The sequence below is a fragment of the Emydura macquarii genome, unplaced genomic scaffold (genome assembly GCF_026122565.2).
Source record: "Emydura macquarii macquarii isolate MOO-44397 ecotype Brisbane River unplaced genomic scaffold, CSIRO-AGI_Emac_v2 contig_450, whole genome shotgun sequence".
Taxonomy (NCBI): Eukaryota; Metazoa; Chordata; order Testudines; family Chelidae; genus Emydura; species Emydura macquarii.
In genome coordinates this window covers 727238-835873 of record NW_027130587.1, presented here as the reverse complement: position 1 = coordinate 835873, position 108636 = coordinate 727238, and the positions used below count along the sequence as shown (strand labels likewise).

At 48.1% G+C, this 108636-nt stretch overlaps 1 protein-coding gene and 1 non-coding gene across 2 annotated transcripts; both read left to right on the top strand.

Moving 5' to 3' along the window:
* The first annotated feature begins 11480 nt into the window (after nucleotides 1-11480).
* MTMR4 (myotubularin related protein 4) lies at nucleotides 11481-108378 on the top strand. The gene is made up of 19 exons (XM_067537723.1): nucleotides 11481-11522; nucleotides 46942-47023; nucleotides 71540-71629; nucleotides 74994-75110; nucleotides 75924-76006; nucleotides 76285-76451; nucleotides 81593-81689; nucleotides 88521-88634; nucleotides 94511-94707; nucleotides 94989-95117; nucleotides 95851-95962; nucleotides 96427-96622; nucleotides 98047-98232; nucleotides 101143-101313; nucleotides 101468-101622; nucleotides 102556-103813; nucleotides 104259-104366; nucleotides 104781-104869; nucleotides 105304-108378. Exons 2-19 carry the CDS (start codon nucleotides 47018-47020, stop codon nucleotides 105479-105481), a joined length of 3453 nt encoding a protein of 1150 aa, XP_067393824.1. The 5' UTR covers nucleotides 11481-11522; nucleotides 46942-47017; the 3' UTR covers nucleotides 105482-108378.
* On the top strand, nucleotides 27746-27908 carry LOC137146671 (U1 spliceosomal RNA). Its single transcript, XR_010918006.1, has one exon. It is a non-coding gene; the product is annotated as a U1 spliceosomal RNA (small nuclear RNA).
* Nucleotides 108379-108636: the final 258 nt, after the last annotated feature.

The following is a 108636-nucleotide window of genomic DNA, read 5'->3' as shown; positions in this document are numbered from 1 at the left end:
TGATTTGTGTGTTTGAATGGCAGGCAGTTCTGCAGAATGGGAATGCTTCCGAGCCTGCTTTAAAGTCACCAAGCAGAGTGGTTGCACCCCACGGCTGGGTGCTAGTCATCTTAGCTCTATTTGCATCTTCTTGCCACATGTCTCAAAGGGAAAGGAACGCACTTTCTTTAATCAGGCTGCGGTTCGTGTTTTTCCAGACATTCCAAAAGCCGCACAGACAGGAAGAAAAGCTATTATTGCTTGGCTCTGATTTTATTCATGAGGTTTCTCTGCCTTTGTTTGCTCCTCCTCCCTGAGCAGAAGTTGCTGACAGTCGAATCCACTAAATATTCTGCTATTAAACACTGGGAAAGAATTTTCATCTTCTCTGGCTAGAGAAAAGGAGGCGGTTCTGAAATAGGGATCTGTTTTCCAAATACCAATTTTTTAAACTGAGCTCACAGCTAGCAATTCTCTGATTATCATGGTTTCTAAAGCTATTAAATCAATGCTTTTATGCTATGCCTGCATTTACTTAAGGTGACCAACCGTTTCTTTATTTTCCATCTTTCTTTCTTCCCAAAGATGGTTCCCCATTCTGGCAAGAACTTGGACAGCAGTATGATAAATTATTTCCACAACAACTTGATTTGTTTCTTATTATGATACTTTTAATTTCAAATTACAAAAATTAAATAGGAGTTGATTGATATTGAACATGAGGAAGGAAGTCGCTCCTCCCCGTGAGCGGGATTAGCTGTGGAATGTGGAACGTAAAGTGGTACACTACACAAGCGCTTATGCCAGCAAAACTTACGTCGTGAAAAAACTACATCCCTGAGCAACAAAAATGTTGCCCGCATAAGTGCTAATGTAGACAAGGCCTGAGTGATTTAAGGCACTGGGAAATGAACTGCAGGGAGTAACTCCACCTTGGCCTGGAGCTGAGACACATCATGACCAACAGGCTTTGTCCATCCCTAACCTACATGATCTTCAGAAATGCTACAGAGTTCCAGAGGGATAGCTGTGTTAATCTGTATACAGCAAAAACAATGAGAGTTCTGTAGCACTTTAAAGACTTCATGGTCTCCATGAAGCTTATGCCTGCAGAAATTAAATTTGTTAGTCTTTAAAGTGCTACAGAACTCTCATTGTTTTTGCAGAAATGCTACAGTTCTCTAGAGTGTCTATGCCGAAGTGCTGTGCATCTGTATACAGGCACCGTAGCAGGGCAGCCACCATCGGGCAACGCGGCAGAAGGGAAAATGTTGGCTCAGCTCACTCGACAAATCCTTATGGAAAGGGCTCTAGGATCTAAGGTGTAGGGACTTTGGGGCTTAAAGGCATCAGCTGACTAACTAATACATGGTAAACTGCTCAGACTGAATCTCTACTGCAGAAGGATGAAGAACTGAGGTGACCCTGCCTAGATTTAACCTGCAGAGCCAGGGAGCCTGGGGATTTCCAGATTCATGATCAGGCTAAGCCAAGCCAATGCTGACTGGTGTCAAAGGAGTGACAACATACAGACATTTGGCCCATTGCATCTCTCTGCCGTCATCTCTACTGTCGGCCAGGAACATCCAACCTGTGGCCCTTGAGGATGATTGTGCTAAGTAGATATGTATTTAATTACAAACTGAAAATGTGTCCCTGAGCCACCCTTCCATTTTTAAACAGAAGCGTCTGAGTCAGCTGCATTGCTACATGCTCCCAGAGGCATAGCCAGAACTGATTATTCGGCAGGGCCTGTGGGTGACAGGAGTGGGCACAAGCCGTGTGTCACAAGCGAAACAGAGGCTGATAAAAAGGCAGGATGAATTGCTTACAGATCTGATTGGGTGGGCCTGCTTTCAGAGTGAATGGGCCATGGCCCACACATAGCTACACCATTGCAGCCTCCCCAAGGGCAGCTCTGGCGTGAGCAGGCACAGCTGTGAGAAACGCTGTCTCTTGTCTGATGCAACTGCTCAACCGCTCCCCTGCTGCATTACAAGGGCAGGGGAGAAAGGAGTGCTGGGGGCTTCATTACCAACTGCCCTGCTGGGCTGTAACAGACTCAAATAACTACAACCCATACTCCATGGGGACCCCATCCTGAAAGAAATCTTTCCTGAACCCCCTCTTCAGGCCTTCAAATAATCCCCCAACCTCATTATCAGGAGCAAGTCCCCAGGACCAGGACACACCAACTCAAAGCCACTCCAGACCCCGTCAGAAGAACAGATGCAAAACCTGCAGACATCTCCATTTCCACAATGATCAACACCCCACACACCTTTCAAGATCCAGGGGTCCTACATTTGCCTATCACAACATGTGATTGTGACGGAGTCCCACGGGAACGGGGCTCTGGAACCACTCGGGGTGCAACCAGTCAGGACTCTAGTGCTCGGGGTCTATCCTCAGGTCTCGTTCAAACCTGTACAGCCGCCTTCTGAATCTGGTCTCAGAGCGTTCAGCACCCCTGCTCCGCCTGAGCTCCCCGCAGTGAGTCCCCCTGGATGGGACGTCTGGGGAGCACATACACGTCCCCCAAGTGGCCGTGCACCCGTCTTGCAGTCAGAAGCCATTCACAGCCAGGGTGGAAGTCAGAAGGGTTTATTAGCTCTCAGGATCACAGTGTGGAAAGACTTTGTTAGCAGATGAATCCGAAGTTACAGCAGTGACCAACTGGAGAGCTCCAGAGCCCACATTTGTGGGCTCTGCTCTGCTGCGTCCGTTCCCCCACAGGGGACTTGCCCTTCCAGCCAGCCACCTGCAGACCCACCCCCTTGCCCCTCCCCAGTCCTGGTCTCTTTCCCAGGCAAGGTATCCACCCCTCCTTGTTTCCATCTGCCCCAACCTGTTACAACCTGTTGCAACTGGTTGACCCAGGGCAGAGAAGTCCTGGCTGTCGTCTGTGTACATGTGGCTGGGGAAAGGCCCATCCGCCCTCTAGTGGTCTCTGCAATGATCTCACACCCTGGTCCCATCACCGAAATACATGAGTAACATATAGGGGAAACTGAGGCCCCCACACAGCACTCAGAGAAAACCCCCAGAATATCTCCACTTCGTCACAGTGGTGTACCTCATCCAGTACACTAAATGCCCCAAGAACAACTATGTGGGTGAAACCAGGCAATCACTACACCCTCGAACGGACTCATGCAGGAAAATGATAAAAGACAAAAACACCCTATCACCTGTGAGAGCACTTGTCACACGGCGATCACTTGATATCTGAGCTATCAGTTCTCATCCTCAAAGGAACGCTCCACAACACTTTCAGAAGATGAGCCTGGGCGCTTACATTCATTATATTGCTAGACACTAAAAATCACGGAAACACTGGATTTATGGTTTATTACAACAATCTGTAACCTATTAATCCCTTCTTTTTTTCCTGTGACTGCAGAGGTGTTAACTCTCCCTTGCATGGTCCCTTACAATGTGTGCTAACGATTTATACAGAACTGTGTTCCACCTTGTGATGCTGGGAGTACCTTTCCCAGACCTGAAGAAGAGCTCTGTGTGGCTCTAAGGTTTGTGTCTGTCACTGAGGCCTTGTGTACACTACAAAGAGAAGTCGATCTACGTTAGCTTGACTTACAGCCACCACATTAATTACAGCACTGGCTGCTGTCCACTCTCCCCTCCTTGGGTCGGGGGTGCGCATCCTCACCAGGAGCTCTTCCACTCACCGAAGAGGGGCCCTGTGAAAGCCCAGTCTCTCTGCTCCACTGGCAGCTCCCTGCTAGGAGCCCGGCTGCCCTACAGGCACTGCATCACCCTAACTACACCGACAGAAGCCCTACACCTCTTGTTGAGGTGTTTTGTGATGTCAGCATAGCAGGGAGGTACAGCAGTGGGAGAAGCATTTCAGTGTGCACACCTCCACTGTTTTGTTGACAAAAGCTGACCAGGTCTAAGAGAAGTAGGTCCAATAAAAGATATTACCTCCCCCACCTTGTTCCTCTGAATTTACATACAGGGGTGCACTGCTAGCTAAATTAGAAGCTTGGTGTGGCCGCATCTCTATGGATCACAGCTCATTTGGGAAGCTGTTGTGCCTATTCATTCTGGGAACCTGTCACTCAAGCTTTTTTCTCAGCCTATCTACTAAAATGGAGGCATGGACTACTCTACCGTTGGAAAGAGCTGTTCTTCCAACAACCTCTCTTCTATACAAATGCTAGGGCAGAACGCTGCTTTCTGCAGGCTACAGCTCAGCTTGCTGAATTCTGCTTGGCTTTTTTCAGGCAAGTCATTTTGCCCTGAGCTTGCCCAAATGCCAACAAATGGTGCAGCACCAGGGAACCTGTATGCTTCCCCCTCCATGTCCTCTGGGACCCATTCCTGGGCTACAGTCAGTCACACAGCCCGCGTTCCTGGGCCCCGCTCCTGAACTACAGGTGGCCGCATGGCCAAGTCCCCCAAGGCCTGCTCCTGAACTACAGCCAGCCGTGCAGCCCATGTCCTCCAAGCCCCGCTCCTGAACTACAGCTAGCTGCAAGGCCTGCGTTCTCTGGGCCTGTTAGCCACACGGCCCGGTTCTCCGGGCCCAGCTCTTGAATTATAGCCAGTCGTGCGGCCCGAATCCTCCGGGCCCGCTAGCTGCACGGCCCACATCCCCTGGGCCTTGCTCCCAGGTGACAGCTAGTCGCACAGCCCCTGACCCCAGGCACGCTCATGGTCTGCTTGCAACAGCGATGACAAGGGCATGGCTTTCTGTGCTCCACCCTCCACCCCCTAAAACTGGAGCACCCTGGAACAAAGCGTTCTTCTTCGAGTGGAGAATTTTACCAGCAGTACCTGGGTGGGCTGCCCGTGCACTCTCCCCATCTCACGCCTCCAGCGGCAGTTAATTAGCGCTGTGCGGCTTCCACCCCAGTTTTTCTTTCCTGCCCTTGGTCTGAGTCAGAGCTCTGGCAGTGCCTTCACTTGATTTACCTCAGACGTGATTGTTACCACTTTGTGCCATTTGTGTATAACAGTTAGATTCGTGTTATTACCATAGCTAGATTAGTTGACTTTCTCCCGTTTAAAAAAAAAAAATCTTTCTTCATAACTTCATCCCATCCGGGATATTCCCTTTGAAATGCCAGGCTCTCCTGGATTTAAACGCTGCCTCTCCAGCCGTGAGGTTCTCTCTGCCTTCTTTTTTGTAGCCTGCCTGCTTAGGGTCTACGGCTTTAAGGATGCCAATGGTGCAGAAGTCCCTCAAAGCCAACTCAAAGGTGCTTGGCCATGGCGTGGTCAGTACGGATGCAGTAGATCAAGACAGGGAACACTTCTTTTTAGCTTTGGTAGGAATGGAAGGAAGCTCTCCTCTTTGCTGGTCTTTTAGGAAACAGGTCCCTTCCATGTGCAGCTGAGGAGGGGGCTCTGTCAGAAGCAGTCTTCATTGATCAATCACCAAGAGAGGTTTGCAGTCCTGGGTCTGAGGCAGGACGGAGGGACTTCTCCATGAGAATAAGTTTAAGTTTGAAGTCCCTTGCTGTACGGGACTTCAGGATAAGCCCAGGCACCTGATACACTGTGAACGTCCAGACAGACAGACTGCCCATCCCACGAGGGCACTGGCAGCAGCTAAAAATCCTCCGCACCCACTGCCTCTGCAATTTCTAAGGCACTGGCGCCACCTACTGGCTCTCTGCCAAACATCTCTGATGCAGCCGCATCGAAGCCTCCTAAGTCCTCAGCAGTCGGCACAGTCACTGTCCGTCAGCACCTATCGCCATGGCGCCGCACTACCTACCAGTACCGCAACAATTCTCGGTATCACAACAGAGACAAACGTCTCCTCTGGTACTGAAAACACATCAGTTCCTTGCACTTAAGGACCTGACAGTGACCCTGGAACCTGAGTCTCCTCTCTGGTACCAACATTGTGTCTGTGTTTTCAGTTCCATGCACTCCACCAGTTGCACCTGCCCTCTCCTCCCTTCTTCAGCGAGGAGGACGAGGCCGGGGAACTTTTTCATCTCAGCATTCCTCACCCCTGCAGGCCAGTATTAGAGCTGAGCCACAAGAGCCTCCTAGACAACAGCCCAGACCAGATGTGTAGGGGTGGAATGGATACCTGTGCCTTTCCCACCACAATGGCCATTCTGGGCCCTGAGAGCAGCAGACAGGCAATATTATCCCAAGCCACCAAGAGGCAGGGAAATGCACACACACTCCTCTGCAAGGTCAGTAGCGCTGCCCGATGTCTCCCAAGAACAGACTTTTGAGGAAAGAGCAGGACTCAGACCAGGAGGTTCTTCCTGCCACTAACTCATCTTTCTCAGCTGACAAGCCCGTCATGCCTCCTCCCCCTACTACTGGAGACAATTTCAAACTGTTTCAGGAGCTGTTTAAAAGGATAGCTGACATAGTACAAATCTCTCTCAAAGGTTACCGAATCTCAGCACAAGCTGTTGGATATATTCCACACATCAACATCCTCCAAGATTGCCTTGCCCATAAATGATGCCTTTATGGAGCCTGCCACAGACGTCTGGCAAAACCCCACCACAATCCCACTCACGTGTAAGAGGTCGGACAAAAAATATTACGACCCTTCAAAGCGGCTAGAATTTTTATTTTCCCACGCCCAGCCAAACTCTCTTGTGGTGGACATGGTTAATAAAAGAGGCAGACAACATTATTCCAGGACCACACTTTATGATAAGCAGTGGAAAAACGCTGGACCCTAATCAGCCACGAGGCCTACTCATCAGCAACATTACAGTTTAGAATCACCAGTTATGAAGTTCTCTTGGCAAAATATGACTTGACATATTTGAAGTTAGCAAACGTTACTGACATTATACTAGAGGAAAAGAGAGAGCATTTCCAAAGGCCACCTTATAGCCCAAACAGCCCTTCAGGCATCACTGGATTCTGCAGACATAGCAGCGAGGACCATCGCAACCAGCATAGTAATGTGCTGGGACTCCTGGCCGTCCATGTCCGGGTTTCCAAGGGATCTGCAATCTACAACAGAGGACCTTCCTTTCGGTAGTCCGAAGCTGTTCTCTGGCAAGACTGATGTGTCACTTCACTCCTTAAAGGACTCAAGAACCATCTTAGATCTCTAGGCAGCTATACACTTACAACAAAACGCAAACAAGGCAAGTTTTACACGTCAATGTCCTAGACAAGCGCCGTACACACAGAACCAGAGACATAGGCAAAGACCACCCTAGTGAAGGTCAAACTCTTCGCAGTCCTCCACATTGCAGCAACCAATCTCTAAACACCAGATTTGAAGGCTTGGTTGAAGGCTTGACAGACCTTCCTTAACCATTGTTGCTAACACCACACTTCACCAACCATCCATTTACAGATCGCCTAGTACATTCTACCCAGTCTAGCATATCATCACTTCAGACAAATGGGTACTAGAGATCATCAGGAACAGCTTCTCCATCCAGTTCCTCTCCAGTCCCGTTATCCACCCTCCCTCTCTATCCCTCTTCAGGGACGCCTCCCATGAATCACTCCGGAGACAGGTAATGGAACACTCCTGCAACTAGGCGCAGTGGAATCAGTGCCAGTACAACACAGAGGGAAGGGCTTCTATTCCCCTTCTTAACACAGAAGAGGTCTGGGGGATGGAGACCCATTCTCGATCTCAGGAAACTAAACAAATTTGTCAAAACACAAAGTTTCAGGATGGTTTCTTTAGCAACTATAATTTTTGCACTGGATTGGTTTGCAGCCCTCGACCTGCAAGATGCATATTTTCACATCGCCATACACCCAGCACACACGTGATTCCTTTGATTTGTACTGGGACAGGACCACTTCCAATACACAGTATTACATTTTGGCCTCTCCACGGCCCCCCAAGTGTTTTCCAAAGTCCTAGCAGTGGCAGTAGCGCATCTACACAAGCAAGGGGTCATGATATATCCATATTTAGATGATTTTCTCCTCAAGGCTCACAATCTAGGAGAAGCAATTGAAGCTGTAGAAAAGACAAGGTCACTTTTCACAGCTCCCAGTCTACAAATAAACCTTCAAAAATCAACGCTAACACCAGTTCAACAACTGGACTTTACTGGGACCCACCTAAACTCGACAGAGGCGAAAGCATCACTACCGCCTCAGAGATTCGTTGCCCTGACACACCTGATTGATACCACAATACACAGTCCACAAGTACCTGCCAGGACCTGTCTTCGTCTACTAGGTCACATGGCAGCAACCACATACGTGGTAAAACATGCTAGACAACGCATGCGCTGCCTGCACGCTTGGCTCAGGACAGTGTATATCCCACACAAACAGAGATTGAAGAAACTTCTAAGCATGCCAACAAAGGTCAAGGACTTGCTACGACAGTGGATCCACCCGCACGTGTGCTGATGTCCCCTACGCACCTGCAAAATGATAATTACAACAGATGCCTCCCTTTTGGGATGGGGTGCCCACTTAGATAACCTCATAGTACCGGGCAGATGGCCTTCTTTGGAATCAACACGCCACATCAACATTCTGGAACTGCAAGCAGTTCGCAACGCCTGTGCGCACTTCATGCCTCTAATTGAAAACAAAACCATACAGATCATGACGAACAATGTGGCCTGCATGTTCCACATAAACAAACAGGGAGGAGCAAGATCACATTCCCTAGGCATAGAGGTCATAAAGTTGAGGACATACTGCATCCAACACAACATCAATATATCAGCCGCCTACCTACCAGAATCTCAGAACATCAGGGTGGACACGTTAAACTGAAAGCTCTTGCACAACCACGAGTGGGAAATAAACACCTCCATGATTAATATATTCCAACGATGGGGGTTCCCCTCATTAGACTTATTTGCCATGAGCCAGAACAGCAAATGTCCAACGTTTTGCTCCAGAGTGGGCCTGGGAGCAAGATCCAGAGGAAATGCATTTCTTATCCAATGGGACACGCCTCTCCTGTACGCCTTCCCTCCCATTCCACTACTGCCGAGAGTCATACACAAGATCAGGATCGATCAACCAAAGTCATCCTGATAGACCCAGCATGGCCCAGGCAAACATGGTACAATAGCTGTCAGCATGCCTGCCACAAGTCCTTCTGTTTTTTTAAAATCTCTTCTTTCAGGATGCAGGTCAAACTGTGCACCCAAATTTGCAGACACTCCATTTGAGAGTCTGACTCCTCAATGGTTCCAGGGTGAAGAGATGATCTACTCCGTAGAACGGGTGGGGAACCTTTTTGCTGTCAAGGGCCTGATGGTGGCCCTGGCGATGGGGGAGAATTCGGCGGCGGCGCGGTTTCACGGCGGCGGCGCAGTTCCGTGGGGGGCGGGGGGCAGTGCCCGCCGCCAAAATCCCCCCGCCGCCGAAAAGGGGCAAATGGCAGCAGGGTTTCAGCGGCGGGCACCCCCCCCCCCCCGGAACCCCGCCGCCGCCGAATTCCCCTCCGCCGCCAGGGCCAGACAAAATGATTTCGCGGGCTGGACCAAATGATTTCACGGGCCGTATATGGCCCGCAGGCCGGATGTTCCCCACCCCTGTCGTAGAAGTTAAGAACATCTTGCTAAACAGCAGACGGCCAACTACATGCTTGACATGCCTCCACAAATGGAGATTCTACACGTGGTATCTAAACAAACAAATTGACGCCACCAATTCTACCCTGCCCGTAACACTGGACTATATACTTTACCTGAAGAAATTGGTTCTCTCAATGAGTTCATTGAGTCAACCTGGCAGCAATTACACCTTCCACCACAAGGTGGATGGAGTTTCCATCTTCTCTCATCCAACTACTAAAAGATTCCAACAGACAGTTTATAACCTCTACCCAGAGCCCACTCCTCCATGGGATCTCACACTAGTGCTTCAATCTCAGATGACTGCTCTGTTTGAACCTCTGGCTATGAGCTCACTACTACACCTTTCCCTGAAAGTAGCCTTTCTAGTAGTCATGAAGTCCACAAGGTGCATAAGAGAAAAAAGGGCCTTTATGGCAGATCCATCATATAGGATTTTTTTAAGAACAAGGTCACTCTGAGACCCCACCCTAAATTCTTGCCTAAATTCCATCTTCATTCCACCTTAACCAACCCATCCATCTTCCCCCATTCTTCCCTAAACCTCATAAGAATAGGCAAGAGACGCATTCCACACCCAGGACGTCAGAAGGGCACTAGCTTTTTATCTAGAACAGACCAAGCCACTCAGAAAACCCACTAAGCTGTTCCTCTCCACCATCGACCGCTCCAAGGACAAGCCCATCTCCCAGCAGAGACTTTCCAAATGGATGTCAGGCTGCGTTCAGCTCTGCTCCCGTCAATGGGGCTACAACCCCCACGGCTCAGAACGCTTCTACGTGAGCGGGAGCCACCGTGATGGCTGTGAACGACGTGGCTTTTATGGACACATGCAAACCACCACTGGGACATCACACAACACCACGCCACTGACCAGGACTTGGCCTCTGGCACTCCCGCAGCCTGTGATTCCCCTGAAGGGGGCCCTGCCCTAGTCACCTGAGCGGAGCGGAGCGGAGCACCACAGCACCGCCCTCGAGGAGGAGGAAGACGAGGCGAGGGTTACTCACTTAGTGCAGTACGGGAGGTGCTTGGAGTGGGAGTCCCTGGGGATGGGAGGGGGGGGGGGGCTCTACAACCCCCCCTGCTTGGCAGCTCTCATTAGTCCTCTGGGGAGAGGAGGAACTGGGGGAGGGGTGCACAGAGCTCGTTAACTGCCGCCACCGGCACGAGACGGGGACAGGGCAGGTGCGGCCCACCCAGGTACCGGCCACGCCCGGACTGGAGGTGCAGGGCAGCGCCGCCTACGGGGCACGGCCACGGGACTGGCTGAAGGACCCGCAGCCACTGCACCAGGTGAGCAGCCCTCTGCCTGCCCCAGCCCCTAACCCTGCCCCAGCTCCCCCGCCAAGGGCCGCTGCCTCCCCCGCCAGCACCCCACAGCCAACGCTCCCCCGCCCTACAGCGCCCCCACAGCCAACCCGCCCTACAGCGCCCCGCCCACAGCGCCTCAGTCCGCCGGGAGAGGGAGAGGCCGAGGCTGCCCCGAGGCTCCCCTGCTCGGCTCGGCGGCTGCCATCTGACAAGCCCTTTGCCCCGCCCCCAGCCCCGCCCGGGCTCTGCCCACGGGGGTGGGACCAGAGTTTTGAGTGACAAGGCCTCGGCCGCTAATCTCAACTCGGGAGCGCCCCGGAAGCGCCCCGCTGCCGTCCTGTCACGGAGGAACCCCGCCTTTCTGAGCCGCCAATGACCGCCGCCTGTCCCCCTTCGGGGTCGGAGGAGGAGGTGTTGTTCCCGCCCCCGCTGCCCATTGGCTCGCTGGGGACGCGCTGTGATTTGTCACTGGTCGTTTTGCTGTGTGGTCCCGCCCTCCTCACGTCGAGGCTCCCGATAGGTTGGCGGTCCGGGGGTGTGTCCGATCTCCTCGGCCCCAAGCTGAGCGGTGCAGCTGGGCGGGGGGGCGGATTCCGTTCGCTGATTGGCCTGCGGCGGGGGCGGGCGCTGATTGGTTGCACCAGCAGGGGCTGTGCGGAGAGGTACGAGGCAGGGCGGGAGTGGCGGAGACGGACCGAGGTGAGACCCCCGTGGTGGGTACAGCGGCCCCCGAGCCCACTACCCGGGCCTGGCGCCGCCCTTCGCGCACGGGGCCTCCCGCCCAGAGCCCCGCGGCTCCTCTCGGCCGGGGCGAGCCTGGGCACGTGACCCGGGACGGGCGCTCCGCGTGCAGCCAGGCCCGCGGGCTCGCTGACGGAGCCGTGCGCGTGCACCTGTGCGCGTCCTCCGAAACGCCCCCTCCCCCCGACTGTTGGGGCCCAACGGCCGCCCCGGGCCCGGCCCCGCCTCACCCTGCGGCCCCGGGCCCAGCCTGGCGCGCTGCCCTGCGCCACGCCCTCCCCAGCCTGCAGCCAGCCCGCGCCCCCCGCGCGCCGAGCTGCCCTGCGCCGCTTCCGTCTGCACCGCCCGGGCCGCTCCCTTTTCTGCCCCCCGCCCCGGGTGATCCCTGCCTCTCCCCACCCCCACCCCGCGCCGGGCCTGCCCCCCTTCAACCTCCCCCCCTCATGGCCGCCTACCCCGGGGGATCCCCCCCCATGGCCGCCTACCCCCGTTTTATCTTCCCCATCCCTGAAATGTGCCTGCCCCCGGCAAGCCTGGTTTCCCCTCCCTTCCCCAAGACGTTTCCTCTTGCCCCGGGCAGCCCCTTTTTGCCCCTGTGGGACTTGCTGCTCGCCCCTGATTGCCAGGCTTTAGATGAGGGTTGGACCGATTCAGGGGTGGCTCAGGTCTCCGGGTGTGTTGGAGAGCAGGTCAGAGTGCAGGGCGGGAGTCCCTTCTGGCTCTGGGAAGGTTGAATCTATTGCTGATGGTGCAGTGCTTTCCCTGTGTTTTTCCAAGGCTCAGTGGCAGGTGGTGTTTGAATTCACTTGAAAAGTCAAGTCTCCTATCCTTTCTGATAGATCGCTTCTGCTTTTTCTCATGTTTAGACACTGAAGTGAAAAGTGCTCCCCCCCATTTCAGTCTCTTCTCTGTCATGTTGGAGTCTTCTCGCTCTTTCTGGGATTGCACTGTGTAGTTTATCTCCCAGTTTCCGTTTCCAGTTTAACATGCTTCCTATGTCTGTGTTTGCAAAGAGTCTGTCCTGATGTTCCACATATCACTCTGCGATAAACTATCTGCCACTCTGTGAAGATTTTGCAAAGGGATCTTTACAAATCTAGCTTGCTTTGGATCTCTTCTTCCGGGTGACTTGGTTTTCTATACTTCTGTCTAGTGCCTTGAATATTGTTTGATTTTTTAGGTGCGGTGCTCTGTTGGATAGGAGGAGGTTCATGTTTTTGAGACTTGGAACTATATCACAGAGCAGTGAATGATGGTTTTATTTGGATTTAGTTTCTGTTCCTCTCGGACTTCCTGCAAAAGAGAGAGTTTCCTGCTTTGGATGAAGTGTCATCAAAAGCCGAGTACTCATTTCTGCATGTTGACAGCTGTGCAACCACCATTGCTGGAGTTCCTCTGATCATGTAGCACTTACTTGCAGAACTGCAGGTGTAAAATGTGTTGGGTTATGTTGTATTAAGTTAGATGGAACATGTGCATGAGCAGCAAGGGTAATTTTCAGTTCATTGACACTTGCAATGGGTGGAAAAAGTCAAGTAGAGGCACAGGAGTTAAAACAGCCTGCTTTTTATATATCGCTTGAGCAGACAGGCCATAAACCTACAACTCTTTCAAGTGGGTGAACAACAAGGTTGGAGATGAATTTAGTATGATAGATGGGTTAATAACTAGGAGTAACAGGACAAAACTAAGCCAGGGAAAATCTGCCATTGCGTGGTATTAATCTCCCTCAGAAAATGGTGGTGGCTCCATCATTTGGGCCATTTGAAACAAGAGTGCATTAAAACTTGAAACAACAATGCATTAAAAAATGGTAGGAAACGGCCTCGGCCAGCAGGTGACAAAGAATGTCTTTCCAGCTCTAGCTTCCATAAAGAGATGTCAGCTTAGCCCTGGTCTTCACTAGACAGTTAGGTCAACATAAGGCAGCTTATGTCGTCCTAGCTACGTCAGCGTACGTGTTATAACCTTGCCTCTGCAGATGTCTGAGTAGCAGGGCACTCGCATCATAACGCCACTTCTGTGAGAGGTGTAGGACTTATGTTGGTATAGTTAGGGTGAGGCAGTGTTTGTCTAGATGCTGTGTTCCTTAGATCAGCTGTTGGCTGTCTTAGCCCTGAAATTGACAAGAAAGCTGGCTCCTGGACTCCAGCTGGGCTGCCTCTGGTCTCTGCTCCAAGCTGGGCTGCCACCCAGGCTCCCCAGGCCCCACAAGGAGCCCTGCTGCCCCCTGGGGTTCTGGCTCCCCACTCGCAGAAGGGAGCCCAGCTGCACTGAGGCTCCAGGCTTTGAGCCTGGTTACATCCCAGGCTCTGGGTTCCTTGGGAGCATGGCAGCTGACTGGACTTCGTGTGAATCTCCCCGTGGGAGCTGTAGGGGTGGGTGCAGCTGGACTCCCAGCAGGCTGTGTGGAGCTGAGAGCTCTGGCTTGCAGCACCCCACACTACCCCTCTAAAGTTGGTGAAAGCTCCTGGTGAGGACATGCACCATTGACAGAAGGGGGTAGTGTGGACATCAGCCACCACAGGTGGCTGGAAGTCGACCTAACCTAGCTTGATTTAAGATTGTAGTGTAGACACACCCTTAGGCAGGACTTGGGCCCCAGAGGGTGGATGACTATCTGTCCCCAGGCTCAGCCAGCAGGGAGTGGAGGGTCGTCCTCTACACTGTGACTCAGGTCCCTCAGTTTTGGGACCTAGCTCTTTTAGTCACCGAGGGGATTTCTGTACCGCACTGTAAGTGAGAAGCCTAGCCCCCCCTTGCATCCACACACCAATTGTGTTAACTTAGGGCTGGAACCTAGGGTCCGAGGACCCTGCGTGGTTGGAGGGGCTGAGCACATGTGAAGCTGGGACCTAGGTGCCCTGTTGCTTTTCTGTGTGCAGTTGTGCATGTGTGGGGGGGGCCCCCGGTTGTCCTCCAGATGTATCCCAGTGTTCCTTGGGGCAGCTTCCTTAGTCCTCTCTATGCCGAAAATCTGCACTCTATTGAAGCGGAAGCCACACCTCCTTTTGCAAAGGGCAGCAGCTCGGATCAGCGTTAACCCATTGTCTGCTGAACCATCAGGGAGCCTGCAGGGTTTTCAATGGAGACGGATCAGAAGAAGCTTTTTGCAAAGGGAGCTGCTTCCTGGTCACACGAGCACAGCCAGATTTTCCTGCACCGGCCCGGATGTGCCTGCACATGCAGCTCCAGGATTGGGCAGGGCGGGGCCAGAGAGTGGAGCAGAGTCTAAGTGGCTGCCCTCCAGGGAGGGAGAGTGGCAGAGCTCCTGTCTCTGCACAGCTGGGGGAAGGGATGACCCCAACATCCTGGCCATGCCCCCTTCCTGCAGGGCAGCTGCTTGATCCTTGCTCCTCTCTCTGTCTGTCTGTCCATCCGTCCCTGGGACTGCGTGTGTAGGGGTGCGGAGGCGGCGTGCATTGTCAGGGTGGCGAGTGGGAGCCAGCCCTAGAACTTCCCCACAGCCTCCTGCGGCAACAGCGTGGGATCCTCCTCGCTACTGCACTGAACTCACCCAGAGCAGGCAGCAAAGCTGACAGGTGGGAGCCGGCTCCCAGCTGCCAGAATATTGGGGGCCATCCTTCCCCCAGCCATGCCCCCCCTCTCTGCAGGGCAGCTGCTTACTCCCGCTCCACTTTTTGTCCCTTGCTCCTGGTCCCTCTGCCCTCCCTGGGACTGCGTGTGCAGAGGTGCCCAGGCAGCATGCACTGTTGGGGAGTGTGTGGGAGCCAGCCCCCAAACCTCCCCATAGCCTCCTGGGATCCCTTATCCCTGCCTCCTGGGGTGCAGCGAGGCAGGGATAAGGGATCCCTTGGTGGTGCTGGAGCACCCCAAACTCTGCAGATACACCTCACTGCTCCACAGCTGGCAGCAGCCAGGCTGGGGTGTGTGTTTCTCTGAAACCTATAGTTTATGACAAACTCAGGACAGACAAAAATAAATAAAAAGCCAACCAAATGAAACGCCTCCCTTGAACATCCCATTTTAAAACTGAAGAATGGCAAACTTTCATTGGAATAGTCTAACAGCCCTGCAGGCTGATGCCCTAACTATTCTCAGAACAGGTGCACGTGAGCTTTTCTCTGCCAGTGGGACTCAGCCTAGAGATGGAGAGCCCGTTTCTCGGTAGATGGTAGATCAGTAGGAAGCCGTCTCACTCTGCCGTCAGTCTGCTGAGACAGCCACCGAAGGAGCTAATTATGCAGTGGATGCACGCGTGCTCCTTATGGGCAGCTGAGTCCCATCAATAGCACCGTCACAGTTAGGAAGGAGGGTGGGCAGTAGTGTTTTCCCACAGTGTGAACACGTTCGTAGGGCTACGGTGCCAACAGAGGGCCAGGTATGTGCACGCTCTAGGCGCTCTGGGATAGGGTTATTTGGACCCAGATCCTTGCACTGCAGTGTGGATGGCAGAGCCTGGGTTTGAGCCCAGGTCAAACTGGGATTAAAATGCAATGTAGACACTCAAGCCCAGGGTTCCCTGACGTGAGCAGCTGACTCAAGTCCCACTAACTTAAATTGCTGTGTAGACGTACCCTTAGATGGATTCAAAGATGGCTGGAGCTATCCTCATTGCTGTTGTTGAAGTTTGATCCCATTTCCTAAGAAGACAGAACAAGACAAAGACGCAAGATAAGGAGAGAAAAGAACTGCAGATAGAAAATGCAGCTTCTGTCTCTGACTTTCACTTGCATCCTCTCTGCTGGAAAAACCGAGGCACAGTGCATGGTCTTATCAGCCACCTCAGGACCTGACAGACTCATGCCGCTATCAGGTTTTTTGGGGCATTGCTTTTCGCTGCTTCTTTCTGGACGCAGGTTTACAGCAGTGTTGCACAGTATAATGTCTTGGCTGGCTAAGACAGACTCTTATTTGATGGAAAGAAAAAAGGAAAGAGAAGAAATTAGCTGGGGAAGTAAAGAAGGCACAAGGGCAAAGGGGGTTTTGTGACACACACCCCAGGTGGTGGTTGGGATTCAGCTGGAGTTGGCGGAGGTGATTGTATCATCCAGATCCCTCTCTGACCCGCTGTGGTCAGGACATCTATCAGGATGACAAAGGCCTGGGTCCCAGGAGATGGTGGGGGTGGCAGCCATGACAGTGAAGCTTGCTCCAGTACCCAGTTTTTCCTCCCAAAGTCCCTTTCTTTAAGGACACCAAAAGGGAGCAATGGGTTGAAAAGCTTCTCTTGTTTACAGAGCATGATCTGCTGGTTTTCTTTGGACCGGTTCACTCTGTCTGTCTTCCTTTTGCAACTTTTCCCATCGCCATTTGTTATTGTAGGTTACTGTGACACTCTGTGACTTTCACTCCTTTCCACAGGTGAGCTCACAATTAGGGTTAATTTGTAGGCCCCATTATCACAACAGTTAACAGATAAAGTCAGTGCTTGCGCTTCCAACCCGCACAATGTCATGGTTTGAATCAGTGGTTTCTCAACCTTTTATGTAGCAAGTACCACCTAACTGCTGAAAATTTGAATAAGTATCCAACACTCAATGTTCCACTCTGGGAGCTGGGACCGGCGGGAAGCAGGCGGCTGCCGCCTGCCTCCGTTCACTGGGGTTTTCTCCGCTTGCCCCTTGCCTGTGTCTCACGTACCCCCAGGGGTGCGCGTACCACAGGTTAAGAAACTATGGTTTGAATAATGCTATCAAATAATTTCAGTTGTGACAGATACTGCACTCACAGGCAGCATCTTTGGGGACCATGTTACATGAAGTGTGTGACTGGGTTGTGTAGCACTGTGGGCCAGGGCTTGTATGGAACTGTGGGGGAGCAGTGCCACTACTCTGCCAGGAGCTGAGAACAGTGGGGGCGGTTTAAGAAGAATTACTTAGGTTGTTACCTCCCTACCCTCATGCAGTACCACCCTGGGGAGGCTTGCATATACTGGCTCAAACAGGGTTTTCCAAAGATGAACAGACAAGGAAAGGGCATTTGATCTAAAAAGGCTCCTTTTAAACTGACTCAGGGCTCCTTTCTGATCCAGCAAATGGACAGGACCCTCTGTCTAAGAGAAGCCCCAACACTTGTGGAAGGGTGAGAAAGACTTTGGCTTACTCTGACCCAATAAGACTGATAGTTTACCAGAGGTCACCCGCTACCATGTATATAGGAACTTTTATTGTGTTTTAGGTTTTTGTATTCTCTGTAATGCTTTTGCCTTAAGAATAAATGCATTTCGCCTTGTGAAGGCTGGTTGGTAACTAGTGTACACTGCTTAGCCCCTGGAGAAAGAGTTAACCACAGGTGCTTTACCCAAGTCAGACCTTCTGGAAAATCGCAGTGAGTTGTGCAGGGATTGCAATCCTAAACCCCTGATTTGAAGGGAGAGAGATGCAGGTCATCCCAAGAGAGGTGATGGCTGGAATCCTAAATTCTTAAGGAACACCAGGGGAAGGCAGGTTCAGAGGTGCAGTTGCCCCTGAAACTGACAGTCTGTGGACTGTTGGATTGTAACTATTCAGTGGTCTTCTTTGGTGGAGTAGGTCTCCAGGACTTCGAGTGCTTTTCCTGCCAGTCTGGAAGTCCCTGACACATTTTTCAGGAGGCCCAGGTACGTCTAGTTTAGTGCATGTCTAATTTTTGGTGTCCTAATGCCTACTCACAATCCCTGCTCTGCCCTGATATTTTTGTGCCATTAGCTCAGAATGCATGTCCTGTTGAAAGCTAGGAGCTTGTTTTGTGATGGTCATAGCCTGCATTCACTGAGTTGAGTAGCAAAGCTTCCATTGATTGCAGTAGTCCAGGTCCAAAGAGTGATCGACTGGAAGGTGCACTGAAGGGCTGTATTCTTTCCTTACACTCTCCTAGATGTGTAGTATCTGGGCACCATCAACATCTGTAGAGCTTGTCATGCTAATAAAGTGACTTCTCTTCAATTTCAGTTGGGTAGGATTTCAAAATTTAGATGAAGTCCTGGACTGGTGCAGGTGACTGTCGTTTATATTGATTGTCAGCCTTTCAGACCCCTTGGGAAGCTGTCCTTTGACCCTGACAGGTTTGGGTCAATGTAATGTAGTCAGCGAATTTAAGGGAAGCCACGTCTTGGTCACTGCACAGTTGCTGTAAAGGCCTGGTGGACCTTTGCACGGTTGCTCTCTCTTTACATACTCCTATGGTGTTTGAAGAATCTCAGTAGGGACACGTCTCAGCCCTTACCTCCCCCCACCACCCCAAAGTAATACAATGGGTAAAACATCCCTCCTCTTTCTACCTTTATTGGGAAGTTGCTTTAAGTGTACTGGCTGGTTACTGTCTTTCGTAATGTCTAATGGCATATTGGGCTGCATTAGTAGGAGCATTGCCAGCAGATTGAGGGAAGTGATTATTCCCCTCTATTTGGCACTGATGAGGCCGCATTTGGAGTATTGTGTCCAGTTTTGGGCCCCCAACTGCAGAAAGGATGTGGAGAAGATGGAGAGAGTCCAGAGGAGGGCAGCAAAAATGATTAGGGGGCTGGAGCACAAGACTTATGAGGAGAGGCTGAGGGAATTGGGCTTGTTTAGCCTGCAGAAGAGAAGAATGAGGGGGGATTTGATAGCAGCCTTTAACTATCTGAAAGGGGGTTCCAGGGAGGATGGCGCTAGGCTGTTCTCAGTGGTGGCAGATGACAGAACAAGGAGCAACGGTCTCAAGTTGCAGGGGGGAGGTCTAGGTTGGATATTAGGAAAAAGCTTTTCACTAGGAGGGTGGTGAAGCACTGGAATGGGTTACCTAGGGAGGTGGTGGAATCTCCATCCTTAGAGGTTTTTAAGGTGCAACTTGACATAGCCCTGGCTGGGATGATTTAGTTGGGGTTGGTCTTGCTTTAAACAGGGGGTTGGACTGGATACCTCCTGAGATCCCTTCCATTCCTAATCTTCTATGATTCTTGAGTGCAAGCCCCTCTGGGAAGTCACTTGGGAAGTCCCTGATATGCATGTGCCATACCACTCTGCTGCAGTAAATGATTCTGGCAGTGACATCTGTTGACCTCATGGGTTTGTCAAGGTGTTAGTGGATTCCCTGTGCAGTCATTGGCCTGGGTCCATCTGTTTAATTGACAAAGTATCTGAGGCAACAGGTCAGTCTCTCTCTTGATTAGAAGTATGCGGCTGCTGGCGAAGCCTGGCCACAAACTACCCAATGTGGGGGAAAGGTTTGGAGTAGCTTGTGGCTAACGTCTGAGGCAGGGGATTTGGTTTGGAGACAACTTTTTTGCTGGCTTATCTGATACTCCAGGTGTTTGTGAACGGTTTTTGGGTGCTTTGAGTTGGTGTGGCTTCCTGGTTTACTGCCTTATGGTATATTTGCTTGGTTTATATTGAGCCATGCGAAGTCTTAGGTGTAAGGGTGCTGTGTGGTAATTCTGATTTGAATGGAACGTCTGCTTAATTACTGGTCTTCTCATTGTCCAGATAGCTTTCAGGGTATTCATGGGAGATCCTGTCTCTGGAGTAAGGAGCTTTGCATACAGATAGGGAACTATCGGAAAATCAACTTGTTCAGGCATTAGTCCAATAAGTCGAATTAAAGAGTTTTGTAAATCCGTGTTAGTCTGCAGCAATGGGCGCTGTAACTTTCTCTGATAAATGACATTTTATTTAATTTTCTGAGATGGGCAATAAGTTTCCAGAACTGTGTCACCCACTGCTGGTGTTATTTGGCTACATCTTCCAAATCTCATATTTTGCTGCGGCTTTGTGCCCTAGCTGGGAAGTCGTCTGTTTGTCAACATCTGTGGTGAAACTCTCCAGCAAGCTGAAGCCTCTGGCCCTCCTTTGAGGAGGAATTTAAGCAATACGTTAGGAGCAGCAACTCCAGATGGTGCCTTCAGGAGTCTGTCTGGATGGTGTTCAGGCCTCAGAATGTTGCTACTGAGGCCAGAGGGACCTCTGTCCCCAAAACACTCCCTGTTTTGTTTCCCCCAGGTGCATTTTGTAGAACTGATCAGTGTGTGTGGTGACCCCACTAGGTAAGGCTGTGCTAACGGTGGAGGCAGAGGCAAACCAAGACAAAAGGGATAATTTGAAATTTTTAGGACTTTCTAAGGGAAAACCCCAGTTGTACCAAGGGCATAGGTAATATGGAAGCTTACCAAAGACGTGCTGCTTATGACACTAAACTATAGATCACTAGCTCGTTAACCTTCGTGAGCGTAGACACGCCATGCGGTTAGGTTCAAATGCACTGCTGTTTGCAAGAACAAAAGTGATTATAATCGAGTGTCATTTCAGAGAAGAATCAAGCCTTCCTCTCCTTGGCTCTAAATCCAGCTCCGCTCTCCTCGTCCTGTTCTTTGCTTCTCTTCAGCTTGACGTGCTCCTTGGATTCGCTGTTCCTGTGGCTGTAACTCTTCTCCGACTGTATCCACAAGCGGGGTTTCTTCGCCTTGTGGGCCCTCACTTGTCCATTAGACACCTTTTGAACTGTTCCTTCGACAGATGTTCAACCAGGTGTTCTCTCTCTGGTCACTCAGTTTAAGTCCTTTGTGGGTGGGCTTCTTAGACTGTTTTCAGGATCTGTTTTTATCTAACTCCGCTTTTGATCAATTCCCTTTTTCGTCATCCTGTCTCCTTTCAGTTTTTCCCCCCGGATGCTCTGTCTCTGGTAAGTCTGTAGATTTTATTTCCCTCTACTTCCCTTCTCTAATACAGCGTGCTCACGTGCCCAGCTCTCTCTTTTCTGCTTCTCCTGACCTGAAACTTTTCCTATTTTCCTTTTTTCCTCCTTCTCACTTCCCAGTCCCCTACTTTTATTCTCCTGTTCTTCTTTTATCACCTCACCTCCCATGCAGGCTCCAGTTCTTCCACTAGCTCAGCACTGAGATTCTTCTTCTCTAACAGCTTTTTTCCCCCATCTGCCCCTTTGGGTGGATCCCACACCAGCTCAAACAGCTCTCTCTGGCTCTGCCCCCCCATTCCCTCCCCCAGGACAGCATTCTGTGATGCTGTCTCCAGCTGCAGCAGGTGCTAGTGCCAGGGTGAGGGTTACTGCCTGGGGGGCTCTTTGGAGAATGGCCTCTGATCCCCGGCTCTTGTGGTGGCTGGATTGGTATGGCTGTGTTCAGGGACTCCCAACAGAGTGGTTTGTGATTCATCCAGAGCCATTACGTGTGTGTCCCATGCACTGTGTGATCTAGTAGGTTATAACTTTAGCTGCATTATTAGGAGGACGGTAAGTCTTCCCTTGGGACAGTTCCTTCCTCACAGATGGTGACTCTGGTCTCTCCTCCGTAAGGCAAGACCATCCTGATTTCAACTGCATATTCCATTACCCTATCGGTGAGTGAGCTGGTGTGAGTACTGGGGTGTAGATACAGAAAAAGATGATAGAGTCAAGGCTCCATTTCTTGGGGATGTGTGCAGTTTCCATCTCCATTTGGAAATTCGCAGATGCTCCATTGCAAGAAAAGAAAGTTAACACACAATTACTTTTAATTAGAAAAATCTACAGTACCAAGTGAAATTGAAATCTTTGCTCTGTCTAATCATAGGTGATGCTCACCTGGGTAGTATCTAAGTACCTCCAAGTAATTAAAAAGTAACAAATAATTACAAAAAACACCATCTCTCTCCCTTCCATGCTTGTAATTATTGAAGCTAAGTCAAAGGGATGGGTATTGCATTTGTTGAAAATAATTCCCCTCTGGATTTCAATGCATAGTTTTTCACTATGAGATTTTTACTTCTGTTTGCAGGGAATTGTCAGTCTCCATAGAATAAGCTTAGGGACATCTACAGCCTCAGAAGAATTGAAGCCTGAAAAGGTAGTGTTTAATAAGTTTGTTTAATGTATTACTTTTCCACTAAATGAACATAATAAATAAATATGTCCATAACCCCGACACTTGCTTCCAAAAGAAGCCCACCCTGTTACCAAACAAGAAAGAACAGTTTTTCATTTGTGTTCCTCTGGTAACACCTATTCCCCTACAGTTCTTTCTCGGGGCTCCTCCTGGGACAGCACTGCTGTGCACTTCTTCATATTTGGGGCTAGGAGCAAATGCACATTCTAGCCTTCAGCATGTTGACAGACTTCCCAATTTCATAAGTTTTCCAACTTAACGTCCCCAGCAGCTAAACTAATAATCATTGCCCCCCCAATATGTGGGAGAGCTGTCCTCGCTGTCCATTTATGGCTCAGGTACGGTATCTTTGCAAGATTGGGTTTGGCTTCCACTGAGTTAGTAAAGATCATGAACCTAGAGAAACATTTCCCCTCTGATCCTCTGCAGTAGAATCCAAAGGGATAGGGTTTCTCTTAGGAGAATCAGATGATTGGCTTATAAATAGTAATGCATTTTGATGCCTGTCTGGATCTACTTAGATTGCTTGTTACTTGTTTGAGCGTTTTTTGTACTATTACTTTGCCCCAGCTGGGCGGTATAATACTAATGTTGGATACCGGAACCAAGGAATGAAATGTGTACTTTCTCAGAAACTGAACAATTCAGATGGAGCTTAAATTTCCTATGTGGAAGGTCACTGTCCTGATGCCATGATTTTTACCTCACAGCATGAGCTTCAGGCCCTAGACACAGACCTACCTTGTACCAGGTTTTCCAAGGGTATGGCAGGAGTGTGGATTCATGGCAGGTTACTTGCCAAGGCAGTGTTGGTGCCCATTGTCCTGCCTACGTTCTTCCCATAGCTGCATGCCTGTTCCAGGGAGGCCTTCTCTGTACGCCCAGTGTCCAAAGGGCCTTAGAGTCCTGTTTGGAGAGGAATAGGCCCCTGGGAAAGTCCACGACGCTTTTTCATCGGACCCTAGTTTGCTGGGACATGCTGTACTGAGGGGACCATGTTGTGACATACTGTGATCTGGCAAGGTTGCCTTGACTGGAGGCAAGACTGCAGCACGGCCTGCCTTAGGGCTGTTTCCTTCCTAGACATGTGCAGAGCAGATGAACGATCCTCTGCCCATATCTTTACAAGAACTAGTCTTTGAATTCAGTCTCCAGGAAGGAATCCTGCTTTGCGCTCTGCCCCTGAGCTTGTTCCCAAGGTCGGGTTAGAAAATCGCTCCCATTTCCCCCCAAAAGCTATGCTTTATTTTGGGATGTCAGTGACTTCAGGGGACTGTGTTTTGCATGCGATTTTCTTGCTGTTCATTATGTCTTTCTACAGACTGGAATGTTCTGCCTGATGTTGGATTTGAAAGTGGTACCTTGCTCCTCTTACGGGAGATAATGCTGTTAATGTGACATAGCAAACGCAGAACCAAACAAATTCCCCCCTGCTCACATCACCGGCATTGGCCTTGTTACTTTGCTTTCATTTTTCTTTGGAGATATTCCTCAAGTTTCTTGCTCTGCAGGAGTGAGAATCCTGCATAGGTCATATCTTTAGAGGCGAGAGAGTTATTTGCCTCTATATTCATTTTTTTTGAAGGTGTCAATTTACTGGCTTCTCCCTTAGAGATGTGTCTTTTTTCTAAGGGGACCAGGAACAAGCACCTTATTGTTGAGTTTTCTTCCGAAGCACATTTCTGATTCTCTAGAATTAACTCTTCTGGCTGGGAACTTCTCCCATGTGATTGAGGAACTGATTGGGATGTTTGGAGGGCAGTGTTTGTTTTCATCAGGTGTAGCATGGATCACTGCTGCGGGCCTGGCTTACGTTGTTCTCTGCTAGTGCTGCCCTCTGTGTTCAAACAAAACAAACAGCCAAGGTAGGGGAGTTCTGCCAGTCTTATGCAATGGTGTGAGAATCTTACCAGATGACATGAGAGAAGCAGAGTTACGAGGCAAGAAATGATCTCTTACTATAATCTATACAACCTTAAGTAATTTCCAGACTTCTGATTTTTTTAAACTCTGTATTTTCCTTGTGTGTTTTCTTTCTTCAACCATAACTAAATCTTAATGATTTTTTTGGATGTGAAGAAGGGTTTGGGAAGTCCTCTAAGCATTTTTACCCTAAAAAGGATCCAACCTGTGAGTGGAGCAATTGATGAGAAGCTCCAAATCAGACGGTTCTCTGGTGTTAACTGAGTTGAGAGATAGTAGAGAGTAATTGGGTCAGTTGGAAGTAGAACCATTATTCCCTTTGGAGCACATACATTTTTGCATTCCAAGATGAAATTGTTGTCTTGTTCAATCTAGCAAACTAGATATACATATACTAGACATATTACTCACTTCTTGTCGTTGGAGTGCTTAGCGACAGTTCAACTAAGGTTAAAAGTTGCCTAAGCATTTTCATTTTAAAGCTTGCTTAGAATTTCTCAATCTTTTATCCTTTGAGCTGAACATCAGATCTGTTCTCTGACCAAGCATGTGGGACTTGGGGTTGTACTTTTTTTGTTTTGTTTTGTTTTGTGTTTGGAAAGGTTTTTAAGCAAAAATGATTCACCGACTTTAAGAGGGTGGCAGTGGAAAAATACTTTTGCTATAATGTTTTTAAAGTACTTGACTTTGTTTAGCACCACTCTGCTCTCTACCGGGGATTGATGGAAAGGTTGGCAGAGGTTTCCTAAAAATGCCTTTAAAAGCCTATTGTTATTAAAATAACTTTCTCCGTGTGTGTGTATGTGTGTGTGTGTGTGTGAGAGAGAGAGAGAGAGAGATGCATGTGCACACACACTAAGAACTCTCCTAGTGATCTGACTGTGTGTGAGAGAAAGCTGGGTAGAATTTTATATAACTTTTTTAAAAAAAAGAAGCTACTGTCTCGTTCAGAGCACAGGTACCTGGTGGACGAGGCACGGCTCTGTGGGTATCTCACTATGTGGGAATTTTCCATCTGCTAGGTGATGCCAGGCCCCCGGGGGCACGGTGACTGGGCTGGGCTCAGTGTTCATTTGGTACTAGAGCAGGGCGTAGTTGGCCAAGTGTTGCTTCCCCTCCACACACAATTTTACTTCAGTGCCATCTGGACGCTTAAGTGTTTTAGTGTAAACTTCTTGCTCTGAAATATTGCAAGTTTTTTTTAAAAGGCAGGAAGCTGAATCTGGCATTTCAGACCCTTCTGGGGGAGCTCTTCCAGCCGTCCCACCACGAAACAGAGCCTGGCCCTTGGGCGCGGTGGCTATAGGCCTGGGAAGCTGTATGTGCACCCATGTGATGCGGTTGGAGTCACGAATCTGCCCCTGTGGTGGTGTGTGGGGTGCATTAGCGCACTCTACCCTGGGGAGGGGTCAGTGTGAATGCCCGGAGGCATGGGAGAGCTGTGTGCATTGAGCGGTGGGGCTCAGGGCCCTCTCTTACAGGTGTTGGAGGTCTGTAAGATGTTTTAGTGCTGCTCCCTTTCCACGCAATCCCTTGCCTTGCTGTGGCAGGACACCGGCTTGCTCAGCCAGCGATTTCCAGTGCTCCAGTCTTCCTTCCACTCTACAAGAGCCCAGGCTTGGTTTCTTGCTGGAGCTTTGCTTTTGGCTCTGCTCCTGTCTGTTGCTTTATATAGGGCTGTAACCTTGACGGGACTTGCTGCCAGATTCTTTGCTGCCTTGCTGCTTGCTCCTGCACTGAGAAAGGGAGTGTGAACCCAGTGACAGTGCTATCAGCCCCTGGCTCTGAGTCCCAGCCAGCTGGCTGTGTCCCCGGTCCATGCAGGAATCCCTCCACTCTGCAGTACAGCACAGTGCTGCATTTTTCATACCGAGGCCCTTACATGACCTGGAGAATCTCTGCTGAGTTCTGGCCTGATTGGCATCTGGCTAGAAGTGCATCCCATAGTTCGGTGCCTGGGCTTGCCTTTGAGCCCTAGTGAGAATGCTTCTGCCTTCTGCCTTGTCTGGGATCTCTGAGGTGTATTAACCCTTCCTTAACTCTTTCTGCATTCCTGCTGCGTCCAGGTTCTGTTACGCTCCTACACGAGAGGCAGGTGTCTGATGTTCACACCATCCTGTCTCCAGGTGCTTAGTGACCGAGCCTGTTGGGGGCACCTGCCTGGCACACAGGAGCAGGTAATGTTGGGTAATGGAATTTACAAGCCCCTAATGCTCCTTCTCTTCCTCATAAGACGGCACGAGTACTAGCTTGTGTTTTTATAGCAGTCTTCTTCCTCAAAAGGGCCTCAAATGCAGTGCAAACACTAGACAAAGACAGCCACTTGTGGCGTGGAGAGTAGCAGCCAGTGCGTGGCATCTCTGCACACCCAATGCCAAGGAAGGGACGATTTGACCAAGGACGCATGAGCAAACCCTACACTTGCACCAAGGGGCCTGAGGTTTATGTTCATGCAGAGCGGGTGGGACTGTGGTTTTTAAAGTCTCATCTCAGCGGTACTAAGGAAACTGCATGGGACTCGGGGTCCGTACCAGAGAAGGAGTCTGCCCTGCTGATGCTGTCAAATCGCATGCTTATACCAGCAGGTCCTCCCCGCCAAATCTAGGTTTCTCTTAGGGTATGTCTACATTGCAAAAAACCCCACCCCATCAGCAACACTTCTCAGAGCCTGGGTTAACTGATGGGCTCGTGGGGCTTGCTGTATGGGGCTACAAATGGCAGTGTAGACGTTCCGACTTGGGCCAGCGAGGAGGCAGGGTCTCTGGGCCTGAGGAAGCAGAGGTGCACTGCTCACCAGCGTCTCAGTGCTGGGCTGTAAAGATGTGTCTCTCTGTCTTGTTCCCCGCTCGCTTGTGAGAAAAAAATGAAGTGGAAGCCCCGTGTGCTTCCTGTGTGCAACCCAGGGGAGGGTTGCGTACAGAAGGTATTTTCTATCTCGAGCTCTTAAATACCTGGGATACGGTTGGGTTTGAAAAGGTCATTATTCAAACTAGGGTGTCAAAGACTTCTTTGCTTTGGCAGGCCAAACTCCTTGCATGCACCACAGGCTGCTTGCATCTCTCCATTCTCCCCCACAAGCACTCTCCCATACCTTTATATTTCAGGGGTTCCCTGCACACGCCTCCCCCCATGCCAGAATCTCTGTGCTGCCTGTTTCCCTATCTCCTCTACTAGGGGTTCTGTGCCCGCCACTTTGCTACATGCAGAGGGTTCTGTGTCTCCCATGTCGTCCTCCCTCCATACCCTTGCCCCGTTCTCCCCTCCCCTGTGCTCCTTCATTGCCCCCCCTTTTCTTCTCACTTTCCTCACTTTCAGGCTCTGTAGGTTCCCCCCTCCCCTTCATTCTCCTTTGTCTTCTTTCTGTCTTGGAGGTAAGCCATTCAAGGTGTCAGCATTTTAAACTGTATTGGGACTATGGGCAGAGCTGAGCTGGGCGGGTTGTTATGCTGGGAAGTGTAAGTGGCTGCTGTCTGGCAGGGGAGACACCATGATCACGAAGAGGGTTTTCCCAGGGCGAGGCTCATCCATTGCACTGCGGGTGTGCTGACCCCTGCGATTTCCCCAAATGCGGGAAACTCGGCTGCATCATTTGTGGCAGTGGGGGACGGCGTTCGCGCTCTCCCCTGGGGGGGGATCAACCAGGTCTTTGATCTGTAGACAGTTACAGATGTGGCTGAAGCTGTTGGCTCTGCTGATGAGATGCTAGAGGCACCATGGGTCTCCCATGGTTTGATTTTCACCAAGATCCCTAGCATTCTGCGCATTGGTGTCTGGAATGTTCCCTGAAACTTTGGAAGTGATCCGATGTGGTGTTTAAAAGTTACTGCATTGCTGACAGACAGAATTGACGGCAGATTGAGTGTTAGGGTTTGTCTACACCAGGGATTCTCAAAACTTTTTTTGCTGGGACACCCTTTGAAAATATTTCCGGCTGTGATGCGCCAGCCCCCCGTCCCATGTCACCCTTACTTCTGCGCTGCTGCTGTTCGCAGAGTTGCCTTTAGAACTGGGCAGCAGGCTCTCGCGAGCCCCCGACAATAGTCTGGTGACCCCTTTTGGGTCAGAACTCCCAATTTGGGAAACACTGATCTAGACCGTACATTCGTGTGTACCAGTGACTGTCACGCACTGAGTGGCCAGTGTGGGCCCTGCTGGCAAGCACTAAAAGTTCCTTGGTGAGCTTTAAATGTGGTACTGGGATTATGTTAATGTGCACTAGGGAACTTCTTGTGTGCACCAGCAGGGTCCACACGGGCCAATTAGTGCGTGAGACTTGCTAGTGTGGACTAGAAGTCACAGCCCCCAGCTGCAGACTAATGTAGATGAGCACTCTCCAGCTGGCCAGGTAGCTGCCAAGGTGGCCGAGAGCAGTTTCTTAGCTGCAGGGGAAGGCCGCTGAGTTGTCGAACCTTACTGAGGTGCTCTGGGCCTTTTTATCTGCAGGGATTAGCTCTATAGGATAAGGGCATGTCTATTCTGGAAACTTGCTGTGGGTTTGTGTATCCACATGACGTGAACTGCAACAAGTGTTGTGAGAGCAGTGCGCCACATTTCATTGGTATCCCACAACTGAGATACTTGTGTCATTGCCAAGCCAGACAGCACTGTGATCTTTCAAAGAATCACAGCAGATTAGGGTTGGAAGGCACCTCAGGAGGTGTCTAGTCCAACCACCTGTTCAAAGCAGGACCAACCCCAACTAAACCATCCCAGCCAGGGCTTTGTCAAGCCGACCTCTAAGGATGGAGATTCCACCACCTCCCTAGGTAACTCATTCCAGGGCCTCACCACCCTCCTAGTGAAAAAGTGTTTTCCTAATATCCAACCTAGACCTCCCCCACTGCAACTTGAGACCATTGCTCCTTGTTCTGTCATCTGCCACCACTGAGAACAGCCTAGTGCCATCCTCCCAGAAGCCCGCCTGCAGGTAGTTGAAGGTATCAAATCCTTCCTCACTCTTCTCTTTGCAGACTAAACAAGCCTCGTTCCCTCAGCCTCTCCTCATAAGTCATGTGCTCCAGCCCCTTAATAATTTTCATTGCCCTCCGCTGGACTCTCTCCAATTGGTCCACATCCTTCCGGTAGTGGGGGCCCCAAAACTGGACACAGTACTCCAGTTGTGGCCTCACCAGTGCAGAAGAGAGGAGAATAATCACTTCCCTTGATCAGCTGGCGATGCTCCTCCTAATGCAGCCCAATATGCCGTTAGCCTTCTTGGCAACCAGGGCACACTGTTGACTCGTATCCAGCTTCTTGTCCTCTGTAACCCTCAGGTCCTTTTCTGCCGAACTGCTGCCTAGCCAGTCAGTCCCCAGTCTGTAGTAGTTCATGGGATTCTTCCGTCCTAAGTGCAGGATTCTGCACTTGTCCTTGTTGAACCTTATCAGATTTCTTTTGGCCCAATCCTCCAGTTTGTCTAGGTCACTCTGTATCCTATCCCTGCCCTCCAGCATATCTGCCACTCCCCCCAGATTAGTGTCATGCATGAACTTGCTGAGGGTGCAATCTACCCCATCCTCCAGATCATTAATGAAGATGTTGAACAAAACCAGCCACAGCACCAACCCCTGGGGCACTCTGCTTGTTACCGGCTGCCAACTAGACATTAAGCCTTTAATCACTACCTGTTGAGCCTGATGATCTAGCCAACTTTCTATCCACCTTATATTCCATTCTTCTTTAACTAGCTGACAAGAATGTTTGGGAGAAAGAAGTGCTCAGCGTTCTGGTCAGAGATCCCATGGTGCATTGCTTGGCTGTTGTGCTGTGTGTGTTCTGCTATATGCATTTTTGTAGGACGTGTACCAGAAGACAATGGAATTCTGAGACTTGAGGTTAAATAATTTCCATGATTCTTCTTCTTCCATTCCATCATCCATCTGGGTTTGCAAGTCAGTGCAATTTCCAAAGCACTGTCAGGCAGCATGGAGGAAATATTTGCAATCTCTGCAGTCCTCATGGTGATGAATATAAACAGCCTGCTGCAAGCATATCTGAAGCCATTGCATGAATTTAGGACCAGAGTGATAAGGGCACTGAGAAGCTGGATGATGAAATCAAGTAGAACTGCCTCTGTCTTTTCTTGGAGCAGCTTGAATCCATGGAGCGCCATTTTGGGGCTTGGTCTACTAGAACTGACTGGGGAGAAAGGCTTGTGCTGCGGATCGGGGATGACCAGTGGTGGTAGAACGTAAGGATGTCAAAAGCCACTTTCCTAGAGATCTGTGCAGAGCTCTTCCTGGAACGGCAGCCGCAGACCATCTCCATGAGAACTGCCTGCCCACAGTGTGGAAAAGCATGTGGCTGTGGCCATTTGGAAGCTTGTCACCCATGATTGCTACTAGTCAGTAGCTAACCAGTTTGGTGTTGGTGTATCAGCCGGTCGGGATTTGGTCATGGGAGTGTGCGCTACTATCCAGAATTTTTGGTTTTGTTTAAATTTGTTTTTCTTTTTAATACATTTTTCTTTCTAAAGAAAAATGTATTCTAACTTCAAGAACAAAATAAATAAAAACATCCAATTTAAATTAAAAAAAAAAAAAATCTCTTTCCACATGTCTCTTTCCCTTCCCCCCCAGTTGATTTTTATCCACTCTGGGCTGTGCTTTGCACAAGCTATTTGAGAGCAAGGGATATAGGGCCTTACAAATGGATGGAATCAGGAGGTGAGCAGATTGGGTGAACAGCCAAATTGGAGGCCACTACAAAATGATGCAACTGGTGATGGGTGCAGAATTAGGGGATGTGCTGTGCTCAGACCTCATACCTAGGTGTCACTTGTAAAGAGTGTGTGTGGTTTTGCATAAGGTGTTTGTCAGTATCACTGGCGGTACCTGAAGAGGGTGCAGCAGACGCAGGCTGTAACTGCATGTGTACCTCTGCATGCTGTCTTAACTTTGGAGGTTATAACCCTGAGATGTGTCCCCAAAAGGATTCTGTTCTCAAAAAGGCATTGGGTAAAAGGGGAAGATGTGCCCTGCTGCTCTTTGGCAGGATGGTTCCCCCAGCTCTGTGCTGAATTACTGCACATGCAGTGCTCTAAGTTCTCCTTTTTAACACTTAAAGATCAGCTTAAAGTGTGCTGCAGAATTAACAGAATTCTGCAGCAACTCAGAGGGATGAATTCCTTTAAATGCTTTAGAATAGCTTTAAAATGGACAGTGGATCACAAGCTAAATATGAGTCAACAATGTAATACTTGCAAAAAAATTTTAAAAAAGCAAACATATTAGGAGTGTTGTAAATGGGATGTAGTTCTTCTGCTCTACTCCGCGCTGATTAGGCCTCAACTGGAACGTTGTGTCCAGTTCTAGGCGCCACATTTCAGGAAGGATATGGACAAATTGGAGAAAGTGCAGAGAAGAGCAATAAAAATGATTAAAGGTCTAGAAAACGTGACCTATGAGAGAAGATTGGGGGAAAAAAAAAAGTGGGTTTGTTTAGCCTGAAGAAGACTGAGGGGGAACATGACAATTTTGATGTACAGAAAAGGGGGTTACAAGGAGGAGGGAGAAAAATTGTTCTCTTTAACCTCTGAGGATAGGACAAGAAGCAATGGGCTTAAATTGCAGCAAGGGCAGTTTAGATTTGGATATTAGGGAAAACTTCCGAACTGTCAGGACATTTAAGCACTGGAACAAATTGCCAAGGGAGGTTGTGGAATCTCCATTATTGGAGATTTTAAAGAGCAGGTTAGACAAACAGGGATGGTCTAGGTGACACTTAGTCCTGCCTTCAGTGGAGGGGACTGGAGTAGACAACCTCTTGAGGTCCCTTCCAGTCCTTCACTTCTCTGATTCTTTTATAGCATGATTTGAGCAATTGAACTCCTAAAATCTCATGTTTCCTCCAAGCTCGGCATTAATGAAACCATGAGCCAGAAACATGATTTTTATACTCTTCTGTATTTTCTGCTAGGCACTTCTATTGTATCTTCAAATCGTTTCCTGATTAGTGCAGTGTGTCAGTTGGGTGGGTGAAAAACTAGTGAGTGCCTTGCTAGGGGCGGTGTTGGGCAGTACACAGCAAGCTTAAGTGGTGTTTTTATGTTTGCATATTTATAGCAATAAAGGACCAACATTTGTACAGGGCTGGTGTATCCATCAGTTTGGGTAGCGGGAGTACGTGGCAGTGTTAAAAACCCAGGAGGCAGAGAGAAGGTAGACCAATATGGTAGTGCCAGCATGGTACCTGGAACTAAGTTGCTCGCCCCTTGTCCCATACGGTTCTTATGTAACACACCAGTTCATATTTACTGGAATTGGTCCCCTCCACAGTTGAGGTCTCTGCACATGGTTCGGGTTGATTCTCTGGTTATGACTGGAGGGTTCTGAATCTGTGTGACTGTCTCTGCATCTGGGATCACAAAGTTGACAAGACCCTGGTTTGAAGGATCAATCAGAGAGTCCATAAAATGCTGTGGCAACATATAGTCCAGCTCCTCATAGTATGAGCAGGATGTTCTAGCTCTCCCAGTCTCCCTATATTTACCAGCACCTTTGCCTTACCGTGGTACCACAAGTGCCACTTAACCTGCATTTGTCATGATAGCTGCTTGTACCTCTGAACTAAATGACTGCCTTTCAGATGTGCCTGATCATGCTCCTCTCCCCAGAGGGAAGGCAGTCCTGGATCTCAGTGTGGTACCACGGTGAAGAACGAGGCAGGACTGCTCAATTGTCAGGAGTATGACAGAGGCGTGTGAAGTCCACAAAAGCTGGAATCACAAAAGACAGAACCTGTCTGCATGCCAGCATTTAAATGGGATGGTGGGGGGTGGCATTTGGTCAGGATAACTCCAGAGCAGTGGAGGGCAGACAGATACAGACAGGATCACTCGGGTAGCCAGTTAAGCTGCCAGGGATAGCAGTAAGAGGACTTGGCAAATGTGCGTCAATGGATTCAGATCTTGGATGCATCCACATCTCCTCTGCTGTGGATAAACTCATCCCACAGCTCAGTGAACCCATCTCCAAAGTGGGGTTAAAACACCAGATGATTCCCAGCAAAACATTGTTTGTGGACGCCAGGCACTCTAATGCAAAATAACTCAAGTCGACCTGCAACAAATGTCAAGGGTAGACAAGCCCTAAAACAGCTCATAGCCACCCATAGAAAGAGAAAGTCCCTGGGCCCTGAAAGCAGAAGTGTCTGTTAGGCTGTGAAATCCCTGCTCTCTGGGGGTTTTGCACCTTTTGTTGTGCATCATTGCTGTGATGAGTGTCGTGTGAGCTAGACTGAGAGAAACTTTCCATCAGGCGGGAGGACGTGCTTTTATTCTGGCAATTTGATGCCTCTGATAAGTGAAGTGGTTGTGAAGCAGTTCTGACCCCTTGGCTCTGATAGGAGAATCATACGAGTTGGAGGCTGACATTCGGGATTGGATCTGGTGGAAAGTCCCGTGGTTTCCCAGTGTCCTGGCCATGCCCAAACTGCACGTTCCAACAAAGCTTCTCCAGAGTGTTAGGCCGGAGGTTCCTTAGGGCCAGGTGGAAGCAGAGTTCCTGAAGCAGCACTTTGTCATTGTGACACCTTCACTTCAGCAGTCTCCAGTCCTACAGGTGAAGTCAGCCCAGCCATCGGTGGCACCTTCGTTCTTGTTCAGCACCTGGGCATTAATGACGAATTGAAACCGATTGCAGTGTCCGCTGTGGGGTGAGAATGCAAGGAGGCAGATGATGTGCACTGGGTCTGCTGGGGGGACACTGGTGGAAATTCAAACTGGATTGGTTGCTATATTCCATACATCTCAATGGATGGTGCCATCTGTGTATCAGTGGGTAACCTTCTGACCTGCTGGCTGTCGGGGTGTGAGCCTAGAGAACGCGTGGTGTCGCTGTGTGCTTGATCTGACTCTGCTGTAAGACAGAGAGGAAGATTGGGCAGCAAGCTGTAGGGTGGTGTGTTGGTTTTCCGGCTGAGGGGGGAGAAGTGGGGGGTGTTGGTTGACCTACAACACTGGGTGCGTTTGTGAGAGCAGGGATCTGGTGTTTGGAAGGGGAGCAGCACTTGAGATTTCCTGCAGTCATTTGGGATGAAGGAATAAATGCAGAGGGGTTGTGCGCCGAGTTGAATTTGCAGCTGCTCCTTTGTCTGAAGAGTTGGAACGTGTCTCAGTCTTCTCTTGGGAGAATAATAGTTGTCCCATTGACAAGAGAGGACATCTCAGGGCCCAGAGAGACAGAGGCTCCCAATTTACAGGGGACCGTGTGTATTACAAAGGTGACTTGAGGCATGTGAAGGGAAATTGGCAGGGAGCAGCACCACAGGAATGTGCAGCCAGCACAAGCCAAGCACAGGGACCCAGAGGCGCTAGCTTCGAAAGAGATGTGCCAGCATGCAAATGACCTCTGCTCCCTCCCTTTGCTATTGGGGTCCCCTTGCCTTGCTCCTGTCCTTAGGTGGTGCTTCCATCACTCTTTCCCTCTCCTCTAGGCTGAGGGGAAACTAGTAATTGCTCACCCTCTCAGTTCCGGTTCTTTCCCCTTCTTCCTCTCTTTCTCCAGTTCCTCATCTTCCTTTAGAAATAAAAGGTGTAAGTTATAGAGCTTCCAGCTTCGCTCCCTGCTTTTCCCTGCACAAGGGATGGGATGCCTCCTGCCCCCTGGAATGCTACCCAGCACGACCCTCTTCTTGCTCTGACCCAGTGGTTTTCAAACTTTTTTGGCTGCGTACGCCTTTCCAAATAACGTGGTCTCCCATGTACCCCCCTCTGAGAGAGGATCATAATATACCTGCGATTAGATGGCCAAGTCTTTCTAAGTAAAATGCGGGTCTACCATTACAGGATGAGAACTTGTGTACCCCAGTGTGAAAACCACTGCTGTAGCCTGTACTGTCAGGGGCCCCTGAGACGGAAGGTGCAAAGCACTGGAGCGTGATACTGGGCATAACTGGTTTCCCTGGGCGAGGAGGGTGAATGGTAGGAGCTGGCTGGAGGGTAGTTAATTTTTTTTAATACATTTTTAATGCTGTGAAATGGCCCAATGTACTGATCCCAAAGTCAGCCCCATTGCAAAATAGGCTGCCCAGGGTTCTGACTTCATTGCTAAGTGAGACAGGAAATACAGCAGAAGGTTTTTGTCTGTGTTTAATTAGATCAGTACTTTATATTTGTTAAATCGAACACAGAATTTAGAGAAGAGGAAGAGACCCGATGAGAGAGACAGGCAGGAGGAAGTGGAGAAAAATGGAAATAAAACAAGCAGCAGGGAGAGTACAGGGTTTACTTTTCACCATCTTCACCTTTATCCGCCATTCCAGTTTGTGGCTTTTTGCTAAATGAATCTGCAGAAGCCCAGTGTGTGCTATGAGTTTGTGTCCCGTATCCGAGTGTAGCTGCCTAGTCTCATGTAGAGATGTATGGTTCCTGGCCTGTTAAACCCATTTTGACAACAAGAAAGAGGGGAGGTTTTTACCTTCGCCCACAAATAACTGATTGAGCAGCTGGCCCAAAAGTTGAATTAGCATCTGATTATCTGCTACGTTCCTCAGAGTTCAAATACCCCAAGACAGGAGATTCCAATCCAGAGTAGTCCCCCCCCAGCGTAACGCAGAACAAGTGATCAGTGCTGAGGTACAGAGGTTGTGAAGCAGGCTGCCCTATTGAATGGAGTGACTCTAATATCTGTCACAGACATAGCTTGCCATTTTACTTATTTTGACTAGTATCCGTGTCATTGTGTAGCAGTCCTGTGCTACGGCCTTAATGCGTGTGTTCAAATGGAACAAACCGCATAACAGACATAAAGAGAGAGCCTTGCCCTGTTGAAGTTGATAAACTTCCCATTGACTTTCAGGAGTGCTGGGGTTTCAGCCATGGAGATCAATGCCTCTGACTGGAAAAGGTGTGACAGTTCCTTTTCCCATTTAATCGTAGATTTTTCTTTATCAGACCAAGATGATGGAGAAATTACACAGTTCTGGGGTTCGGCCCTTAAAGTTGGTTTGCTCAGAAAGAAAGAAAACTCTTTCAAACTTGTAACTTTTGACTTCAGGCGGAGTAATGAAGCGCCTCATCTGAAAATAAAGGAAAGTCTGGCATGTTCTGTTTGTGTTAGCTCTTGGAGAGACATACATTTTATTTTTATTACAAAAAAGCCACATATATTTAAAAAAAAAAAATTAAACTCCATCCTCTGTTCCCATCCCCCAAGTTAAAAAGGACATCTTGTGAATTAGACCAGATGAGTATGAAGAGAATGGATTATGTACAGCATTTACTTTGGCACACATCCTTCCCCGTGAAACCCATGTCCCACCACTAGTTTGGGTAGGGAGTGGGCACTTGATACAAATTTATGCTTGCTGGTCTGCACCTACCAAACTCATTCTGTTTCCACTCCACAACAGACTGATTTCCAATGTGCTGTAAAAACACAGAACAAAAAGATGCTCCCTGCAGTTTTTAGCTTTTACAGTCTGTTCCCTTCTAAGGTTAGTCAAATCTAGTAATGTTTAGTGTACATGATCCAATTGTAGAGATCTTATTCTTTTTACTTTTTCTGTCTGTGTGTTCTTTCAGAAACAATTTGTATTGACTTTCGATGTGAGATTGACTTAGGAGGGTCCTGCTTTTTAAGGGGCAGCCTGATGGTACACTTTCAGATCTGGCAAAGAAAGTCTGCAATGTTCAAAAGATTCAGGCACCAAATTTGAAGCTCATCTGAATCCTTATTCTTGCCCAGATAAAATTAGTAGTGAGTTTATTAATGAAATCAAGCTAGTGTGCAGAGACAGCAATAGAAATCATTCTAAACAGATGCTAGTCAAAAATGGCTTGTTGGGTTCAGATACAGAAATGGTGAACCTGTATCCCTAGAGTTTTCTTCCAAGCATTGGTTAGGGTTAGACAAGAACACTACAATAAATTCTCAGGACTCTAATGTCTCTTTTGTCCATTACAGTCTGGATCAGTGGCTAGCACAGACAGCAATATGTGACTCCATGAAAAGTGTGTCTTTTTGTGAAGTCACAGAGCAAAAGAGAAGTATCAAGGCTTGTGGTTTATCATATCGTGCCTGTTCCTATCCAGAGAGGTTGACTCCAAAACCAAAATTTGCATATGCCTGCCAGATGAAACCATCGGAACTGTCAGATATATCAGCTTGACAAATGCTGGTGTGACTATATTGCTGTAGTGTCCAGGAGCAATAGAGTCTCCTATTTAGAGCCTCTATAATAGTAGGAGAAGCCAGGGTACAAAGATTGTATAAAAAGTTGTGACTTACTCACTGCATTCAGCGTGCTTGTTTGATTTCAGTGTCAGCATTTCAGATAATGGAGGGGGTGACTCAAGAACCTACCTTTCCCCATCAGCACAGTTGGATATGTTAACTTTAGACATGGAAGCCATTATGTTTTTCAGGACTTGGCATGTCAGATGAACACAAGATGAAGAAGTTTAAACCTCCTTTTGAAAAACTATATGTATATATAATATATATATAAATGTAATATATGTGTGTATATAAATACATGCGCACACATACACACACACACACACACCCATATGTAAAAACTCTTCTGGGGTGTCTTCTTGTACTTTCTGCCCTGTTTTAACTGTAGTAATAACTTTTCTGTGCATGTTTACGTAGTTAACTAACAATGTGTTCTCTTAATTGCTGCAAAAGAAAAATTGTTCTTAGAAATTTTTGAGCAATTTTGTTTGTTCACTCAAGATTCCTTTAATATTGTGGTAGCGTCAGGGCTCCAGTCATCAACTTGGGCCCTCTCGTGCTAGGCACTCTCCAAACACAACAGGAAGATCGGTCCCTGCCCCAAACAGCTTTCCATCTGTGCGCCTCTGAGATTAGCCAAACCTAGTAATGTTTTAGGAACACTATAGTCCATAACCAATTGTAGAAACCTTATTTTTCTTTCCAGTTTTTGTGTTTGAGTGTGTTTTCTTTCAGAAACAAGTTGTGTTAACTTTCCATGCAGTGTTGCCTTATCAGAATCCCATACAATCTGGTCTGATACCGCACTGCTGCATCTGAGGAAGTACCAACTGCATCTGAGGAAGTGGGCTGAAGCTCACGAAAGCTTATGCCTGCTGAAATTAAATGTGTTAGTCTTTAAAGTGCTACAGGACTCTCGTTGTTTTTGCTGTATACAGACTAACATGGCTCCCCCTCTGGAACTGCACCACTGTTGTTATTTTACAGGCATTCTTTCCGAGAATCCACCATGGCTGCTTTACACAGTATTGCCAACCAAAATTCATGAGTCGGGCCCTAAAAAACATGAAATTAAAATTTATTTTTTTTTAGTTTTTCTTGTCTTCAGGTTTCTGAGCCTTTAGGGTGCACTCAGGTCACATTTTCAGACTTTCCCTGCAACCACAAGGACTAATACTTCTTAATGAAAGCTGAGATTCTCGCATAATCACAGGAAGTCAAGAGCCAGGGTTTGTATTAAGATACCAAATAGTGCAGGACTCTCAATAAATCATGAGTGTTGACACCCAGACTATTGTGTAAGCAAATCATTACAGTGCCAAGATCCGCCTCTTCGTTTCTGTAAGTCTGAAACCTGGATATTGGTGCCTGTCAATGCAGGGTCAGAAATGTTTCATGGGTAGAGCTCTCTGAGACCTGGGATTGTCCAGACCTCAAGTATCAGGACTGCCTGGCTTTCCCAGGGATATTGTCCTCCTCCGGAAACCAAGTTAGACCTAAATCCATGATCTCTCTGTGTTGTCCTGGGCATTTCATGTTTTCCTGTTGAAGTGCAGTTGATGATGGGCTTAGTGCTTTCTTAGATCCATGCCATTCCTCCCTCTAGGAGTGGGCAGTCTGAAATGCTAGGCCTCTCTTCACCAGAGGATGGATGCTTTGGCTGTTGGGTTAGCCTGATGGGAGAGCCCTTTCCCTGCTTCTCAAACATCCAGCCTCTGTCCTGGCTTTCTGTGGGGAAGCGCCGGACTGTTCCAGCTCAGTTCAAACCTCAACCAGACGGGCTTGAATGCTGCAAAGCTGCTAGCGGTAGGCTGCTCTCTGTTTTGAACTCCTGTGATCCACTGGCGTCTCCATGGCTGCTGGTCTGAGGGTGAGTTAAATGGGGTACTTCCCTAGCTGAGGGATGCTGGTGGTGGGAGAGCAGAGTGCTTTGGCACGAAGGGGCTGTATTGCATATTCAGAATCTATAGTGGCATGTGGCAGCGTGTACCATGTCGGACTATCGGAGCAGCCTGCGGCTGGAGTGTCCTTTTTGCTCCGTAGAAGTGAGCAGGCCTCCCCTTGGAGTCTGGGAGGGAATTTTAGCTCTGTGACTTGCTTGTCGGGCTGTGATGGAGAGGACATGGCCACTGCTAAGCCATGACTATGCTGTAATTTGTCAGTGTACGCTGCACTGCCAGCGAGTTTGGCATGGTTACGGAACATGCAATAAGCCACGGAGGCTATTCCCAAGCCAGTGTGTGATGACTAGAACAGTAGGTGTTGGTCAAAAAGCAAAGCTGAGCAGGGAGGTCATCCTCGGTGTCTTACTGCCACATGGCGTGCAACAACCAAGGGTCTGATTTGCCCCGGAAGTTAGATTAATAGATTCATAAATTCCTAAGCCAGAAAGAACTATTGTGGTCATTTGGTCTGACCCCCTGTTTAACACAGACCAGAGAACACCCCCAAACAAATTCTTTTGGGTTAGAACATTTCTTTAAAAAAAAACAAACAAAAAAAAAACCATATCCAATCTTGATTTTAAGAGGACCAGTGATGGAGAATCCTCCATCACCCTGGGTATGTCGTTCCAAGGCTTAATTCCTCTGTGTTACAAATAAAATAATTTTAAAAAAAAATTGCACCTTATTTTCAGTCTGAATTTGTCTACTCCATCTTCCAGCATTGGCTCGTGTTAAACCTTTCTTGGCTATGCCGACGAGCCCAGTATCAAATATTTGTTCCTTATGTAGGTATTTATAGATTGTGATCAAGTCATCCCTTAACCTTTCTCTTTCTTAAGCTAAATAGACTGAGCTCCTTGAGTCCATCACTGTAACGGTATGTTTTCCAATCTTTTAATCGTTCTTGTGGCTGTTCTCTGAACTCTCTCCAATTTATCGATATCCTTGAATTGTGGGCCCCAGAATTGGACACAGGATTCCAGCAGCGGTTGCACCAGTGCCAAATACAAACGGAAAATAACCTCTCTACTCCTACTTGAGATTCCCCTATTTATTCATCCAAGGGTCGTATTAGTCTTTTTTTGGCCACAGCGTCCCACTGGGAGCTGGTGTTCAGCTTATTATTCACCCTAAATCTGTTTGAGTCCCTGCTTCCCAGGATAGAGTCCCCTATCCTGTAAGTATGGCCGATGTTCTTTGTCCCTAGCTATGTACATTTACATTTAGCCATATTAAAATGCCTATTGTTTGCGTGCACCCACTTTACCAAGCCATCCAGATGACTCTGTGTCCGTGACCTGCCCTGTTCATTATTTAGAACTCCCCCAATCTTTGTGTCATCTGCCAACTTTATCAGTGATGACGGTGATAATCCTTGATAAAAAGCTTAAATAGCGTGGGGCCAAGACCTGATCCCTGGGAGACTTTGCTAGGGACACCCCCAGTCAATGATTCCTTGACAATTACATTGGGAGACCTAGGAGTTAGCCATGCTCCGTTGCAGGCAATACAGTCCTTGTAATGTAACACAGGTTGGCAGAATTTGATTTCTATTTTTCATAATTTTGATGGATACTATCTATGTTTATTGATTTTAAATTGTCACAATTGCACTGAATTATAGTTTTTAAGCATTTTTTTTAATTTTTATTTTTATCCATGTACGTTTTCACAGTTGTGGGAAATGACGGCAGTGTCAGACAGTAATTATTCACAATGGGGAGGCGGGGTCCGACAATAATTATTTCATGGCAGATTTTGAGATTGAAATGACTAACACACAAATTGTCAACATCACATGTCAAAACATGCAAAGAAAATAGCCTTAAATCAGTCTAATAATTTCTCAAGCAGCATTTTTTTTTCTTTGCCTGTCTGTAAATTTCTGTTATCAATGGAAATATTTTTTTTGTTTGGGGGGTGTGTGTGTACGGTGAAATTGATATTTATCGACATTAACTGATAAAAATCTAATCCTTCCAAGTCTATGTAGGACAGCGTGTCTACCCTTACCTGGTACATATCATCTGACCTTCCTGTGTGGAATTTCTGGCTTCCTTTGGAGATATTCTAAGCTCCAATTGAATCTCCTCTTTATAATCACAATAGGATTTCTGATTTGGTTACCACTGATGCAGACTGCATAGCGGTGGTTTGCTTTCAGGCAGGCAGGAAACTGCAAAGTAGTTCTAAATTACTTGGGATCATTGCAGCAGTAGGAAGAAATGCCACCTTTGTTGTCTGGCTAAGCATGAAGGAAATTATACCCATTCCTCTTGGATAGTCACATGTGCCTTTGTAACCGCTAGGCAGGACTGCCGCACCCTGGTCGACTGGCCGCCTGGAGGACCCAATTCTCCATTTAAACCCCTTTATGCTGCTCTGGCTGTGCAAAGTGGTCTTGGCCTGAGTAAAAGGTCCCTTTGTACAGCTAGAGCAGTGTAATGGGCCTCAGTGTAACTGAGAATTGAGTCTGGAAGCCAATTCAGAATGCAACAGCCCATGTCAGAAGGACAGGCTGATGAGCACATGACCATATCTACTTCAGGACTCGAACCCAGTCCAGGTGCTTGTCTTTGTGGCCTTTAATGGGCTAGCGCTGAACAGACTTTCTCTGTGTGCTGCAGCAGCTGTAGTAGAGGGCTGGTGATTTGGAGGTCTCCCAGGTGAAACCTGTGGGGCGCTGCAGCAAGTGCTGTGTGGAGGGCCCTAGCCATAACATTTCCAATCACTGAAACTCAAGATGCACCAGAAACTAGCCTCCTTCATAGAACCATACAAGGCCCCAGGCCTGCTCCCTTTCACAAAGGTGAATAGCTCCCAGCAAGCCCCTAGAATGATGACCCTTGTGGTTGGTGCTGTTGAATAGCCACTTAAAATGGGGAAGCTTTTGGACCCTTTTGTGACAGAATCAGTCGGACTATTGAATATGGCCATAGCACGGTAAGAGCCTGATACCCAGAGGTGCTGCGCACCCGCAAATCCCAGTGAAGTGAGGAAGCAGGAATTACCAGACTGGATCAGACCCGAGGTTCATCTAGTGCAGTGTCCTGTCTCTGACAGTGGCTAGCACCAGGTGCTTCGGACGAGGGTGCAAGAACCTGCAATAGGCAATTACGGGATGAGCTTCCCCCTAACCCTAATAGTTAGAAGTTGGTTCATGGCCTCAAGCAGGAGGGTTTAGATCCCTTCCAAACTCTTTTTTATCTTTCAATGCTTGCTATTATAATTCTGGATAGTCTTGTAGCCTCCTGGTATGGAGGAGGCAGAGGGCTGGAATAATGCAGAAACTGGTTCTCTGTGTACGCCTTCAGATTTGTTTGCTTAGCTAAGGTAAAAGCAATTGTGTGGGAGAAATCCCAACTTCTTTTGAAGAGTTGGCTGAGGCTGTTGACTCCTGCTTACTAGGAAGACCCGTCATAGAGCGCAGGACCCCAAGGGAAGGGCAAAAGACAGGTGTAGAAGGAGGGTCCCTGGTTTGCTTCTGGGGGGGAACAAAAAGGAAGGAGTAGAGGACTAAGCACACAGCACCGTAGTGTTGTTCCCCTGGTTGTAACCCTAATGATTGGACCCCAGCCCAAGAGAGAGAGCCAAGAAAGTGTTTCTTACGTGGGTTCCTCGAACACATGGAAGAGCAATGCCCTAAGTATGGGGAAACTCTGTAGTCTCTGGTCTATGAGCTACCCTCCAGTCAGAAACTTCAGCAGTGGCAGAGGGAATATTAGTTAATTTTGTCGGGTCTGATCTCCTGGAGGGAACCAAAGGGTTTATTAAAGAGGCCAAGATAAATGGTAAAGTGTGCCAGGGTGGAGAGAGGCTAGAGCATAGGTTTCTCTAGTCAGGAGAGAGGTGATTAAGGAGGCTGCTATGATCTCGGGGGAGGTGGTAAAACTCTTTGCCTTGGTAGAGTTAAGAACCATGGTGCCTTTAGCCTGCATTGCATTAGAGTGGGAAGGTTTAAGGGGTGCTTTGAACGTAGGAGTTTTTAAGAATTTACCAACTGATGTATTGGTGGGAAATGATATAATATCACAACCCTGGGTATGCCCAGGAAGCACTTTGGGCTGTGAGCACATGCAGCATTTCTGTCTGCTTAGCTAATGAGGTCAGAACAGTAGTGTCCATAATGAGCTGGTGTTCTCTGTGGTAACTTGCCTTCAGGAATAGCTATGGGGATTTGGGGAGGGAGAAAGAACACCATGAAATATGATGCAGGCAAAGAGAGTGATAATTATAGCAATTATTAACCTTGTTCATAAAGCAGAGGGAATAAGAAAGTCAAGTGAAATACGACAAACTTCTCTAATTCACACTAGTTAATCTGCATATGAAGCAGCCATTAGCAGTGGTTTAATGAACTAGTATAAAATACACTGCAGAAAATTCTCTAGTGTGCTCTTCAGTATTGTCATAAATAATGGAAAATATTTTCAAATGCGTGAATAACGTACACTTTGCTAGTTTTGCTTATCCACTAATTTACAAAAGTCTAATCTGCAATGGATCTTCTGGGGTGGTGTGAGCAACCAGACTCCACTCGTAAAAAAAAAAAAAAAAAAAAGTTTAAGTCCCCCCCCGGCCACCAGGTCACTGGTTTACTGTGTCCACTCATTCTGTGGGGGAGAGAGACGAAAAATGTGCTTGTAGCAAAAGCGGAGGCTGGGCATCGGCAGATTCCGTTTCTACTCAGAAGCTGGAAAAGGCTGTATATTTTTGTTCCTTGGGAAGGGGGGCAAAAAAATCAGCCCAATTTTTTTTATCGTGGTTTGTCCTGTTTTCTTTATGCTTTTGCATTTCTGCTGTTGAATTTAAATTAACAGAAAATGTGTTTGTATCCTTAAGGTCCAGTTTCACAGTGGAATGAAAGCTTTATTTGGGGGTGTTAGGACTAGTTAGATCATTTTTGGTGAAATATGCAGTTCCATCAGAACCGTATTGGTTTTCTTCAAAATTTCAGAGCGCGAATGAAGAATTGGTTGCACAGAGGCACTCGAAGGTTTCAGGTACAGTGAACTTTACTCCTGAATGAACCAGTTCACTCCTGAATGAAAGCATCCACGCAGGGTTTAGTGCACTTTAAGTTAGGCACATTAACTTTGCACCTTTAGACGACATCTACACTCCAGCTATGCCACTGTAGCGCTGCTAGTGCAGAGGCTGTAAGTCGAAGGGAGAGAGTTCTCTCGTCGACTTAATTACTGTAGCCCCAACGAGTGGCAGTAGCTATGTCAGCTGGAGAAGCTCCCGCCAACAGAGTTCTGTCTACACCAGCGCTTAGATCGGTGTAACTTACGTGGCTTATTCACATGTCTGAGCAATATAAGTTATACCAGTGAGGTCCTAGTTGATTCCCCTTAACTTTCTTGCATGTCCTTTGCAAGCATGGCCTGGAGCTGGCTGACTCTCTCTAGCTGTGTGTTGTATCGAAGTAGGTAGGTGGGTGGGTGTTGGTCAAGGGCACCAGCTATGGCACCCTTTCCCACTCAGTGTGACTATGTGGAGCATGTGGGGCAGTGTATGTCTCTTTGTCTTGCACATGCTGGGTGATCAGTGCGCTCACTGGGGAGGTGGGAGACCCAGGTTCAAGTTTCCACTCTGCCTGATTCAGAGCAGAGCTTTTCATCCCAGATCAGTCCAAGTCAGACGATGCAGGAACTTGAACCTGGCTCTCCGAGATCTCAGGTGAGTGCCTAATGACAGAGCGTTTGAGAGACACGCCTCCTCTCCCATTCCCCAAACAGTTTGGATGTGGGGGAGGGGAGACCATCTGGCACCCCTGACTGAGCAAATTTTGAAACCTCGAAAATTGCCCCGTTTCAGAATTGTCATCCTCTGGTCACTCCAGCGCTCAGACTCATTCAGAGGGCACTGCTGGATTACGTGTTTAGTTATGGTTAAGGATGTGATTTGGTCACGGAGGTCACAGATTCCGGGCCTTTCTGGGACTTCCAGGACTTCTGGGGCAGGGCTGGAGCAGCTGATCCAAGAGGGGCGCAGAGCAGCAGCCGTGGAACAGCTGATCAGCCAGCCAGCTCCCTGGAGCCTCCACCGAACAGCTGATCGGCCAGCCAGCTCCCTGGAGCCTCCACCGAACAGCTGATCGGCCAGCCAGCTCCCTGGGGCCTCCACCGAACAGCTGATCGGCCACTGGAGCAGGGGGATAGAGCAGCGGCAACCCCTGCAGCTCAGTTTACTTCCTCTCTCTCCCCCCCCCCCCCCCGGTATTTTTAGTAAAAGTCAGGGACAGGTTGCAGCTTCTGTGAATTTTTGTTTATTGCCCGTCACCTGTCCCGAACTTGCACTAAAAATACCCGTGACAGAATCTTAGCATTAGTTATGGTCCCTGGGCCAGGATGTAATTTCAGGGCCTTATACTTCCCTCAGTCCAATGAGAGGCTTGCACAGACATGAAGGGGAGAATGTGGCCTGTGTGTTACAGCCATGCTTTGTTGTTGTTCAGTCCCTTATTGTCACCCTTGAGTATCTCTCACTGGAAGAATCTGCTCCCCTTTAGGCCATCACAACTTGTGCCCTTTGTTTCTCTTCTTTCCCAAATCTCCTTCCTCTTTCTCTTCCTTTTCTGCGTCTGTTAGTCTCTGGCATTTCCTTCCCTGAAGCAACTTTTGGGTTGAACCTCCTGAGGGCTTCACTCCCACTCCATTCTCATTCCGTCCTCCAAACCGTTCAGCAATGGAATGGTTATTGACACTGAAGCAGCGTTGACACTCCAGTGAGACTAGAAGGGAACAGGAGAGTTCGCCCCTCTGAGATGTTGTTTCATGCTGTCTGCAGACTCAGGCAGACCTCATGACATTGGCTGCACTCAGTTCATGTTTAGATGGTTATCTCTGCAGGCCGGAAATGCGCACACAGTAACCCATGCATTCTGCATACAACACCCCTGCTTTAGCTGTTCTAAACCATTAAAAAGGAAGAGGTGTTCTTGTTATGCCAGTTAAGCTACAATTAAAAGTTACAGACCTGTCTAGAACCATAGAGGGGAAGGGCTATGGGTGACTGTCACTCATCGCTCTTGAATATTATAGCCTGTGTGTTTAAGATGTTCATGCAGGGAGATTTCAGTGTTCTTTAGATTATATTCTGCTCATAAACCTGTCTAACCCCAGCTGCTCCTCCTGCTGGCTGCCCAGAAGCTGGAGCAGCCCTCAGTGAAAAGGAAGGGAGTAGGTAGGGACCTGCCCAGCCCATCTCTCCATTTGGGAATGGACAGAGTTCTTCTGCCTAGTGTGTCAGGGGAGAGAACATTAATTTCCAGTGTTCTCAGGGGAAGCAGTTGAAATGGGCACTACAACGAGAGGCTGTTTGCCCTGACAGAGGGCACTTCTGGTAGTGGTGGTCCTGCAGAGATGAAGGTGAAGCTGCATAAAGAGGGTAACGGTCACGTGTGTAGGTTGCTGTGCTCTTGTTAACCGTACCTATGCTAATCCTTTTCTGGTCACGCATCATGCTCACTCTGTAGTACCATGACCATCTGCCTCCAGCTTCTATACCAGTTTCTTTTCTCTTTGCTATAGGTGCGTCTGGATGAGGATAGAGAGAGAGAGAAAACAATCTGGATTTGAATAGAGAGATCTCGACTCAAGCCGTGTGATGATGGTGAGTACTTTCTCTACTCTCTTCAGAGCGTTAGCTTCTCTCCCTGCAGTAGCTGGAAACTCTAGATTCCACACACCTCCCGTCTGAGTGTTTGGATATGCTCTAACTGGTGTGGTTGCATTTGAGATGTTTCAAGCTGTGGCAAAAGCATCTGAAGTATGGAACCAAATTGCTGGGGAATGGAGAATGAATGAAGTGGAAGAAAGGGATCAGAAAACAAGTGTGTGCCCCTGCTTGACGGCATCTAAGAAGATAACTGCTGCCGCCAGTGCCACATCATTATGTGCTAGCCTAGGCCTCTTGCCACTAGACTTTTCCCACCTTCACACTGGAGGGGCCCAGGGGTCCAAGAATTATGCAAGAGGCCTCGTGGTTTTTATTACAGACCTGGGAGTGGGTGCTTAGGTTGCTCTGTTGCTTTGACAAGTAATGTTGTAACTCTAGTTAAGGTAAGAGTTGGTTTCCTCATCATCTGAGATTACGTCATGGTGGGAAGGTTCCCTGGCTATAGGGTTCCAGACAGCAGAAGGATGTCAGCACTGAAAAATAATAGAGAAGTCGAATGGATTTTTCAGTTCAAAGAGGAAAAAATTAAGAATCCGCATCCAAATGCTAACCCCAGCTGATATGCAAAAAGGGGTGTGTGTGGGTGTGTGCGCACCCTCATATACGAGAGAGGCTGGGCATGTGTCAAAAGCAGGAGTGTGTAGGGAGTCCATGGCTTGGCTGAAACTTGGGCTTCATAGCTTAGAGAGGGGGGTGGGATTCACAGCCCGAGCTGCAGCGCAAAACACTGTCTCTAAAGCTACTTTTCGAGCACCAGCATGAGCCCCACGTCTGTTGCCCGGCGCTGGGAGGTCTGCTGTCAAGGGCTGAGTAGACATACTCCGTGTGAGAGAGAAAGCATATTGATTTTAAAGGAAAAAGATCATTCCAGATGAACTAGATCAAATGACAGAAATAAGTAGTTAGGGGCAGGTGGTAAGATTGATTAAAGGAGAGTACGTGGAAACCTCACTGATTAGTTTGCTTGGAAATTTGCAGTCACATGTATTGAAAACGGAATCATGGAATGAAACAATGAGTAACAGTTGCAATGTATCGAGTTGGGGGCAGTGCCCTGTGGGTACCACAGCGATTGGTGTTCAGTCTAGTCCTGTTAAAATCTTCCTGAAAAGAAATAGTTTAGTTTAGTTTAGGGCCTGGTTGTGAATCCCTTGCGCAAGCTGATGTGAGTTACTCACCTGAGTGCCCCTCTGAAGTCAGTAGGATTGCTTGTCTGAGTAACTGCTCAAAAATGGGAATTAGGCCTTTCAGTGTGGCCCTGACTTCGATAAGTAACTATTTACTAGTAACGTTTTCTAGTGACTTTGGCCCTAGGGGAGCCTACATCCCATGGATACTTTCAGTGATACTCCTGTTGATTCTGGACACCTTGTGATCAGTGTGGATACCAGTGAGACACAGGACGCCTGATTTGCAGATCAATAAGGTTTAATGTGCAAGGTTTTCTATAAATATACTACTTAGATACAAAGCCTAAAATTAACTACAATATCTCATACTCACTAAGCCTGGAGAGCGCAGCAGTTACTCAGAAGGCTGTATACAGGAACGGCTTTCTTCAGGGGCCCCGCCAGGGAGTCTGTGGATCCTCTGGTCCAACCGGCAGCACCTCCCGCAGAGTCAGGTGTTGATGGAGCACCCCCCTTTGTCTAAGTGGTGACTACTTATACCTTCCATAAGCAACCTTCACCTAATTATCTCTCTCATCATATATGCTAATTACCAACATTGGGTTTCCACCATTAACTACATTCCATTCTCACCATGATAATTGGGGTCATCAAAACAACATCTGGTGATAGGAGGGGTGGAGTAAAAGTATGCCCCTTGACAATAAAACAGTGTACCCCAGATGTTCCAGGATAACTTGTTCCCATCACCGTTATCTGTGTGCAGCTGCAAGCATACAGTATCTGTATTTTGTCTTATGTGCCGTGCTATGCAGAAACTGAGACATCTATGAGGTTATTCGGTCTCTGCCAACTGGAAGATGTCGTGCTACAGGGGTCAGAATAGCCAAGCAAGCAACTGAAGCTGTGCTAGGCCTGTAGGACAGTGGTCAAGCAACTCACATTGTCCTGGGCCTCCAACATTCCCCTCCTTGGTGGCTGTCATAACTTAATAGGCCAGCACGACGACTCCTTGACATACACCTCCGACTATGGCTCAAGGCACCCCAGCCGGGGTCTGAACGATTAGTGTCTTCTCGTCGGGAGGGTATATCGCAGAGCGCCGCCTCACTCGTATGCGGGGGTCTTTTAGGCCATTCAGTCGCTTTAGGGGTCTTCTAGCCCACCAAGAGAGTCCCACTGCAGCCAGCAGAGAAACTATCTGCAATACACACTAGCACAATGGGATGCAGGGCTAGATTTAAAATCCCAGTGGCAGTGGGGGACCATCCCAATAGGGTTTCCCACCAACTGTGCTTTGTGGCAACTTTTGCAGCATCTAGGACTTGGATTACTTTAGTCCCATCATGTTTAACTATCAAATTTACAGTCTTCAGTTGTTCCTGAATGTGTGTAAGCAGGGTTATCATGTCGGAATGTGTTAGCATGCGTTGTACCACATCAGTATTGACTCCCAGTATCACAGGTTGAACATATTCTGCAACATTAATAGCTACTATTAATAACTGAAATAGATTCTTCATAAACTACATCACATAATTCCAATACAGCAACATTACAATAACATTTGTTTTGGGCAGGATTAACATCTTTTTTTATCAATTCCATTAATCACAACTTGGGTACATTGTGTGCGTACACAAACACAACTTTGTCCAATGTACACAATGGTAGAATTAATGCTATTATTCGGTAACAAAGCATATTGACAATTCCATACATCCAATTCATCTTTCTTACAAGGATATGTAAATTGTCAGTGGTTCTTCACAAATATATCCCAATTCTGATCCCAATATGGCTTCACATGTGCAGCCTTGTAAACTAACCAATCGAGTTTCATTTCCTTCTTTCAATCCCCATGTCAGGTGTTAGGCCATAATTCTCCAGTTTTTACATTGAGGCCTAGGGAGACTACTCTGTGTATGTCTATGATGCGAGCAGCAGGTATTGTCATTACATACGCTGTAATCACTTGAGCCTGGGCATCTACTGTGAAATTTAACATTTTCCACAAACAACTTAAGGCCCTTCCTTGGGTGGTGACATCATCCCAAATCAATTCCTTTATTTCATCAGGCACGACTCCACTAAGTCCTTGTTGGATGAGACCTTCGTCTATTCCTTGAGCCCAGAGTTGTGCTTGTATGCAACCTAAAGCCTTGGAGGTAGCATTTATCATAATTTTGTGAGGTTTAATACGCTCAGGTATGCTTTTTCATTGTTCATTTCCCAGGGTACTAATATATCTCCAAGTAACTTTTCACCATATCCCAAGGCTGAATGTGTGTGTACTATGGGCTCTGATAGGGCTCCAAGGCTTCTACCTAGGATGCTCAACTTGTTTGTCAAAACTTCTTCATTAATTGCATTCAGCACTCCTGCTGATGCTTCTATACCTCCCAAAATATCTCCTCCAATGTCTCGCTTGGAACATGCATGTGTGTTACCCAGGTGTCCATCCAGTGCAGCCATTCTTGTTACAAACGGTGCGCAATGAGGATGTAGGCGGGATATGTTAATATTTTGTATGCCTACATGTACTTTCGCCAGGTATACCTTTGGAGTCTCCAGTACTTGACTCTTATAATTTTCTTTTAACACCAAGTCCCATCATTGTATTCTCTGGGCTTGGCAGCACAATGTACAACTACACTCAGACAGGTGTTTATGTACATCACTACACTTGCAGAGGGATTCACTAAAATCCATTGTGGATAGTATACCTTCAGTTCAGTAACAGGTGTCTTTCCCTTTATTAGGTGGAATATCCCCATGTAGTAATAGCTAAAATCGGCTTTGTTATAAATTACTTCAGACCGATTTTGACACCATAACAGTGTGTTGCTCTGTTCCTTTCTGGTGCAATTCACTCTGTGTAAATAAACCAAATCATCTGGGCCAGCTTCTTCTCAGGGAGTACTCATTTTGGTGACATTAATTGTGAGTTGCCCTTCAAAATTACAAAAAGTCATTATCTTAAGCTCCAAAGTTTCGTCCCCCAGCCACACAGTAGTGGGCAGGGGTACCATCCCACAAAATCTGTGTGAGATTGCACCGTCTTTCCCGTTCACACCAACATAGCACAGCAAAACAATAGCAAGAACGCCATACACCTCTCCTTCATATTGCATATCTTGATCTTGTGCTTCTGTGTGCTGTCATGAATCTGTGAGATATCTATCTACAAACAAAACAAAAACGGGATCTATAGACCCCATTTAGTATCAATTATTTACAACATATATTTAATTTCCATATCTGAGGTTACACAGTGGCCTGCAAAATCATATGGCATAATAGAGGAATTGTACTGTGATATTCTATAATTGCCTTTGCCTGTAAACTCTGTTGGTCTTGCATTCGGAAGGGCCGGCTCTATCAAAGAGACAGGGAAATTACTCTCAGAACCCTCAATTATCAGGGCATATGGGGCCTGGTTGGAAGGTGTAAGTGGTTGGACTTCCACATTTCTATTCATTAAAGCTGTGGTCCATTTAGCCAATCTAGGGCTGGATACATGCCCTTCTTTGATTTTCCCGGACACTATATAATTACGAGGGGTGTGGGCCATTTGCAAAATAATTGGGGCAGAACCAGTAAGGTATTGCCAGTGCCACAAGGCCCATACCAAAGCCAACATTTCTTTTTCACAAGGGTAAAGGTGATCTCTGGCCCTTCCAGTACTCAAGAGGCAAATGCCACCGGCTTTTGACCAGAAGTCTCCTCCTGGCTTAAAATAGCTCCTATTCCCTTTGGGAAATGAGCTAACTGCAACACAAATGGTTTAGTGTTATCCGGGTATGCTAGTGCAGGGGCGGAGATTACTGCTTGCTTCAGTTCTAATCGGGCCTGATCCTGTTCTGGGCCCCACTTCCAGGGTACTCTCTTTTTCAGTAGTTGATACAGTGGCTGTGCCTTTAAGGCAAAATTCTCCACCTGGTTGCGGAGTCATCCTGTAAGACCTATGCAGAGACATCAGTGGGTGCTGGCAGTTTACAAATTAATTCCACTCTCTGCTGAGCAGGAGTAATTCCTTCTTGTCCCAACACTGAACCCAGGTATCGGACCTCTTGCTGACACAATTGGGCCTTTTCCAAATTAATTCGGAAGCCTGCTTGCTCATTTAGGAAGAATACTTCATCGAGCAAAAGCAGCTGAGTTTCTCGGGTTACAGCCCAAATGAGAATGTCATCCACATAAGAGAGAACATTCATTGGTGCTGTGCACCTATCCCATAATTTAATAACATGGGCATGGCAAATCATGGGGGAGCAGTGTAGCCCTTGTGGAACACACGTGAAAGTGAGTTGATGGTCCCTGTAGGTAAAAGCAAATTTATACCAGCAGTCAGGATGCAGAGGAATAGCAAAGAATGCATTTGATAAATCCAATACTGAAAACCATTTAACTCCCATACCTATTGCAGCCATCACTTCTGGTAACTTCACCACCACAGGGGCTGTCTTGGGTGTACATGTATTCAAAGCCCTGTGATCTACTGTAAGTCGCCAGGTTTTCCTGTCCGCTTTACGGACTGGCCATATGGGGGAGTTGTTTATGCCATTAGTTTCCACTAGCACTCCTTGCTGCAAGAAAGCAGTAATTGTGGGTAACAATCCTTCCTCAGCCTCCTTTGGGTATTTGTACTGCTTCTGGGGTGGTGGATCAGGTCCTATAATAAGAAGATGGGCATCCACCCAGCCACAATCCAGTTTATTCTTGCCCCATGTGTGTCGGTGCACTTGTACTATGTTAGCAACATCCAGGGAATACAGCTCTACTGTAACTGAGAGTGGCTCTGGTGCTTTAAGGGCTGCCACCCTGTGCGCAGCTGCAACAACTCTAGGAATTCCCAATCCAATTCACAACACCCAATTAGCTAAATCAACAACAGCCTGCATCTTAAGCATACAATTCATAGAATCATACATGATTAGGTTAGAAGGGACCTTAGGAGGTCATCTAGTCCAACCCCCTGCTCAAAGCAGGACCAACCCCAACTAAATCATCCCAGCCAGGGCTTTGTCAAGCTGGGCCTTAAAAATCTCTAAGGATGGGGATTCCACCACCTCCCTAGGTAACCCATTCCAGTGCTTCACCACCTCATAGGGAAAAAGCTTTTCCTCATATCCAAGCTAGACCTCCTCCATTGCAACTTGAGACCATTGCTCCTTGTTCTGTCATCTGCTACCACTGAAAACAGCCTAGCTCCATCCTCCCCCGAACCCTCTTTCAGGTAGTTAAAGGCTGCTATCAAATCCCTCCTCATTCTTCTTTTCTGAAGACTAAACAAGCCTAATTCCCTCAGCCTCTCCTCATAAGTCTTGTGCTCCAGCCCCCTAATCATTTTTGTTGCCCTCCGCTGGACTCTCTCCAATTTATCCACATCCTTTCTGTAGTGGGGGGCCCAAAACTGGACACAGTACTCCAGATGTGGCCTCCCCAGTGCTGAATAGAGGGGAATAATCACTTCCCTCCATCTGCTGGCAATGCTTTTACTAATGCAGCCCAATATGTCGTTAGCCTTCTTGGCAAGAAGGGCACACTGCTGACTCATGTCAGCTTCTTGTCCACTGTAACCCCCAGGTCCTTTCCTGCAGAACTGCTGCCTAGCCAGTCGGTCCCCAGTCTGTAGCTGTGCGTGTAATTCTTCCGTCCTAAGTTCAGGACTCTGCACTTGTCCTTGTTGAACCTCATCAGATTTCTTTTGGCCCAATGCTCTAATTTGTCTAGGTCACTCTGTATCCTATCCCTGCCCTCCAGGGTATCTACCACCCCCCCAATTTAGTATCGTCTGCAAACTTGCTGAGGGTGCAATCCCCGTCCTCCAGATCATTAATGAAGATGTTGAACAAAACCAGCCCCAGCATGGACCCGTGGGGCACTGCGCTTGTGACCGGTTGCCAACTCTACTTCGAGCCATTGATCACTACCTCTTGAGCCTGATCTAGCCAGCTTTCCATCCATCTTATCCATACATCCAACCCATACTTCTTTAACTTGCTGATAAGAATACTGCCCAAAATAGCTGCTTCTCCAGCATGTGCCAAACCAAAAATCCCTGTCCATGTTTTCCTTACAATGGTGTAAGTAAGGGGACAAGAGAGGGGCATATCTATGCTGGAACCTTCAAATCCCTCTAACCTCTGCCGGTGATTTCCCTTTAATTTGACCGTTGCAGGAACTAATCGGTCATCAATCAATGAAATAGTGGCACCAGTATCTACAAGCATATGCTGTCTGAACGCCCCCTGTTCAAAATCCACCCAGATAGTGGGTCGTCCCCATTTATCAGATGTTAATAGTGCTGCATGTATCAGGGGATTCGGGGATGCCCGGCCCCACCCCTATGCCTCTGAGGGCTTCCCCTCAGGTGGTGGGGTCAGCCATTGACCCTCATCAACACATTTCTCTGGAGTGTGAGACTCCCTTTCCTTCTGACAAATCAGCTCAGCCAGCTGATGATTTGATTTGCCATCAATTAGAGCTTTAGGGGCATATTGGAGAGCTCGATTCCACAGTACCCAGTGCAGGGGATCGATTCTCCCACGGCCTCGCCCTCAGCCGTACCTTCTGTTAACTCCCTCAGGACTAAATCACCTTCCTTGCTCCTTTGATTCTGAAAGGTGATCTGAGCAGTCACTTTTCTTCCCATCTGTGCAGCAGCTTTTCCTTTGTGCTTATCAGGAAAGGCTTGGCTCACTAGTAAATGAGCTTGCCGAACTCTCTGTAACAGTGCCTCCCACGTCATAGCTATTAAATTCAGAGTACCCAAGGCAACTTTTACTTGTGGACGTAGCCCTTCTATGAAAAGAGTTGGAAAGTCTGTGTTCATAAGGTCTTGACCTTCCTCCTCATGCCCCAGAGCTTGCCATAGGATCTTTTTATGTTGTAAGTAAGCATCAGGGCGTTCCACTAGGGCTTGCCGCTCCAAATGAAAATGTACCTCAGTGTGCTTGCCCCAGGATTTACTACCTCAAAAACATCCCTCATAAGGGTACCCCTCTGTGCTCTTTCTCCTCTCTGTATATCCACGGGAAGTCCCAAGAAGGTGTCTAACGGGAGACATTCCCTTAAGAACAAAGCATAATCACTATAATTTAGCTGAGGCACTGTGGTAAGCTGTGCAAACCAGGCAACTACATTCTCAGGGGTGATGTTTCCTAAAGTTTTTTTCAATGCCTGGGCTTGCTCAGGTCTCAGTATCTTATTCACTTGGGTGGTGGTGTAGTGGTGGTTTCCTCCTCCCCCTCTCCAGTACTCTCTTCCTTGGTCTCTACAATCACAGGAGCCATGGGCGCAGTAGCCTGCGGCATATCTCCCATAGCCAGCTGTTTTACTATCTGCCCGAGAGGAGCATAGGCAGAAGGACATTCTATGCTCTGATCTGACTTGTTCTTATCCCACGTAGCCTCTGCATAACAGAGGGCTGACAGATCAAAGTCCTGCATACTATCACTCTCTGCACCGTCACAGCCTCCATCTGCCTGCATGGCAGCAATAATTCCCTGAGCAACAGCCAGTTGATTTGTACACTGAGACAACTGCCGCCGACAAATTGCATGGGACTGGCCCTCAGTTTCCCTCTTTTTCTCCTTTAGGACAACGCGTACCACAGCTTGCACATCCTTATATTTCACTTCCCAGATATGAGCTGTTTCCTCCCACTGTCTAGCTTCCTCTTTGTAACCCTCTGCATCGCGCTGAGAGTTAGAGAGCAAATGAGTTGAGTAAGACAGTGGGACACTGAAGATTCATCCTCTATTGTCAGTTTCTGTACTTGACCTTGGCATGCTATCAATTGTTCATGCAGCTTCTTGTTTTCTTTGGCTAACTTCCCTAACTCTTCAGTAAGGGTTTTAGACACTAAAACAAGCCCCTATAAAGCAGCCAAATGTTTTTTCTTACAATCGGGCTTTGTCTCTATGAATTGTTCCCACTGGAGCATCAAGTCTTCATATGCTGTTTTAACCTTAAATGCTCCTCCAGACCATGGGTTTTTACCCAGGTTATCCACAAAAGCTTCCATATCCGTGACTGGTTCTAGCGAAAGGAGAACAGAAGTGGCAACCCCTCGACCGCCTGACTCACAACACATTCCTGTAGAGGACATCATGCCCTCCTCCTGAAGCCAAACACAAATACAGCTTCGTGGAGAACCATGCCAGACAGGTTGCTACCCTGCTGACAAGCAGTGAGAGAAACCCTTGCACCATAGGCCTCAAAAATCGTCTCACTCACAGCTGATCGAGCCCACCCAGGGATGCCGATTGTTGATTCTGGACACTTTGTGATCAGTGTGGATACCAGTGAGACACGGTACGCCCGATTTGCAGATCAATAAGGTTTAATGTGCAAGGTTTTCTATAATTATACTAGTTAGATACAAAGCCTAAAATTAACTACAATAGGGTGGTAGTTAACTACTAGAAGGGTGGAGTTATCTATGTGCCGCTGCAAGCAGACAGTATCTGTATTTTGTCTTATGTGCCGTGCTGTGCAGAAACTGAGACATCTATAAGGTTATTCAGTCTCTGCCAAATGGAAGATGTCATGAATGGTCAGAATAGCCAAGCAAGCAACTGAAGCTATGCTAGGCCTGTAGGACAGTGGTCAAGCAACTCAAATTGTACTGGGCCTCCAACAACTCCAAAGTCGCTTTTGAAAATGTTACTCTAGCTAGGAATTCTAACAGTGGAACTGGAATTTTCTGCTGTAGTTAAAATAGAAAAATGGTTTCTTTTGTAGCTCCCAGTTTTCACATGAGCATAGCTAAGTGTGGTTTGTAACCTATCATTTAAATCAGCTTCTGCTCCAGTTGACTGGAGGATAGCTAATGTGATACAAATTTTTTAAAAAGACTCCAGAGACAATCTTGGCAATTACAGGCCGGTAAGCCTGCCTTCAGCATAGGCAAATTGGTTGAAACTATAGTAAAGAACAGAATTATCAGACACACAGATGGACATGATTTGTTGGAGAAAAGTCAAAATGGCTTTTGTAAAGGGAAATCATGCCTCACCAAACTATTAGAATTCTCTGAGGGGGAAGGGAGCCAACAATCATGTGGACAAGGGTGATCCAATGGATATAGGGTACTTAGATTTTCAGAAAGCCTTTGACAAGGTCCCGCACCAAAGGTTCTTAAACAAAGTAAGCGGTCATAGGATAAGAATCCTCTCCTAGATCAGTAACTGGTTAAAAGATAGGAAACAAAGGGTAGGAATAAATAGTCAGCTTTCAGAATGGAAAGAGGTAAATAGTGGTGTCCCCCAGGGGTCTGTACTTGGACCAGTGCTGTTCAACATATTCATAAATGATCTGTAAAAAGAAGTAAACAGTGAGATAGCAAAATATGCAAATGATACAAAACTACTCAAGATAGTTAAGTCCAAAGCAGACTATGAAAAGTTACAAAGAGATCTCACAAAAGTGGGTGACTGGGCAACAAAATGGCAGATGAAATTCAATGTTGATAAATGCAAAGTAATGCACATTGCATTATGGAGCCACTTTGCTCTGGCTACCTCCTCACCTACCAGTAAAAGGGATAATAGAAAGTACTATGTTCACACTAAAGGGATGGATTTCTATTTACTCATCTCCCTCCCCCCCCACCCCGAACTCTTTTGTCATTGATGCAGCAAACCAGAGAGGTAAAACAGATCAGCTATAAATCAACACCCCATGATAAAGACTGGAAAAGATTGGACTTGTTAGGCAGGAAAGTATATTCATCATCATCACTACAAATGAGAGTAGCCAGTTACGCAGCTTTACTTTCCAAATATGACCACAACATATATGAGAAGATTTCAGAATTTATTAATGACATACCTGATATCAAGAGGGAACAATTCAGATCACTTATTAATGAGACAACTCATTGCTAGAACATCTCTACAGGCTTCGCTAGATGAATGTGCGGAGCCTTGTGGCTCCACTCTGCTGGCCTGCCTAGAAAATTTCAGACAAAAATAGAAGACCTCCCATTTGACAAAGTCCAGCTTTTCACGGAAAAGACTGATGAGGTACTTCACTCGATGAAGGACTCATGAGCGACGTTATGAACCCTCGGAATTTACACACCTGCTATGAGGAGAAAACTATATAGATTTCAACTATATGCTTGTAGATATCAGTTTTATTTACAGCATATGAGCCATGAAGAGGTAAACAAAGACCACAAAGATGCAGACAAGTGCAACAAACCTCTTCGATCTCTCAAGCAACATCAACAAAGCAGCAATTTTGAAATTTTGGTCGAGGGTCTGAAGGACCTCCCTCACGAATTGGTGCCATCATCATTGACCATCCAGTTCGAGTTCTGCCTGTGAAATTTCCATCCCAACTGGGCAACAGTCACTTCAGACAAATGGGTATTAGAGATCATCGAGTCAGGATACACAATCCGATTCTCATCCATTCCTTCTACCCAATTCCCTTCTCTCTTCAGGGACCCATCTCGTGTGCAAATATTTCAACAAGAAATAAAATGCCTCCTACAAATAGGGACAATAGAATACATCCCACAACAACACAGAGGGAAGGGGTTATATTCCTATTATTTTGTGATCCAGAAAAAGAGTGGAGGATGAAGACCCATACTAGATCTGAGGTCACTAAACAAGTTCATAAGGTGACAAAAATTCAAGTTAGTCACATTGTCTACCATAATACCGGCACTACAAAGAGGGGATTGGTTCTCAGCCCTCGACCTTCAGGACACCTACTTCCATATCACTATCTACCCTACACACAGACATTTTCTCAGTTTTACAGTGACTGGGAATCACTACCCATACAAGGTCTTACCATTTGGCCTTTCTGTGGCACCAAGGGTTTTCTCCAAGGTGCTTGCCGTAGTTGCAGCACATCCATGGGGAGAAGGAATCACAATCTTCCCATACATGACTGCCTATTAACGGCACCCAGTAAACATTGGCCAGACATGCTACTTGTCAAACCATAGTGTTGTTTCAAAAACTAGGACTCAAGATAAACAACGAGAAGTCCACTTTGAACCTAGCGCAGCTCTTGGAATTCATAGGAGCAGACCTCAACTCAATAATAGCCAGAGCATCATTACCTGCACCCAGATTCCAGGCTATAATAGACCTAATACTACTAGTGAGAAACAGTCCAACCGTAACCACACGCATTGCCTTGAAGCTCCTAGGACACATGGCGGCCACTGCATTCGTGGTCCAGTACACCTGACTACATATGCGCAGCCTTCAGGGATGGCTCGCTTCGGTCTACAGACCACACAGACGCAGTTTAAACAGAATACTGACGATATCAAGCAAGGTCAAAGATTCCCTACTGTGGTGGACCTAGGAGAGCAACATGATGACAGGAATCCCAGTTTCACAAAAGCCACCATTGCTCATGATTACCACAGATGCATCACTCCTAGGGTGGGGAGCACATCTACACAACCATACAATACAGGGTCGATGTATTGTAACCAAAACTAGTCTGCACATAAACCTCTTAGAACTCGGAGTAGATTCACAACACCTGCTATCATTTTCTATTGTTTTGTCTTGTTTTTTATGAAGATAATGACAGACAACATTGCGTCCATGTTTTATATCAATCGTCAGAGAGGAGCAAGATCCCACTCCCTATGCACCGAATCAATGAAACTCTGGAATTGGTGCATAAACACAACATCAACATATCAGCAGCATACTTACACAGATGCCAGAACACCACTGCAGACACCCTCAGCAGATACTTTGGTCAGAATCACTAGTGGCAGCTGAACAACGATGTCCTGAAAAACATTTTTCAACAGTGGGGTTATCCAGTTGTCGATCTCTTTGCCACAAAACAAAAACGCAAATGCCACCATTTTTGTTCAAGAGCGGGACTGGGACCAGGTTCGATGGGGGATGCCTTTCTCCTCAACTGGAAAAAAGGACTCCTATATGCATTTCCACCCATCCCAATGATACCCAGAACCATCCTCAAAATAAGAGGCAACAAGGCAGCAGTGATGATAGCATCCACATGGCCCAGACAGACATGGCACTCCAACCTACTGCAGGTGTCAACATACAAACCAATCACTCTCCCACTACGGTATGATCTCCTATCACAGGATGGTGGCCAGATTTTTCACCCCGGGCTACAGGAGGTCCATCAAACGGCATGGTTCTTAACTGGTTCTGTCCAGAAGAGCTAGAATGCTCGGAACAAGTTAAACACATAGTAATAAGTAGTAGAAAACTGACAACAAGGAAAACTTACCTGCAGAAATGGTGTAGATTTGAGTCATGGTGTAAAGATAGACAAATCCTCGCTGCATCCTCATCCATTCCGACTATCTTGAAATATATCCTTGAACTAAAAAAAAACCAGGTTTATCAATTAGCACCTTAAAGGTGCATCTATCAGCAACTACTCTCTTCCATGACAAGATCAATGATGAAACAGCATTCACTCACCCAATTGTAAAATGGTTCATGGCGGGGCTACAAAGGGTATTCCCTTTGTGCCCCCACAACACTGTGGGACCTATATTTAGTACTAAAAGCCATTACTAGCACACCATTTGAACCCTTAGCAACATGTTATCTCCTCCATATGTTTATGAAAGTGTCCTTTCTAGTAGCCATCACATTGGCCCGCCGCGTAGGGGAGATTGGGGCACTCGGCCCACCCACCTTACATGATTTTTCACAAAGATGAGATCACTCTTAGGCCTCACCCAAAGTTTTTACCAAAAATAGTTTTAGACTTCCATATGAACCAACCTATTCACTTACCTTAATACCTAAAAGGTATTTTATCTGAAACCGCATAATAATGCACAGGAAGCTGCACTCCAGACTCTGGATGTCAGATGGGTGCTAGCCTTTTACCTAGAGAGAACGAAAACCTTTAGAAAATCAGACAAGCTCTTCATATCAGTGGTGGAATGCACGAAAGACAAAGCAATATCTACTCAGAGGCTATCAAAGTGAGTAGCAGAATGTATCCATTTATGATATAAACAAAAGAACTTTCAAGCTCCCCCAGGAACCAGTTCCAGAGGGGGAGCCATGTTAGTCTGTATACAGCAAAAACAACGAGAGTTCTGTACCACCTTAAAGACTAACAAATTTCTGCGGGCATAAGCTTTCGTGGGAACCAGGACGCTCTCAACCAGAGCAACGTCTACTTCTCTAGTGTTCCTTAACAACATTCCCATCACAGACACAAGTAAGGCAGCTGTATGGGCCTCCGCACATACTTTCACAAAACATTACACAGTTGATCACAATTGGCGTCCAGTAGGGATGCCGCATTAGGTCTAACAGTACTTTCATCTGTTCAAACAGCTGAATCCAAAGTCCCTTCCACCAAATGAGGGGCACTGCTCTAGAGTCACCTAAAGCGGAGCACCCACAGGGATATCACTCGAAGAAGGAGAGGGTTACTTACCTTGCGCAGTAACTGAGGTTCTTCGAGATGTGTGTCCCTGTGGGTGCTCCACTACCCACCTGCCTCCCCTCTACTTTGGAGTTCAAACACGGGACTCTACGGTAGAGAAGGAACAGAGGGGGTCAGGTCACGTGTGCACCAGAAAAGGGGCCAGCGGCGCCATGAGACAGGAGCTGCGCATGCACGGCCCGGATGAGTGCTGCTGTAAAGCTCTCCAATCAAGGACGTGGGACGCAACGTCACCTAAAGTGGAGCACAGACACACATCTCGAAGAACCTCGGTTACTGCACAAGGTGAGTAACCCTCTCTTTTAACAGGATAGTCTTGGTTTCATATGGTGTCTTGGTTCCCTGAGAACTTCCCGTGGGGCACCTGCAATGGCCTGTTCTTTCCTTTCCTGAGTCAAAATGTTTTGTTTTTTTTCTAACTACAGAAAGGGTTAAAATTTGGCCTGTGTTTACCAGGAAATGTCCAGTGGAACAAGCGTTTGCGGTGCTGATAGTATCTGCAGTGAATGAGCACAGTTCACCACCAAAGCTGTGCTGCTGCTCTGTGTAAATGTTAGGGTCATGTGTTCAGTCTTTCATGATAAACTCATTCAGACACTAAGTACTGAAAAAAATCCTCCCTCACAGAGACGTGTGCCTGCCTCACTCTTGAGTCGGAAGCTGCGTGACATCGCTACAGCCCGAAACGTAAGTGGCCGTTAGTCATCACTGTGGACATTTCAAATCCCTAAACGAATTGACCAGAAATTTTGGTTTTTCAATTTTAAAACATGGCTAATTTACTCAAACGTCGATGGGACGTAGGAAAGGAGCACTCTGAGAAATGGCCGAGTCTGGAATTTGACAAGGCCAGGTTTTATCACCGCTTACTTTGGCATAGCTGGCATTGCTCAGGGGGGTGAATAAGCCACCCCCCCAAGTGACATAAGTTACACCACCCTAAGCGCTGGTGTAGACAGCACTGTGTTGGTGGGAGAGCTTCTCCCGTCGGCAGAGTGTCTACACCAGCCCACCAGCAGCGGTCGGTGGGTCAGGTATAAAAGGTCACTGACAGGCTAATTTTGCAGGCTTGTCTGACTGCAGTATGGGACTGTTCAGCTAGTCAGGTTAGATATTCCACTGAGAGACTGTTCAAGATGTGAAGTAAATACCTTTCCCGTCCTCTGTTAAGGTAATGCCTGTGCCCCTTGCCCGTGGCCAGCCATCCCCTCCATCCCTCACACTCACTCCTTTGTGTGCCCCCAGCCATGGCCTTACGTTGCCACGTTTCTGTGAGTTTCCCCTGTTCCCTTCCCACACCCCCACAGCCAAGTCCTCTCCCCATAACTCTTTTCTCCTCTCTGTCCTTTCCCTTCCAGTACTTACCTTCTCCCAGCCCTCAGGGAGAGTCTTTTCTCCCTTTCGTCCCATCTCTGCCTGCATTGCCCTCCTTGGCCATCCGAGCTGCGGCTGGCAGGCCCGGGGGGCCAAGGCCTTTGGAAGTTGCAGTGGGGGGAGCTGCGTGCTGAAGCTGGCTCTGACCTGCAGGGTGTACGTTTAACAGCCCTGCACTAAACAAAGGGCAGTGGTAAGCTGCATTGTCTGGAGTTGGGGGAGGGACAAAAGCATTGCAATGTTCCACCACGCTTTACTCCCTCCGGGCGGTAATGATGGGGAGAATGCTCCGTGCAGCTTCACCAGCCAAGGACTGTCCTGATTTGACAGCATTCAGAAAACGTCTCCAGTCAGCTAGATAGGCGAGGCTCCTGTCAGGGTCTCTGTTCCCCAGGACCCCATTTAGGGAAGCTGTGCTCTGTATGTAACATCCTCATTTCCATGCTAATTCTTCTGAAAGCACTGGCTGTGTTCTTCTTGCTTACTTACATGGAAACCACAGCAGCTATTTCACTAGTTGGGAAAGCTGCACTTATACGTCCACCCTGAAAAAAGACAGAAGCCTGAGCTGCAAAGTTTGGATCTGAAATTTCCCAGAATTCTGGAGTGCTCAGATGTGGGTTTAGCTCCAGGTCTTGTCCAGCTGGGGGCAGACTCAGCTGTTCTGCAAGTGTCTCTTTGGGAGATGTGTACACACTTTGTTTTTAAAAGACCAAACTTTGTTAACTAAAGGTTTCCAAGTGGGCCTCCGGTCTCAAAGTGCAGAACAAGCAAAGATGGCTCAGATGGTCAGGTCAGATTTGTTCAGCTCTTTTAAAGCTGATATTAAAATATGGAAATTCAAAGCCAAGTCTTGATGAGCAACCTTAACTCTGACCTTGTATCAGCATCCAGTCCTGTAGGTACAAATCTAGAGAGATTTTACTGGTAAATAATCACCATGGTAAACCATGTTACACACTTACCTGCTGTATTTGTCAAACAGAACCCCCCACCTAACCCCTGATCTCCCCCCCACAGAACTCCTCTACAGGTAAATGACAGACGTTCTGCTTTGTCCATTGTTTAAATGAGCTAGAAACCCGCAACTCACATAGTGTATAGCCGGTGTGAGTGTGTGTGTTACTGTTTCTTTCCATTGTAAAGCATTCTTGTGATCTCTTCTTTGAAAAGCATTAGCACCTTCGCTGTTTGCAGCAGACCTTTGATAGTCAACAGGGAGAAACCCCTCAGTATCTCTCTTTCCTGGAAATTCCATTCAGATTTGGCCAAAATAGAAAGTGTTACAAATCACCATTTCCCTTTTCTCACTTGCCAAAATCACTGAATGTTCTGAGCTGGACCTGCCCTAAAGTAGCGTTCTTCTAGCACAACTTTTTGTAGGTAACTCAAACACAACTGTCCTCCGGGTCGTACCTGTTGTTAATCGTAGGGCTGGTCTACACTTACAGCACTGAGTGACGACGCCAGCTATGCTGACAGAAAAGCTTCTCCCATTGATGTGGGTACTCCACCTCCCCGAGAGGAAGACGCCTTCCCATCGATGTAGTGCAGTCTACGCTGCGGGTTTGGTCAGTATCACTGTTTCTCTCGGGGGTGGATTTTCCACACCCTTGAGTGACGTAGTTATAGCAACATAAGTTCCTAGGGTACATCAAGCCTCAGAGCAGGGTCCAGCCAGGATTCTGGGGCCTGTTGCCCTAGGTGCTGTCCAAACACGTGGCCCCTGATATCATGGGAATGGCAGAGTTATGAACGGACCGGTCAGCCACACAGCTCCGTTGGAACTGGAAATATGTCGTCAAGCAGCAGAGACCCCAAAAAGCTGATCCAGCACAATTAAATGTGTGTGAAATGTAAACTGCTAACAAAAAAAAAAAAGGGAAAGTTTAAAAAAAAAAAAAAAAGATTTGACAAGGTAAGGAAACTGTTTCTGTGCCTGTTTCATTTAAATTAAGATGGTTAAAAGCAGCATTTTTCTTCTGCACAGTAAAATTTCAAAGCCGTATTAAGTCCATGTTCAGTTGTAAACTTTTGACAGAACTATAACGTTTTGTTGAGTGTTACAAACATTTCAGAGTTACGAACAACCTCCATTCCCGAGGTGTTTGTAACTCTGAGGTTCTACCGTATGTGGCAGATACAGAAGCGGGTTGGGAGGGACAGAGTTAGGGTGGTTTATGGAACCTTATGTTTTGATTCCAGACTTTCGAAAAATGTTAACCCTTTAACACAGGGGTGTCAAACATACGGCCCGCGGGCCACATTTGGCGATAGAAATCTTTTAAAGTGTTAGTGTCCCCACCCAGTAGTGCGGAAAACTACTGATGCTGCGCCGCCGAATATGTGACTGTAAACCACCTGAATGATGTGCAAACTCTTGGACCTTGTCTACTTGTGTACTGTGATTGGCCTGGGCTTGTGGAGTGTCACTCAGATACCGGCGCTTGATTGACTAGGTTTCTAGTATTTCTCTCTAAACAGACAAATTCCTTCTTCAGTTATATCTAGGTTTCTTTACCCATTCATCTCACCATATGCCAGTTACCTCAGAAGGATAAAAACAGCCATACTGGATCAGACCAATGGTCCATCTAGCCCAGTATGCTGTCTTCCAACAGTGCCAATGCCAGGTGTTCCAGAGGGAATGAACAGAACAGGTAATCATCGAGTGATCCATCCCGTCGCCCATTCCCAGCTTTAGGCAAACAGCAATCCCTGCCTATCCTGACTAATAGCCATTGATGGACTTATCCTCCGTGAACTTATCTAGTTCTTTTTTGAACCCTGTTATAGTCTTGGCCTTCACAACATCCCCTGGCAAGGAGTTCCACAGGTTGACTTATGCATTGTGTAAATATTTCCTTCTGTTCATTTAAAACCTGCTGCCTATTAATTTCATTCAGGGACCCTTAGCTCTTGTGTTATGAGAAGGAGTAAATAACACTTCCAACCAGTCATGATTTTATAGACCTCTGTCATATTCCCCCCTTAGCCGTCTCTTTTCCAAGCTGAAAAGTCCCAGTCTTCTTAATTACTCCTCATATGGAAGCTGTTCCATACCCCTAATCATTTTAATTGCCCTTTTCTGTACCTTCCAATATATCTTGCTATTGCTAACCCAGCGTAGCTGCATTAGAATAGGTGACATTGGGCGCCCTGGCATAGACGAAGACCTTCTAGCCATTTTAAACAGGCAGTTTCAAACTGGCCAGACAGTCTCACTGATTCAGCCTTGGAAATGCTGGCAGCCATGGGATCTTGTCTGCACTAGAGCTTGCAGCTGTGCTAACACCAGGGCAGTTGCACGGGGCTAGCTGCGTTTGGGAATGTTCGGCTAATGCCCTCGTGTGGACAAGGCCCATGGGGCAGTGCCCCTATAGTGCTCAGTACTCTGCCTGGGCAGGGCAGTGGCCAGTTTTGCTGAGGTTGAGGCTGTGGACCTGTGGGCTTGCTAGCCAGAGGAAGCTGTCGGCCATGGGTTGGGAGGGCAGCCCCTTTATCCTTCTGCCTGATCAGGCAGGGTTTATCTGCAGGGGTGACTGTGCTGGGTGCTGAAGGCTGGGAGCGTTGGTGTGTTGCAGCCTAGGGAGATTTGGGACCCAGCTGCTGGGGGTCTGTCCCAAAGCAGCAAGCTTGGAGCTGGAGCCAGGTCCTGTGGTCCCAGCTGGGGGGGGGAGCACAAAGCGAGCTGCCTGCTATTGTTCCTGCACATTCCTGCACTCAGGGCAGGTGCCTCTGGGGGCGTGCTGCAGGCCAGGACTGCATTTCCCAGCAGGCTCTTCATCACTGTGCTTGCAGCTTAGTGTGTAGGGTCTGTGTGTCAGCAGAATCCTGGCTCTGCGAGTGCGGGCGGGGGGGAGGGAGGGAATCCTTCTGGCCGGTTTGCTGCTGTCTCCATTTTCCATGCAGTCTGTCAAGCAGGCTCTCAGATGGCAGGGTCTCCTCTGCTTCCTTCCGAGGTAGGTGGAGTCTCTCCAGCCTCCCTCCCTCCCCTGCCTCCATTGTCAGCAGCAGCAGACACACCTGCTGTAGTCGCTTGCAGCAGGGATGCTCCTGCCCGCCTTTGGGGGATGGGCAGGCTGAACTAATCGGGTGTGATTGTGTGTGAGTCGCTGCAGGCAGCAGCAAAGGACCAGACAAGGGCGATGCTGCTTGTGTGCGCCCAGCCCAGCCGCCACCTCTGGAAATGAACATGAGTCTGCCGGGCCGCAGTTCCTGCTCCATGCTCAACTGCTTTGTAAGTGCCTTCTCCTCTTCTCCTCCCTGTCCTGCTCAGTGTCTGCATGCAAGGGAGGGGCAGCCTGTCCTTGAGCTCGGCATCCTGCAGGTCCCAGCTCCCCTCCCTGCTCTGGACCTGCCTGGGCTCGACATGCTGCTCTCACTCTGTCCCAGTTACTTTGTGTTGTGGGAGGGGATCTTCCCTCCCCCCACTGCCATGCCACTGATGCCACGTGGTCCTTGGAGAAGCCCTGGGCCCTGCTATTCCTGCAGCGCTTGCCTGCGATTTCCTGAGGCCACAGTTACTACTAGCCCATAGCCGTGAGTCGGCCAAGGAGGCCGGAGTGTGCTGTGCTGTGCTGTGCTGCACAGACGCCTGTCCAGCCCCTGGCTGCAGCTGGAAAATTACCGTATGACAGCAGCTGGCACCTGTGGGGAGTCCTGGAGTACCCGCCCTGGCTGATGCTGCCTGGGAAGGGGCACGAATAGGGAGGGATCCCTGAGCTCCCACCCCGTTGAATGAGGCTGGCTGGGAAGGAAATGAGGACGCACGGCTGCCCGAAGTCCTGTTTAGTTCTGTTCCAGGGGCTGCTCCCCCCACTGGCATTACTTAGTGGGCTGCATAGTGATGTCTGTTGTGGCAGTCCAGGTCGCCGCTTCTGGGGGATACGCACCGCAGCCCCTCGCCGCAGGCCATGCTCATTGTCTGTCCCCTGCGGTGTCAGAGCTGCTGCCTTGCCTTTGCGCTTTCCTGCTTCAGCCCCACTTTGCGAAGAGTGAGCGAAGCCGGGTGGGAGCCTGACGGGCTGGCTTGCAGGGCTCTTGCTCCAGGCCATTGCTGTTCCTCTGGAGACGCTCCAGGGAGCCTCCCCCATTCGTCATAACTGGTGACCAGCAGGGGCAGAAGCCTGTGGCAGTCCCCGTTATCTATACAGGCATATATCTATATATAGATCTATATATCTGCAACCTGGCTGGTCACTAGGGAATTACAGTGAGTTGCCAGCCAGCTGGCAGTGATGCCGTGTTTTTATAGTGACTGAAAGGGAAGCTTCATAGACTTTAAGGCAGAGGGGCAATCAGATCATCTAGTCTGATCTCCTATAAGCCATGAGGTTTCGTCCAGTTACTTCTGCATGGAGCCCAAAGACTTGATAGACTAAAGCATGTCAGTCCCCAGGAGATTAAACTGTGTGTCACAGACAAGACTTGAACTGCCACTGATGGCCACAGTCCCTGCAGTGCCAGGGAACGGATTAGGTGAGACGTGCTCAGATGATCCCAGCAGGTGAGCCACACCCCATGCTGCAGAGGAAGGTGAAAAACCCACAAGATCCTTGCTAATCGGCTGTGAAGGGGGGATTCCTTTCCAAACCCAGTCTGGCGATCAATAGGACCCTGAGCATGTGACCAAGACACACCAACCAGGCAGCTAGAAAGCATTCTTGGTATCACCTCAGAGTACTGGTCCACCCTGCCTGGTGTCCCATCTCCAGCTGTGGAAAATAATACCTGATGTTTCAGAGGATGGCAAAAAAAAAAAAAAATTCCAGCTATACATAGCCAATCGTGCATTGGGAAAACAATGCCTTCCTGACCCCTGCAGGCAACTGGCTGAAACCTTGAAGCATGAGATTGCATTAGTTATTAACTTAATGCAGAGCTGCTGTGTAATGAGTATATTGAGGGCAATGCAGGCAATTCCATTCATCCCAAGGAACAGAAAGGAAGGGGAAGAGCAGAGGGACCCACAAATCCACATATTGCAAGGCCAGACGTGGCCACCACAACTGCTCAACTTAACCCCATGCACACAGGCTGCAGAACTTCTTGAAGCTGGATTAAAGCAGATCGTTTAAGTGATGGGAAAGAGGTGACTCACAGAACAGGACAGCCCTTTGTGGGTGGGCTACAGCTTGCTTCCTCTTGTGCTTCCCAGATGCTAGTAAATCCTTGATATCTTTGTGGCGAGGACTTCTGGGAGGCAGCGAACGCCATCAGGGAGGCTTGACTGATTATCTAGACATAAGCTGAACACACATTGCTAGAAGTGCTGTTCGCTCCATGCCAGGTGGGCGTGTCTGTAGGTGTTCGCTCCATGCCAGGTGGGCGTGTCTGTAGGTGTTCACTCCATGCCAGGTGGGCGTGTCTGTAGGTGTTCGCTCCATGCCAGGTGGGCGTGTCTGTAGGTGTTCGCTCCATGCCAGGTGGGCCTGGACTTGGGGGAACCCCAGCAGTATGTCCTTTAAAAGGCCTGAGTGTGGGTGAGCTGATCGTGCACTGCTCTGGCGCCTGGCAGTGAGCTAGGGTTATGGGAATGTGCGCTCACACGTACATGAGAGTGACTGGATAGCAAGTGTGAAAAATCGGGATGGCTGGTGGGTAATAGGCGTCTATAGAAGACAAAGCCCTGAGTATCAGGACTGTCTCTGTAAAATCAGGACATCCAGTCACCCTAGCATACAGTAGGTGTGTGGCGTTAGCTGGTGCACTGTGCCCCCGGTGCGGGGAAATTGTGGAGGTTGTGGGGGGCATACTCTGGTGGGATGGGGGTAGGTGTGTGAGAGAAGCATTAGGCCCATGCTCTGTGCCCGCGGTGTGTGTGCGAGGTGCTGGGCCTGCACTCTGTGCTCCAAATGAAGTCCATATACACTTTGCCACTGAGTTTGATATTCAACACTAGAGAATGCAAGAGAGTGCTGAAATCCTCATGTTACAAGTCTGCTCTGAAGTTACTGTGCTGGTGTGATGTGTAGAGCCTTATAACTTGGCCAAGTCACTAGACCACCACGGTCTGTCATGGAGATTGGTCTTGTGCCAAATGTCAAGTTTCTCCCCCAGAAGACTAAGGCGCAAAGGTATTTTATTTCACAAGCTTTTGGTTTTTGATGATTGTGGAAGTGTGTATTTGTTTTCTCAAAACCTAGACCTCACTGATGACTAATGAATAAACCAGTTTGAGAGATGGTTGAAACATCTTAGAAACTAATTTTCTTCTAGAAAGTTAGACTTCTAAACTGCTTTCCACCCACACTCTGACCCTGACCAGTTAATATCCATTAAGAACAAAAAAACTTCCCCTAAGAAAGGAAACAAGTCCTTAAAGGAGAGAGAAAATAAATTTGCTATTTTGCAAAATGTAGAAGTGGGTGAAAATTAGGGTTAGATTTCTACTCGTGCCTAGTGAGTTTGGGTTCCCAATCTGAGGTACGCTAACAGGGCCTCTGAAAACCAGGCCCCTTTACAGCGTCTCAGATGGGCATCAAAAATGGCGCTCCCCAATTCTCTGGTCACTCCTGAAAATCTTGTTCTAGGCTCATCCTGGAAACTCTCTCACTGACTTATCCTAGGTATTTGTTTCATGGGACTCTCAGATGCTACAAACATGCTCATGTGTTTGTAAGTGCCACAAGATCTCTCATGTAGCTTAAATGTTCAGAGACTTTCATGGAGCTTCCAAAGTTTCAATCTTTTATCATCTAATTCCATACGTTTCCACCCAACCTAATAAAAATGATCCAGTGCTATTCTCCTTGAGCACTAACGCCTAGAACAAACTGGGAGTAAGTCCAGGATGTTTGTGAGATACTTTAGGTTAAAAAAGTTAGGATTTTTTTCACTTTTGAAAAGTCTATTTTTCCAAATCCATAACCCGGGTGTACCTTGCCCAGTTACCCTCAGCTGCTCCCAAACGTCTCTTGCCAGAGCCAGGTGAGAAATCCCATGCTGAAAAGAGCTCTTTGCAAAAGTTAACTGGGGAAGGGAGGGGTAAAAGTTGGGGCAGAGAAGGTCTCTGTAGAGTCCTTGCTGGATCCCTCTGGCTCCGTAACACAGATAACAGAGTGCATTTTAAAAATGACGACAAATACCACAGTAAAGTCTCTGTACAAGACCTGCCCAAGTGAGTGTCATCCCTATCATTTGTCATTTACTTGTTTCTTGGCTCACCGATTGCTGCTCTGCTGAATGGTCTCTGCCCAGCTGGGCTGCTTTACTGTCTTTTTACCTTGTCACTGTTCTGTGGTAGCAAGAGAAGCTACAGGGCATGATGGGCTACGGGGCTGAGGGTGCAGTCCTGAGGCAGGGCAGGGAGCCCCATGCGCTGTGCCTCTGATCCTTGTATTCTTACGTGGACTGGCTCTCTCTGGGGGAGGTGGGGGAGTGACGGGCGCAGAGCAGACAGTGCTCTCCAGGTTACACTCTAGGTAGTACCCTTTCGTAACGGACGCTGAGGTGAAGAAAGCGGGATGTACCTGTGTGTGTTTTGTTTGGAATGCAGGGTGAGGAGGGCCCTCCCAGTTTGGAGTACATCCAGGCCAAGGACTTGTTCCCCCCGAAAGAGCTGATTAAGGAGGAAGAGTCTCTACAGGTAAGGATGTAAGAACCCAGGAAACAATCCACTGAGGAACTCTGTAAATCCCAGGCCATGGGCTCATGAGTGGTAGAGGTCACCTTCAGAGGACAGACTTCTTCCCTGAGCTTGCAGGCTGCTGCCTCGTGGCTGCTGTGTGCTCCTCCCAACCCTCCTCCTCCGCACCAAGATGTTCTGATTTACACTGCGCTGCCGCGGCCACAAGGGGCTGGGATGTAACCGAGGCCTGACCTAGTGCAGAGTTGTCCTGGCCATGCTCCCTGTTTGGACTGTCAGCAAGAGGGGGGGTGAGTGCTGCAACAGCCTCTGCACTGGCTCTGCTGCTGGAAGACCCTCCCAGGCCACGTAGGGTGGTTGTAGGGCCAGATTGCCACATAGAGTGGCACTATGCATCCAGCAACAGATCTGGTCCAGGGTGTGGGGCTTGTGCCTTTGCTGAGGTGCAGCCCACAGCTTCTGGAAGGAGAGACATCCTTTAGGACCAGGCCTCCCTGAGAGGGCTTTGGGATGACATCTGGGTATAGATGCTGCCATGGAGGCATCTATGCAAGCAAGGACAATGTCATAGATTGATGCTGTGACCAAAGCTGCTTGATTCTCCTGCTGCCTTCAGCACAGTCCACTCCCTTCTGGGCCCTGTCTGCTATCCTCTTCCTGTACCTGGAGCCAGGCTCTGGCCATACACTCGCACTCACAGCTCTAGGGTTCAAAGGCCACTGGTATGGATGGTAGTGCCTTGCTGAATGACACTGATAGGCCCTGATCTGAGGAATGAATAAGGGGTGGAAAATTGGGAGTCATGGGAAACGGAAGAGCTTGGGGTGTGAGAGGGACGGCATGGAGTCAGATCAGTAGGAAGTTCACAGAAGAACAGTGGTTGAGACAACTGGTTCTGAGAGAGGCGTGTCCTCCAGAACAAACCCTGAACAGCACTGTGTCGAGCCAGGCACAGCGCCGTGTTAGCTTTCCGCTGACAGGCCTCACAGTTCAGCATCAAAGGAGTAATTCACAGCCACGCATTCTTATTCACTTACGTTAAATTAGGGCTTAAAGGGCCTCCATCAACTTGAGTTCAAGTTGGCTTCAAACAACGACAATGAGTTAGAAGTTGCGTCAGTTCCTGCACCTGTCAGCTTGTTCCACGATTGCCCCCTTCCAGTTGGTATTACTTTACAAACTTGTTTTTAAAAAGTTTCTCTCTGCTCATTTGCTGTGTGAAAGAGCCACATGAACACGGGAAGCCACAACTCTGACTGGACACAAAGTGCTGTCAAATGCAGAAAGTAAACTGCACAGATAAAGAGAATTATTTTCCACCAATCTGTCAGGGAAAATCTTTGGCATTGCATAAAACTTTAAGCACAGATTTCAGGCAGAAGTGATTTTTAAGTTGACGGTGATCCTTTAAGGTTAACATTTATAAATAATTTAAGAGGGGAGAAATCCTTAATAACTTTAAAAAAAAAATTTGGAGAGCCAGGAAATTCCATGTTTAGGCAGCACTCGTGTGGCCATGAAAGTATCCAAAATAAAACAATACAGAATATCTATTTTAAAACGCAGGAATTGGAGCAGGTTAAAGTACTTGCAAGGAATCATTTAATCAAATCCCTGTGTGGACAAGTTACAGCCTGTGTTTTGAATGCTGTGGCTATGATATTTCTGTGCGATTTGCTCACCCTAATCACATGTGGTGGTGTCTGTTCCATGATTGGATGTCATAGCAATATAAAGAGAGAGCCTGCCGTAACAAGCCTTTGGGCTTGGGCTTTGAATCTCAGAGGAGGAGGGAGAAGAGAGGGAGGACAGTAAGAGAACCCAGCTTTGGCCAATTTTAGGTTATTCTGGATCTTTGCCTCCCCTCTTTTGAACCAGATGAACATTATACCTGGCTATGTATGTGGCCTCCAGGTTTTAAAAGAGCTGTGTCACTGCCTGACTGATGAGGAGAGAGAAAGAGAAGCCTGGTTTATAGCCTGTCCACCAGTCTCTGCACTTTCATTTCTGTTCCCATCACAGAAGGGATGGTGTGGCTCATGCACAGTCCTGGCTGCAGAGATTGCGGCCAGATTCCTTGTCTGGCTCCTTTAGTTGCCTGAACTGTGGTCAGTCTCCTGCTGCAGCTCCCTGTTTCAGACACGTACACGTGACACTGCAGGACTGTGTATATGGCTCTCTGCTGTCTGCAGAGGTGGTTCAGCTAAGGCTCTGCAGACACCTTGCTCGCTGTTCTGGGACACACGCACAGTGCCTCCAAACACATGATCTTTCTGTGCTGGAGCTGCATTTTGAGGTCCCTCCCCGTCCACCTGCTGCTTCCGCTAATGGTGTGTTTACTCTGCCTGGGAAAGCCAGTGACTTTCAGACCCTCTCCTTGCCACCCACCCACTTCGCTGCCAGACACCCAGCCAGAGTGCACAAGGCACCTGCACCCCCACCTGCATGAACTCACATCAGATGTTCCTGGAAAGGTGAAATCTGAGGCCCCAAGTGTGGCTGAGTCACAATGCAGGCAGTGGCGTACTGATGGGGGCAGGGAATGGCCCCTGGGTGCTGACCTGTTGGGGGTGCCTGCCGCACTCTCCTCGAAGGAGCCACCCCCCCACTGTCACCAGTGGCCAGGGGCCGCCAGTCTTTGACAGCCCCAGCAACCACGCCAGCCCCATCTCAGGTGTCCTGGCGGCCGAGGGCTCCCACTGCAGGGAAGCGAGCGTCCTAACCCCTCAGCCCCCGTGCTGGGCGCAACAACACCAGGGAGCTGCGGGACCCCAGCCGTGCAGGAGCCAGGCAGCTAACCTAACGGTGGAGCTCCTGGGCAGAGCCTGTCACAGCTGTCCCCCCTACCCTGCTGCCGGGCGGCCTGGGGGCATCTGCCCCTGTCACTCCTGCTCCCAGCCCGCACCTGCCGCCCCCCAGCGGGGGAGAGTGGGAGGTGGGCACGCAGACCCCACCCTTCCCCCCGCGGGGCACTTTTACTTTACCTGCCATTGCCACCGACGGGGGGGATATGCAAACATTGGCCCCCGGGCGCTGGAGACCCCCGGTACGCCACTGAAGGCAGACCAGTCTAGCAAACTTGCCTGGGAACAAGCATCCAGTCCTCTCCCCGTTCTGTAATGATGCTGTTCAGTGGCATGTCCCACTGTGGGCCCCACGTTTCACACTGAAGAGCTTTCGGCGGTGAATTGAATGGGCCGAGGCGCACTGTGGTTTGGTGCCTGCACTCAGGCCCCTGGGATGCTCTGTCCTACTGCGTTCATCTTGAAATCGCATTGAGACGGCACCGGCAGAGCCAGCTCTTCACTCCCTGTTACGCACGGTGCTTTGCGCCGTTTGTCTGACGGTCTCTCTCCCCCTGCAGGTCCCATTCCCTGTGCTGCAGGGTGAGGGTGTGGAGTATTTGGGCCATGCCAATGATGCTGTGATCGCCATCTCCAACTACCGGCTTCATATCAAGTTTAAAGATTCCGTGATCAATGTAAGTGTGGCTCTGACGGTTCCTCGGTGGTTACTAGCAACCGAGCCCTCCGCAGTATTCTGCAGCTGCAGAATCCACTTCTGTGGGCTGTCGTCCTCCTCCATGAAATTAGGTCTTGGAGTCGTTACCATAGGTGGTCATGTGCCCTGTGACCCAGAAGCTGCATCTCTCAGGAGGCCTGAAGGCTGACATGCTCCAGTGCCGTTATAAGTCACAGAGATGCCGTCCGTCCCCTTGGTGGGGTGAAGACACCTCTGCTGGCTTGTGGGCGGGGCTGGTTTTGGGTGATGGTCAGATTTCTCCCTTGCCATTCGCCTTTTGTGCAGGCGCTAACCCTCTCGCCCTGGGTTTAAGACAGGTGAGAATTGTTCTTGCTGACCAGGCGAGACGTGACTCTTCTTATGTTGAGGCTGGGGGTGTGGTGCCAGGACCCATGGCCCAGCTGCTGCGGTGTGAGGCTTCCTCCCCCGATGTCTTGTTGTCAGGGTTTCTTCATCGCCCCGTTTTCCTGCTGCCCTGATCCCCTGTTGCTAGCTAGGCTGAACAGTGAACGTCTGGTCCCAGGCACCCCCGTTGTTGTGCCCTCCCTCCTCAGTGCCTCCCTGACAATGTGATGCAGAGAAGGACAGGGTGGGGCAGAGGAGAAGACTCCAAATTGTGGCTCATGGAGCTATGTAAACTCTCTGCTGCTCAGACCAGAGCCTCAGAGAGGCTTGGCTGGGATGCAGGATGTGTGTGTGTGTCAGGCTGGGCTGCCTACTGGTGTGGAACACCCCGTGCTGCCAAGTGATGCCCTGCATCTCCTCTTTCCAGGTGCCTTTGAGAATGATGGAAAGTGTGGAGAGTCGGGACATGTTCCAGCTTCACATCGTCTGCAAGGACTCCAAAGTGGTCAGGTAGCTGCATATTTCCCTCCTATTGCCACAGCATAAGGCTTCTTCAGCCAGGGACATGGCCATCAGCCTGGGGGTACCCTTGCTGAGTCCAGCCCTGCTGCCCTGGAGTGTGCTGTCAGGTGTGTGTGTGGCCCAGCTTTTCCCTGGGAAGCTCAGAGCCCTTTGATCCTCCCAGGGGAGGTTGGATCTTCCTCTCCTCCCCTGGTGGAACTACAAGGCTGTGGAGTTCCCTGTCAGTGCATCCTGACTGGGCCCTAGTGAGTCTGTGTGTCCTGCAGGTGCCATTTCTCCACCTTTAAGCAGTGCCAGGAGTGGCTGAAGAGGCTGAATCGAGCCATTGCCCGCCCTGCAAAGCCTGAAGACCTGTTTGCATTCGCCTACCATGCGTGGTGCTTGGGGGTCTGCGCTGATGAGGAGGATCAGCACGCGCATCTCTGCCACCCAGGTGAGCTCCCAACTAAACCCTTTCTCAGTGCAGCCCTCAGAGTGCGTCCAGGAGGAGGGAAACCACACGCCCTCGTCATGCTGTTTGGTGCTGTGCTGCAGCCGTCTCCCAAATCCCTCTGGACGGTCCCGTTAGATCCTTTACTACACAGAGTAGCAGTAGCCAGGTGTGCTTTCCCCATCTTCCCCTGGCTGGGAGGTGGCATTGTCTCCTGTGGATTGCTGTGCCCAGGGCCACATCCAGATGCTGCACCTGGAAATCCCTTGGGAGCTTTAGCTGGTGCAGAGTGGACTTGCCAATGGCCTAGCAGCGTGTCACTTGGGAAACATCTTCTACCTGGCGTCAGTTTCAGGGCAGCTGCACTGGTATTCCCCCTTCATGGCCCAACAAGGGTACACACTTTGGGCTCCTGGCTCCAGCCATTACCTCTCTTGTGCTGAGACCCTTCCTTGCTGACCAGGGGATTTGTACGGCTCCACAGTTCCCTCCCCCCCCAGAGAACCAGACTGCGTAACGGGCCAGCGTCTGTGCTTTGCTTTCTCTCCTACGTGTGTATTGCCTGCAGTTCTAAGTTACCACATGGCTCCATCTAAGCAAGCACTTATTCTTAAGGTAAAAGCACCTACACATGCTAAAAAGCTTAGCAGAGGTCACCCCAACTCCAACCTTGGGCTCTGGTAGGTGTCAGTCCTTCAAAACCCACAACTGGTTACAAGTTCATAACTGTCTTATATTCAGAACCAGACCCCTGGCTAGACAGGTCAGCCATCTCTTTATACTCCGAGCTGGCCTTTGATCGCCAGCCTCGGGATCAGACGGTGCAGGGTATAGCTCTCCTTAAGGCATAGCTTCAAAAAGCTGGAGTGGCGGGAAATTTGTATTAACCTCTCCCTGGGGATTCCCCAAGAAACCCACTTCACGCTGATTGTCCCAAACGTCTATTCTTGTCTGGCACATTTTCAATACAGTCCTTTGAACCCTCAACCTCACATCACTTATCTGCCCTCTCCCCTCCACCCCCCAAGAGGTCATAGCCCACGGTAATACTTATATGTAATACAATAAGGTTTTGAAGGATATTGCAGGAAATTGCTGTTTGTCACGTGGGCTCCAGAGACTGCTCAGGTGTCCAGTCCATGTCTGTGCAGAGCTACGCTTGGTATTGATATGTTCAGCCAGTCAGGCAGAAGCCCTCTCCTGGGACAGATAGCGTTCTTTAGTGTATGAGGAACGTAACCCTGCGTATCTTGCTTCTCCTCCTCGTGATGCTGACTGAGGATGAGTTGATCTTGTCTCTGGGCTGGTAAATGTTTGGGACTTTCTTGAAAGGTTGTATGGAATTAATAATTCTGTTGCTTCTCCTCTCCCAAAAGTGCTCTGGCCACTGAGCAACAAATGCAGCAGGATGACTATAACTAAACTCCTACCGTGTAACAGTATAGACACGTGCAGCATCCAGCAGCGGGGTGATAACATCCTGTTTCTGGCTTGTGCCTCCTTCTGTTCCAGGAGTTTAGGTTATTGGAGGCATTTGAGCTGACAGTCGCAGATCTAGGCTGACATTAGGATGTTCCCAGTGGCAGGCCCTGGAATCTAGTACCAGGCTCTCCGATTGGTCCAGCCTGAGGGGGCTGAAGGAATTGTTGTATTAATTTAGATGGAATAAATGGCCCCGAATAGTTAAAGGTGTTACCATGACCCTGTCCAACATTAAACAGTTTTAAATAAGATTTGGGATTTGCTATACAGAGACTTCAGCCTGCTTAGCACCATGGCAAACACGCTAAGAAATTCATGCTAAAGCTTAGAGACGTATTAGAATGCACAAGAGAAAAGGATGTCAAACCGTTTGTATAGCACTTTAAAACTGAAATTGAAAGGATTTGGTTAAGTTTTTAATCATAAAATTCAAAGTCCCTTTAAAATTGTCTCAGGTGGTCTCTTATTTTGGGAGATGACTTTTCTTGGTGGCCAGGAAAGTTTTGTTGCTCAGCTCTGAGATATAAACGGTGGTCACTTCTCCTGCTTTTAACAGACACAAGAGGGAGAAGAGAGAGCACAGTAAAGGTTTGGGAAATACGGGTTTTGTTAATGTTCGGGTGGCAGGTCAGTCTCAGACAGATGCTGTGGGTTGGCAGATCAGCCACTACAGCAATTGCACTGAGCTCTGGCTTATCTTCCCATCTGTGGTCTGATATATCATCTGACTGGTCCTGCTCCTTTACCAGTCTCTCGCAGGCTGAGCAGAGCTGGATGGGCTGTCTCGTCTCATTCTGCTGATGCTGTGTGGTACAGTTGACCTCAGGATCAGGTGAGAAGCCAAGATAGACAGGGAGACAGGACAGGAATTAAAACACAGGGCAAAAAGGAACACACAAGGGAAGTGAAGATAGCAGGATTTCTCGTCTCTGGCTGGAGTCTTCGCTGGTGTGGCACTGTTGGCTGGGTGTCCCTGCTGATGTTCTGAGGCCTGAGATTCACGATGATTTGATGACTTTTGAGGTCCCTGGGCGAAGGACAGAGTCCCAGGAGTGCAGTGGAGATCTAATGGCCTTCCTCCACTCCAGAAATCCTTCCATTGGACCGCATGTCCTAGCCTACAAAGAGTGGTATTGGGCGAATAGTCCATCCTCTCATCATTGTGTTCACCATTTAGGTCTAACTTCCGATATGCCAGGTTTGGTTCATCAACATCCAATCCCTCACTTTTTTGTTTACCAGGTATTCATAGATTCCAAAGCCAGACGGGACCAATGCGATCATCTAGTCTTACTAATTCTTTGAGCACATATTTTAGAAAAATGTCCAATCTTGATTGAAAAATGGTCAGTGATGGAGAATCCACCACAACCCTTGGTAAATTGTTCCAGTGGTTAGTTCCTATCTCATCATTAAAAATGTATGCCTCATTTCAGGTCTGAATTTGTCTACTTTCAGTTTCGAGCCATTGGATCATGTTAGACCTTTTTCTGCTAGATTGAAGAGCCCATTATCAAATAATTGTTCCCTTTGTAGGTACTTATAAACTGTGATCAAGTCACCCCTTAACCTTTTCTCCGTTAAGCTAAATAGATCGACTCAAGGAGCTCAGTCACTAGAAGGCAGGTTTGCCAATTCTTGAATCAATCTCGAGGCTCTTCTCTGAACCCTCTCCAATGTATCAACATCCTTCTTGAGTTGTGGACACCAGCACTGGACACAGAATTCCAGCAGTGTTTGCACCAGTGCCAGATAGAGAGATAAAATGACCCCCTACTCCTACTTGAGAGTCCCGTGTATGCATCCCAGGATGGCATTAGCTCTTTTGGCCCCAGTGTCATGCTGGGAGCTCATGTTCAGCTGATTATCCACCACGACCCCCAGATCTTTTTCAGAGTCCCTGCTTCCCAGGATAGAGTCCCCCCATCCTGTAAGTAGGGCTGACATTCCTTATTCCTCACTGTGTAAATTTACATTTAGCGGTATTAAAACGTGCATTGCTGTTTGTGTCCAGTTCCAGATCGCTCTCCTGATTTTTGTGTCCTCTGCAAACTTTATTAGTGATGATTTTATGTTTTCTTCCAGATCATTGATAAAAATATTAACTAGTGGAAGGCCAAGAACCAATCCTTGCAAGGCCCCACCGGAAATACACCTGCTTGATGAACTGTTCCCTATTTACAATTATAGTTTGAGATCTATCTGTTAGTCAGTTTTGAATCCATTTAATGCGTGCTGTGTTAATTTTACATTGTTCTAGTTTTTAATCAAAATGTTGTGCAGTACTAAGTCTTACAGAAGAGGTCTCAACCCAGTCCTTGAATTATATCAATAGGCTTTTTTTCCTAAATTAGACTCACTCACTCTTTCTGTCTCCCTTTTGCACCTTTTCCCATCAACATTTGTTGTTGTAGGTTATTGAAACTTTTTATAAACTGTCCCTCACTCTTTATGGTTGAGCTCACAAATAGGGTGCATTTGCAGGCCCAACTATCACAGCAGATTGTTCGGCTGACACTGTTCAGGCTGCCAGCAGAGAAGGCTGAGAAACCCTGCAGGGACCACAGCAAGTTAGGTGAATAGGCAGCAGGATGATGGATTAAACTCCATGTCAATAGACAAAGGAGAAAGACCTACATACAGTTGTGACCGACTTGGTGCAACTCTACTCGCCATTTAGTGGCAGTCAGGCAAAATGTTTGTATGTAAAAGCAATAGGCTGAGGAATAATATGGAAGTTATTTGAGTGTCTTTATATGGATGAATGGTTTTCCCTCAGCTGGAATAGCAAGTTCACAGCCAGTCATGCCATCTCCAAACAGACGTAACAGAAATAGTGAAGGAGTCAGAAATAGGTACTGAATGTGCCTAGAGGCCTGGAGAGATGACCATGCCAAGGGGGAAGAGCCATAGTATAAATATGACTTCCACAGGAAGGGAGAAGAGATGCAATTGAGAGAAAAGATGAATAAAAGGTGTACAAAATAATGAATGGTAAAGAGAAGGGAACTGTATGCTCTTACCCTGGCTCACAGCACAACTGAAAAGCAATAAATGTAAAACTAATAAGGTGAAATGCTCATTACCATGACATGCATATAATCTGCGGAACTCATTGCCACAAAATGTAAATAAGGCTAAGAGCTTAGTAATGTGCATAACAGGATATAACACTTACACAGATAATGGGTTACATTAGCTCAGACTAAAGCAAAAGGGATAGAAACCCATGTTTCCAGCCATGAGCCAGCTTCTAACTGAGGGGTCAAGAAGAAACTTCCCTGGGACAGGTTATTCCATGATTGTCCACTAGGGGACTTCTCACACCTTCCTCTGAAGCACCTGGCACTGATGGCTGTCAGAGACAGGAGAGTGGATGATGGCCTGGGATGGCAATGCCCATGTATTTGTGTCTGTGCTTTGAGATAGAACAATAAATACCATGGAGCCAGTCGGAGCCCCATGGAGCTCTCAGAGTGTCCCTAAAGCACTGGGAGGGGTGAGCAAGTGAGTGTGGCATTTGGCAAAGCACCCATCCCACAGTGTTCAGATGCCATCTGGCCTCTTGCTCGTCCTGCTCTGGAATGCTGCAGCTGCCAGGTTTGGGTTTCCCTTGGCTGTGTCCAGTTGCCAGTAACTGCGCTGTGCCTGTGCCGTTCCAGGAGATCACGTGAGGTACCGGTTTGAGATGGAGGTTGTGAGGATGGACTTTGACTTGCAGAATGTCTGGAGAGTTTCTGACATCAACAGCAATTACAAGTGAGTACCGTAGCCGCCAGACCCCGCCCCTTACTCCGGGTAACCCCCAGGCAGGGCCATGTACTGGCCAGACCCCTCTCCACCTCTTTCCTCACCCCTGTTAATAACCCCAGAATGGGCAGCGTGCCAGCCATACCTCACTCCTCGCCCTGGGTTATGGAATTGGAGCAGCACTGCACTGTAGCTAAGAGCAGCAGTGCAAGTTGCAATAATTGCTGATGCGTCTAGTTTAAAATGTGGTGGGCCTGGTTCTTCCATTGAAATGTTTGGGAATTTTGCCAAGCTGTTTCTGTTTGAAAATTGCCCATCCACATTGCTCCTTTTCTGATCAGTCGTTGGCTGAGATGTTCACATCATTTGGTATAAAAAAAAAAAATCCCAGGTTCCCATAAAGGAATGCACAACTCTCCTGCATTCTCTAGTCTCATTTTCTATGTCTCATTATTTCCTTGTACTCCCATGTCTGTCAGTCTGTCTGTATTCTGTTGTCTCTTTGAGGCAAGGATTGTCTTTTCGTTCTGTATTTGTACTGTGCCTAGCAGAATAGGGTCCTGCTCCATGTCTAGGGCTCCAAAGTGCTACGGTAATACAAATAATAAATAACAATAGTCTTGGAGCTTTACAAAGAACGTCCGCATTCTTTGTCCCAGGCTTCATGCCACCTGCTGCAGCTAATAGCTGTATTTCATTAAGCCCCAAACAACATTTATTTCTACTGAGCCCAAGTTCCCCTTCTTGAAACCAAACACACACTTCCCTCCATCTTTCCCCCAGCTGTTTCTCATTGTCAGGAAAGATATCCTTATCTCCATGTACCAATCAGCTCCAGGTAAATGACACAGTACTGAATCCATGCCCTTTTGGTAAGCCCTGAGAAGTCCCAGAGGGACTTGACTGTATGTGTAACCGCCACAGTGCAAAATCAAGGTTGCCACTTTCTGAGTTCAGGAGATAATGCCAGAAGTCTTTGTTAGCACAAGTTTGGCAAAAACTTTTGCGAATATTAATCCACTGTAGGTACAGGTTGAGGCACGCTATTCATACCTTTTATTTACTTCTCTTAGCGCTACAAAAGGTCTGATCACTTAGCCTCCTTTCTTGGCACTGCTATTTTGATACCTGATCTGTCCTCTTGTGCACTTCCTCAGTAATTTTGTCATTCAGCATCTTGCGTATCCCTGGTTCACAGCTTGCATCCTAGTATATGGACCATGCCATAGTTTTTCGACTAACAGTGTGACTGTCATCTGTTGTCATCTTGTGACAATATCCATGACTTTGCCCAAGACCTTTTAATTAGATTAGTCCAGGAATTCACTGTTTGATTCACCCACTTCCACACTGGTGTATGTGTAAATCAGAACTGCTTTGCAGGGCTTTGATGCTCCCTTCTCTCACAATGACTGTTCTAAATTGCCCCTCTGTCCCCTCCTGGTCTTTGTGAGAGCACCCTTCAGGTCTGAGGCCATCATCTCTCTGGGGTGAAATCATGGGATTCCCCCACTGTCTCAGACCGGGCCCTGGGGCTGCAGTCCCCTGGTGCTAATCACGATCACCACAGCAGGCCTGACTCAGGTTCAGTACCTGCAGTCCTGTTCCCTCTGGGAGCTATGATGGTACCACTGACCTGTTGGCCTCCTTAAAGCACAGCATCATTTATTTAGAATCAAAGCATTTCAGAGAAAAGTCCTAAAACAATAAATAGACTGTGCATGTCTAGCTTATTAGGTATCTATCCATCTTCCACATATGATAAGAAGTCTAAAACTCTAAGCTTCTTATAGATACCCCAACACTAGACCTGGTTGGGAATTTTTCTACAAAACGTATTGTCATTTGCTTGGTCGGTCAGAAATAATCCTAATAAACAGAATTACAGTAGAAAACAAGGAACACAAATTAGCCTTGTATGCGGACAACATCATGGCAGTTGTTATAATTCCAGCTCTCACACCACTAGAATTGCAGGAAGAAATCTTAAAATTTGGTGAAGGGTCAGGATTTAAAATAAATTACCACAAGTCAGAACTCCTGGATGTAGGTGTGAGCTCTGATCTACAGAAAGAGATACATGATCAATATAAATGGGTAATTATGTCAATAAGATGCCTGGGAACATACATTCCTAAAAGATGGCAAGATTTATATAATATTAAGTATAGCCATTTGGTTAAGAAGATCAAAACAGATCTGGAAATTGGTCAAAATATGAAATTTCACAGTTAGTCAAAATTATAAATGAATATCTGACACTGAATTCACTTCCTTTTCCAAACATTTCCCATTTGAATTCCAGGAACCTTCTTAAGTCAATGGCAATTTATGATAAATTCATTTGGGAAAACAAGAAATCCAGATTAGGCAACCTACTTTACAAAGGCCAGGGCAAAACGGAGGCTTGACTTTACCAACATTAAGCACTATTACCAAGCTAGTCAGGTCAGAAACCTGATGCACCGGATAACACCAAACCCTAATAAGCACTGGGTAGAGCTTATTTTTGTTCAGTCCAACTCCTCATGAGCCTATGGATAGAGAAAACCTATAGGTAAAAATTGACACACAACCACTCTTTTATGACAGCAAAAAGAGAAACTTTGGGATAATTCATTTAGAAAGCAGAGCTCATACCAATCAGCTCCAATGCCCATAGTAGATAACAGAATTTAAACCCAGTAACAGCCTGGGAAGTTTTAACTTTTGGGAACTTACAGCTATATCAAAATTCAGCCAACTGTCCACAGACAATACATTCAGATCACTTGATGAAATAAAACAACTCGCAGAAGTATCAGTAACTACAACTGAGATTTTTCAGTGCACCCCCATACAAAAGCAAACCTATGCAGAAAATTGACAGAATTTGAAAAAATACTTACTACTTCCATGAAACATAAATACTTACTTACTTTCCACCATACAAAGCAATTTCTAACTTACTGATAGGAAATAACTACATTCATGAAAAGTTGGAAAGTTGAAATAGGCATAGACACAAAAGTTGAGGAATGGGGGAACATATGAAATGGGAGGATTTCTCCATATATGGTGGATGGGACCCAATATTAAGACATTTTGGGAAGCCATTGGAGACTCCATAAGAGAGATAACAGGGTGTTAGCAGCTATATAATCTCCTTGGTAAAAGCCATTAAGAACTGATAATTTATTTTGTAGTTGCTGCTAGAATTACCATAGCAAAGTGATAGGAGAGGAATGATTCTCTTAAAACTATTGGTTGGTATCAACGTGTGGGAAATTCTGGTACTAGAAAAGCTAACTCATTAAGTCAAAGTTCTGCAGAGGAGAAGACAAAAAAATAAGTATTTAGAAATATGGTGGAATATTTTGGAGTTTTGTTGGAAGAAGGTCATCATCAGCCACCAAACCTGAAGTTTGAGAACTTTTTTGAACACTGAGAAAGGGAAAAACCCCTTCAACAGTAAAAATTAAGCATAAAATTAATATAAGGAAAATAGATCAGAAGAAACAGAAACAAAGGTAAATATTGTGTAGAAGTGTTGATAGGACAACTAATAAACAGGTTATGCATCTAAATGTAAGAAAAACAAGTTTGGACCTAAACATGAGATAATGAAAGACTTTAACCAACACTATCCACTGACAAGACAGAAGAGGAAGACAAAGACTAGAAAAGCATCAATCACAATGTGTGATCAATACCGTAAAGTAGAAGAAAGTGACTGGTGGCAGGTCTGATCAGCACAGCTTTAGGGACTTCCCATGGGTCAGTTTATAGCTGTGTACTTGTGTTTAGACTAAGTTTATCGCTGCTTAAGATGTAAAACAAGTTTTATGAGATTTGTTGTTAAAGAACAAATCTGTTAATAAATTAAATTGTAAATAAACAAAAAAGTTAGTTAATCAAAACAAACTTTGTTGTGGGAAGGGGAGCGAGGGAGAGTAATAGTCCGGAGCAGCAAGTAGCCTGGTGGTCAGGACACTCACCTGGGTTGTGAGAAACCCAGGTTTAAGTCTCTGCTCTGCCTGATTCACATCTGGGACTTGAACCTGTCTCCCACATTCAGGTGAGTTCCCTGACTGTCAGGCTACTGGCTATTCTGGGCTCTTTCTCCTTCAAAAGGTTTTGGATTCATCCTAATGCGGAACAAGAGAAATCTTGAAATCTTAAAGTTTCATGGGATGGGAAACCTGTTTCCCTCCCAGCTTTCCCTAAAGCCGTCTAGGCTCTCAGTGGCATAATCTGTTCCGCTAACTCAGAAACCAGTTCCCTCTTGCTGTTTCAGGGAGTGTTTTTAAATCCTGCTCAGTCTTTTGATCATTGCTTTCATAGGAATCAAGTTACTTTTCAACTGTTTTATAGCCTTTGGTCTGGTAGCTTCCAGCACTGGTAAAAAAAGGCTTGCAAATTTGTTGGAGACAGGATGTAGGTTCCTTGAAGCTAATAGTTTTGTCCATTGTCTTTCAAGATGTTCTTATCTGGGAGCCACTGTCTTCTTCCTGGTGACAACCCCTATTCAGTTAATCATAGCAGGGTATCATAAACATTCCACTAACCTTAATGTAGTTATAACAGTCTGTCTCAGTAACTAGGTCACATAAAGTGTTCGTAAAATTATTGTATAGCAGCTCCATGTCTACCTCACCCTTCAATAACCGATGTCTATCATCCCACTCACTATAGGTTTTCTAGCTAATCTGTGCTCTGAATTATCGCACATCCTGAATTGGTGGTGTCTGAATGTAGGCAAAATGTATTTCTTACTGATGATAACTCTGTGTGTTTTTATATAGAAATAGCATCTTTAACAAGGCAAAACTGATAGTTACTTCTTTGAGTAGATGTAGCTATGTATTCCACTTAGGGACGTGCACGCCCAATGCCCTGGAGCCAGAGCATTTTGCCTAGCAATACTCGTAGAGGGATGGTGCTTGCGCCTCATGACCACAGCCCCTCTCCTGGCTATCTGAGGTGGTGACTTGCTGATCTCCCTTCGTTCCTTCTTTCTGCCCGTGACTGGAGTTGGAGCTCTGTGTTGTTTCTAACCTCACAGTCGCTCTATTTCTTAGTGACTTTTCTAGATGTATATAGTGAATTAGTAACCCAGGTATAGGTGTGTTAGATTTATTGTTAGGTTTCATTTAAGTATTTCCCTGGTGACACCCTCATCAGGGTTTAAGTAGTGTCCATTGTGTGGGGTAGTGATCGCCAACAGCCATCTCCACGTGTTGTGCTTGCTGTGCTTAGGTGAAGCCCATGTCGAGGAGTGGTGTTGATTTGCAAATCTTTCACGGAACAGACTCAAGTGGCCAGGGGCCAAGGTCTGAAGCAGCACTTGCTTGAACAGACCGTGGCCTGCTTCGGCACCAAGTCCTACACTGGATTCTGAGAGTGCTGCTGCTTCTTGGCCTGGAGCTGGCACCTCTCTGAAGAAACAGAGGAGTTGCTCCCCGCAAGCGTGCTGAGGAAAAGATGGCATAAGACCGACTGAGATTGCGACAAGATGTGTGGGGACTTGTCTGCCTCCTCCACAAAGAGCACGGGACCAGAGCGGTGTGAATGCTGGCATGTGGGATTGAGCATGTCCCATCAACCGCTCCCAGGGATTCAGGGAGGATCAGTCTTCTCCAGTCCCATGGTAGCAAGATTCTTACAAGGGCTTCTTGGTCTTCATTCTTCAGTCCGAGCGCTGATTCCTCTGTGGGATCTTAACACAATCTTAGTAGCTTTAATCGGACCTCTGTTTGAGTCCCTGGCATCTTGTTCCCTTCCACTTTTGTGTCAGAAGATTGCGTTCCTGGTAGCAATAACATCCTCAAGGAGTCTGTGGGTTGCAGGCTCTGATGGCAGAGCAGCCAGTACTCACCATGCTTGGGGAGGGGCAGGACTCTCAAAATTAGTGCCTTATGGTTTGGCCCGCACTTAGCAGGCCACCCGCCATGACTTAGCTGCCAGGCCACGTGCTTCAGTCTGTAGTGACAGTTATTTAAACTCTCTGCTCTTTGCTACTCTGACCCCAAGGGGTCAGCCACAGCACCAGAGCAATACACTAGCGTGTGGCCTGTGAGCGTGTGACATACTGAGTCCATATACTTCAGGTTTCTGGAAGAAATGTGGGTTGCAGGCTTGTGTAGTTCTCTCTGGTTCACATCCAGTACCTGGATGGGTCTAGGTCCTTCAGTTCAGTGGACAGGAGCAAAGACCCTGTGGTTTGAAGATGGATCATTTGTAGGTGTAAAACAGTGAATGCAAAAATGAGCGCCGTAGCATCAAAATGTTTACTTTAAATATGTAGTGATTTGTAGTCCTTAATGGTGTATATGTCAATACATTTTTTATGAGTTGATAGACTGGTGGCCCTTCAGGGTTGTAAAATGGTATTTGTGGCCCTCGAGCCAAAAAGGTTGGGAGCCACTGCCTTCACATGTTTACATGAGTCATTTGATTGATTAGCCATTTGCATTCTCTGAATTTGCAACATTGACATATTATAATGTCATGTAGAGTAAAATATGCTTTTGCCTGTTTGGATGTACATATTTCTGATAGTAAATTAGATTAAAATCCCTTATATGGAGGTCCCATATTCTACGGAATAGATCCCTGTACACAGCTCAGTTTTCAGGGCTCCCTTTGGCTCTTCCTCCTAATATGACTGTCTAGATGGATGGCCATCTAGACGTGTCTAAGCACCCCTAATTCTGGATGGGAAGAATCACCCATAGGCCTGTGTTCTTATTAGTCGAGTTCAGACAGACTTGAAAGTCTTCTCTGTTCTCTCAGCATAAATATAGTGAGACACATATTCTCATTGCTGGGCTCTGATCTACACTGTCACTTTATTTCTAGACTCTGTACCAGTTACCCTCAGAAGCTGCTAGTTCCTGTCTGGATCACTGACAAAGAGCTGGAGAATGTGGCTTCCTTCAGGTCTTGGAAAAGGATTCCAGTAGTTGTGTACAGGTAAAAAAAGAATCTACAATAGCTGCCCTGTTGCTTACACATTATCACGAATCCAGCCCCAGTTATCCTGCATTCATGGTGCTGGCTGAAGAATTAGAGCAAGGATGGGTGTGATGTCCATGTTCCAATGAGCAATAATGGCAGCTCTATGGGGAGGACAGCAAACTGAACTTGGCACATGCCTGGTTTCACTCAGTATTATAGCTGAAGCACTTATAAATCAGGTTGTGTGTATCACCTGGTGCCTCACGGGATGCTAAGAGAGCTTGAGAGCGTCATGGAAGCCCTAGTGCTGCTGGCTTGTATAGCTGTTATATGTACGTTATGCACAAATACTGCTGTTCTGGGGTGTGCAGCTGCACGTTATACTTATTCATACTTCTTCCGCATAGTCCTGTCTGGGACCCCACGTGCAGAAGTGGCAGCCTCTCTAGTGACTTGCAGGCCTTGGTGCAGGGAATTATTGAGCCATGACAATGTATAAGAAGGCATAGCGCCCCATCTTCTGTCTTGTTTTTCCTGCCTATGGTCAGACGTTAAAGCTGCTGATGTCATGCCCCCTGTATTAGATGTGGTGACAGTGACTCTGGTTGCCAAGGTTGGGGGAATGTTTCCATTCATTTACCATAATTTGCTGAAACTTCTCAGGCCTGGTCTCTGCCCAAAAGTGACATTTTTTTTTAAAGCAGTTTGAGCAAAAGTGGCTCTGTTTTGTGCGAGCAGGAACAGTGAAAGATTACTTTCTCCTCTTAGGGGAAAACTTCCACAAAGTTGTAAAACTTATTTAACAGCCAGAGCACTAACGTGGCTGGGGTAGAAAGCTGAAATTGGCAGATGCGCTGGTCCTTATGGATTAGAGATGTCTTTTTATGGTCAAGGGCAGATTGCTTTTGATTTAATTGAGTTGTGAGTTTTTGTAAAATTTGTAGTTCTTTGAGTATTATCCGTATCTCTCCACTGTCGGCTGTGAATGTGCCTGTGCAAAGCCGCGCCTGTGGGATCCGCACCTGCATCAAGCACCACCTCATGCCTTCACACAAGCACATATGAAGAGGAGTGGATCTGCTGCTACTCAGTTCCTTCACAACTACCTGCAGCTCGAGATGGAGCGATTGTATGTCCACTGAGTCCCAGCATCCCACCTTCCTGAATTTAGTGATTTATTTGTAGTTTTCCTTTGTTTAGTTATTGTTTTTCTCTTCTTAGTTTTAACACTGTTGGGTTTAGAAAGGCAGGTCCCCCCGCCCGTACCTTTGTCTTTCCAACCCGTTTTTGGTCCATTAGCACTCCAGGTTATGCTGAAGACCCTGGGGCTTGAGCCCTGCCAGACCTATCACAAGTCGTTCCCTAATAGTGACGGGCATTCGAGCTGCCTCCACTGCCTCAGAGACGCCCACGTCCCATCTAAGTGTCAGGTCTGTACGGGATTCAAAGGCAGGTCGTGGAAAGACAGAGACGTTCTAATGGAATGCTCCCTAGTCCCAGTGGATCTGCTTCTCTACCCTCCCCATGCATACATTGGTCTCAACGTCCTTGGCTGCTCTGGTGGCTGCTGCAGCTCCAGCAGGACCTCCAGAGGTGAGACGCCTCTTTCTCCAACCAGGGAAACAAGGAGGATTGCCATAAATCCTGCTCTCAGGAGACCTCATGTCCCTCAGGAGCCACATCTGAGGCTCCCCCCAATTCCAGCACTAACTGTCGGTGCTGCACAAGAAGCAGCGTGTGGAGAAATCTTCTAATAGACAGAACATGGAGGCATCTTCCTCAGTACTGACTGACACCTCTTGGCACTGACATGCGCACAGGCCTCCTACTCAGACTGTACCCTCATGCGCCCTGTCCCGGAGCAATGAGCTCAGAGATGTTCCCCCGTTACTGTGCTCACCCTCTCAGCATCAATCCTTTTCTGGGTTCTGATACCAGCTCAGACTTCCGGATACTGCAGCCCTTCAGCACCCTCCAGATTCTGTCCCCAGAGAGCCCTTTGGACTGGAGGAACCAGGGTCTTCCCTGTTCCAGACCTTTATGAAAAACAAGGTTACTTACCAGTGACTGTTGTTCTTCGAGATGTGTTGCTCATATCCATTCCAATTTAGGTGTGTGCGTGCCCCGTGCACAGATTCCCGGAACCTTTTTCCCTAGCAAGCCCTGCAGGGCCAGCTCAGGCGCACATCTCGAAGAACAACAGTTATTGGTAAGTAACCTTGTTTTCTCTCTTCGAGTGATTGCTCATATGCATTCCAATTTAGGTGATTAAGTAGCCATACCCTTGCAGGCGGGTAGGAGTCACTGACGAGCGGCTCTGCTCAGCACGGCCCTGCCAACCGCTACGTCTTCTCTCGCCTGTTGAACAATGGCGTAGTGGGTCGTGAACGTATGAACTGACGACCAGGTGGCTGCCCTACAGATATCCTGCAGTGGCACGTTCTCTAGGAAGGCAGCCGAAGAGGCCTGTGCCCTGGTCGAATGTGCCGTTACCACTCCAGGTAGTGGCACTTTCGCTTGCTCGTAACAGAGCTTAATACATGATGTGACCCAAGAGGAGATTCACTGGGTGGAGACAGGGGAGACTTTCATCCGGTCAGCCACTGCTACAAACAGCTGTGTCGATTTATGGAAGGGTCTGGTTCTCTCCACGTAGTGTGCCAGGGCCCGCCTGACATCCAACGAATGCCATCTCGGTTCCTCGACCGAACCATGTGGTTTCGGGAAAAACTCAGGGAGGAAAATATCTTGGTTACAGTGGAATTGGGACACCACCTTGGGAAGGAAGGCTGGGTGGGGCCTCATCCTGACCTTATCCTTATAAAAAACAGTATGCGGGGCTCCGTTCTAATCTTCTAATCGATGCAATTAGCTAGGGACTGCTGCTTGCAACGGCAAGTGGCAGAAGTTCCAGCAACCGTCAGAGGTGGAAAGAAGGAACTGGAGGCCCGTGGGGCCAGCAGCGCCCTTTATACCGCGACATGAGTGCGGCACTCCAGGGGGCGCCTGAGCTGGCCCTGCGGGGCTTGCTAGAGAAAAAGGTTCCGGGAATCTGTGCATGGGGCACGCACACACCTAAATTGGAATGCATATGAGCACTCCCTCGAAGAGAGAAACCCCTTTCCTGGTATCGCTCAGATACCAGCAACAACAGTCCTCCCGGACTTCGCCCTGATTGGGCCTCCGGGATTGGCACGTCTTTCTGATACTCGCCCTTTCAGCCCAGGGGATGATCCTTCTTCGGACTCTGAGGTCTCAGTACAACGCTCTTTTTGGCACCACACCATCATTTCCCACTGAGCCACTGTTCTGAGGAGGACCCCACCAAATGCCCTATGTCCAGGGGTTATGTGTATCCACAGGAATCCTTTTCCATCTGGCCCTCAGTGGTCTTACTGAAATCCCTAAGATCACCTTGGTGAGCAGTTTTATAGGGACTGCTGTGGCCCCTTAACTCTCCAGCCTGGACTGTCTCTCACGATGCCTTGCCTAGTGACAAGTAACAAAACCCCTCCAGGTGTTATCACTCAGCCACCAGCATTCAGGGACACACCCAGCTAAGTTGCATGAATGCTCTATAAGCCACTCATGAACTGCACATAGGGAGACGCCAGCAAATCCCCTCAGCCTTGCACCCCAGAAGTGTACTATCTTATACTGCTCAAGATCTTCTGTTGAACAACGCAAGCTCATTAATTAGTTCACCACTTCGTCAAAGGATAGTGGACATGCACCAGCCTTTGTTATCTGAACAGATTCCCCAAACACTTTAGACATATTCACTGGTAAGATAACATATTAAAATAAACTTAATAACTAAGAAAGATAGATTTTAGGTGATTATAAGTGTTAGGCATAGAGGTTAAAGTTGGTGACGTGAGAAATAAAAGGTAAAATCACAGTCTAAATTCTGAATAATATTAGACTAAGCAATATCTGAATCAAGCAGTTTTTCTCACTCCACTGGACATTGCAGGCAGGTTACAGTTCTTAATGCACAGGCTGAATTCCCGTCTCAGCCTGGGATTCATCTCCTCAGTTCAAAATCTTTGTCTTCCCAGTGTTCTTGTTGCCTTCAGCAAAGGTGGGGCACTGTCCCTTGTTTTATACTCTCAGTCCATGTCCCAGGAAAGACACTGGCCCAGATGTGTCCTGTGGGCCTCGCGAAGTCAGAGTTGAGCAGTCCCCATTGTGCAGTGCTCACGCAACTCTTTTATTGAAATTATTACAATTCCCCTGCTGGTCAGTGGTCGTTTCACGCCCGCCTGGGTGTGGGTCACCCCCTTTGTTGCCACTGGAAAGCCCAGACTCTCAACATATTTCAAAAACAACCATATAACAAAATCTCATAACTTCATGCACAATAACGATATCCATATTTTGACAGAATAGTGGGTTTCAGCAGATCATGGTCTTTCCAATGATCTCTTATACGGCCTGCTTTGTAGGAAATATCACAGCCACATACAAATGATGACCGGGGGGGAGGTTACAGGGTGCTATCTGGGGGTACAGTGATTCACAGGGGTACGTGACCTGAACTTTTGCCTTTTTTTACTGAGTGCTCAGTGGGGCAGCTTTGCCATTGTATTAACATAGGCTCCGTATAGACCAGTGGTTCCCAACCTTTTTGTGTGTGTGGACCCCTTTTCAACCACTACGTTCTATAAATGTTGACACAAAGACCATCATAGTTTAGCCTCAACTGTGCCTCCTGTGTTTGGAACAGAGCCATTTGATGCAGGCTTGTGGACCTTGTTCATGCTTGTCCCCTTTAGGACAGAGACTTGTTTCAGTCATTCAGTGGCAGTCTGCTTTGGCATCCAGTGAACCAGCTCTGGTCTCAGCCCCATCAGTGCTGATAGCTGCAGCTCCATCAGCCTATTGGACCTGGCACCAACACCCCAGGGATACTGGACAGTACCCTCAAATCCCATGTATTCTGTGCTGAGACAAGGAGATCTGGCCCATTCCTCGCTAGCAGGCCCAGCTGACTATCAAGCTTCGCTGCCAAGAGCAGTACACTGTGTAGCTGAAGCTTACTGAGCCTTGGGCATCGCCTCAGTTGGTGCTGGGGGCAGGGATTACTCCCTTCACTCGCCCCATTTGTGCGCGCACAGATTTTGCCCTGTTTGTTGCCATGTGGTCAGGTTCTCATTGTGAATGTTCTCTACCAGAGTTGACCTTGGACAGTAGCTAAGGTGTAACATCTGTAGATGCTGGCTCCATTTTCTAGGGCACTGGTCTCTGATTTTTGTATCCCAAAGACCAAGCATATCATTTCAGAAAGGTCAAGGGGTCACAATCAATAGTGCAGGGCAGATTCTCTGTTCTGTTCTGCTTCCGTCACACCAAAGGGAGTGAAACAGCCCCTGAACTCCCCTGCTGGAATTCCCCTGGAGGGAGTGGGGGAGTCACTGGAAGGCACAGAGTCGGTGTATTAGGCCCCTATGCATTTTTTCCTCCAGCTTCCTGACAGAGGCCTAGTCATGAAAGTGCCATTCCCTGTGGTGATCTTACTGGCCAAACATCTGAGTGAACCCAGGGGCCTTAGGACATCTGTCTTAGCTAGCTGCCAAGTTCTCCCCATTATACCCATTTGCTATTTCCTGTGTGTCCCCTTGCTGTATGAGTCTTGGGAGCTGTATTCTTCATTGCTGTCAGAGACAGAGCTGAGGAAATCCAGGCCAGCTGCTTCCTTTTAGAGACATGATTTTGGTGCAGATAACGCATCTGTTGAGACGCTGGCCCCTCCCAATGAAACTACTTTGAACAACATTGAGTCTTCAAAGCAGGACGCTAATCTCTGAGGAGGGGAACCTTTTCTTTTGCTGGTACACTGCCTGATGTATCTGTAGTGGGCTGGCAAGTGAGACTCTGCTCTTCCTCAGACACCAGCACAACGGAGCTGCAATCGCGCGCTGCAGTCAGCCAGAAATAAGCTGGTGGGGCTGGCGCAATGCTGATGATGAGTATCTTGTGACCTCGATCGCCAAAGCCTGTGCCTTGAACCCTGGAGCAAAGACGGCCAATGGGACTTCCCACAATGGCGCCAGCGAAGGCAGTGAGACCTGCGACGCAGACTTTGGTAAGACGGGTCACTCCCTTCTGCTTGTGTAAGGCTCTGTGTAAGAGCTGGGGTCCCGCTCAAGGGATGCATGCAAATGCTGGGCAGCTGTTTCCTGGTGGCTGGGGGAGTTGGTGTTATAGGGTGGGATTTAAAAATGACACTCAGATGAACTGTTTCGGCCCTTTCAGGCCCTGACTGCACGTGTGCTGTCAGTGTCTGGCTGCACCTGTGAAAGGCTGAAGCCCAGATGGGAGGAGTTGTCTGGACATGGGGATGTTCAGCCTGTCCTGTCTCTGCAGATTCCTCACTGACAGCGTGTTCAGGTGTGGAGAACGCAGGAGCTCCGCAGAAGCTGCTGATCCTGGATGCCAGATCCTACACCGCAGCTGTTGCCAACAGGGCAAAGGGAGGGGGCTGTGAATGTGAAGGTATAAGACTGCACTCAGGCTGCTTAATAGCTGGTCTCATGGCTTGGGCTCTTTCCTGTCGGACCCCTTGAACACACAGTTTGGATGGGGCTGTCTGTGGAGTGTGTCTGATACACAGATCTCCCTGGGGAAGAGTGGCAAGATTCATGCTGTCCCTTCCCCTTCTTGCTAATGTTGAGGTCCAGCCCCTAGATCAGTGGTGCCCAAACTTTTCCTGTGGTGCGCCCCCTTACCAATAATGGAATCTGCCCACGCCCCCTCTCCATTGCTTCACAGTTGGCTCGGCAGAGGGGCAGAACTGGGGATGGGGGAGGAGCTGGGGCTAGAGGCGGAGCTGGCCTGGGGGTGGAGAGGGAATGAGGGTGGAGCTGGCTGGGGTGGAGCAGGAGATGGAGTAGAGCTGCGGCTGAGGTCGGAGCTGGGCTGGTGATGCTCCCCCTAACCCCTGTGGGGGCTGGCCTGGGCCCCGCTGTGCACCCCCCTGAACATTCCTCTCTGTGCCCCATCATTTGGGGACCACTGTCCTAGATTTACTGCAAGGCTGCCTGCCTGCTCTTGAGGCTCCGCTCGGCCAGGCTGCCGACCTGCTGCACGGATAGCTGCCAGGGGTCAGGAATGCAGGGTAGGAGCGAGGGGCAGCACGCCCTGTTCTGTCGGCTGTGATCAGAGCACCTGCAGTGAGATGCTTGGATTGCAGCCGATCCGTCCAACCTTTTCCATCTGTTGTGTTTAGAGTATTATCCAAACTGCGAGGTGGTGTTCATGGGCATGGCCAATATCCACGCTATCAGGAACAGCTTCCAGTACCTGCGTGCTGTCTGCAGCCAGGTGCCAGATCCAAGCAAGTAAGTGCTCTTCCGTTCCATCATGCTCTCGGACCACTCCCTGCTTTTTGTCTTCCTCTCCATCAGGAAATTCTCATTGTCTCATTGCCACCCAGTCTCCTGATCCAGGTCGCTGGCTCTGGAATTGGAGAGGTTTTCTCTTTGGCGTGTCCACAGAGCTTGGCCATTGTGTTCTCTGGGATCAATACGTACTATGGGGACATTGTTTCCCTGTACTTGGGGGACACTGTGAACACACAACTCTTCTGTGTGTTTCAGTAGAGACCTCATGGTTTTTGTGTCCAAAAAAAGTAGAATTTGGGGGCTGGCTTCTGTGTTGTTCTTCCTGAGTTGGCTGGTTCCCCTCTGGGAGCTGGTGTGGGGAAAGCAGTAGTATTTATAAAGGACTCTAAAGAGCCTTGGGTTAGAAGTGTCCTCTAGCAGAGAGCTAACAAGCCATTTCTTTCTTTTTACATGCACTGTAGCTGGCTTTCAGCCCTGGAGAGCACCAAGTGGCTGCAGCACCTATCTGTCATGTTGAAGGCAGCAGTTCTGGTCTCAAATGCAGTTGACCGAGAGGGACGCCCAGTGTTGGTTCACTGCTCGGATGGCTGGGACAGAACCCCGCAGATTGTAGCACTGGCAAAGATTCTTCTGGACCCCTATTATAGGACCTTGGAGGTACCATACAGTAGTGCTGTTCTGTTAGTTCAGCTTCTGTTAAGAAGTTGCGTGTGCCTGCGATTAGCCGCAGAAGGAAGAATATGGAGTGGAATTGTATTTCACAGTCAAGCTGCTTTGCAAAATGTCACAATGCAGGGCAACTGCACCTGTATTCCCCCTCTGTATCATTCAAGGAGACGCACTCTAGGCTCCCGACTCCTTAACAGTCACCTCTCTGGGGCAGAGACCCACGTCTGCCTCTCTCCTAACCAGGTTTGTCCAGGCTGCACAGTTCCCTGCATACACTGTGATATCCCAAGAAAGCCGCCCACCACCTAAAAGACCAGCGTCTGCACTTCCCCTTTTTTTCTAGAGCCTATGACCAATGTAATGGGCTGTGATTGTAAGTTACCAGGCAGCTCTGTATCAGCAAGCACATTATTCTTAAGGTGAAAGCATTACAGAGAAAATGTATTAAGAATAATAAGAGAAACTACACACATGCTAAAAAGCTTACCAGAGGTCATCCCAATGCCAACCTTGGGCTCTGGTAGATGTCAGTGCTTCAAAACCCACAACTGGATTTTCACTACCAGTTCATATCTGTCTCGGATTTAGAACCAGTACCACCATGAATAATTCAGTCTTTCCTTTTTACAGCTTGAGCCTTTAATCTTGGCTTCTTATAACAAGTGGTCAGCAAATAGCTCACTCCTGAGGCTCACTTCAGAAGGCTGGGTTTTTGCATGATCAGAGGTGGGGGATTTGCATTCACTCCCCCTAGCTATTTCCCAGGAAGACCACTCACACTTTGTTCCAAAAGTCCATTCTTGTCTGGCATATAAAGTCCTTTGAACCCCCAGGTCTCACATCTGTAACATCTTCCCGCCCTCCTCTCCATCCTCCCGAGAAGCTACATACAATCTTGGTCCACAATAATACATGAACCGTTCATTTAAGACCGTGGATCCTAAAGATATTATAACTTAACTCAGTAAGGTCTCCCAGTGATATTGTAGGAAATCGCCATATCTGTCACACACAATTTCCAAGAGTTGCTGTGCTGGGGAAGGGTTTTCTCACGTATTCTTCAGTGATCTGTATGCCACTGCGTTGTGATACACATCAAGCTTTCACAAGAGCTTCTGCCACAGGAAGTGACCATTTATGTTCAGGGTTCAGCAGCTTTCCTACTCTACATGGTACCCAAAGGTTTTGCTATGTGGCCGCTCCTTCACATTTGGATTATAAGTCTCTGAAAGTCTCTGTTCAGTATTATGGAAAAGGCCTTGTTCTTGTAATAAAGCCAGAGTAACCACCAGCTTTCATTATGCTTTGCTTCTAACTAGCGAAAGTGCAAGCTTCTCTCTAGCTCTGCCACTGGGGCTGCCTTGCCCTGCCGGGTACCTGGTGCTGCAGTTAACACTCTTCTTTGTTGACAGGGTTTTCAGGTGCTAATTGAATCAGACTGGCTGGATTTTGGTCACAAATTTGGTGATCGTTGTGGGCACCAGGAGAATGTGGAAGACCAGAATGAGCAGTGTCCAGTGTTTCTTCAGTGGCTAGATTCTGTTCATCAGCTGCTCAAGCAGTTCCCTTGCCTGTTTGAATTCAATGAAGCTTTCCTGGTAAGAACTTGCAAACAAATGCCTCTTCATTTCTTGCTAAATATGAGCTAGGACAGAGGGACAGCTGAGAGTTTGAGCTCTTTTATTTGGGAAAAGCAAGGTGATTTAGGTAAACGTCAGAGAGAAAATGGATATAATTCAGCCAATGAGGCATCTAGACGGTGGAGGCTAGAATGCAGAGCACTCCTATTCGGTCTCATTCGAAGCTTTTGTATCAGTACAAATCCTTAACGTGTTTAGTTTGATTATGGGGACTGCACTGTTAATACAGTCAGTTAATGTCCATATTTGCTTATTTGCATTTGATTGTGCTGTCCAGTCTAGTTCAGTTTTTACTTTTTTTCCAGTCTGAATGGAACTTTACACGGTGCCTGTGTTCCTGCTCACCCACTTAGATCTGTCACTGGGAATTTTAAACCTATAATGCATTCCAGACTATTCAACACCTCATCATATTCTTTAAGAATATTTTCCATCCTGTTACAACGCATTTGATCATCTGTATTTGCAGCCTGCTCTTCAACCCAAATACACACAGCTTCCTATTTCAAACTCAGGGTGGTATCTGTTCCACAGACATACTAGAACAGCTTTGCTCTGTGGGTTCATTTTTTGCCTGCTATATGAAAAACACTTCATCTTTTTATTTTAATGGATGGTCACTCTTTTTGTATATATTTTCTGTGAATAAGTAGCACTCAGTTCCCAATATCAATTTTAATATTCACATTTTGTTCATTGATTTCCAATGTCCTAAACCAACGTGTTGTAGAATAACTGTAAATTTAATAAAAGACCCAACAAAGCCCCCTCTCTTGAAATTTTGTCCTCTATTTATGAATTAGTTAATGCAGTTTGCTTTTTTTATTTGTTTGCATTTTGTGCTCTTGCAAAATGGTTGATTTGATTGCATGACACTGTTCCCTTATGCTTGAACACCCTTAGGTAGTGTTCAGTTTCCATCATGTTGCAAACAAATCTGGTCTCTGTACTTTATTTACACTGGTACTGATAGGTATTTTTAAGCAGATTCATTTCAGTTCTTTCACAGCTTGTTAACACTTTCATTTAGGCAGCATGGCTCTAACTAGCCCTGCAGATGTCTGCTGTTCCTTGTAAAGTCAAGTCTGCTTCTTGCAGTATCCTTGCTTTAACCTCGTCATCAGTTACTCCATAAAGTGGTCTCTAATTAGTCCATCTGTTAATTGTTCAAATTTATATGACTTAATTACATAGAAAGCTGGTTTCTTGTGAAGAATGTGCCTTTCCCTTTCTGGCCTGAATCGTAGTGTACTTGACACAGCTGAATGACTTTGTCTAGCAGTTTGCAGTCCCCTTCTGTTCCCATGGGGCTGTATTGTAGACCTCCAGGGCCTCTGTGCCTGCCACATGGAGCAGGGAGAAGGATTTCGCCTGCCCCAGTTTCTCTGCAATCCCACTTGTTTCCAAGAGATCTTGGAAGCACTGCAGCCGCCTTCTCCAGTTCTCTGCCAGATGAAGGGTCAGGTGGTTTTATTTGCTCCATTTCTGCCACAGACTTAGTTTATTTCTGACACCAGGTAATAAGGGTCAGAGACAGGGAATGCTAGGAAAAAAATCAGTGTTATTTTCTAGCCAGTCATATGACATGGTCAGGGTTACAAAAGGTTGACCCCCTCATATGGCAGGATCAGTAGACATCCCCAGCCTCCATCACCACCACCTCTTTGACACTTCCCGGGAGTACCCAGGGCTGTGAGGCATCTCACTACCGCCTGCCCTTACTGTGAGGAAGCCTTGTCTGTGCCGGCTCTGAGACAGCTCCCCAACTCCACCAGCTACAGGCAACATCAGCCCTGTCCTCTCGGCCTACACAGGCCCCACTGTCATTCTACAGGTTAGCGATCGTCTCATTCCAACCCAGGCCTGGAGTGTCCATCCTCTGATCCACTGGACACTCACAGTATTTACAGATTTGCTGCTTCAAAAGGAACAGTGCACCCCAGCTTACCAGTTCCACCTCAGATCAGCACTCTGCTTAACACACAGCACTTGTATATCTGTTTATCTAACAAAGCCCAGAGATTCAGGTAGTAGCAAGTATTGGAAACAAATGGTTTCATATAAAATAAAATCATAACACCCATTCTAGAACCCAGACTTAATTATACTCTCATGTCTTGCAGAATGTTGCTCATCTAAAATCCTTGTAGAGCTTAACAGCCAGGCTGGCTGTGACCATCCTTTCATGAGAGTTTGTCTCTTTGAAGGCTTCAGTGTGTTTCTTAGCTCTCCAAGACACCCCACATCAGTCCTTTCTAGTAATAAACAGGGCACCCATCAGCTGTTTGTTTATTCCTGAAGATTTTCTCTCGTAGATTTTGCAATCTCTCAGTCCACACCTTGCTCAGTTTGCAGATAGGCATATATTGCGAGGTATGTAATGCACAAATGACCAGACAGGGAGATAAGTGTCAGTTATCTCCTTCCTGAAAGGAACATTTCTGAGGTATGTCACCTCTTGATGACCTGCCTTAACTCCAAGGCCTTAAGAATATGATTTTTCGTATAGGCACATAACTCTTTAAATATTATCCACATGTACATTTGGCAATGACTGTGACAACCAGTGGGCTGCTGGCTCTCGGTAGAGATCTCACATGCCACCCTTTGGTGAACAATTATGCAACTATCCAACCCAGGGGTTTCCTATAAAACCCTGTGCATCCCCCGTGCCCTCTGCCAGTTGGCATCAAATGATCCTTGGATTACCCTCTCCCATGGGATGGGAGGAGAGCTGTGACGGGGGATGGAGTATGTGCTTTGGGGTGTACTGTCCCCTAGGTGAGGTGGGGGTCGCGTTATACCAGGTGTGAGGGAGAATTGCTTTCGTAGGGCCCTGACAATTGTTCTTTTCTCTGGGCGGTGCAGGTGAAGCTGGTGCAGCACACATACTCCTGCCTCTATGGGACCTTCCTGGGCAACAACCCATGTGAGCGAGAGATGCACAATATTTACAAACGCACCTGCTCAGTGTGGTCCCTCCTGAGAGCTGGCAACAAGAACTTCCACAACCTCCTCTACATGCCTGGCACCGAGCAGGTGAGCGGGAGCCCACGACCCTGCTGTACGGGCTTGTGGCCAGCAGCCGAAACTGTCTGGGAAGGGTAACTGGGTTGGAGGGAAGGGAGGCTGGTTTACCTTGGATGGGGAGAGTTTCCCTTCTGTCCTGTCCTGAGTGTAACTTGTCCTGCAGGTGCTGCACCCTGTGTGCCATGTGCGAGCACTACATCTCTGGACAGCCGTGTACCTTCCAGCATCATCTCCCTGTCCTCTAGGGGAGGAGGGTATGGACCGCTACCTGCCCCCAGGATCCCAAAGCCAGGAGTTCAATGGCAGATCTCTGGACAGGTAGGGGAAAAAGAGTACCAGTCTTGGGTTCCCTTTCCACCACGATACTGGGTTTCTTTCCTGCTCACTTGCCCTCTCCTCTGGCTGACATTACACACGCACATCTGCCATGAGAAGCACTCAGCATGCTTGTTCTGAAAAGTTAGGGCACAAGTGTCCTGAGGGTGCCGGCGTCACCCCTCTGTGCAGGGTAGTCTCCAGGGCTACCTGGCAGAGGGAGTACACAGCTCCCCACCATGCCAGGAGCATCACGGGGAGATTTCATGTAGCTGCCTGAAGGCCATCTTCTCGTGTCCTGGGAGTAATAGAAGTGAGGCCTTAGGGGGAAGGGAAACTGGTGCCCAGATTTGGTGCTGGCTGCACTAGGAATGTTTGTTTTTCTACCTAGGAAGCAGGGCATGAAGAGGAAGTTTGTGAGACACTTGTCCATGCCTCTCCCAACTAACTGGCTTGTGCATTCTCAGCCTGACCCTGCGGCTGCCTTCACCTTCACACACAGGCGGAGGGCAGTACTTTGGGCACGTCCTTCTCCTCCGGATCAGTGGAGAATAACTCCTGAGGGACTGGCATTGGGTATCCAAAGGGAGGCTCTTCCAGCTGTAGCTCCTGTGCTCCAGGGGCTGCCTGGTGCTACATAGACCCCAGCCCTACCCCAGCCTGATGAGGAAACTAGATATTAGAGGAGGTTCTTGTTGTCTGGTTGGGGCCATTTTTGACATGTTGGCCGGAAGCCTAAATTCCAAGGTGATGCAGTGTAACTCTGTTAAATGTGCTCTCTCGTCATACCTCAGAGCATCCTTCCACCAGTGTGGTGGGCAGTTCCCTTCCCCTGCCTCAAGTGCAAGGGCCTCTGTGGTACAGGGTGGCAGGTGTTGGGATTTTTGTAGTACAAGTTCCTTCTCCGGAAATCCAAGCTTTGCTTCTTGGTTGCAGGTTACCAAAGACGAGATCTATGGATGACCTCCTTTCAGCCTGTGACTCCAGCAGCCCGTTGACCCGTACTTCTAGTGATCCGAACCTGAACAACCACTGTCAGGAAGTCAGGGTGGGCCTGGAGCCCAGACATGCCAGCACAGAGGGCACTGAACTGCACCTTGAGGAAGGCAGCGTGGTGGTTGTGGCAGAAATGCAACAGGTGGCAGGGGAACAGGAGAAAGCTCACCCCTTGCAAACCAGCAACAGCCACACTGATCATCACGTGCATTGCAAGCTGCTAAGCGGCTGGGTGCCTCCCCCAGCCAGCAGCATCTTTCCTGAGACAGAATTGGGAGATAGGGTGAAGCTGCAGGATGTAGATGGCATCAGCCCAGCTCCAAAGCATCCTGGACAGGAGAACATCTGCAGGACTTGTGTCAGAGCTGGGGAGCAGCCTGAAATGTGTGTCTCTGATCCTTCAAAAGCAACGAGTTTGGAATCCAATGGAAGCTGGGATCTTGTGAAACCCCCCCACCAACCCACCCTAAATCCTGCAGTGGGCATTCCCAGCCAGGACACCCCTGCACCAAGTGTCTCACATCAGAACACCCCAATGCCCAGGCCAAGCATCCCCCATCAACATAAAGACATTGGCAAAAGTGGGAGCAGGAGGAGTGGGCACTGTGAAGAAATGGGCCGGGTGGCGACAGTGCCACTGGAGCTCTGGCAAAGGCCCATTTCTCAGAGCCAGACCAGCGAGTTCTCCCTCCTGGGTTCCAACTGGGACAGTTTCCAGGGGATGGTGACGTCGCTCCCCAGTGGGGAGACAGTAACCAGGCGGCTACTTTCCTATGGGTGCTGCAACAAGAGATTGAGCAGCAAACAGTTGCGGGCGCCAGGGCTCTGCCTCGGTAGCCAGTGGTCTCCAAGAGAAGGCGTGAAACCCCCCGTCTGCTTGGACCATCCCAGTTCACATGGCACAGGCCCTGCAGGGAAGCCTAGCCGGCCATGGCTACCTTGCCACCTGAAGCAGGTGTCTGGCTCTAGGCATGTGGCACCAAGCTGCCCTTCCCCTGTGCCTCCTCTGTACCTGGATGATGATGGGCTCCCCTTCCCCACAGATGTGATTCAGCACAGGCTGCGGCAGATTGAAGCCAGCTACAAGCAGGAAGTAGAGCAGCTGCGCAAGCAGGTGCGGGAGCTCCAGCTGAGGCTGGATATACGTCACTGCTGTGCCCCCCCGGCTGAGCCGCAGATGGACTATGAAGATGACTTCGTAAGTAATGGCCTGTAAAGTGGCACCTTCCACAGTGTCTGACCCAGTAGTGAGGCATGACGTCCTGCCCGTCACGTCTCCACTCTTCTCTGTCTCCATGGGGGGCAGGCGATGTCAGGCTCACACGTTCTCCCACCCCTCGCTTCCTGTTGGCATGCGGGTTTAATGCTCCTCCGGGACTCCACATTCTCCCAGCCTTTGCTTCCCAGGAGGGAAGAGAGTTCTTCCTCTCATCTAGGTCCCACCTCCGCCTGGCCTTCACGCTCCTTGTACCCAGAGAGTCCTTCATCCACTCTTCCCAAGACACGGGGTTGATGCTAGTCCTGATTCTCCTGCCCTTTGCTTCCTGAGCGGGGAAGTGACCGTGCCAGAGCCAGTCTGAGCGGGCGGGAGAGAGAATCCCTCTGGGTCTGGGCTGGAAGTGACTTTGGCTTTCTCTCTGCAGACCTGTCTAAAGGAATCGGACAGCAGTGACACCGAGGACTTCTCAGATCACAGTGAGGACTGCCTGTCTGAAGCAAGCTGGGAGCCTGTCGATAAGAAGGAGACTGAGGTACATCTCCCTGTGCAGCAGGGTGGGCTTTGTCTGCCATGTGGCTGTTCTGTTTGAAGGGGAGAGGTGCTGCAAGGCAGCATGGGATCTAGGCTCACGGCAGCCGTTCCTGTCGTGCAAGGTGGTGACGTATGGTGGGATTAGCTCTCTGCTTCCCTCGCTAGGTGGGACGTAGCAGGATAGGTGCAGGCTTTCCTTGGAGCAGCTCCATGTTGTGTGATGCTAGGTGAGGTGCGGCTCCCCAGGCTGGGCCTCCATACCTTGCTGTGCAGACCAACCACATGGGTTAGTGTGTGTTTTGGCCCAGTGTCACGCCCTAACCCAGGCTCCAGATGTCCTCCTCAATGTCACTGTTTCGCCAGCCTGTCACAGGCTCCTGGGAGCGGTGCTAATGAAGGCTGGTATTTTCCCCAGGTCACACGGTGGGTTCCGGACCATATGGCCTCTCACTGCTTTAACTGTGATTGTGAATTCTGGCTCGCCAAGCGGAGGCACCACTGCAGGTAACACTCAGCCGCCTCTGGCATGTCCCATTGTTCTTTGCCATCTCCTCCCCAACGACCACGTCTCTGATCTGCCCTTTCTGTCCCCTCAGTGCAGATCACTGATCCTCCCTTTCCCTATCCATCCATCCTTGCACACAGTCCCCTGGCATCTCTGACCCTCTGGGGTCTTTTATCGCTGTTGTCCTGGGGTCTCTGATCCTCCCTCTGGCCACGTCTAGACTAGGAATGCAGATGGTGTTTACAAGCATGTCAGCTAACGTCTCTGAACTATCGCATAATTGAACATTAGTGTAGACAGGATTGAAGAACGTGTTTGCTGGTTGTGTTTGGCCCTAGGCTCCCCCAGTCTAGACATGGCCCTCTTCTTTATGGAGTTGTCACTGTCCCATTCCCTGCTGTCACTGCTCTCTGTTTTTATTACCCCTTAACAGGAACTGTGGGAACGTGTTCTGTGCTGGCTGCTGCCATCTGAAGCTGCCCATTCCTGATCAGCAGCTCTACGACCCAGTCCTTGTCTGCAACTCCTGTTACGATCACATCCAGGTGTCTCGTGCTAGGGAGCTCATGAGCCAGCACCTGAAGAAACCCATCGCCACAGCTTCCAGTTGAATGCCGGACAAGGGACGCTGTCCATGCCAAGCCTTTTTGCTCGCAGATTTGAGGGAAGGCTCTGCCTCCGCTATAATTGTGAAGGTCTTTGGTGCAGCATTTGAACACCAAACTCAAATGCACTGTCTTTAGCAGTCCTCCTTGATCCCGTATCTGTCTGAAGCAGAGGAATTCAGATGAGAAAGTACAGTGGGCCCACCTTGGTACCAGAGTGTTCAGACACTGGTCTGAAGACCGAGGGCTAAATAGGAGACCACCACCTCTTTCTCCTATGGGTTGGAAAGTGATGCTTTCACAGATACTGCCTGTGCGAGTAACCCAACAGCAACAGAAAGGCATGTTTAGAATCAAACTCTTCTCTCCACCCTGCAGAAGGCAGTTTGCATTGTACAGGAAGGAAGAGGGTGGATTCTGAATGGTACCTCTGTCCCTTCAGAAAGGCTCAGCCTATAGAGAGGTTCCGTTGCTTCTCTTTCCATGGAGTCTGATTTGCAGACTGGCTTTGTGGATGAGGCGTATGAACTCATTAGCCATCACGGGGTTAACCTTCTCTTGGGTGTGGAAAAGGAATTCCTTCTGTACGAAGACAAGATGGGGCTTCTCTCCGAGGCCAAACAGATCTCTGCCAATGTCCAGGTCCTGCAGACAGTGGCGAATGCACTAGACTCTATCTCCCTGCAGTATTGTGTGGGGAGAGGGGGGATTGGTTTGTTCTCTTCTTGCTCTGCCTGTGTACTTCTAGCCCCTCGCAGTGTCACAGCCTGGTGCTAACACAGGAATGACACCCTGATTCTTTCTGGGATGGAAACATAAGTTGTGTTTCTGTGTTACTCCTCCTCCCCTCTGCTGCCTCCATCTCCTCCTCTTCCTGTTGCTCTTTATCCTGAAAACTTGACACCTTGAGGGTGGGCCGTAGTGTGTTGTTTTACCTCCTGGAATGTGCTGTTCGGTGTGTGTGAGGGTTTCAGTCCAAATGCTGCTATATATTTCTGTGCACTTAATGTAACCCGAAGAAGGGAGAATGAAGCATAGATACCAAATTGGGAGTAGGGGAGAAAGCCAGCCGACAGAGGCTATACAGTCTGTTTTTTCACTCTAATATGGCACTTAACCAAAAGATACAGCGATGGGCATAACATGCAGCATCTGATCCTACATGACAGAGACAGAAAGACAGAAATATCATTGCTTCTCTATAAATCCATGGTACGCCCACACCTTGAATACTGCATGCAGATCTGGTCACCCTATTTCAAAAGAGATATATTGGAATTGGAAAATGTACAGAAAAGGGCAACAAAAATGATTAGGGACATGGAACAGCTTCCATATGAGGAGAGATTAATAAGACTGGGATTTTCAGCTTGAAAAAGAGATGATGGGGCGTGGGGAGATATAGAGGTCTATAAAATCATGACTGGTGTGGAGAAAGTAAATAAGTGTTGTTTATTCCTTCTCATAACACAAGAACTAGGGTCACCAAATGAAATGACTAGGCAGCAGGTTTAAAGCAAACAAAAGGAAGTATTCTTCACACAACGCACAGTCAACCTGTGAAACTTTTTGCTGGAGGATGTTGTGAAGGCCATGATATAATGAGGTTCAAAAAAGAACTAGATAAGTTCATGGAAGCTAGGTCCATCAATGGTTATTAGCCAGGATGAGTGGGGATGCAAAACCATGCTCTGAAGTGTCCCTAGCTTCTGTTTGCCAGAAGCTGGGAGTGGATGACTGGGTGGATCACTCAATGATTGCCTGTTCTGTTTATTCCCTCTGAAGCACCTGGCATTGGCCACTGTTGGAAGACAGGATACTGGGCTAGATGGACCATTGGTCTGACCCAGTATGGCCGTTCTTATGTTCTTAAATGGTCTCTGGTGCATTCCAACACCGCTTAGAAGTTCCTCTTGGATTTGACTTCCGTTACTGTCTGCTGCAGAGAAGACATAACTTTTAGAGTTGCCCATTTTGAAATCTGTGGTTATTTCCTCTCTATTGCTTCCCTATGCTACACACCAAACAGCCCAGCTCATTTTAAGGAGAACTAACTAGGATACAAGTTAGGAAATCATGGGTTACAAATAAGCTTCTGCCCTTTTCTTGGATCCTTGTGAGCAGAGTTTGATACTTGGTTCCTGAGAAATCTGGAGAGATGCTGGTGGGTGCAATGAGCATGGAACCATGGACATTTCTTATAGCTGGGTAACTTGTTTGTCTCCAACTAAAAAAGAGACCACAGATACCATACTTAAGACTCCACATTGGGGGTGAGGGAGTGGGGTATGAATCATCCCTATCTAGTAAATAACCAGACAAATACTAGGCTATTCAAACCATGTTATGACCTCCCAGTTCTATTTGTAAAATCCAGTGGGTTTCAAACGTCAGTTGAAGGAGTAAAAACCACATTCATTTCCTGCACTTTCACATTTCGGCCCTCCTGGTTTTGTGAATCCAATAGTGAAAGCAAAGCTAGCATGATCCGAAGAGACGGTATCTGCTCAGACTCTGCTGCTGTTCCATACTGAGAGCAAAAAACAAGGGGGGGGGGGAGAGACAGATGTCATACTTCTGATTCTGCCCTGCCTTGTACCTTGCATGATTTCCACCTATGGAGAGGAAAGGGTTTAAGACACTGATCCCCTGGTGAGAGCACAATTCTGATTGGTCCTCACTTTCCACAGGTGGAAGTGATTGCAAGCGATAAGGCAGCAGAAAGTCAGGGCCCATACTCCTGGACCTTTTGATTCAGGCCTGGTTAATCTAAACTGCTTTCAGCTCTTGTGGGTGTCAGTGTCACAATGTGCTGGCCAAAACCTCCAAATCAGTTCAATAGCGTTGTGACAAACAATGTGCTGTAAGACTCAATACATTTGAAATAAAATCTCTATATTAGTGCCGCTGTGTTTTGGCCCTGTTATTTAGTCTGGATTCTATTGTTTTACCATTTTAGATCAAATTCTCCCCTCCCCTGGCCATGATTTGCTTCCCCCTCTCTCAGCCACCTGTGGCAGGGCAAAAAACAAACTGAAGCCATGCTCTTGCACTCCCACTAAGCCATACTGCCTTTCTCTTGTCAAACCCCTGTCCTTCTGCCCTCAGAAGTGCATAAGAACTCTCTCATGTCTATCCCTTGATGGGTGGGTGAGGAGATT

Coding starts and splice junctions, on each gene's coding strand:
- MTMR4 (XM_067537723.1), top strand. Junction 71,630..74,993: donor AGGAGGAAGAGTCTCTACAG/GTAAGGATGTAA, acceptor CTCCCCCTGCAG/GTCCCATTCCCTGTGCTGCA. Junction 75,111..75,923: donor TTAAAGATTCCGTGATCAAT/GTAAGTGTGGCT, acceptor TCCTCTTTCCAG/GTGCCTTTGAGAATGATGGA.